This window comes from Aquarana catesbeiana, linkage group LG03 (assembly GCF_042186555.1).
Source record: "Aquarana catesbeiana isolate 2022-GZ linkage group LG03, ASM4218655v1, whole genome shotgun sequence".
NCBI classification, from domain to species: Eukaryota; Metazoa; Chordata; class Amphibia; order Anura; family Ranidae; genus Aquarana; species Aquarana catesbeiana.
Window position 1 is genome coordinate 657,449,104 of NC_133326.1, and position 144,179 is coordinate 657,593,282.

Here is a 144,179-nt window from a genome sequence, read left to right on the forward strand (position 1 = left end):
TGGGTGTCTTTCCGGTGTGGTCCCTTGTGTGTTTGTGCAATGTGTATTCTGCCCTCTCCGGTGCTCTTTGCGGTCAACCGAAGGGTTGCTTTCTTCTGGGATCCCTGCCCCTTTGGGTCGGGTGTTTCGGGAGCCCCCTGATCTTTCTGGGGTTACTCCTACACCCTGTATCAAAGCTGTACAGTTACTTTAGTTTTAGGTCCTCAAAAGGAAAGAGCGGCGCACCCAGGAAGAGAGAGATGAGGGAGACAATAGAGATCAGGCGAGGGGGGGGGGGGGAGACCAACCAAATTGGTGACCCTCAAATGGGAGATTTTACAAATCCTGCCCCAGTTAGCTGCTTTCAATTACTACAATACTAAAAGTCCCGTTCCCAATTATCTTCAGGTGTGCATCTTGTATGTGAGCAGACAATACTGACATAACATAAGTATTATAAATTTACTTTCCACGGTTTTAACCTGTAGGTCTTAATCCTTTGCAGAGAAGGGGGATCTTACAAGTTATTTGAAAAAGGAAAGACACTTACCCCCTCAGTCGTGTTTAAACGATCTTACCCAACTTTTTTTTTTTTCCCTGTGTCAGCTGCTCCTTCTAGCAATACAGCGCTTCAGTGCGGTTCGCTCATTGCTTGACTGCCGTCCTCTTCCTTTACTTCCCGGCGTGCCTGAGCGTGCCCGAGGTGCTTCAGCGTGGCTGGAGGGTTCATGCCCGAGATACCTGCGCGGGGTTAACAGTGCTTTGCGGCGCGGCGTGGGTCATCAGGCTCCGGGGCTCCAGGCTCCAGCACGGGGGGCGGGCGAACTACGGAGGGGACAGGGTTGCTCTCAGCCGCACGCCGGAGCTGGAGGGGGAGACGTCCGGCATCCCGGGATCAGCAGCTGATCCAATTAGCCACCCACATCCGGCTCCTCCCTCAGGTACTGAGGGACCCCCATATACTACTTAATAAAGGTTTTAACCCCTTGATTGCCCCCTAGTTAACCCTTTCACCAGTGATCACTGTATAAGTGTTACGGGTGACGCTGGTTAGTTAGTTTATTTTTTATAGTGTCAGGGCACCCGCCGTTTATTACCTAATAAAGGTTTAGCCCCCTGATCGCCCGGCGGTGATATAACTTAGGTTTTAGGGTCAGATATTGTCTGCATCGCCCCAGGCAGCATCAGGTTAGCGCCAGTACCGCTAACACCCACGCACGCAGCATACACCTCCCTTAGTGGTATAGTATCTGAATGGATCAATATCTGATCTGATCAAATCTATACTAGCATCCCGAGCAGTTTAGGGTTCCCAAAAATGCAGTGTTAGCGGGATCAGCCCAGATACCTGCTAGCACCTGCGTTTTGCCCCTCCGCCCGGCCCAGCCCAGCCCACCCAAGTGCAGTATCGATCGATCACTGTCACTTACAAAACACTAAACGCATAACTGCAGCATTCGCAGAGTCAGGCCTGATCCCTGTGATCGCTAACAGTTTTTTTGGTAGCGTTTTGGTGAACTGGCAAGCACCAGTGGCCTAGTAAACCCCAGTCGTAGTCAAACCAGCACTGCAGTAACACTTGGTGACGTGGCGAGTCCCATAACTGCAGTTCAAGCTGGTGAGGTGGCAAGCACAAGTAGTGTCCCGCTGCCACCAAGAAGAAGACAAACACAGGCCCGTCGTGCCCATAGTGCCCTTCCTGCTGCATTTGCCAATCCTAATAATTGGGAAACCACCACTTCTGCAGCGCCCGTACTTCCCCCATTCACATCCCCAACCAAATGCAGTCGGCTGCATGAGAGGCATTTTCTTTATGTTCTCCCGAGTACCCCTACCCATCGAACCCCCCCAAAAAAGATGTTGTGTCTGCAGCAAGCACGGATATAGGCATGACACCTGCTATTATTGTCCCTCCTGTCCTGACAATCCTGGTCTTTGCATTGATGAATGTTTTGAACGCTACCATTCACTAGTTGAGTATTAGCGTAGGGTACAGCATTGCACAGACTAGGACACACTTTCACAGGGTCTCCCAAGATGCCATCGCATTTTGAGAGACCCGAACCTGGAACCGGTTACAGTTATAAAAGTTACAGTTACAAAAAAAGTGTAAAAAAAAAAAAAAAAACACAAAAAAATATATAACAATAAAAAAATAGTTGCCGTTTTATTGTTCTCTCTCTCTATTCTTTCTCTGTTGTTCTGCTCTTTTTTACTGTATTCTTTTCTGCAATGTTTTATTGTTATTATGTTTTATCGTGTTTGCTTTTCAGGTATGCAATTTTTTAAACTTTACTGTTTACTGTGTTTTATTGTTAACCATTTTTTGTCTTCAGGTACGCCATTCACGACTTTGAGTGGTTATACCAGAATGATGCCTGTAGGTTTAGGTATCATCTTGGTAACATTCTTTTCAGCCAGCAGTGGGAGGGAATGCCCCCCCACCGTCTTTCGTGTTTTTCTCTGGCTCTCCTGTCTCAACAGGGAACCTGAGAATGCAGTTGGTGATTCAGCCAGCTGACCATGGAGCTGATCAGAGACCAGAGTGCCTACAAACATCTCTATAGCCTAAGAAACCGGAAGCTACGAGCATTTCATGACTTAGATTTCGCCGGATGTAAACAGCGCCATTGGGAAATTGGGAAAGCATTTTATCACACCAATCTTGCTGTGGTCAGATGCTTTGAGGGCAGAGGAGAGATCTAGGGTCTAATAGACCCCATTTTTTTTCAAAAAAGAGTACCTGTCTCTACCTATTGATATCATATTGCACCATGCATGTGAGGTATCACCGCGAAGGTCAGATCGAGGGCAGTAATTTTAGCAGTAGACCTCCTCTGTAAATCTAAAGTGGTAACCTGTAAAGGCTTTTAAAAATGTATTTAGTTTGTCGCCACTGCACGTTTGTGCGCAATTTTAAAGCATGTCATGTTTGGTATCCATGTACTCGGCCTAAGATCATCTTTTTTATTTCATCAAACATTTGGGCAATATAGTGTGTTTTAGTGCATTAAAATTTTAAAAAGTGTGTTTTTTCCCAAAAAAATGCGTTTGAAAAATCTCTGCGCAAATACTGCGTGGAAAAAAAAAATGAAACACCCACCATTTTAATCTGTAGGGCATTTGCTTTAAAAAAAATATATAATGTTTGGGGGTTCAAAGTAATTTTCTTGCAAAAAAAAAAATAATTTTTTCATGTAAACAAAAAGTGTCAGAAAGGGCTTTGTCTTCAAGTGGTTAGAAGAGTGAGTGATGTGTGACATAAGCTTCTAAATGTTGTGCATAAAATGCCAGGACAGTTTAAACCCCCCCCAAATGACCCCATTTTGGAAAGTAGACACCCCAAGCTATTTGCTGAGAGGCATGTCAAGTCTATGGAATATTTTATATTGTGACACAAGTTGCGGGAAAAAGACAAATTTGGTTTTTTTGCACAAAGTTGTCACTAAATGATATATTGCTCAAATATGCCATGGGAATATGTGAAATTACACCCCAAAATACATTCTGTTGCTTCTCCTGAGTACGGGGATACCACATGTGTGAGACTTTTTGGGAGCCTAGCCGCGTATGGGACCCCGAAAGCCAAGCACCGCCTTCAGGCTTTCTAAGGGCGTAAATTTTTGATTTCACTCTTCACTGCCTATCACAGTTTCGGAGGCCATAGAATGCCCAGGTGGCACAAACCCCCCCAAATGACCCTATTTTGGAAAGTAGACACCCCAAGCTATTTGCTGAGAGGTATAGTGAGTATTTTGCAGACCTCACTTTTTGTCACAAAGTTTTGAAAATTGAAAAAAGAAAAAAAAAATGTATTTTCTTGTCTTTCTTCATTTTCAAAAACAAATGAGAGCTGCAAAATACTCACCATGCCTCTCAGCAAATAGCTTGGAGTGTCTACTTTCCAAAATGGGGTCATTGGGGGGGGGGGGTTGTGCCACCTGGGCATTCCATGGCCTCCGAAACTGTGATAGGCAGTGAAGAGTGAAATCACGCCCTTAGAAATCCTGAAGGGGGTGATTGGTTTTCGGGGCCCCGTACGTGGCTATGCTCCCAAAAAGTCCCACACATGTGGTATCCCCATACTCAGGAGAAGCAGCTAAATGTATTTTGGGGTGCAATTCCACATATGCCAATGGCCTGTGTGAGCAATATATCATTTATTGACAACTTTTTGTAAATTTTTTTTTTTTTTGTCATTATTCAATCACTTGGGACAAAAAAAATAATATTCAATGGGCTCAACATGCCTCTCAGCAATTTTCTTGGGGTGTCTACTTTCCAAAATGGGGTAATTTGGGGGGGGGGTTTGTACTGCCCTGCCATTTTAGCACCTCAAGAAATGACATAGGCAGTCATAAACTAAAAGCTGTGTAAATTCCAGAAAATGTACCCTAGTTTTTTAGACGCTATAAATTTTGCGCAAACCAATAAATATACGCTTATTGACATTTTTTTTACACAGACATGTGGCCGAATACATTTTGGCCTAAATGTATGACTAAAATTGAGTTTACTGGATTTTTTTTATAGCAAAAAGTAGAAAATATCATTTTTTTTCAAAATTTTTGGACTTTTTCCGTTTATAGCGCAAAAAATAAAAACCGCAGAGGTGATCAAATACCATTTATGGGAAGAAAAGGACGCAAATTTAGTTTGGGTACAGCATTGCATGACCGCGCAATTAGCAGTTAAAGTGACGCAGTGAATTCTTATTGCTCTCTGTGGTCCTGCTGAGGAGTTGTATTCTCATTTATTGACCTGGCAAATAGGTGTCACTAGTTTTCTTTTTCTATTTTTTTCAAATATTATTATATATTCTGTCCAGCAAAATAATTGTTTTTATTTCATGTTTGCTTTCCATTGCTGTTATAGTGCATACATTATAGAGAGGTGTCCAGTATTCCAAATTAAAAGCACACAATCTGGGGAGACAACATTGCTCATACCATAGATATGATAAAGCGAGTGATCTTTTTCACCCTTGCATCGAAAGTTTGTAAGTTGCAGAATCACCAAATAAAAAAGGGAAACAAGCCTGGAGAAAATGAAACCAAGAATGACATCAAAGACTTGTTAGCAGCAACATACACAATTTGGGGTTTAGATACACTTCAACCTGAATGAAAGTAAAACTGAAATTAGAGACAAGGCTAGGTTTTATTATTAAGATTATATTACATTTTATTTCTTGTTTAATAAATATAAATGTTTCTCTAAGATCTACTCTGACTAACTACATGATTACAAATAAAGTGTGAAAAGACATTCAGACTTATTTGCTAAAAGAGCTGAGAATCTTACTCTATAAATTGCATGAATATTCTCTTCAAATATCCCATCATGTATAATTTTTTTTTATCAGCACATGATTAGAGAATTTAAAATTAGCATAAATTTTCTTTTTACCGGATTGGATTTTGAAATTAATATTCACATATATTTTTAAGTGAAGATTCTCAACTACTTTAGAAAATCAGCCTTATTAATGCACTTCAAATCTAACCTAATTTACAATTAGTCAGTGCGTAAGTTTACAGCATCTTTTCTAACTTCCAATTCCTCAGCATGCCATTGTAAAGGTGGGTGCAAACACATTGAAATTACAAGGGTTCTGCAGGGACTGGTCGAAATGAAATTTTTTACCCGTTCCTGTTTGACGAAAAGTGATCAGTAGATCGACTTTTGTTGAATGTGGAAAACTTTCATTGTCAGTGCCTGCAGCCAGATGGCTGCAGGTGCTGATCAGTTTATTTCCACAGTGTAGAGACCCGCTGTCAGAATACTGTGTCACAGTGGAGAGGATTCTAAGTATGTATACCCAGCTTTAGACATAACAGGAGAAGCAGAAAGAGCAGCACCACCTAGTAGGAAGTGTGTGCTCTGAATTTGGTAAACATATACTTCATCACAGATAAAGGGACCTGGTTGCATGCATGCAGAAACTAGTTTTTGCTCTGCTAGTTCTGATCACTGGTCTATCTTAGGTGCCCAGTAGTCCTTAGGGTCTTTATGAACATCTGAGATTGTTGGTGTCTGAATTGGAGATTAAATACTCACTGACCATTCTGCACAAGCCATGCCTATGAGTGCTACCTTGGGCAGGTTGGCCCAATATTGCCTGAAGAAAGTTTGCAATGCCTCTGTTGATGTCTCCTGCTGGTGATGGTGCTACTGTTGCTGTTGACTTGTCCACAATGAGTAGTGGAGCTGCAATGGATAGCAGAGGCATTTCTGTTTCCACCAGGAAAGGTAATGTGATTAGAAAAACCTTCCCTATAATGATGCATTTTAATGCATTTTCACATGGTGAAATGTAATCGGCCATTTTGGTCTCGTAGCATGGACTTGGTATGGAGGCAGGAGTCCCTCAGAGGGGGTTTTCTCGAACAAAGAGACATAACTCAGATCAGAGACAGAAGTTTCTTGAAGTTGATGACAATTTAAACAAAGTTAAAAATATAAAATGCGTCAATAGTTTTATGTATCCATTTATTTGTAAAGTTATCTTTTTATATACCTATTCATTTCTTTAATTGGTGGCACTCACCATGTGCTTGTTTACCCTGTTTCCCCGAATATAAGACCTAGCGTGATTGTCGGTGATGGCTGCAATATAAGCCCTACCCCCCAAATAAGCCCTACCCTGTTTCCCCGAAAATAAGCCCAACCCTGAAAATAAGACCTACAAGGACTTTAACTAGGGCTTATTTGGGGGGTAGGGCTTATATTGCAGCCAGCACCGACAATCACGCTAGGTCTTATTTTTGGGGAAACAGGGTACCTAAAGCCAAGCCATCCAGCTCTGAATATTCTGTTGTGGGGGCCCAGGACATTAGGGAATATCCTGAGAAATGTTCCCATCATTTTCACAATTGTTGTTTCAACCATTCTTGAATCAAATACTGTACTTTACTGTAATATGGGGAGAGTGTCTGAACACAGACAGACATGCTACTAATGAATGGAATATTTTCATAAGTTTTACCAGAAATGGCATCTTAGTGTGGTATCAAGAATGTCCATCATGTTTTTAGCTTGAAGATGTTTACAGAATGTATTTAGATAGTAATATACATGTAGTTGTGACTGGTGGGTCTGCTCTAATTTAATGAGATATTTAGTATTTGTATGTATTGGCCCATCTCACAGAGATTTTCTTTCCTGTATGGTAACAATCAGTATTTATTATGGACATAACTGTTTCCTAGAGGAATTCTATTTTGTGAGAAACATGAAGGTTGCCATTACTTAATCTTCACTGCTGCAAATACATGTCACCTGATTTTCATTGTGACCCTCTGGCTTTAATTTTGCATGCCGCTAACCTAGAAAATGTATACAGGTTAGGAATTCTGACTTTCATGATAGGTTATATATTCTAGTGACTTAAGCCAGAGAGTCAGCAAAATGGCCAGGCAAGTGAATCTTCATAAGGTTTGCAATAGTAAGCTCTGTGTTGTTTTCAACAAAGATTTTTCTCCATTTGTCACCATTAGGGATGAGCTTCGTGTTCGTGTCGAACATCGGCTGTTCGATTGTTCGCCGAATTGCGAACGATATGGGCCGTTCGCGCCAAATTCGAGTGGCGCGTCACGGCCCATAATTCACTGCGGCATCGCAGTGCATTGCTGGCTGATGATTGGCCAAGCATGCTTGGCCAATCACAGCGCCGTCTGTAGAGAGAGCTCTAATTGGCCAAAGCCAGGTTGGCTTTGGGAGTACTGGGCCAGTCCACCTCAGCTCCCGGGAGCTGATGTTTTTTCGGTCGGCCCCCAGCCCTCCATGCCCACGCCCAAACTCATAGGATTACCCGTAAGTAGTTTTGAGAATTGGGCTATACCCCCCTTTTTTCTCATCCTTCCTCCCCCTCTACACAGATCTACCATACAAAACTCTTTTAATATACATGTGTTTTTTTTTTTTAATATCTATAGACACCTACTGCATATCTGCTCCTAAAGAGTGGCGGTCGCCACGAAACGCGTTGAGCCAATAGATGCCCCCATGTCTACATTATATTAGTATCATTTTATTACCGTATTTATACCAACTGGACTGTACCAACACATTCTAGTTATAATTACTTATCATGGAGATACACCTCAGTGAATCTGGCTATCTACAGTTTGTATCAATATGAGCCAATCATGTTGTTCTATTATGGAAGTGTGAGCCATTGGTTGCCCCCATATATTGAAAACTGCATTGTTGATTTATTTTACATATCAATTGGATTTTACTCGCCTACCCAGCTTATAATGAAATATTTTAGAGACCGGTCTTCTATGGAATTGATGTTTACAGTATGTACAAAATGAACTAACCATGTCATTAACTGTATTTTTGCTATACCTTATGTACAATTCAAGACCTGTCTCGTTATGAATAAGGGTTTTTACTATTATTATGAACCATGTCAATATTATTTTTACTTTGGTTACAATTTATATATCAATAAATCATTTAATGCCAATGGATGTTACGCTATGCTTCCATGCAATGTGTTTTGGTTCTGATATATTGGTTACTTGCCACATTCATGGTTTTAAGTTGTTATCTCCTGGAGTGCATGTTTCATATAAAGTCCCGCCATTCCGTTTTGTTTTGCTTAAATTATTGGGGATGGAGACGCTTGGTTCTACCCACCTGGCGTCTCATGCAAAGTCCCACTTTGTTGCTCTGTTTTCTAATATGTATCAATGGCATCAGTGACTCCTTCCCTAGCCCCACCATGTCCTCCTGAGGAGTCCCTCGAACTGTTTGACCACAGTGTTGGGTACATGCTCCAGGAGGATGCCCAGCGTTTAGAAGGCTCTGATGATGATACTGAGCTAGATGAAGGCAGTAACGTGAGCACAGACAGAGGGGGTCCCCAAGAAGGACAGCAATCTGGCAGTCATGCTCCCCCTGCTGCAGCATACTGCCAGGTTTGCTCCAGTGATGAGGAGGGAGGGGATGATGAGGTCACTGACTCAACGTGGGTGCCTGATAGGAGAGAGGAGGAGGAGGAGGAGGCTCATCACCAACAAGGCAGGATGCCCTCCAGGGGCCAGCCTAAGGGCAGCACACTGACTGTATCACACCGCAAAGCTCCGCATGTGCAGGGCGTTGCTGTCTCTGCGCGTTATTCCAAAAGTTCTTTGGTGTGGCCCTTTTTTGAGACGAGTGTATCAGATCGCACCGCTGCTATTTGCAACATATGTCTCAAGCGTGTCTTGCGTAGCCAAAACATCTCCCGCTTGGGCACCACATGCTTGACCAGACATATGTTGACCTGCCATGCAGTTCGTTGGCAAGCGTACCTAAAAGACCCACACCAAAGAACAAAGAGGACCTCTCCTTGCTCCTCATCAGCTGAGATCTCCAACCCCACTATACCTTCAGTCCTCTCTGAGACCTGCACTGAGAGGAATGAAGGTGTAGAATTAGGTGTGTCACAGCCAAGTACTTGTGGGCAATCTGCTTTCGGTACACCGATGTCAGATTGTACCAGGCAAATTTCCCTGCCCCAGCTGCTGCACCACCGAAAGAAGTTCGCTCCCAGCCATCCACATGCCCAGCGGTTGAATGCCAGCTTGGCAAAATTGCTAGCACTTCAACTGCTACCTTTTCAGTTGGTAGACTCTGCCCCCTTCCATGAGTTTGTGGAATGTGCGGTTCCTCAGTGGCAGGTACTCAAACGCCACTTTTTCTCACGGAAGGCAATTCTGGCTCTCTACCAGCATGTGGAAGGCAATGTCCATGCCTCGCTGGACAGGGCGGTCAGCGATAAGGTCATATTACCGCTGACTCATGGTCCAGCAGGCATGGACAGGGACGTTACCTAAGTTTCACGGCGCATTGGGTGACTCTGCTGGCAGCTGGGAAGGATGCAGGACAAGGTGCAGTAGTGTTGGAGGTTGTTCCGCCACCATGCCTCCATAATGCCACTACTAATATTTCTGGCACACCTCTCTCCTCCACCCCCTCTGCTTCTTCTTCCTCCATGGCCTCTTCCTGTGCTTTACCCTCGGAACCAGCGGTGCTCCATAGGTGTTCAAGGGGCTACGCAAGTACGCAGGCCAAAAGATGCCATGCGGTGCTTGAGCTGGTATACTTGGGGGACAGGAGCCACACTGGGGCAGAGGTTCTGTCAGCTCTGCAGGGGCAGGTACAGAGGTGGTTGACGCCACGCCACCTTAAGGCAGGAATGGTGGTTTGCGACAATGGCACCAACCTCCTCTCCGCCCTCCGTCAGGGACAAATGACCCATGTGCCCTGTTTGGCTCACGTCCTTAACTTGGTGGTGCAGCGGTTCTTGGGCAGGTACCCGGGCTTACAGGATGTCCTGAGGCAGGCCAGGAAAGTCTGTGTACATTTCCACTGGTCATATAATGCCAGTGCTCAGCTGGAAGACCCCCAAAAGGAATTTAACCTGCCCAAGAACCGCCTAATCTGTGACATGCCCACCAGGTGGAACTCAACGTTGGCCATGCTGCAGCAGCTGCACATGCAGCAGAGGGCCATCAATGAGTACCTGTGCGACTATGGCACCAGGACAGGGTCAGGGGAGCTTGTTTTTTTTTTCCCCATGCCAGTGGGCCATGATCAGGGATGCATACACTGTCCTGTCACCATTTGAGGAGGCCACGAGGATGGTGAGCAGTGACAGTGCATGCATCAGTGACACTGTCCCCCTTGTCCACCTGTTGAAGCACACGCTGCATGGAATAATGGACAGGGCACTTGACGCAGAACAGAGGCAGTAAGAGGAGGACTTCCTTAGCTCTCAATCCCCCTTTATCCAGAAAGTGTTCCTGCGTGCCCGCCGATCACACAGGAAGAAGACGAGGAGGAGGAGGAGGATTGTGTCAGTATAGAGGTGGAGCCTGGCACTCAGCGTCAGCAGCAGTCTTTAAGGGATCATTTACAGTCCCAAGAAACACATGGACTTGTATGTGGCTGGGAGGAGGTGGCTGCGGATCATGTCGTCCTTAGTGATCCAGAGGACTCCGGACCGAATGCCTCAGCAAACCTATGCTGCATGGCCTCCCTGATCCTGCAAAGCCTGCAGAAGGATCCTCATATTCGTGGTATCAAGGGGAAGGAACAATACTGGCTGGCAACCCTCCTTGATCCACGTTACAAGGGTAAGGTTGCGGACCTTATCTTGCCATCGCAGACGGAGCAGATAATGAAACATCTTCGGGAGGCCTTGCAGAAAGGGCTGTGCAACGCTTTTACAGAGACTGGGAGGTTACAAACTCCTGTTTCTGGACAACGTGTTGCTGAGGCTTCGGTCAGTCAAAGAAGGAGCGGTGGAGAAGGTGGCCGTCTGACCGATGCGTTCAGACAATTTTTTAGTCTGCAGCCCCAAGGTATGATCGGTTCCAGCAACCATCGCCAGCGTCTGTTTTACATGGTGCAGGAATACCTAGGGGCAAGATCTGACTTGGACACCTTTCCCACCGAAAATCCTCTGGGTTACTGGGTCTTGAGGATGGATCACTGGCCAGAGCTTGCACAGTATGCAATTGAGCTACTGGCCTGTCCTGCATCCAGCGTTCTTTCGGAACGCACATTCAGTGCTGCTGGAGGCTTTGTAACTGATCACAGGGTGCGTCTGTCCACCGACTCGGTCGATCGACTGACCTTCATAAAAATGAATCAGTCTTGGATCACCTCCAGCTACCAAGCACCTGATGCTGATGTAACCGAATACATTTTTTTGAAATGTCAGATCCCTTCAAAGACTGCCTATGCTGATGCTAAGTGACTATCCTGTTATGCTGAGTAATTATCCTCTTCCTCCTCAATGATCATGCTGATAGCTTGCAAGAACATTTTTGGTTCTGGGCGCCGCCACCAGTGTATAAGGCCCAATTTTTCAGCCCCTGTTTAACAGGGGCGTGTAATTACAATTTTTGATGCAATTCTTTGCAGCAGGGCTAGTTCCTGCGCTCCAACTAGAGTATCTGTGAGGGGTTGCAGTGTTGTGGCACCAGTGCCTAAGGCCCAATTATTCAGCCCCTGTTCAACCAGGACATGTAATTAGAATTCTTGATCTAATATTTGACAGCAGGGCCCGTTTCTGCAACCACCAAGAGTAACTGTGAGGACTTACAGTGTTGTGGCACCAGCACCACCACCACCACCAAAGGCCCAATTTTTCTGGCCCTGTTCAACAGGGGCATGTAATTACAATTCTTGATCTAATATTTCACAGCAGGGCCCTGTGAAGGCTTACAGTGTTGTGGCCACAACAACACCTAAGGCCCAAATATCTGCTGAGTATATAGGGAAGGCCCCTACTTTCAAAAATCCAACTTACAAACAACTCCTACTTGCAAACGGAAGGAGACAACAGGAAGTGAGATGAAATCTACCCCTAGGAAGGGAAATTCTCTCCTGTAAGAGTTAATATGGGAAAAACATTTCTACTTCCCACTGATGCTTTATCACCAATCCTTGTTTCACAAAAAAACCCAAATTTTCAAAAAACATTTGTCATTGGGACAAAAAGTGAGGTGAAATCTTCTGAAGAGGAGTACAGACAGCAAAACGAATGTCACAGGGGTGATAACCCTCCCCTATGTTTTCCAAAAAGCTTAAAATAGATTTTTTGGCTGGAGCTAAACCCGTTAAAAATGTACCAGTTCAAAATTACAAACAGATTCTACTTAACAACAAACTTACAGTCCCTGTCTTGTTTGCACTGCCTGTATACTGCTGTTCAGAGTACATAGGGCCTGGGGGCCCCACACCTTTCCTTTTTTAATTTGGGTGCAGGGTTCCCCTTAATATCCATACAAGACCCAAAGGGCCTGGTAATGGACTGAGGGGTACCCATGCCGTTTGTCTCACTGATTTTCATCCATATTGCCAGGATCCGACATTATATTAAAGCCGCAAGCAGTTTTAAATAACTTTTTTTCCTTTAAAAATTACATTTTGTGCAGGGACTGTTCTAAGCATGGGAAACACATGCCACTTTACAGGCATACTATAGACACCCCCCAGGTACGATATTTAAAGGAATATTTCACTTTTTTTTTCACTGCTCCTGAAAAAAACAGCCGTTTTTTAAGGACAATACCTTGCAAATTAGCCTTTAAAATGAGCACTTTTGATTTCGAATGTTCGAGTCCCATAGACGTCAGTGGGGTTCTAACGTTTGTGCAAATTTTCGGTCCGTTCGCAGGTTCTGGTGCGAACCAAACTCATCCCTAGTCACCATACTAAATCTATTCTTTCTCCACAGTTTACATAGGGCAACTGAATTGAGTACAGGATGGGTCCTACATGTGAATGGTTATTTAACAAGCCATACAAATTGTATGTAACAGTATTCTGATAGAACAATGCGCTATCTTTGGAAAAGACCTCATAGTATCAGATAGGCAATTCCATTGATAATGAAATCATTGTCTTATTTGTTTTTTGGTATGTTGAGCCAATTATCATACTGTTAAGTTTAAAGATCCTTCCTGATACTGTATATCCCCTCCCAGTTTTAAAATGCTAATGACTGGGATTATCAATGAAAACAAAGGATAGTTGCCCTGCTCTAAAAGAAGTAAGAAACGTACCCTTTTGTTAGGTAAATTAGACCTATTAGCAACCTAATATCACTTCATGTTGGTGAGTGGTGGTAAACTGTATTTAGGAGGAAGAGCTCAGTGAGTTACTAGTATTACAGACTGGTCAGGAGAAGAGGGAGCTGCTGAGATATCTTAACTATACTACACTATTCCAGGTATCAGGTATACACTATTCCACTTATCTATACATTGTTTGATGGTGCAGGTTTTGTTTACTTTGACAAATGTATTTCAGCTTAAATGTGTTACAGACTTTATTTTTTTCAAGCAAACTCTGCACTAATTGTGTACGCTAACTTTTTGAGTTTGCTTATTGTTTTGATATTTAATGTTCAAAATGTATCTCTGGAGAATTTAGTTTTTTAATAGGGGAGGTAGGGTGAAAGTCTCTGTGACTTTTTTGCTCTCTGTGGCACTGCTGAGGAGTTATATTTTCATTTACTGACCTGGTGAATAGGTGTCACTGGTTTTCTTTTTCAATTTGTTTGGATTATTATAATACATTCTGTCCAGCAAAGTATTTGCTTTGTTTTCTTGTTTAATTTGTACTTTCCATTGCTCTGCATATATGCATATTATGGATATGAGCAGAGGAGAATGTGTGCAATATTCCATATAATATATGGAGACAACACGGCTCTTTTGTAGATATGACACAGTGAGTAGGTTTTTTTTTAACCCTTGCATAAAAAGTTTCAAGTGGCAGAATCACAAAGTAAAAAAGGAAAAAAAAACAGCCTGGAAAAAATGATTGCAAGAATTACTTGAAAAACTTGTTAGCACCAACATATACAATATGGGGTTTAGATACACTTTAGTCTGAATGAAAGTGAAACAGAAATTATAGACAAAGTTACGTTTTTTTTATTAAGAACATTTTACATTTTACGTATTGTCATTAGATATATACAGCATGTAAAAGAAGTATTGAACACATCACCATTTTTCTTGGTAAATATATTTCTAAAGGTGCTATTGACATGACATTTTTACCACATGTCCGTAAAAACCCATGTAATCCATAAATACAACAAAAAAACAACAACAAATCTGTTCAGAAATAGTATGTTATGTAGTAACAGTAGTTAATGTAGTAATTGTATGTTAAGTCATGTGCAATAAAATGGAATAATACAGGGAAAAAGTATTGAACACACTAACTGAAATTTATTTAATGACAGCTTCAAGATGCCTCCTGTATGGAGAAACTAGTCACATGCATTGCTCAGGTGTAATTTTGGCCTATTCTTCCACACAAACAGTCTTTAAATCTTGAAGGTTACGTGGGCCTCTTCTATGAACTTTGATCTTTAGTTCTTTCCATAAAATATTTATTGGATTCAAGTCATGTGACTGGCTGGGCCATTCTGGAAGCTTTATTTTCTTTCTTTGAAACCAATTAAGAGTTTCCTTGGCTTTGTGTTTGGGATCATTGTCTTGCTGAAATGTCCACCCTCATTTCATCTTCATCATCCTGGTAGATGGCAGCATATTTTTTATAAAGAATCTATTGGTACATTTTTCCATTCATCCTTCCTTCAATAATATGACATTTGCCACTGCTGTATGCTGAAAAACAGACCCATACCATGATGTTCGCACCTCCAAACTTCACTGTTGGTATGGGGGTGTTTTTGGGGTGATGTGAAGTGCCATTTGACCTCCAAACATGGTGTGTATTATGGCATCCAAAGAGTTCTATTTTGGTCTCATCTGATCAGACTATATTATACCAATATTTCCCAGGCTTGTATAAATGTAATGCAGCAAACTTTAAATGAACTTCAACATGCTTCTTCTTTAGCAATGGAGTCTTGCGTGATGAGCGTGCATACAGGCCATGGTGGTTTAGTGCATTACTTATTGTTTTTTAAAACAATTGTACCAGCTAATTCCAGGTCTTTCTGAAGCTCTCCACAAGTGGTCCTTGGTAGTTGGACAACTCTTCTGATAATTCTTTTCACTCCTCTGTCAGAAATCTTGCCAGAAGCACCTGCTCTTGGCTGGTTTATAGTGAAATTATGTTCTTTCTTCTCCTGGATTATGGCCCCAACAGTGATCAGTGGAGCATTCAGAAGTTTAAAAATGTAACCAATGCCATCAGTATGTTTTGCAACAATAAGGTTGCAAAGGTTTTGAGAGAGATTTTCGTTTATACCCATCATGAGATTTTTCTTGTGTGACACCTTGGTAATGAGACACCTTTTTATAGGCCATCAGCTGATATTAATTTGCACTGAGAAGGGGCAGGATTACTTTCTAATTACTGACAGATTTCAGTTGGTGTCTTGGCTTTCCATGCCTTTTTGCACTTCCCTTTCTTTGTGTGTTCAATACTTTTTCCCTGTGTCTTTCCACTTTATTACACATAACTTAATTTCTGAACATATTTGTTTTGGTTTCTTTGCATGCTGTGTTGTTATAGACATGTGGTGAAAATTTAATGTCAATAGCAACTTTAGAAATGTATTTACCTAGAAAAATGGTGACGTGTCCAATACTTATTTTACCAGCTGTATATTTTTCTAAGAACTACTCTGACTAACTCTCTGTGATTACAAATTATGTGTAAAAAGACATTTAGGCCGGCTGAACACAGTGAAAATTTATTTCTTGCAACCACAAGTTGCAGGAAAGAAATTTGCATGATTCCCTTATCAATACAAACTGTGCTGACAAGGTAATCCCTCCTGCCAAGCAATTGTCTGCTCCCAGCGGGGGAAGCCGTCCCCGCCAAGACAGTAAATATCACAGTGATTTGGACCTTTTATGGCCGGCCTTAGGATTATTTGCTAAAGGAGCTGAGAATCTTTACTTTATAAATTGCATGAATATTCACTTCAATTATCCATTCATTTGTAAAGCAAATTAATGTTTACTTATTTTATTGGCACTGGATATACAGAATCAGCATGAATTTGTTTTATATTTGTTGGACTATTTGAAGTGAATATTGACATACACTTTTAAGTAAAAATTCTCTAACTACTTTAGCAAATCAGCCTAAATAATTCAGTTCAAACCTAACTTAATCTACAAATTAGTCAGTGAGTGGGTTTGCAGCAGTTTCTCTAACTTCCATTTCCTCAGCAGGCTATTGTAAATGTGGGTGCACACAGATTGAAATTTAGACAGTTCAGCAGGCAGTGGTTGAATCTTGATGTGTGTAGCCCTTCCTGTTCAACAGAAGTCAATTGGCAGATTGACTTTTGTTGAACGGTCAAGCTGTAAAACTTTTAGTGATCAGTGGCAATCAGCCGCCGGTGCTGATCAGTGTATTCTCACAGTGCAGAGGCCCACTGTCAGAATACAATGTTGCAGTGAAGTGGATTCCTCCATTCACCTTGCTTATGTGGAAGGGTGAATCCATTCATTCTTTTTTTCATTTAACCCACAAGATGAAAAAAAACTAACAGTGTATACTCAGCTTCAGACATAACTGAATGTTTTCAGATCGGTCCCCCAGTTTTTTTTGCTGTAGCACTGCAAAATATCAAGTTAACTGAATTGACCTGATTGAACTGAACTGATTGACCCGGTGCATTAAGGTAGAACAATAGGCATAACTTTTTTCCATTTTGGATAGAGTAAAGGAGGATTATACCCCCTGTCAGTTTTTTTTTTATATCTATGTCTCATTGGGAAGATTTACCTTTATTTCCTGTCCCATAGCCAAAACAGGAAGTGAGTGGAAATCCCTGCTAATTAAGAGAAGTCACCAGAACTAGTGTCTCAATTGGAAAATGTCCCCTCTCTTACTTTTCTAGGGGCAACCCAAAAATTGGCATTTATTTTACTTTTACTTCAATGATAATGGTAAATAGCACAAATAGAGAGCGTGAATTTCCCTAACAGGTGCATAGACTGCACTAAAAACAGTGTTCTAATCCACATTCCCTCTATCCAAAACTCAAAAAAAGTTTTGCTTTTAGTTATACTTTAAATAAGAAATACATTTTTATGATTTAATGATAATTGAATCAGAAGTGCTCATCATGTCTAGTCATTACTAAAAAAAAAAACAATCTACTATGTTTACCATAATGATAAACTATAGTGTAACCTTTTAATAATTCATCTAAAAATCTGTGAAGTTGTATTTCTATACTTTCAGTCTGTTGGTAATATTAAAGTCGGTGTAAACATCTTTTGTTTTTTTTCAAATAGGTAAATTACTAAACTCTGTTGTAAACCCAACACCTATTGTTGAATAAATCACAGCTAAACTGATTGTCATTAACACAAAATGAGTCACGTAGGCCTAAAAGATCAAAATGTTCTGGGTTTGAGAGAACCTTAATCTCACTAAAGTCAATTGTAAAATTTCTGCAGAATTTGTTCAGACCTCTGGAGGGAGGAAGGTTCAGGAGGGGGTGCAAACGTGTACCCTCCTTTCCTGTTTACGTGTATGTGAGGGTTTGGTATATATTTTGGAATGATCAACACATCATTTTTTGTGTTGAAGGATCTGGAATAGATTTTGGACTATCGTGTACACATTTAATTATTATTCTAAAAATCAGTAAAGTTGTATAGCTATACTTCTCAGTCTGTTGGTAATAATAACATCTGTGTAAACATCTCTTTTTATTTTTTATATAGGAAAATTACCAAGCTCAGCTGTAAATCGAACATCTATTGTTGAAAAAAAAAATCACAACTAAACTGATTGACATTAACACAAGATGAGTCAAAGAGGAGAAAATTTGTATCCATGCTCTGAGTGCCAGAAGATATTTACTTCTAAGTCCAATCTCAATGTTCATCTGAGGATTCACACTGGAGAAAGGCCATATAAATGTTCAGAATGTGACAAGTCCTTCATAAGAAGTGATCTTCTTGCTCAACACCTGAGAATTCACACAGGAGAAAGACCATTCAAATGTTCAGAATGTGAAAAGTGCTTCTCTTATAAGCAATATCTTGTTGCACACCAGATAATTCACACTGGAGAAAAACCATTTAAATGTTCAGAATGTGGCAAGTGCTTCTCACAAGGTTCTCATCTTACTATACATCAGAGAATTCACACAGGAGAAAAACCATTTCAGTGTTCAGAATGTGAAATGTGCTTCTCTGAAGGTTCTGCACTTAGAAGGCATAAGAGAATTCACACAGGAGAAAGACCATTCAAATGTTCAGAATGTGACATGTGCTTCTCTTATAAGCACAGTCTTGTTACACACCAGAGAATTCACACTGGAGAAAAACCATTTAAATGTTCAGAATGTGGCAAGTGCTTTTCACATAATTATACTCTTACTATTCATAAAAGGAGTCACACCGGAGAGAAATCATTTAAATGCTCAGAATGTGGCAAGTGCTTCTCACAATGTGATAATCTTAATGCACATAAAAGGATTCACACAGGAGAGAAACCATTTAAATGTTCAGAATGTGGAAAGTGCTTCTTACATAATGATCATCTTACTCAACACCAGAAGACTCACACAGGAGAGAAACCGTTTAAATGTTTGGAATGCGGCAAGTGCTTCTCACATGGTTCTAATCTTACTAAACATCAGAGAATTCACACAGGAGAAAAACCATTTCAATGTTCAGAATGTGGAAAGTGCTTCTCACATAATGATCATCTTACTCGACACCAGAGGACTCACACAGGAGAGAAACCGTTTAAATGTTTGGAATGCGGCAAGTGCTTCTCACAAGGTTCTAATCTTACTAAACATCAGAGAATTCACACAGGAGAAAAACCATTTCAATGTTCAGAATGTAAAATGTGCTTCTCTAAAGGTTCTACACTTAGTATGCATAAGAGAATTCACACAGGAGAAAGACCATTCAAATGTTCAGAATGTGACATGTGCTTCTCTTATAAACAAAGTCTTGTTACACACCAGATAATTCACACTGGAGAAAAACCATTTAAGTGTTCAGAATGTGGCAAGTGTTTCTTACAAGGTTCTCATCTTACTAGACATCAGAGAATTCACACAGGAGAAAAACCATTTCAATGTTCAGAATGTGACATGTGCTTCACTTTGAAACATAATCTTGTTTCACACCAGATAATTCACACTGGAGAAAAAACATTTAAATGCTCAGAATGTGGCAAGTGCTTCTCACAATGTGATAATCTTAATGCACATAAAAGGATCCACACAGGAGAGAAACCATTTAAATGTTCAGAATGTGGAAAGTGCTTCTCACGTAATGGTCATCTTACTCAACACCAGAGGACTCACACAGGAGAGAAACCGTTTAAATGTTTGGAATGTGGCAAGTGCTTCTCACACAGTTCTCATCTTACTAGACATCAGAGAATTCACACAGGAGAAAAACCATTTTAATGTTCAGAATGTGAAATGTGCTTCTCTGAAGGTTCTACACTTAGTATGCATAAGAGAATTCACACAGGAGAAAGACCATTCAAATGTTCAGAATGTGACATGTGCTTCACTTTGAAATATAATCTTGTTAGACACCATAATTCACACTGGAGAAAAAACATTTAAATGCTCATAATGTGGCAAGTGCTTCTCACAATGTTCTATTCTTAATGCACATAAAAGGATACACACAAGAGAGAAATCATTTAAATGATCAGATTGTAGAAAGTGCTTCTTACATAGTTCTAATGTTACTATATACCGGAGGATTTACATGGGAGAAAAAGTCATTTGGATCTTCAAAATGTGACAAATTCTTCATACAAAGAGAACATCTTACTCAATACTAGGGATGAGCTTCGTGTTCGAGTCGAACCCATGTTCGACTCGAACATCGGCTGTTCGATCGTTCGCCGAATTGCGAACGTTATGGGCCGTTCGCGCTAAATTCGTGTGGCGCGTCACGGCCCATAATTCACTGCGGCATCGCAGTGCATTGCTGGCTGATGATTGGCCAAGCATGCACTATGACCCGCATGCTTGGCCAATCACAGCGCTGTCAGTAGAGAGAGCTGTAATTGGCCAAAGCCAGGGTGGCTTTGGCCAATTACGGCTCAGGGCATTTAGTACACACCCCACACTATATAAGGCCGCCTGCACGGCGGCCCTGTGTAGTGTGTGTTCCGGTGTGCTGAGAGATAGAGAGAGAGAGAGACAGTGTCATTTGATTTGAGTTAGATAGATTAGGCAGAACAGTCAGTCAGTTAGCTGCACTTACAGTGTATTGTGTATATATATGCATCCCAGGTGTTGCATATATATATATACACTGTATTCAGTTTAGCTAGATCCGTTCCTGTTATCTTCTATCTAGACTATTTACATTTAATGCAGTGCGTCCTGCTCACAGTGTTCAGCTAGATCCGTTCCTGTTATCTTCTAGACTATTTACATTTAGTGCAGTGCGTCCTGCTCACAGTGTTCAGCTAGATCCGTTCCTGCTATTTACATTTAGTGCAGTGCGTCCTGCTCACAGTGTTCAGCTAGATCCGTTCCTGTTAAATTCCTACTGACCGGCAGGCTTGTCTGGTTACAGTATATAAAGCTACCTGAAGAAAATTACAGGTGTTCTATTTGATCCTATTAGTACCACGGTCAGGCAGCTAGACTATTTACATTTAGTACAGTGCGTCCTGCTCACAGTGTTCAGCTAGATCCGTTCCTGTTATCTTCCTACTGACAGGCAGGCTTGTCTGGTTACAGTATATAAAGCTACCTGAAGAAAATTACAGGTGTTCTATTTGATCCTATTAGTACCACGGTCAGGCAGCTAGACTATTTACATTTAGTACAGTGCGTCCTGCTCACAGTGTACAGCTAGATCCGTTCCTGTTATCTTCCTACTGACAGGCAGGCTTGTCTGGTTACAGTATATAAAGCTACCTGAAGAAAATTACAGGTGTTCTATTTGATCCTATTAGTACCACGGTCAGGCAGCTAGACTATTTACATTTAGTACAGTGCGTCCTGCTCACAGTGTTCAGCTAGATCCGTTCCTGTTATCTTCCTACTGACAGGCAGGCTTGTCTGGTTACAGTATATAAAGCTACTTGAAGAAAATTACAGGTGTTCTATCCCAGCTTAGTGCAGCTACAGGCCATTAGTATGTCTGGAAGGCCAAGAAGGAGAGGCAGACAGTCACAAGCCAATAAGAGAGGGCAAGCAGGCTCTGTGTCTAGTGCTGGTCGTGGAGACGGTGCATCCTCATCAGCACGTGGCCATGGGACACGCTTGGCCTTTTTTTCGGCAGCTGGCCATGTTGAGCCGCAACATGCGGAAGACTTGGTCGAGTGGATGACCAAGCCGTCCTCATCCTCCTCATCCTCTCTCACCCATGCCCAGGGTGCTTTGTCTGGCAAAGCAGCGGCCTCTTCCCTCAGCTCAATGTCATCAGTGACTCCTTCCCTAGCTCCACCATGTCCTCATGAGGATTCCCTCGAACTGTTTGACCACAGTGTTGGGTACATGCTCCAGGAGGATGCCCAGCGTTTGGAAGGCTCTGATGACGATACTGAGCTCGATGAAGGCAGTAACATGAGCGCGGACAGAGGGGGTGCCCAAGAAGGACAGCAATCTGGCAGTCATGCTCCCCCTGCTGCAGCATACTGCCAGGTTTGCTCCAGTGATGAGGAGGGAGGGGATGATGAGGTCACTGACTCAACGTGGGTGCCTGATAGGAGAGAGGAGGAGGAGGAGGAGGAGGAGGAGGAGGAGGCGGCAGCACATCACCAACGAGGCAGGATGCCCTCCAGGGGCCAGCCTAAGGGCAGCACATTGACTGCATCACACCCCAAAGCTCCACATGTGCAGGGCGCTGCAGTCTCTGCGCGTTATTCAAAAAGTTCTTTGGTGTGGGCCTTTTTTGAGACGAGTGCATCAGATCGCACCGCTGCTATTTGCAACATATGTCTCAAGCGTATCTCGCGTGGCCAAAATATCTCCCGCTTGGGTACCACATGCTTGACCAGACATATGTTGACCTGCCATGCAGTTCGTTGGCAAGCGTATCTAAAAGACCCACACCAAAGAACAAAGAGGATCTCTCCTTGCTCCTCATCAGCTGAGATTTCCAACCCCACTAGACCTTCAGTCCTCTCTGAGACCTGCAGTGAGAGGAATGAAGGTGTACAATTAGGTGTGTCACAGCCAAGTACTTGTGGGCAATCTGCTTTTGGTACACCGACGTCAGATTGTACCAGGCAAATTTCCCTGCCCCAGCTGCTGCACCGCCGAAAGAAGTTTGCTCCCAGCCATCCACATGCCCAGCGGTTGAATGCTAGCTTGGCAAAATTGCTAGCACTTCAACTGCTGCCTTTTCAGTTGGTAGACTCTGCCCCCTTCCGTGAGTTTGTGGAATGTGCGGTTCCTCAGTGGCAGGTACCCAAACGCCACTTTTTCTCACGGAAGGCGATTCCGGCTCTCTACCGGCATGTGGAAGGCAATGTCCATGCCTCGCTGGACAGGGCGGTCAGCGGTAAGGTGCATATTACCGCTGACTCATGGTCCAGCAGGCATGGACAGGGACGTTACCTAAGTTTCACGGCGCATTGGGTGACTCTGCTGGCAGCTGGGAAGGATGCAGGACAAGGTGCAGTAGTGTTGGAGGTTGTTCTGCCACCACGCCTCCAAAATGCTGATTGTGACACACCTCTCTCCTCCACCCCCTCCTCTTCTTCTTCCTCCATGGCCTCTTCCTCGGAACCAGCGGTGCTCCGTAGGCGTTCAAGGGGCTACGCAAGTACGCAGGCCAAAAGATGCCATGCGGTGCTTGAGCTGGTGTGCTTGGGGGACAGGAGCCACACTGGGGCAGAGGTTCTGTCAGCTCTGCAGGGGCAGGTTCAGAGGTGGTTGACGCCACGCCAACTTAAGGCAGGAATGGTGGTTTGCGACAATGGCACCAACCTCCTCTCTGCCCTCCGACAGGGACAAATGACCCATGTGCCCTGTTTGGCTCACGTCCTTAACTTGGTGGTGCAGCGGTTCTTGGGCAGGTACCCGGGCTTACAGGATGTCCTGAGGCAGGCCAGGAAAGTCTGTGTGCATTTCCGCCGGTCATATAATGCCAGTGCTCGGCTGACGGACCTCCAAAAGGAGTTTAACCTGCCCAAGAACCGCCTAATCTGTGACATGCCCACCAGGTGGAACTCAACGTTGGCCATGCTGCAGCGGCTGCACACGCAGCAGAGGGCCATCAATGAGTACCTGTGCGACTATGGCACCAGGACAGGGTCAGGGGAGCTTGGTTTTTTTTCCCCACGCCAGTGGGCCATGATCAGGGATGCATGCACTGTCCTGTCACCATTCGAGGAGGCCACGAGGATGGTGAGCAGTGACAGTGCATGCATCAGTGACACTGTCCCCCTTGTCCACCTGTTGGAGCACACGCTGCGTGGAATAATGGACAGGGCACTTGAGGCAGAACAGAGGCAGGAAGAGGAGGACTTCCTTAGCTCTCAAGGCCCCCTTTATCCAGACAGTGTTCCTGCGTGCCCGCCGATCACACAGGAAGAGGACGAGGAGGAAGAGGAGGAGGAGGAAGATTGTGTCAGTATGGAGGTGGAGCCTGGCACTCAGCATCAGCAGCAGTCTTTAAGGGATCAGTCCCAAGAAACACATGGACTTGTACGTGGCTGGGAGGAGGTGGCTGCGGACCATGTCGTTCTTAGTGACCCAGAGGACTCCGGACCGAATGCCTCAGCAAACCTACGCTGCATGGCCTCCCTGATCCTGCAAAGCCTGCGTAAGGATCCTCGTATTCGTGGTATCAAGGAGAAGGACCAATACTGGCTGGCAACCCTCCTTGATCCACGTTACAAGGGTAAGGTTGCGGACCTTATCTTGCCATCGCAGAGGGAGCAGAGGATGAAACATCTTCGGGAGGCCTTGCAGAAAGGTCTGTGCAACGCGTTCCCAGAGACTGGGAGGTTACAAACTCCTGTTTCTGGACAACGTGTTGCTGAGGCTTCGGTCAGTCAAAGAAGGAGCGGTGGAGAAGGTGGCCGTCTGACCGATGCGTTCAGACAATTTTTTGGTCCGCAGCCCCAAGGTATGATCGGTTCCAGCAACCATCGCCAGCGTCTGTTTTACATGGTGCAGGAATACCTAGGGGCAAGATCAGACTTGGACACCTTTCCCACCGAAAATCCTCTGGGTTACTGGGTCTTGAGGATGGATCACTGGCCAGAGCTTGCACAGTATGCAATTGAGCTACTGGCCTGTCCTGCATCCAGCGTTCTTTCGGAACGCACATTCAGTGCTGCTGGAGGCGTGGTAACCGATCACAGGGTGCGTCTGTCCACCGACTCGGTCGATCGGCTGACCTTCATAAAAATGAATGAGTCTTGGATCACCACCAGCTACCAAGCACCTGATGCTGATGTAACCGAATAATTTTTTTTGAAATCTCAGATCCCTTCAAAGACTGCCTATGCTGATGCTGAGTGACTATCCCTGAGTAATTATCCTCTTCCTCCTCAATCATCACGCTGATAGCTTGTAAGAACATTTTTGGTTCTGGGCGCCACCACCAGTGCCTAAGGCACAATTTTTCAGCCCCTGTTTAACAGGGGCGTGTAATTACAATTTTTGATGTAATACTTTGCAGCAGGGCTCGTTCCTGCATTCCAACTAGAGTGTCTGTGAGGGGTTGCAGTGTTGTGGCACCAGCACCAGTGCCTAGGGCCCAATTTTTCTGCCCCTGTCTAACAGGGGCGTGTAATTACAATTTTTGATGCAATACTTTGCAGCAGGGCTCGTTCCTGCGTTCCAAATAGAGTGTCTGTGAGGGGTTGCAGTGTTGTGGCACCAGCACCAGTGCCTAAGGCCCAATTTTTCTGCCCCTGTCTAACAGGGGCGTGTAATTACAATTTTTGATGCAATACTTTGCAGCAGGGCTCGTTCCTGCGTTCCAACTAGAGTGTCTGTGAGGGGTTGCAGTGTTGTGGCACCAGCACCAGTGCCTAAGGCCCAATTTTTCTGCCCCTGTCTAACAGGGGCGTGTAATTACAATTTTTGAAGCAATAATTTGCAGCAGGGCTCGTTCCTGCGTTCCAACTAGAGTGTCTGTGAGGGGTTGCAGTGTTGTGGCACCAGCACCAGTGCCTAAGGCCTAATTTTTCAGCTCCTGTTCAACAGGGGCATGTAATTACAATTCTTGATCTAATATTTCACAGCAGGGCCCTGTGAGGGCTTACAGTGTTGTGGCCACAGCAACACCTAAGGCCCAAATTTCTGCTGAGTATATAGGGCAGGACCCTACTTTCAAACATCTAACTTACAAACGACTCCTACTTGCAAACGGAAGGAGACAACAGGAAGTGAGATGAAATCTACCCCTAGGAAGGGAAATTCTCTCCTGTAAGAGTTAATATGGGAAAACAAGTTCTCCTTTCCACTGATGCTTTCCAATCCTTGTTCCACAAAAAAACCCAAATTTTCAAAAAACATTTTTCATTGGGACAAAAAAGTGAGGTGAAATCTTCTGAAGAGGAGGAAAGACAGCAAAACAAATGTCACAGGGGTGATAACCCTTCCCTATGTTTTCCAAAAAGCTTAGAAAAGATTTTTTGGCTGGAGCTAAACACGTTAAAAATGTTCAAAATTACAAACAGATTCTACTTAACAACAAACCTACAGTCCCTGTCTTGTTTGCACCGCCTGTATACTGCTGTTCAGAGTATATAGGGCCTGGTGGCCCCACACCTTTCCTTATTTTAATTTGGGTGCGGGGTTCCCCTTAATATCCATACAAGACCCAAAGGGACTGGTAATGGACTGGGGGGTACCCATGCCGTTTGTCTCACTGATTTTCATCCATATTGCCATGACCCGACATGACATTAAACCCGCAAGCAGTTTTAAATGAGATTTTTTCCTTTAAAAATGACATTTGGTGCAGGGACTGTTCTAAACATGGGAAACACGCGTCACTTTACAGGCATACTATAGACACCCCCCAGGTACGATATTTAAAGGAATATTTCACTTTTTTTTTTTTACTTTAAGCATCATTAAAATCACTGCTCCCGAAAAAACGGCCGTTTTTAAAAGTTTTTTTTGCATTGATACATGTCCCCTGGGGTAGGACCCGGGTCCCCAAACCCTTTTTAGGACAATACCATGCAAATTAGCCTTTAAAATGAGCACTTTTGATTTCGAACGTTCGAGTCCCATAGACGTCAATGGGGTTCTAACGTTCGTGCGAACTTTCGGTCCGTTCGCGGGTTCTGGTGCGAACCGAACCGGGGGGTGTTCGGCTCATCCCTACTCAATACTAGAAAATTCCCATGGGAGAGAAGCCATGTGAAAAATGTGACAAGGATTTTTCATAGAAGTCAAATAAATCTGTCGACACTGGAAAGAAGCCTTATTAAAAAAATGTGATATATTTTAAATGAAAATAATCTTTGATCCGGCTTTAATACTTTACACAGAAAATAAGCCATATCCAAATCTGTAACAAATGTTTTTTGAAACGGAACTACCTGCAATTACATCAAGAGGTTTTTTTTTTTGGGGGGGGGGGGAGGGGGAGAGATATATAGAGCAAATTAGACTATAAGAAACAAGTACCGATCCATACAGGACTCATGTTAGGGACTCATAATTTCAAAGATATAACTGACTCCTTAATGTTGTATTAATTAAAAGCATATCATTCTAATGCTCATTTCCAAGCATAAAACATTTTTAACCACTTGACCGCCAGAAGATTTATTCCCCCCTTAAAGGGGATGTAAACCTTCATTTATTCCCGGTGAAGTGAAAAGCCTCAGAAGATACATAGAGATGAAACAAATCCTCCTAAAGTACATAAGTTTTACTTGTATATCTGCTGTCATCAGCTTTCTACACTCTTGGGAAAGTGCAGATCATGTTAAAAATCATTCTTCCCCTTTCAGCAGCACATAGGGGTGGGTGGGGATACGGGGCTTACACCATGTGAGAGCTGATTGGCGAAAAGGGACACCCTTCACATAGGCAGAGGAACAAAGGAATATGCAGACCTGTGGTCTGAATAGACAAAATCCCTGCTAAACTCACTCTAACCTCCCCGACACAAAGTTTTAGCACATGCTAGCTGATTTCTATCATCCAATCCAAGCAAAAATGCTGTTTTTTATTTTCTTTGCATGTCCCCTCAGATGTTCAGCGACTGTACTTCCTAGTGCACTTGTAGTGCACAGTGTATTTGCCTTTAGTAAATCAACTCCTATGGAAAGTGCAGTCGCTGTAGATTTGAGGGGGCATACAAGGAAAATAAAAAACAGCATTTTTGCTTGCACATGATTGGATGATAAAATCATCAGAGCTTCCCCTCATTTCAGATCTTCCCCTCAGATTTACAGCAACTGCACTTCCAAAGTGGATTTGCCTTTAGTAAATCAACCCCTTAGAGCTTTAGAGAGAGAGAGAGAGACATGTAAACACTACAGATATATGTACTTAGTTCAACTTTCATAAATGGGGTTTACAACCACTTTAATGACCAGGCCATTTTTTATGATACGGCACTGCTTAATTATACCTGACAATTGTGCGGTCATGCAGCACTGTACCCAAATAAAATTTGTCATTTTTTCCCCACAAATAGAGCTTTCTTTTGGTGGTATTTGATCACCACTGTGTTTTTTTAAATTCTTTGTGCTATAAACAAAAAAAGACTGACAATTATATATATATATTTATATGTTCTGCTATAAAACATATCCCAATAAAAAAAATCGAATTTCTTCATGAATTTAGACCAATAAAATAAACTTTTTAATTTTTTTCCCCCACAAATGGAGCTTTCTTTTGGTGGTATTTGATCACCACTATCTTTTTTAATTCTTTGTGCTATAAACAAAAAAAATAGAAAAAAAAAGAAAAAAAAAACAATATTTGTACGTTCTGCTATAAAACATATCCAAAAAAAATAAAAATAAAATGTCTTCATAAGTTTAGACCAATATGTATTCTGCTACATATTTTTGGTAAAAAAATCCCAATAAGTGTATATCGATTGGTTTTCACAAAAGTTATAGCGTCTAATAACTTTGGGATATATATACCAAAATTCTCATTTTAATATTTGTTTTTACTAGTAATGCCGGTGATCAGCGACTTATAGCGGGACTGCGATATTGTGGCGGACATTCTGAAACTGACACTTTTTGAGAAACAGTGACACTAATACAGTGATCAGCGTTAAATGTGTGCCTAGCCAGTGTTGTGGTATAAACTGTGTGCTGCTTTTACTAAAGGAAATGGTGGATTTAATTCCCTATTTTGCAGGGAAATAAAATCCATCATCCCCCCACTGCCAGGACAAAACTCTGCCTTGTTTACATTGACAGAGTTCTGTCCTGTTTGCCTTCCAGATGATTGGTGGGTGCCGGTGGTCATCCTTTGGCCGGCACCCACTGATCGGCATCTGCTGTGTCTAATCACAGCAGAGTTGGGTTGTCGGCATGCACACCCCCTACCCGAAAGTGCTGGATCAAGTGCCTAGTATGGGATCCAAGCGCCACCTTGCTGCCGTATATCTGTGTTATACGGTCAGCAAGTGGTTAATATACCTTTTTTACTTTATACACAGAATGTTAAGGACGCTCTGAAAATAATTGGTTATGCTTAAATAAGCTTAAGAGATTGACTAAATTGCAAATATATAAAAAAAAGAAGTTTAAATTGTGTAGATGTACTCAAAATGTGTCTGAAAAATAAAAAGTGTATCTGTACAAATCATTCATGCCTTGGTTTCATCAATTTTTTTTTGACAACTCTCTTTATTAGAAATGATATGTTTAAGGTACAAAACATAGCCTCTGGCTAAGGTACAAAACATACCCCAGCTAATAATTGCACATAACCATAACAGAGTTCAACTCACAACTTATCTTATAACTCTAACCACACATTGCTCAGATCCACCTCAGTTAGGAGTATGGCAAGGATTAACATTACCTGGAAGAAACATTCTCCCTCCTGTTCACCAAAACGTGATATTACAAGAATAACAGTTTTCAATTGCTATTACACTACAATCCAAGCCTGTACTACTGCCCATGCTTCTCAAGCATAGACCTCAGTTCCCCATCAATCCAAGTAGATACTCAGGAAGCCGACTTAATCTAGCCCGTCAGTTCCTGATCATCTACAAAGGAATATGAGTTTGTCCACAGGTGCCAAACCTTGTCATATATTGGGACATCCTCGGGATAAATATGTTGCTTTGTAGAGTGATAGCACAGAATTCACTAATTGCTTCCAGGAGGACAAGGTTGGGGGCCTAGCTGACTTCCATTTGAGTTCCATTAACCTTCCTAGCATAAAATAGGAGAATACCCAGTAGAGTATGTGTCGTTCTAGCAAAAGCTAGCAAATCTACCAGTCCAAGGAGACAAATGCTGACTGTCAGGGGGATAGGTATGGTTGTCAACCTATAGAGAAATTGAGTCACTTCTTGCCAATAATCCTGAAACTGTGGACACTCCCAAAAGATATGCACAAAGCCTGAAGGAGCACTAGAGCATCTCCAACAGCAGGTTGGTTTTATCAATTTAAATGTGAATAATAATTTTAGTATTAGATTAGCATTTATCTTGGACTGAATATTTTAACTCTTCCCCACTATATTCCAAACTAAAGGGGAAATCCTGGTGCGAGTTAAATTGTTAGTCAAAATTAGGGATGGGCCGAACACCCCCTGTTCGGTTTACACCAGAACATGTGAACAGGCAAAAAATTTGTTCGAACACGCGAACACAATTAAAGTCTATGGGACACAAACATGAAAAATCAAAAGTGCTAATTTTAAAGGCTTATATGCATGGTATTGTCATAAAAAGTGTTTGGGGACCTGGGTCCTGCCCCAGGGGACATGTATCAATGCAAAAAAAGTTTTAAAAATGGACGTTTTTTCGGGAGCAGTTATTTTAATAATGCTTAAAATGAAACAATAAAAGTGTAATATTCCTTTACATTTCGTTCCTGGGGGGTGTCTATAGTATGCCTGTAAAGTGGCGCATGTTTCCCATGTTTAGAACAGTCTGACAGCAAAATTACATTTCTAAAGGAAAAAAAGTAAATCAAAACTACTCGCGGCTATAATGAATTGTCGGTCCAGCGATATACCTAAAAGTTCATTGATAAAAACGACATGGGATTCCCCCACAGGGGAACCCCGAACCAAAATTTAAAAAATAAAATACTTGGGGTCCCCCCAAATTTCATACCAGGCCCTTCAGCAATCTTTTTATGCTAATCTAATACTAAAATTATTATTCACATTTAAATTAATGAAACCACCCTGCTGTTGGAGATGCTCTAGTGCTCCTTCAGGCTTTGTGCATATTTATTGGGAGTGTCCACAGATTCAGGATTATTGGCAAGAGGTGACTCAATTTCTCTATAGGTTGACCACCATACCTATCCTCAAAATTAAAAAAACAAATGGTGTGGGGGTCCCCCCAAAAATCCATACCATACCCTTATCCGAGCACGCAACCTGGCAGGCCACAGGAAAAGTGGGGGGGTGAGAGAGCGGCTCCCCCTCCTGAACCGTACCAGGCCACATGCCCTAAACATTGGGAGGGTGCTTTGGGGTCGCCCCCTCAAAGCACTTTATCCCCATGTTGATGGGGAGAAGGGCCTCATCCCCACAACCCTTGCCCGGTGGATGTGGGGGTCTGCTGGCGGGGGGCTTATCGGAATCTGGAAGCCCCCTTTAACAAGGGGACCCCCAGATCCCGCCCCCCTGTTTGAAATAGTAACGGGTACACTGTACCCGTACCCTTTCACAAAAAAGTGTCAAAATTGCAAAAAAAAAACAACACACACACCAGGGGAAAGTCCTTTATTAAAATATAAAAAAAATCAAATGTCCCACGTAGTCCATACACCTCCGCCGACGGAACAAAAACAAAAGCCGCATCGACTTGTCTCCATGGGAGACACATGCCACATGACGCATCCTTGCAGGTGATAGCTCTTTTATAACTGAGGGCGGGGCCATACGTGACGTCGCTGGGTGATCCGCCCCCCTCTGACACACAGGGACATCCCTATGGCTTTCCCCATAGCATCAGAGGGGGGCAGGGCCACCCAGTCCGCCCCCTCTGATGCACAGGGACATCCCCATGGCTCTGCCCCCTCTGATGCACGGGGACATCCCTATGGCTTTCCCCATAGGGATGTCCCCGTGCATCAGAGGGGGTGGCCCCGCCCCTTCTGATGCTACGGGGAAAGCCATAGGGAAGTTCCCGTGCGTCAGAGGGGGCGGCGTCACCCAGCGACATCACATGTGGCCACGCCCTCAATTATAAAAGAGCTGTTACCTGCGAGGACGCGTCATATGGCGGGTGCCTCCCATGGAGACAAGTCGATGCAGCTTTTTTTCATTCCGTCAGCGGAGGTGTATGGACTATGTGGGACATTTGTTTTTTTATTTTTTAATAAATGACTTCCCCGGTGTGTGTTTTCTTTTGCAATTTTAACACTTTTTTTGTGAAATTGTATGGGTACAATGTACCCATTACCATTTCAAACAGGGGGGCGGGATCTGGGGGTCACCTTGTTAAAGGGGGCTTCCAGATTCCGATAAGCCCCCCCGCCCGCAGAACCCCACAACCACCGGGCAAGGGTTGTGGGGATGAGGCCCTTCTCCCCATCAACATGGGGACAAGGTGCTTTGGGGGGCTACCCCAAAGCACCCTCCCAATGTTGAGAGCATGTAGCCTGGTACGATTCAGGAGGGGGGCGCTCTCTCGTCTCCCCTCTTCCTGCGGCTTACCCGGTTGCGTGCTCCGATAAGGGTCTGGTATGGACTTTTGGGGGACCCCACGCCATTTTTTTAAAAATTTTGGCGTGAGGTTCGGAATGTATGAAATTTAAAGGAATATTATACTTTTATTGTTTCACTTTAAGCATTATTAAAATCACTGCTCCCGAAAAAAACATCAGTTTTTAAAACTTTTTTTTGCATTGATACATGTCCCCTGGGGAAGGACCCAGGTCCCCAAACACTTTTTATGACAGTAGCTTGCATATTAACCTTTAAAATTAGCACTTTTGATTTCTCCCATAGACTTTTAAAGGGTGTTCCGCGGCTTTCGAATTTGCCGCGAACACCCTAAATTGTTCGCTATTCGGCGAATGGGCAAACAGCCAATGTTCGAGTCAAACTCATGTTCGACCCAAACAGACAGCCCATCCCTAGTCACAATAGTGATATTTTAGTTACAAGGGGAGCCCCTGTGTTATATCTCTTGGATGCTCTGGCAATGTTAGAGCCTCCCTAACCTTTGTGCGTTCCACCATTTTGTAGTTATATTCTCCATAATACAAAATAAACAAAAACAACTGTACGTAGCATAGAATACTCTCTAACCCTGAACAATATACATATAACCCTCAAAAAATGTCCAAGAAGAAATATGGGATGGGTAAATCTTCAAAAGGAAATATATACACCTCATTTTTATATAACGTCAATTTTGTTCTAATGTTTTAAATACCTCCTTTTATTGCATACATTGTAATAACATACTATATGGATCAACCATAATAACACATTAGACAAGTAGACGCTCCTTCTTTTTCTTCTTTCAGTTGGTGTCTTGGCTTTCCATGCCTTTTTGCACTTCCCTTTCTTTGTGTGTTCAATACATATAGACATGTGGTGAAAATTTCATGTCAATAGCAACTTTAGAAATGTATTTACCTAGAAAAATGGTGACGTGTCCAATACTTATTTTTCCAGCTGTATATTTTTCTAAGATATATTTTTCTAAGATCTACTCTGACTAACTCTCTGTGACTACAAATTATGTGTGAAAATACATTTAGGCTGGCTGTACACAGTGAAAATTTCTTTCTTGCAACCACAAGTTGCAGGAAAGAAATTTGCATGATTCCCTTATCAATACAAACTGTGCTGACAAGGTAATCCCTCCTGCCAAGCAATTTTCTGCTTCCAGCGGGGAAAGCCGTCCCCGCCGAGACAGTGAATACCGCTAGTGGCTATAGCAGCAGTGATTTGGACCTTTTTATGGCCGGCCTTAGGATGATTTGCTAAAGGAGCTGAGAATCTTTTCTTTATAAATTGCATGAATATTCACTTCAACTATCCATTCATTTGTAAAGCAAATTAATGTTTACTTATTTTATTGGCACTGGATATACAGAATCAGCATGAATTTGTTTTATATTTGTTGGAATATTTGAAGTGAATATTGACATACACTTTTAAGTAAAAATTCTCTAAAATCCGACTGTGTGTACGGGGCATAAGAGGCCATTCAGATTGTTTGTATTCAAATAAAACAATGTGCTATCTTTGGAAAATACCTCAGAGTATCAGACAATTCCATTGATAATAAAATCATTGTTTTATTTGTTGTTGGTATCCATTGATCCAATTATCATACTGTTTAATTTTATGCCGCGTACACACGGTCGGACTTTTCGTCTACAAAAGTCCGACAGCCTGTCCGACAGACTTCCGGCGGACTTTCGGCGGACTTGCAGCAGACTTTCTAATGAACGGACTTGCCTACACACGACCACACAAAAGTCCGACGGATTCGTACGTGATGACGTACACCGGACTAAAATAAGGAAGTTCATAGCCAGTAGCCAATAGCTGCCCTAGCATGGGTTTTTGTCCGTCGGACTAGCACACAGACGAGCGGATTTCGGGTCCGTCGTAGTTACGACGTAAAGATTTGAAGCATGTTTCAAATCTAAAGTCCGTCGGATTTGAGGCTGAAAAAGTCTGCTGAAAGTCCGGAGAAGCCCACACACGAACGGATTACCAGCCAGCTTTAGTCCGTCGGCGTCCGTTGGACTTTTGTAGACGAAAAGTCCGACCGTGTGTACGCGGCATAAGGATCTTTCCTGATATATCCCCTCCCAGTATTAAAATGCTAATGACTGGGATGATCAATGAAAACAAAGGATAGCTACACTGTTCAATATAAATGTATGAAACATGCCTTTTGTTAGGTAAATTAAAACTTTTAGCAAATCTAACCTCACCTCATGTTGGTGAGTGGTGGTAAATTGGATTTAACAAGAGGGAGAGCTCAGTCAGCTACTGGAATCACGAACAGGTCAGGAGAAGAAGGAGCTGCTGAGATATCTCTATCTATGCTACTTCATTCCAGGTATGTATACTTTGTATGATGATGCAATTGAGTTATTTGTTCAAATATTTTTTTTACCTTGACAAATGTTTGTCAGCTTGAATGCATTAAATTCTCTTTTTATTTCCCTTTTACGCAAATTCTTCACTAATTGTGTACAATATATTAACTGTGTTCACCTATTGCTTTTGAATGTGCCTATTGTTTTGATATTTAACCACTTCAGCCCCGGAAGATTTAGCTGCTCAATGACCAGGCCATTTTTTGTGATACAGCGATAAACACAATGAGGGTTATCTACAGAAGCAAATCCACTTTGCACTACAAGTGCACGGCAAGTGCACTTGAAAGTGCACTAGGAAGTGCAGTCGCTGTAGACCTGCTGATTTTATCATCCAATCATGTGAGAGCTAAAATGCTGTTTTTTATTTTCCTTGCATGTCCCCCTCTGATCTACAGTGACTGCACTTCCAAGTCGACTTACAGTGCACTTGTAGTGCAAAGTGGATTTTCTTTTCGTAAATAACCCCCAATATATTTTACTTTTTGCTATAATAAATACCCCACACTTTTTTTAAAAACACAATTTTTTCCTCTATTTAGACCGATATGTATTCTTCTACATACTTTTGGTAAAAAAAAACGCAATAAGCATATATTCATTGGTTTGCGCAAAAGTTATATCGTCTACAAAATAGGGGATAGATTTATGGCATTTTTGTTATTATTTTTTTTTTACTAGTAATGCCATTATACAGTGATCAGTGCTATAAAAATGCACTGGTTACTGTATAAATGTCACTGGCAGGGAAGGGGTTAACACTAGGGGGCGATCAAGGGGTTAGCTGTGTTCCCTAGGTGTGTTCTAACTGTAGGGGGGATGGGACTGTCAATCATCGGTGTTCATACTTAGTATGAACCCACGATCTGTCTCTACTCCCCTGAAAGAACCGGGATCTGTGTGTTTTTACACACACAGATCATGGTCCTCACTCTGTCACGAGCGATCGCGGGTGCTCGGCGGTCATCGTGCCTGACGGGCACTCGCATCGGCTCCGAGCACACGTACGTGCCTCCGGCAGCCCGTGTGCGCCCTAGTGGCCAAAAGGAAAAGCGACGTAAGGTAACGTCGATTTGCCCAGCCGAGCCAACCTGCTGCAGTAAAACTGCGGCGGCTGGTCCGGAAGTGGTTAATGTTCAAAATGTATCTCTGGAGAATTTTATTTTTAAAAGGGGTAAAGTGTGAAAGTTTCTGTGAATTCTTATAGCTCTCTGTGGCCTTGTTGAGGCGTTGTATTCCCATCTACTGGCCTGGTGCATAGTTGTCACTAGTTTTCTTTTTCTATTGTTTTATTAATATTATTATTATATATTCTGTCCAGCAAATTTTTTTTTCATTTTCGCTTTTTCATTGCTCTTATAGTATACACATTATGCAGAGGTGTCCAGTATTCCAAATCAAAAGCAAAAAATTTGAAGGGGGGGGGGGGGGCGACATTGCTCATTCATAGATATGATAAGGTCATTAGGGAAAGTTTCCCACCAATATCATAATTTTTGTTTTACCATTATTGAATCAAGTATGCATAATTTGGAGAATGTTTCAAAGTTATCTAAACACAAACAGCAATGCTAATAATGAATAGAACAGATGTTCAAGCATTATCAGAAATGGCATCTTAGTGTGGTATCAGGAAAGTCCAACATGCTTCTCAACTTGTGGCTGTTTATATAAAGTATATAGATACCAATAAGTATGTAATTTGTGACTTGTCAGTCTTCTCCAGTTCAATGAAAGATATTTAGTATTACATATTGGACTATCTCACAGAGATTTTTCTACTTGTGTGGTAACTATCCGCAGGGGCGTTGCTAGGTCTACAAACGATCTGGGGCCAGAGCCCATAGCAGCGTAGTAAAGAAAGTAAAGAAAGTCATATGCTTGGGCGAGCATACACATGTATATACAGTAATATACGTGTGTGTGTGTATATATATCCCCAGAGAGCCCCCCACTTACATCAGGGTCCCCAGAGAGCCCCCTTACACCAGGGTCCCCAGAGAGCCCCCCCATATCAGGTTCCCCAGAGAGCCTCCTCCTTACATCAGGGTACCCAGAGGGCCCCCCACTTACATCAGGGTTCCCAGAGAGCCCCCCTTACATTAGGGTCCCCAGAGAGCCTCTCCCTTGCATCAGGGTCCCCAGAGAGCCTCCCCTCCCCTTGGGGACCCCTGCAGAGACTCGGGGCTATTGGCCCCAGATTCGGGGCCATAGCCCCAAAAGCAACCCCCTAGAGACGCCCCTGACTATCCGAATGTTTTATGGTCTATTTACTAAAACATATCTATCTTGTGAGAGACATGAAGGCTGCCATTACTGAATAATCACTGCTACAATTACCCATCCTCTTGTGATCCTCTGGCTTCAATACTCCATGTCACTAACCTAGAAAAAGTATACCGATTCGGAATTCTGACTTTCATGATAGGGTGTTTATTCTAGGAAAGTGATTTCAAAAATATTAAAGTCAGAGGGTCAGCAAAATGGCCAGGAGAATCGTTTTTCTGAAGGTTTGCAGTATTAAGCTCTGTGTTGTTTTCAACAAAGGTTTTCTAAATATTTTACCATACTAAATTTAATTATCTCTCCCAATATCACAAAGGGCAACTGAATTGGGTACAGGATGGGTCCTACATGTGAATGGTTATTTAAGAAGCCATACAACTTGTATGTAACAGTATTCAAATAAAACAATGAGCTATCTTTAGTTTCTTTACTGTCAGTTAGGCAAGCCCATTGATAATGAAATCATTGTTTTATTTTTTGTTGGTATCTATTGGTCCAATTATCATACTGCTTAAGTTAAGGATCCTTCCTGATATATCCCCTCCCAGTATTAAAATGCTAATGAGTAGGATGATCAATGAAAACAAAGGATAGGTACACTGTTCAATATGAATGTATAAAACATGCCTTTTGCTACATAAATGAAAACTATTAGCAAGTTTAACATCATCTCATGTTGGTGAGTGGCGGTAAATTTAACAGGGAGGTAGAGTACACTCAGCTATTAGAATTACGAATAGGTCAGGAGAAGAAGGAGCTGCTGAGATATCTCTATCTATGCTTCTTCATTCCAGGTATGTATACATAGTATGATGGTGCAATTAAGTTATTTGTTTAAATTCTCTGGAGAATTTCATTTTTAACCACTTGCCGACCGCCTAACGCAGATATACTGCGGCAGAATGGCACCGGCAGGCAAAATCACATACCTGGTACGTGATCTGCCTCCCGCGTACGGGGGGTCCAATCGGACCCCCCCGGTGCCCGAGGCGGTCGGCTTCTGTCTGGGAGCGATTAGGGGTGAGGGGGAAGCCATCCATTCGTGGCCCCCCCTTCGCGATCGCTCCCAGCCAATGGGATTCTTCCTCTGCTGCTGTATAGTAAACAGCAGCAGAGGAAATGATGTCATCTCTCCTCGGATCAGTATTTTACGTTCCAGCGCCGAGGAGAGAAGACATCTGAGTGAGTTGCACAACACAACACACACAGTAGAATACGCAAGGCATTCTGTACACCCCCCATCACCCCCCGATCACCCCATGATCACCCCCCAATTACCCCCCCACCTGTCACACTGACACCAAGCAGTTTTTTTTCTGATTACTGCATTGGTGTCAGTTTGTGACAGTTAGTGTGGTAGGGCAGTTAGTGTTAGCCCCATTTAGGTCTGAGGTACCCCCCTAACCCCCCTAATAAAGTTTTAACCCTTTTATCACCCCCCCCCGTCGCCAGTGTCACTAAGCGATCATTTTTCTGATCGCTGTTTTAGTGTCACTGGTGACGTTAGTTAGGGAGGTAAATATATATGTAGCAATAACTCACGGTGGAGGTACTGGTTTAAACGGGTCTTTTACCTTCACTTTGCTTCCCTCTGTTTCACCGGCACCGGGTCTAGGGGTTCCGTTGAGTTTACTGTTGGATGACACACGCACCAACACTGGAGTACGTTTTCAATGCTTTATTAAACAGTCAACTTTAGGGAGTAGCAGGAAAGAGACGGAAAAGGAAACCTTCAGGAGAAACTCAAATATCTTCTTACAAGATCTTAGCAACAAATGTCCTGGTAGAATTCAAATTATTGTGTGGAATGCGTTCCCCTCATGGGACACACTCTTTGCTCGTCTGGATAGGCCTCTCTCACCGGTCTAGCAGCCAGTACGCAGCACGAATCTAAAGGCACTGCCACAGACTTATTTGGGGGGTTAATTCGGCACGATCCTCTGCCACAGGATGTATCAGATCTTCTGCAGTGAACAGTCAGTCACAGTGCCTGAACCTTTAAGCCGAACCAGCGACACTATGCTGTATAGTTACTTCTTTTGGATACGTCCTGCAACCGAGTCACCAGGCCCCTCTATAGACCAGCACGCTGCGTGATCTCTCCAAGACGGGTCCTCCCCTGGGATCTCCTCGGCTGTCCAGCTTCGTCACACCGGACTGACAGCTCAGGACCATTCCTCGGCCACGGTGGTAGGCCCCAGACAAGCCTCTGGACCCACCCCTGTGCCGCAGCATCGCGGGCCTCCCGATCGGAGGCCCATAAATACCCCCTTCCTAGAACGCAATTTGGAGGACCACCTCCACCGAGCTTGTCTCCTAGACAGAGGAGCATCTATACACTTCGACACGTTGCCCTTCCAACACTGACTAATGGTAACAGCGACACCCAACGGTCAGCACGGAAGCACACACAGCATCAGCCAAGCTGGAACAGAGGTGAACTTTTAACCTTCCTAACACACAATTTACTAATTTTACCTAATCTGCGGTAGATTGTAAATCTACCAGCGCTACATATTGGTTCGCCGTCTGCGTTTTATAGCGTCAGGGACCCCCATATACTACCTAATAAAGGTTTTAACCCCTTGATTGCCCCCTAGTTAACCCTTTCACCAGTGATCACCGTATAAGTGTTACGGGTGACGCTGGTTAGTTAGTTTATTTTTTATAGTGTCAGGGCACCCGCCATTTATTACCTAATAAAGGTTTAACCCCCTGATCGCCCGGCGGTGATATAACTTAGGTTTTAGGGTCAGAAAGATTAGATTTTTTTTTCTTTTTTTAGATTTCGCCGGATGTAAACAGCGCCATTGGGAAATTGGGAAAGCATTTTATCACACCGATCTTGGTGTGGTCAGATGCTTTGAGGGCAGAGGAGAGATCTAGGGTCTAATAGACCCCATTTTTTTCAAAAAAGAGTACCTGTCACTACCTATTGCTATCATAGTGGATATTTACATTCCCTAAGATAACAATAAAAATGATTAAAAAAATAAATAAATGAAAGGAACAGTTTAAAAATAAGATAAAAAAGCAAAAAAAAAAATAAAGAAAAATAAAAAAGCACCCCTGTCCCCCGCTGCTCTCGCGCTAAGGCGAACGCAAGCGTCGGTCTGGCGTCAAATGTAAACAGCAATTGCACCATGCATGTGAGGTATCACCGCGAAGGTCAGATCGAGGGCAGTAATTTTAGCAGTAGACCTCCTCTGTAAATCTAAAGTGGTAACCTGTAAAGGCTTTTAAAGGCTTTTAAAAATGTATTTAATTTGTCACCACTGCACGTTTGTGCACAATTTTAAAGCATGTCATGTTTGGTATCCATGTACTCGGCCTAAGATCATCTTTTTTATTTCATCAAACATTTGGGCAATATAGTGTGTTTTAGTGCATTCAAATTTAAAAAAGTGTGTTTTTCCCAAAAAAATGCGTTTGAAAAATCTCTGCGCAAATACTGCGTGGAAAAAAAAAATGAAACACCCACATTTTAATCTGTAGGGCATTTGCTTTAAAAAAAATATATAATGTTTGGGGGTTCAAAGTAATTTTCTTGCAAAAAAAAATAATTTTTTCATGTAAACAAAAAGTGTGAGAAAGGGCTTTGTCTTCACGTGGTTAGAAGAGTCGGTGATATGTGACATAAGCTTCTAAATGTTGTGCATAAAATGCCAGGACAGTTTAAAACCCCCCCAAATGACCCCATTTTGGAAAGTAGACACCCCAAGCTATTTGCAGAGAGGCATGTCGAGTCTATGGAATATTTTATATTGTGACACAAGTTGCGGGAAAAAGACAAATTTGTTTTTTTTGCACAAAGTTGTCACTAAATGATATATTGCTCAAACATGCCATGGGAATATGTGAAATTACACCCCAAAATACATTCTGTTGCTTCTCCTGAGTACGGGGATACCACATGTGTAAGACTTTTTGGGAGCCTAGCCGCGTACGGGACCCTGAAAGCCAAGCACCGCCTTCAGGCTTTCTAAGGGCGTAAATTTTTGATTTCACTCTTCACTGCCTATCACAGTTTCGGAGGCCATAGAATGCCCAGGTGGCACAAACCCCCCCAAATGACCCTATTTTGGAAAGTAGACACCCCAAGCTATTTGCTGAGAGGTATAGTGAGTATTTTGCAGACCTCACTTTTTGTCACAAAGTTTTGAAAATTGAAAAAAGAAGAAAAAAAATTTTTTTCTTGTCTTTCTTCATTTTCAAAAACAAATGAGAGCTGCAAAATACTCACCATGCCTCTCAGCAAATAGCTTGGGGTGTCTACTTTCCAAAATGGGGTCATTGGGGGGGGGGGGTTTGTGCCACCTGGGCATTCCATGGCCTCCAAAACCGTGATAGGCAGTGAAGAGTGAAATCACGCCCTTAGAAATCCTGAAGGCGGTGATTGGTTTTCGGGGCCCCGTACGCGGCTAGGCTCCCAAAAAGTCCCACACATGTGGTATCCCCATACTCAGGAGAAGCAGCTAAATGTATTTTGGGGTGCAATTCCACATATGCCAATGGACTGTGTGAGCAATATATCATTTATTGACAACTTTTTGTAATTTTTTTTTTTTGTCATTATTCAATCACTTGGGACAAAAAATGTAATATTCAATGGGCTCAACATTCAATTGGCTCACAATGGGGTCATTTGGGGGGGGGGGGGTTTGTACTGCCCTGCCATTTTAGCACCTCAAGAAATGACATAGGCAGTCATAAACTAAAAGCTGTGTAAATTCCAGAAAATGTACCCTAGTTTTTTAGACGCTATAACTTTTGCGCAAACCAATAAATATACGCTTATTGACATTTTTTTTTACAAAGATATGTGGCCGAATACATTTTGGCCTAAATGTATAACTAAAATTGAGTTTACTGGTTTCTTTTTATAACAAAAAGTAGAAAATATCATTTTTTTTCAAAATTTTCAGGATTTTTCCGTTTATAGCGCAAAAAATAAAAACCGCAGAGGTGATCAAATACCATTTGTGGGAAGAAAAGGACGCAAATTTAGTTTGGGTACAGCATTGCATGACTGCGCAATTAGCAGTTAAAGTGACGCAGTGCCAAATTGTAAAATGTGCTCTGGTCAGGAAGGGGGTAAATCCTTCCGGGGCTGAAGTGGTTAAAAAGGTTGAAGGGCGAAAGTCTTTGTGAATTTGTATTGCTCCCTGTGGTCCTGCTGAGGACTTGTATTCTCATTTATTGACCTGGCAAATAGGTGTCACTAGTTTTCTTTTTCTATTTTTTTCAAATATTATTATATATTCTGTCCAGCAAAATAATTGTTTTTATTTCATTTTTGCTTTCCATTGCTCTTATAGTGCATACATTATAGAGAGGTGTCCAGTATTCCAAATTAAAAGCACACAATCTGGGGAGACAACATTGCTCATACCATAGATATGATAAAGCGAGTGATCTTTTTCACCCTTGCATCGAAAGTTTGTAAGTTTGCAGAATCACCAAATAGAAAAGGGAAACAAGCCTGGAGAAAATGAAAGCAGGAATGACATCAAAGACTTGTTAGCAGCAACATACACAATTTGGGGTTTAGATACACTTCAACCTGAATGAAAGTAAAACTGAAATTAGAGACAAGGCTAAGTTTTATTATTAAGATTATATTACATTTTATTTCTTGTTTAATAAATATAAATGTTTTTCTAAGATCTACTCTGACTAACTACACGATTACAAATAAAGTGTGAAAAGACATTCAGACTTATTTGCTAAAAGAGCTGAGAATCTTACTCTATAAATTGCATGAATATTCTCTTCAAATATCCCATCATGTATAATTTTTTTTATCAGCACATGATTAGAGAACTTAAAATTAGCGTAAATTTTCTTTTTACCGGATTGGATTTTGAAATGACTATTCACATACATTTTTAAGTGAAGATTCTCAACTACTTTAGAAAATCAGCCTTATTAATGCACTTCAAATCTAACCTAATTTACAATTAGTCAGTGCGTAAGTTTACAGCATCTTCTCTAACTTCCAATTCCTCAGCATGCCATTGTAAAGGTGGGTGCAAACACATTGAAATTACAAGGGTTCTGCAGGGACTGGTCGGAATGAAATTTTTTACCCGTTCCTGTTTGACGAAAAGTGATCAGTAGATCGACTTTTGTTGAATGTGGAAAACTTTCATTGTCAGTGCCTGCAGCCAGATGGCTGCAGGTGCTGATCAGTTTATTTCCACAGTGTAGAGACCCGCTGTCAGAATACTGTGTCACAGTGGAGAGGATTCTAAGTATGTATACCCAGCTTTAGACATAACAGGAGAAGCAGAAAGAGCAGCACCACCTAGTAGGAAGTGTGTGCTCTTAATTTTGTAAACATATACTTCATCACAGATAAAGGGACCTGGTTGCATTCATGCAGAAACTAGTTTTTGCTCTGCTAGTTCTGATCACTGGTCTATCTTAGGTGCCCAGTAGTCCTTAGGATCTTTATGAACATCTGAGATTGTTAGTGTCTGAATTGGAGATTAAATACTCACTGACCATTCTGCACAAGCCATGCCTATGAGTGCTACCTTGGGCAGGTTGGCCCAATATTGCCTGAAGAAAGTTTGCAATGTCTCTGTTGATGTCTCCTGCTGGTGATGGTGCTACTGTTGCTGTTGACTTGTCCACAATGAGTAGTGGAGCTGCAATGGATAGCAGAGGCATTTCTGTTTCCACCAGGAAAGGTAATGTGATTAGAAAAACCTTCCCTATAATGATGCATTTTAATGCATTTTCACATGGTGAAATGTAATTGGCCATTTTGGTCTCGTAGCATGGACTTGGTACGGAGGCAGGAGTCCCTCAGAGGGGGTTTTCTCGAACAAAGAGACATAACTCAGATCAGAGACAGAAGGTTCTTGAAGTTGATGACAATTTAAACAAAGTTAACAATATAAAATGCGTCAGTAGTTTTATGTATCCATTTATTTGTAAAGTTATCTTTTTATATACCTATTCATTTCTTTAATTGGTGGAACTCACCATGTGCTTGTTTACCCTGTTTCCCCGAAAATAAGACCTAGCGTGATTGTCGGTGATGGCTGCAACCCCCCAAATAAACCCTACCCTGTTTCCCTGAAAATAAGCCCAACCCTGAAAATAAGACCTACAAAGACTTTAACTAGGGCTTATTTGGGGGGTAGGGCTTATATTGCAGCCATCACCGACAATCACGCTAGGTCTTATTTTTGGGGAAACAGGGTACCTAAAGCCAAGCCATTCAGCTCTGAATTTTCTGCTGTGGGGGCCCAGGACATTAGGGAATATCCTGAGAAATATTCCCATCATTTTCACAATTGTTGTTTCAACCATTCTTGAATCAAATACTGTACTTTACTGTAATATGGGGAGTGTCTGAACACAGACAGACATGCTACTAATGAATAGAATATTTTCATAAGTTTTACCAGAAATGGCATTTTAGTGTGGTATCAAGAATGTCCATCATGTTTTTAGCTTGAAGATGTTTACAGAATGTATTTAGATAGTAATATACATGTAGTTGTGACTGGTGGGTCTGCTCTAATTTAATGAGATATTTAGTATTTGTATGTATTGGCCCATCTCACAGAGATTTTCTTTCCTGTATGGTAACAATCAGTATTTATTATGGACATAACTGTTTCCTAGACGAATTCTATTTTGTGAGAAACATGAAGGTTGCCATTACTTAATCTTCACTGCTGCAAATACATGTCACCTGATTTTCATTTTGACCCACTGGCTTTAATTTTGCATGCCGCTAACCTAGAAAATGTATACAGGTTAGGAATTCTGACTTTCATGATAGGTTATATATTCTAGGTAAGTGACTTAAGCCAGAGAGTCAGCAAAATGGCCAGGCAAGTGAATCTTCATAAGGTTTGCAGTAGTAAGCTCTGTGTTGTTTTCAACAAAGATTTTTCTCCATTTGTCACCATTAGGGATGAGCTTCGTGTTCGAGTCGAACATCGGCTGTTCGATCGTTCGTCGAATTGCGAACGATATGGGCCGTTCGCGCCAAATTCGAGTGGCGCGTCACGGCCCATAATTCACTGCGGCATCGCAGTGCATTGCTGGCTAATGATTGGCCAAGCATGCACTATGACCCGCATGCTTGGCCAATCACAGCGCCGTCTGTAGAGAGAGCTGTAATTGGCCAAAGCCAGGTTGGCTTTGGGAGTACTGGGCCAGTCCACCTCAGCTCCCGGGAGCTGATGTTTTTTCGGTTAGCCCCCAGCCCTCCATGCCCACGCCCAAACTCATAGGATTACCCGTAAGTAGTTTTGAGAATCGGGCTATACCCCCCCTTTTTTCTCGTCCTTCCTCCCCCTCTACACAGATCTACCATACAAAACTCTTTTAATATACATGTTTTTTTTTTTAATATCTATAGACACCTACTGCATATCTGCTCCTAAAGAGTGGCGGTCGCCACGAAACGCGTTGAGCCAATAGATGCCCCCATGTCTACACTATATTAGTATCATTTTATTACCGTATTTATACCAACTGGACTGTACCAACACATTCTAGTTATAATTACTTATCATGGAGATACACCTCAGTGAATCTGGCTATCTACAGTTTGTTTTAATATGAGCCAATCATGTTGTTCTATTATGGAAGTGTGAGCCATTGGTTGCCCCCATATATTGAAAACTACATTGTTGATTTATTTTACATATCAATTGGATTTTACTCGCCTACCCAGCTTATAATGAAATATTTTAGAGACCGGTCTTCTATGGAATTGCTGTTTACAGTATGTACAAAATGAACTAACCATGTCATTAACTGTATTTTTGCTATACCTTATGTACAATTCAAGACCTGTCTCGTTATGAATAAGGGTTTTTACTATTATTATGAACCATGTCAATATTATTTTTACTTTGGTTACAATTTATATATCAATAAATCATTTAATGCCAATTGATGTTACACTATGCTTCCATGCAATGTGTTTTGGATCTGATATATTGGTTACTTGCCACATTCATGGTTTTAAGTTGTTATCTCCTGGAGTGCATGTTTCATATAAAGTCCCGTCATTCCGTTTTCTTTTGCTTAAATTATTGGGGATGGAGACGCTTTTTTCTACTCACCTGGCGTCTCATGCAAAGTCCCACTTTGTTGCTCTGTTTTCTAATATGTATCAATGGCATCAGTGACTCCTTCCCTAGCCCCACCATGTCCTCCTGAGGAGTCCCTCGAACTGTTTGACCACAGTGTTGGGTACATGCTCCAGGAGGATGCCCAGCGTTTATAAGGCTCTGATGATGATACTGAGCTAGATGAAGGCAGTAACGTGAGCACAGACAGAGGGGGTGCCCAAGAAGGACAGCAATCTGGCAGTCATGCTCCCCCTGCTGCAGCATACTGCCAGGTTTGCTCCAGTGATGAGGAGGGAGGGGATGATGAGGTCACTGACTCAACGTGGGTGCCTGATAGGAGAGGGGAGGAGGAGGAGGAGGCACATCACCAACAAGGCAGGATGCCCTCCAGGGGCCAGCCTAAGGGCAGCACACTGACTGTATCACACCGCAAAGCTCCGCATGTGCAGGGCGCTGCTGTCTCTGCGCGTTATTCCAAAAGTTCTTTGGTTGGCCCTTTCTTGAGACGAGTGCATCAGATCGCACCGCTGCTATTTGCAACATATGTCTCAAGCGTGTCTTGCGTAGCGAAAACATCTCCCGCTTGGGCACCACATGCTTGACCAGACATATGTTGACCTGCCATGCAGTTCGTTGGCAAGCGTACCTAAAAGACCCACACCAAAGAACAAAGAGGACCTCTCCTTGCTCCTCATCAGCTGAGATCTCCAACCCCACTATACCTTCAGTCCTCTCTGAGACCTGCACTGAGAGGAATGAAGGTGTAGAATTAGGTGTGTCACAGCCAAGTACTTGTGGGCAATCTGCTTTCGGTACACCGATGTCAGATTGTACCAGGCAAATTTCCCTGCCCCAGCTGCTGCACCACCGAAAGAAGTTCGCTCCCAGCCATCCACATGCCCAGCGGTTGAATGCCAGCTTGGCAAAATTGCTAGCACTTCAACTGCTACCTTTTCAGTTGGTAGACTCTGCCCCCTTCTGTGAGTTTTTGGAATGTGCGGTTCCTCAGTGACAGGTACCCAAACGCCACTTTTTCTCATGGAAGGCAATCCCGGCTCTCTACCGGCATATGGAAGGCAATGTCCATGCCTCGCTGGACAGGGCGGTCAGCGGTAAGGTCATATTACCGCTGACTCATGGTCCAGCAGGCATGGACAGGGACGTTACCTAAGTTTCACGGCGCATTGGGTGACTCTGCTGGCAGCTGGGAAGGATGCAGGACAAGGTGCAGTAGTATTGGAGGTTGTTCCGCCACCATGCCTCCATAATGCCACTACTAATATTTCTGACACACCTCTCTCCTCCACCCCCTCCGCTTCTTCTTCCTCCATGGCCTCTTCCTGTGCTTTGCCCTCGGAAACCTAGGCGTTCAAGGGGCTACGCAAGTACGCAGGCCAAAAGATGCCATGCGGTGCTTGAGCTGGTGTACTTGGGGGACAGGAGCCACACTGGGGCAGAGGTTCTGTCAGCTCTGCAGGGGCAGGTTCAGAGGTGGTTGACGCCACGCCAACTTAAGGCAGGAATGGTGGTTTGTGACAATGGCACCAACCTCCTCTCCGCCCTCTGTCAGGGACAAATGACCCATGTGCCCTGTTTGGCTCACATCCTTAACTTGGTGGTGCAGCGGTTCTTGGGCAGGTACCCGGGCTTACAGGATGTCCTGAGGCAGGCCAGGAAAGTCTGTGTACATTTCCGCCGGTCATATAATGCCAGTGCTTGGCTGGAAGACCCCCAAAAGGAATTTAACCTGCCCAAGAACCGCCTAATCTGTGACGTGCCCACCAGGTGGAACTCAACGTTGGCCATGCTGCAGCCGCTGCACACGCAGCAGAGGGCCATCAATGAGTACCTGTGTGACTATGGCACCAGGACAAGTTTAGGGGAGCTTGTTTTTTTTTCCCCATGCCAGTGGGCCATGATCAGGGATGCATGCACTGTCCTGTCACCATTTGAGGAGGCCACGAGGATGGTGAGCAGTGACAGTGCATGCATCAGTGACACTGTCCCCCTTGTCCACCTGTTGAAGCACACGCTGCATGGAATAATGGACAGGGCACTTGACGCAGAACAGAGGCAGTAAGAGGAGGACTTCCTTAGCTCTCAATCCCCCCTTTATCCAGACAGTGTTCCTGCGTGCCCGCCGATCACACAGGAAGAAGACGAGGAGGAGGAGGAGGATTGTGTCAGTATAGAGGTGGAGCCTGGCACTCAGCATCAGCAGCAGTCTTTAAGGGATCATTTACAGTCCCAAGAAACACATGGACTTGTATGTGGCTGGGAGGAGGTGGCTGCGGATCATGTTGTTCTTAGTGACCCAGAGGACTCCGGACCGAATGCCTCAGCAAACCTACGCTGCATGGCCTTCCTGATCCTGCAAAGCCTGCGGAAGGATCCTCGTATTCGTGGTATCAAGGAGAAGGAACAATACTGGCAGGCAACCCTCCTTGATCCACGTTACAAGGGTAAGGTTGCGGACCTTATCTTGCCATCGCAGACGGAGCAGAAAATGAAACATCTTTGGGAGGCCTTGCAGAAAGGTCTGTGCAACGCTTTTACAGAGACTGGGAGGTTACAAACTCCTGTTTCTGGACAACGTGTTGCTGAGGCTTCGGTCAGTCAAAGAAGGAGCGGTGGAGAAGGTGGCCGTCTGACCGATGCGTTCAGACAATTTTTTAGTCTGCAGCCCCAAGGTATGATCGGTTCCAGCAACCATCGCCAGCGTCTGTTTTACATGGTGCAGGAATACCTAGGGGCAAGATCTGACTTGGACACCGAAAATCCTCTGGGTTACTGGGTCTTGAGGATGCATCACTGACCAGAGCTTGCACAGTATGCAATTGAGCTACTGGCCTGTCCTGCATCCAGCGTTCTTTCGGAACACACATTCAGTGCTGCTGGAGGCTTTGTAACTGATCACAGGGTGCGTCTATCCACCGACTCAGTAGATCGACTGACCTTCATAAAAATGAATCAGTCTTGGATCACCACCAGCTACCAAGCACCTGATGCTGATGTAACCGAATACATTTTTTTGAAATGTCAGATCCCTTCAAAGACTGCCTATGCTGATGCTGAGTGACTATCCTGTTATGCTGAGTAATTATCCTCTTCCTCCTCAGTGATCATGCTGATAGCTTGCAAGAACATTTTTGGTTCTGGGCGCCACCACCAGTGCCTAAGGCCCAATTTTTCAGCCCCTGTTTAACAGGGGCGTGTAATTATAATTTTTGATGCAATTCTTTGCAGCAGGGCTAGTTCATGCGCTCCAACTAGAGTATCTGTGAGGGGTTGCAGTGTTGTGGCACCAGCACCAGTGCCTAAGGCCCAATTATTAAGCCCCTGTTTAACAGGGGCGTGTAATTACAATTTTTGATGCAATTCTTTGCAGCAGGGCTAGTTCCTGCGTTTAAACTAGAGAATCTGTGAGGGGTTGCAGTGTTGTGGCACCAGCACCAGTGCCTAAGGCCCAATTTTTCAGCCCCTGTTCAACCGGGACATGTAATTAGAATTCTTGATCTAATATTTCACAGCAGGGCCCGTTTCTGCAACCACCAAGAGTAACTGTGAGGACTTACAGTGTTGTGGCACCAGCACCACCACCACAACCAAAGGCCCAATTTTTCTGGCCCTGTTCAACAAGGGCATGTAATTACAATTCTTGATCTAATATTTCACAGCAGGGCCCTGTGAGGGCTTACAGTGTTGTGGCCACAACAACACCTAAGGCCCAAATTTCTGCTGAGTATATAGGGAAGGCCCCTACTTTCAAAAATCCAACTTACAAACGACTCCTACTTGCAAACGGAAGGAGACAACAGGAAGTGAGATGAAATCTACCCCTAGGAAGGGAAATTCTCTCCTGTAAGAGTTAATATGGGAAGAACATTTCTACTTTCCACTGATGCTTTATCACCAATTCTTGTTTCACAAAAAAACCCAAATTTTCAAAAAACATTTGTCATTGGGACAAAAAGTGAGGTAAAATCTTCTGAAGAGGAGTACAGACAGCAAAACAAATGTCACAGGGGTGATAACCCTCCCCTATGTTTTCCAAAAAGCTTAAAATAGATTTTTTGGCTGGAGCTAAACCCGTTAAAAATGTACCAGTTCAAAATTACAAACAGATTCTACTTAACAACAAACCTACAGTCCCTGTCTTGTTTGCACTGCCTGTATATTGCTGTTCAGAGTATATAGGGCCTGGGGGCCCCACACCTTTCCTTTTTTAATTTGGGTGCAGGGTTCCCCTTAATATCCATACAAGACCCAAAGGGCCTGGTAATGGACTGGGGGGGTACCCATGCCGTTTGTCTCACTGATTTTCATCCATATTGCCAGGACCCGACATTACATTAAAGCTGCAAGCAGTTTTAAATGACTTTTTTTCCTTTAAAAATTACATTTTGTGCAGGGACTGTTCTAAGCATGGAAAACACATGCCACGTTACAGGCATACAATAGACACCCCCCAGGTACGATATTTAAAGGAATATTTATTTATTTTTTTTTACTTTAAGCACCATCAAAATCACTGCTCCTGAAAAAACGGCCGTTTTTTAAAAGTTTTTTTTGCATTGATACATGTCCCCTGGGGCAGGACCCGGGTCCCCAAACCCTTTTTAGGACAATACCATGAAAATTAGCCTTTAAAATTAGCACTTTTGATTTTGAATGTTCAAGTCCCATAGACGTCAGTGGGGTTCCAACGTTTGTGCAAATTTTCGGTCCGTTCGCAGGTTCTGGTGCGAACCGAACCGGGGGGTGTTCGGCTCATCCCTAGTCACCATACTAAATCTATTCTTTCTCCACAGTTTACATAGGGCAACTGAATTGAGTACAGGATGGGTCCTACATGTGAATGGTTATTTAACAAGCCATACAAATTGTATGTAACAGTATTCTGATAGAACAATGCGCTATCTTTGGAAAAGACCTCATAGTATCAGATAGGCAATTCAATTGATAATGAAATCATTGTCTTATTTGTTTTTGGTATGTTGAGCCAATTATCATACTGTTAAGTTTAAAGATCCTTCCTGATACTGTATATCCCCTCCCAGTTTTAAAATGCTAATGACTGGGATTATCAATGAAAACAAAGGATAGTTGCCCTGTTCTAAAAGAAGTAATAAACGTACCTTTTTGTTAGGTAAATTAGACCTATTAGCAACCTAATATCACTTCATGTTGGTGAGTGGTGGTAAACTGTATTTAGGAGGTAGAGCTCAGTGAGTTACTAGTGTTACAGACTGGTCAGGAGAAGAGGGAGCTGCTGAGATATCTTAACTATACTACACTATTCCAGGTATCAGGTATACACTATTCCAGGTATCTATACATTGTTTGATGGTGCAGGTTTTGTTTACTTTGACAAATGTATTTCAGCGTAGCCTCCCTGGCGGTTTTCCCGAGTGTGGCTCGGGGTTAAAATTCAGTCCCATTAGCGGTAACCCCGAGCCACACTCGGGATCGCATTGCAGGATCCTGGGGCGGCTTTACTTACCTTGTCCCCGGGATCCTGCGATGTCACCCGCAGTGTCCGAGGGCTCCGTCCTCCTCCGAAGCCTCTCCGTGCCAGGCTCCGTTCCCTGCGAGCGGCGCGACGCACGGGGGCGGAGCCTGGCGGCAAATTAAAAAAAACGTAAAAATCATAACACATACAGTACTGTAATCTTACAGATTACAGTACTGTATGAAATGATTTCACATCCCTTTTGTCCCCAGTGCTTTGGCCCATGCCCTGCATGCAGTTTTACATGATATACACTGTTCTTTCTGCCTGGAAACTGGAGATTGTCCATAGCAACCAAAAAGTGTCCCTTTACGTCAAAAGTGGCTTTAGACCAGCTAGAAAACAGCGATAGTAAATTAGAACACTTGCAGAATTGAGCGATAGTGAATTGTGGGGAAATTTATTTTATTACTATTTTTTTTTTTAATTATTTATTTTTATTTATTATATTATAATTTATGTTTTTGTGTTTCAAACTTTATCATACCCGGGATATCTACTAGACTCTGGTTTGGACAGATTTAAGTGTGTTATTGTTAAGATTTACAGACCTACAATATAAAACGCCAAATTTCCATGCAAAATAATTGTACCGCTTTCAGCACCTAAAATCCGAAATAATCATACCGCCAGGGAGGTTAAATGTGTTACAGACTTTATTTTTTTCAGGCAAACTTTGCACTAATCGTGTACGCTAACTTTGTTCACCATTTGAGTTTGCTTATTGTTTTGATATTTAATGTTCAAAATGTATGTCTGGAGAATTTAGTTTTTTAATAGGGGAGGTAGGGTGAAAGTCTCGGTGACTTTTTTGCTCTCTGTAGCACTGCTGAGGAGTTATATTTTCATTTACTGACCTGGTGAATAGGTGTCACTGGTTTTCTTTTTCAATTTGTTTAATTTGTACTTTCCATTGCTCTTATAGTGCATATATTATGGATATGAGCAGAGGAGAATGTGTGCAATATTCCATATAATATATGGAGACAACACGGCTCTTTTGTAGATATGACACAGTGAGTAGGTTTTTTTTTAACCCTTGCATAAAAAGTTTTCAAGTAGCAGAATCACAAAGTAAAAAAGAAAAAAAAAAACAGCCTGGAAAAAATGATTGCAAGAATTACTTGAAAGACTTGTTAGCACCAACATATATAATATGGGGTTTAGATACACTTTAGTCTGAATGAAAGTGAAACAGAAATTATAGACAAAGTTATGTTTTTTTTATTAAGAACATTTTACATTTTACGTATTGTCATTAGATATATACAGCATGTAAAAGAAGTATTGAACACATCACCATTTTTCTTGGTAAATATATTTCTAAAGGTTCTATTGACATGACATTTTTACCACATGTCCATAAAAACCCATGTAATCCATAAATACAACAACAAAAAAAAAACAAATCTGTTCAGAAATAGTATGTTATGTAGTAACAGTAGTTAATGTAGTAATTGTATGTTAAGTCATGTGCAATAAAATGGAATAACACAGGGAAAAAGTATTGAACACACTAACTGAAATGTATTTAATGACAGCTTCAAGATGCCTCCTGTATGGAGAAACTAGTCGCATGCATTGCTCAGGTGTAATTTTGGCCTATTCTTCCACACAAACAGCCTTTAAATCTTGAAGGTTACGTGGGCCTCTTCTATGAACTTTGATCTTTAGTTCTTTCCATAAAATATTTATTGGATTCAAGTCATGTGACTGGCTGGGCCATTCTGGAAGCTTTATTTTCTTTCTTTGAAACCAATTAAGAGTTTCCTTGGCTTTGTGTTTGGGATCATTGTCTTGCTGAAATGTCCACCCTCATTTCATCTTCATCATCCTGGTAGATGGCAGCATATTTTTATAAAGAATCTATTGGTACATTTTTCCATTCATCCTTCCTTCAATAATATGACATTTGCCACTGCTGTATGCTGAAAAACAGACCCATACCATGATGTTCGCACCTTCAAACTTCACCCCATCCCTGTGTCTTTCCACTTTATTACACATAACTTAATTTCTGAACATATTTGTTTTGGTTTCTTTGTATACGTGGATTGCATGCTGTGTTGTTATAGACATGTGGTGAAAATTTAATGTCAATAGCAACTTTAGAAATGTATTTACCTAGAAAAATGGTGACGTGTCCAATACTTATTTTACCAGCTGTATATTTTTCTAAGAACTACTCTGACTAACTCTCTGTGATTACAAATTATGTGTAAAAAGACATTTAGGCCGGCTGAACACAGTGAAAATTTATTTCTTGCAACCACAAGTTGCAGGAAAGAAATTTGCATGATTCCCTTATCAATACAAACTGTGCTGACAAGGTAATCCCTCCTGCCAAGCAATTGTCTGCTCCCAGCGGGGGAAGCCATCCCCGCCAAGACAGTAAATATCACAGTGATTTGGACCTTTTATGGCCGGCCTTAGGATTATTTGCTAAAGGAGCTGAGAATCTTTACTTTATAAATTGCATGAATATTCACTTCAATTATCCATTCATTTGTAAAGCAAATTAATGTTTACTTATTTTATTGGCACTGGATATACAGAATCAGCATGAATTTGTTTTATATTTGTTGGACTATTTGAAGTGAATATTGACATACACTTTTAAGTAAAAATTCTCTAACTACTTTAGCAAATCAGCCTAAATAATTCAGTTCAAACCTAACTTAATCTACAAATTAGTCAGTGAGTGGGTTTGCAGCAGTTTCTCTAACTTCCATTTCCTCAGCAGGCTATTGTAAATGTGGGTGCACACAGATTGAAATTTAGACAGTTCAGCAGGCAGTGGTTGAATCTTGATGTGTGTAGCCCTTCCTGTTCAACAGAAGTCAATTGGCAGATTGACTTTTGTTGAACGGTCAAGCTGTAAAACTTTTAGTGATCAGTGGCAATCAGCCGCAGGTGCTGATCAGTGTATTCTCACAGTGCAGAGGCCCACTGTCAGAATACAATGTTGCAGTGAAGTGGATTCCTCCATTCACCTTGCTTATGTGGAAGGGTGAATCCATTCATTCTTTTTTTCATTTAACCCACAAGATGAAAAAAAACTAACAGTGTATACTCAGCTTCAGACATAACTGAATGTTTTCAGATCGGTCCCCCAGTTTTTTTTGCTGTAGCACTGCAAAATATCAAGTTAACTGAATTGACCTGATTGAACTGAACTGATTGACCCGGTGCATTAAGGTAGAACAATAGGCATAACTTTTTTCCATTTTGGATGTAAGGGAGGATTATACCCCCTGTCAGTTTTTTTTTATATCTATGTCTCATTGGGAAGATTTACCTTTATTTCCTGTCCCATAGCCAAAACAGGAAGTGAGAGGAAATCCCTGCTAATTAAGAGAAGTCACCAGAACTAGTGTCTCAATTGGAAAATGTCCCCTCTCTTACTTTTCTGGGGACAACCCAAAAATTGGGATTTATTTTACTTTTACTTCAATGATAATGGTAAATAGCACAAATTAGAGAGCATGAATTTCCCTAACAGGTGCATAGACTGCACTAAAAACAGTGTTCTAATCCACATTCCCTCTATCCAAAACTCAAAAAAAGTTTTGCTTTTAGTTATACTTTAAATAAGAAATACATTTTTATGATTTAATGATAATTGAATCAGAAGTGCTCATCATGTCTAGTCATTACTAAAAAAAAAAACAATCCACTATGTTTACCATAATGATAAACTATAGTGTAACCTTTTAATAATTCAACTAAAAATCTGTGAAGATGTATTTCTATACTTTCAGTCTGTTGGTAATGTTAAAGTCGGTGTAAACATCTATTGTTTTTTTTCAAATAGGTAAATTACTAAACTCTGTTGTAAACCCAACACCTATTGTTGAATAAATCACAGCTAAACTGATTGTCATTAACACAAAATGGGTCACGTAGGCCTAAAAGGTCAAAATGTTCTGGGTTTGAGAGAACCTTAATCTCACTAAAGTCAATTGTAAAATTTCTGCAGAATTTGTTCAGACCTCTGGAGGGAAGAAGGTTCAGGAGGGGGGTGCCAACTTGTACCCTCCTTTCCTGTTTACGTATATGTGAGGGTTTGGTATATATTTTGGAATGATCAACACATAATTTTTTATGTTGAAGGATCTGGAATAGATTTTGGACTATCGTGTACACTTTTAATTATTATTCTAAAAATCAGTAAAGTTGCATAGCTATACTTCTCAGTCTGTTGGTAATAATAACATCTGTGTAAACATCTCTTTTTATTTTTTATATAGGAAAATTACCAAGCTCAGCTGTAAATCGAACATCTATTGTTGAAAAAAAAAATCACAACTAAACTGATTGACATTAACACAAGATGAGTCAAAGAGGAGAAAATTTGTATCCATGTTCTGAGTGCCAGAAGATATTTACTTCTAAGTCCAATCTCAATGTTCATCTGAGGATTCACACTGGAGAGAGGCCATATAAATGTTCAGAATGTGACAAGTCCTTCATAAGAAGTGATCTTCTTGCTCAACACCAGAGAATTCACACAGGAGAGAAACCATTTAAATGTTCAGAATGTGGAAAGTGCTTCTCACAATGTTCTACTCTTAATGCACATAAAAGATTTCACACAGGAGAGAAACCATTTAAATGTTCAGAATGTGGAAAGTGCTTCTCACATAATGCTCATCTTACTCAACACCAGAGGACTCACACAGGAGAGAAACCGTTTAAATGTTTGGAATGTGGCAAGTGCTTCTCACAAGTTTCTAATCTTACTAAACATCAGAGAATTCACACAGGAGAAAAACCATTTCAATGTTCAGAATGTGAAATGTGCTTCTCTGCAGGTTCTACACTTAGTATGCATAAGAAAATTCACACAGGAGAAAGACCATTCAAATGTTCAGAATGTGACAAGTGCTTCTCTAATAAGCAAAGTCTTGTTAGACACCAGATAATTCACACTGGAGAAAAACTATTTAAATGTTCAGAATGTGGCAAGTGCTTCTCAAAAGGTTCTCATCTTACTAGCCATCAGAGAATTCACACAGGAGAAAAACCCATTCAATGTTCAGAATGTGAAATGTGCTTCTCTGAAGGTTCTACACTTAGTATGCATAAGAGAATTCATACAGGAGAAAGACCATTCAAATGTTCAGAATGTGACATGTGCTTCAATGTGAAAAATAATCTTGTTAGACACCAGAGAATTCACACTGGAGAAAAAACATTTAAATACTCAGAATGTGGCAAGTGCTTCTCACAATGTTCTATTCTTAATGCACATAAAATGATTCACACAAGAGAGAAATCATTTAAATGATCAGATTGTAGAAAGTGCTTCTTACATAGTTCTAATGTTACTCTATACCAGAGGATTCACATGGGAGAAAAAGCCATTTAGATCTTCAAAATGTGACAAATTCTTCATACAAAGAGAACATCTTATTCAACACTAAAAAATTCCCAAGGGAGAGAAGCCATGTAAAAAATGTGACAAGGATTTTTCATAGAAGTCAAATAAATCTGTCGACACTGGAAAGAAGCCTTATTAAAAAAATGTGATATATTTTAAATGAAAATAATCTTTGATCCAACTTTAATACTTTACACAGAAAATAAGCCATATCCAAATCTGTAACAAATGTTTTTTGAAACGGAACTACCTGCAATTACATCAAAAGGTTTTTTTTTTTTGGGGGGGAGAGATATATAGAGCAAATTAGACTATAAGAAACAAGTACCAATCCATACAGGACTCATGTTAGGGACTCATAATTTCAAAGATATAATTGACTCCTTAATGCTGTATTAATTAAAAGCATATCATTCTAATGCACATGTGCAAGCATAAAACATTTTAACCACTTGACCGCCAGAAGATTTATTCCCCCCTTAAAGGGGATGTAAACCTTTATTTATTCCCGGTGAAGTGAAAAGCCTCAGAAGATACACAGAGATGAAACAAATCCTCCTAAACTACATAAGTTTTACTTGTATATCTGCTGTCATCAGCTTTCTACACTCTTGGGAAAGTGCAGATCATGTTAAAAATCATTCTTCCTCTTTCAGCAGCACATAGGGGTGGGTGGGGATACTGGGCTTACACCGTGTGAGAGCTGATTGGCGAAAAGGGACACCCCCTTTCACATAGGCAGAAGAACAAAGGAATATGCAGACCTGTGGTCTGAATAGACAAAATCCCTGTTAAACTCACTCTAACCTCCCCGACACAAAGTTTTAGCACATGCTAGCTGATTTCTATCATCCAATCCAAGCAAAAATGCTGTTTTTTATTTTCTTTGCATGTCCCCTCAGATGTTCAGCGACTGTACTTCCAAGTGCACTTGTAGTGCACAGTGGATTTGCCTTTAGTAAATCTACTCCTATGGAAAGTGCAGTCGCTGTAGATTTGAGGGGGGCATACAAGGAAAATAAAAAACAGCATTTTTGCTTGTACATGATTGGATGATAAAATCATCAGAGCTTCCCCTCATTTCAGATCTTCCCCTCAGATTTACAGCAACTGCACTTCCAAAGTGGATTTGCCTTTAGTAAATCAACCCCTTAGAGCTTTAGAGAGAGAGAGAGACATGTAAACACTACAGATATATGTACTTAGTTCAACTTTCATAAATGGGATTTACAACCACTTTAATGACCAGGCCATTTTTTATGATACGGCACTGCTTAATTATACTTGACAATTGTGCGGTCATGCAGCTCTGTACCCAAATAAAATTTGTCATTTTTTCCCCACAAATAGAGCTTTCTTTTGGTGGTATTTGATCACCACTGTCTTTTTTTAATTCTTTGTGCTATAAACAAAAAAAAAGAAAAAAAAACAAACAAAAAAAAACCAATATTTGTACGTTCTGCTATAAAACATATCCAAAAAAAAATAAAAATAACATTTCTTCGTAAGTTTAGACCAATATGTATTCTGCTACATATTTTTGGTAAAAAAATCCCAATAAGTGTATATCGATTGGTTTGCACAAAAGGTATAGCGTCTAATAACTTTGGGATATATATACCAAAATTCTCATTTTAAAATTTTTTTTACTAGTAATGCCGGTGATCAGCGTCTTATAGTGGGACTGCAATATTGCGGCGGACATTCTGACACTGACACTTTTGACACTTTTTGAGAAACAGTGACACTAATACAGTGATCAGCGTTAAATGTGTGCCTAGCCAGTGTTGTGGTATAAACTGTGTGCTGCTTTTACTAAGGGAAATGGTGGATTTTATTCCCTATTTTCCAGGGAAATAAAATCCATCATCCCCCCACTGCCAGGACAAAACTCTGCCTTGTTTACATTGACAGAGTTCTGTCCTGTGTGCCTTCCAGATGATTGGTGGGTGCCGGTGGTCATCCTTTGGCCCGCACCCGCTGATCGGCATCTGCTGTGTCTAATCACAGCAGAGCTGGGTCGTTGGCATGCACACCCCCTACCCAAAAGTGCTGGATCAAGTGCCTAGTATGGGATCCAGGAGCCGCCTTGCTGCCGTATATCTGTGTTATACGGTCAGAAAGTGGTTAATATTCCTTTGTTTACTTTATACACAGAATGTTAAGGATGAGATGAAAATAATTGGTTTTGCTTAATAAAGCTTAAGAGGTTGACTAAGATGCAAATATATAAAAAAAAAGATGTTTAAATTGTGTAGATGTACTCAAAATGTGTCTGAAAAATAAAAAGTGTATCTATACAAATCATTCTTGCCTTGGCTTCATCAATTTTTTTTTGACAACGCTCTTTATTAGAAATGATATGTTTAACATATGTTTAACAAAACATAGCCATTGGGGCATACCACGGCTAATAATTGCACATAACCATGTGCATAACAGAGTGCAACTCAGAACTTATCTTATAACTCTAACCACACATTGCTCAGATCCACCTCAGTTAGGAGTATGGCAAGGATTAACATTACCTGGAAGAAACATTCTCCCTCCTGTTCACCAAAACGTGATATTACAAGAATAACAGTTTTCAATTGCTATTACACTAGAATCCAAACTTGTACTACTGCCCATGCTTCTCAAGCATAGATCTCAGTTCACCATCAATCCAAGTAGATACTCAGGAAGCCGACTTAATCTAGCCTGTCAGTTCCTGATCATCTACCAAGGAATATGAGTTTGTCCACAGGTGCCAAACCTTGTCATATATTGGGACATTCTCGGGATAAATATGTTGCTTTGTAGAGGGATAGCACAGAATTCACTAATTGCTTCCAGGAGGACAAGGTTGGGGGCCTAGCTGACTTCCACTTGAGTTCCATTAACCTTCCTAGCATAAAATAGGAGAATACCCAGTAGAGTATGTGTCGCTCTAGCAAAAGCTAGCAAATCTACCAGTCCAAGGAGACAAATGCTGACTGTCAGGGAGGTATGGTGGTCAACCTATAGAGAAATTGTGTCACCTCTCACCAATAATCCTGAATCTGTGGACACTCCCAAAAGATATTCACAAAGCCTGAATGAGCACTAGAGCATCTCCAACAGCAAGTTGGCTTCATCAATTTAAATGTGAATAATAATTTTAGTATTAGATTAGCATAAAAAAATTCAATTTCGATCAATGTAATTTATCTTGAACTGAATATTTTAACTCTTCCCCACTATATTCCAAACTAAAGGGGAAATGTTGGTACGAGTTAAATTGTTAGTCACAATAGTGATATTTTAGTTACAAGTGGAGCCCCTATGTTATATCTCTTGGATGCTCTGGCAATGTTAGAGCCTCCCTAACCTTTGTGCGTTCCACCATTTTGTAGTTATATTCTCCATAATACAAAATAAACAAAAACAACAGTACGGAGAGTAGAATAATTTCTAACCCTAAACAATATACCTATAATCCTCAAATAAGGTCCAAGAAGAAATATGGGATGGGTAAATCTTCAAAAGGAAATATATACACCCCATTTTTATATAACGTCAATTCTGTTCTAATGTTTTAAATACCTCCTTTTATTGCATACATTGTAATAACATACTATATGGGTCAACCATAATAACACATTAGACAGGTAGACGCTCCTTCTTTATTAGTGCTGCACAAAGGCTGTGCTTTGCTGATCCTTTTATGTTTATAAAAGTTTATCTGGCAGGGATTATATCAGCGAGATTATAACAGTATGCTGTCTCTAATGATGTAAAAAACAAACTGGGCGACCCCGCCCCCCTCTGACAACACGGGGAAAGCGAAAGGGAAGTCCTGTGAATTCCCCGTGTGTCAGAGGAGGGCGGGGTCACCGGGTGGCCCCGCCCTCTGTAATATAAGAAATGTCAGAAGAAGCGAAGCCTCACACAGCTTAAGACTCCCACTGAGGTGGATCGTGCAGACGGAGCAGAGAAGAAGCCTGGAGGAAGATGCGGGACGAGAAGATATGTTGCTTTGTAGAGGGATACCACAGAATTCACTAATTGCTTCCAGGAGGACAAGGTGGGGGGGGCCTAGCAGACTTCCACTTGCGTTCCTTTAACCTTCCTAGCATAAAATAGGAGAATACCCAGTAGAGTATGGGTCACTCTAGCAAAAGCTAGCGAATCTACCAGTCCAAGGAGACAAATGCTGACTGTCAGGGGGATAGGTATGGTTGTCAACCTATAGAAAAATTGAGTCACCTCTTGCCAATAATCCTGAATCTGTGGACACTCCCAAAAGATATGCACAAAGCCTGAAGGAGCACTAGAGCATCTCCAACAGCAGGTTGGTTTCATCAATTTAAATGTGAATAATAATTTTAGTATTACCGGTAGATTAGCATAAAAAGATTGAATTTCGATCCATGTAATTTATCTTGGACTGAATATTTTAACTCTTCCCCACTATATTCCAAACTAAAGGAGAAATCTTGGTGTGAGTTAAATTGTTAGTCAAAATTAGGGATGGGCAGAACATGTGAACAGGCAAAAAATTTGTTCGAACATGCGAACACCGTTAAAGTCTATTGGACACAAACATGAAAAATCAAAAGTGATAATTTTAAAGGCTTATATGCATGGTATTGTCATAAAATGTGTTTGGGGACCCCGGTCCTTCCCCTGGGGACATGTATCAATGAAAAAAAAGTTTTAAAAAGTGACGGTTTTTTCGGGAGCGGTGATTTTAATAATGCTTAAAGTGAAACAATAAAAGTGTAATATTCCTTTAAATTTCGTACCTGGGGGGTGTCTATAGTATGCCTGTAAAGTGGCGCATGTTTCCCGTGTTTAGAACAGTCTGACAGCAAAATGACATTTCTAAACGAAAAAAAGTCATTTAAAACTACTCGCGGCTATAATGAATTGTCGGTCCAGCAATACACATAATAGTGCATTGATAAAAACGGCATGGGATTCCTCCACAGGGGAATCCCGAACCAAAATTTAAAAAAAAAAATGCGTGGGGATCCCCCCAAATTTCATACCAGGCCCTTCAGGTCTGGTATGGATATTAAGGGGAACCCGTGCCAAGATTTAAAAAAAAAATGGTGTAGGGCTCCCCCAAAAATCCATACCAGACCCTTATCCGAACACGCAACCTGGCAGGCCATAGGAAAAGTGGGGGAGAAGAGAGCGGCCCCCCTCCTGAACCGTATCAGGCCACATGCCCTAAACATTGGGAGGGTGCTTTGGTGTCGCCCCCCCAAAGCACCTTATCCCCATGTTGATGGGGAGAAGGGCCTAATCCCCACAACCCTTGCCCGATGGTTGTTGGGGTCTGCGGGCGGGGGGCTTATAGGAATCTGGAAGCCCCCTTTAACAAGGGGACCCCCAGATCCCGCCCCCCTGTTTGAAATGGTAACGGGTACATTGTACCCGTACTATTTCACAAAAAAAGTGTCAAAATTGCAAAAAAAAAACAACACACCCACCGGGGGGAAGTCCTTTATTAAAATATAAAATAAAAATCAAATGTCCCACGTAGTCCATACACCTCCACCGACGGAAGAAAAAAAAAGCCGCATCGACTTGTCTCCATGGGAGGCACCCACCATATGACGCATCCTTGCAGGTGAAAGCTCTTTTATAACTGAGGGCGGGGCCACACGTGATGTCACTGGGTGACCCGCCCCCCTCTGATGCATGGGGACATCCCTATGGCTTTCTCCGTAGCATCAGAGGGCGGGGCCACCCGGTCCGCCCCCCCTGACACACGGGGACATCCCTATGGCTTTCCCCGTAGCATCAGAGGGGGCGGGGCCAACCGGTCCACCCCCTCTGACACACGGGGACATCCCTATGGCTTTCCCCATAGCGTCAGAGGGGGCGGGGCACCCGGTCCGCCCCCTCTGATGCACAGGGACATCCCTATGGCTCTGCCCCCCTCTGACGCACGGGGACATCCCTATGGCTTTCCCCATAGGGATGTCCCTGTGCATCAGAGGGGGTGGACTAGGTGGCCCCGTCCCCTTCTGACGCTACGGGAAAAGCAATAGGGATGATCTCGTGCGTCAGAGGGGGCAGGGTCACCCAGCGACATCACATGTGGCCCCGCCCTCAGTTATAAAAGAGCTGTTACCTGCGAGGACGCGTCATATGGTGGGTGCCTCCCATGGAGACAAGTCGATGCGGCTTTTTTTTTTCCTTCCGTCGGCGGAGGTGTATGGACTACGTGGGACATTTTATTCTTTAATAAAGGACTTCCCCGGTGTGTGTTGTTTTTTTTGCAATTTTAACACTTTTTTTGTGAAATTAATGTACCCATTACCATTTCAAACAGGAGGGGCGTGATCTGGGGGTCCCCTTGTTAAAGGGGGCTTCCAGATTCTGATAAGCCCCCCGCCCACAGACCCCCACAACCACCGGGCAAGTGTTGTGGGGATTAGGCCCTTCTCCCCATCAACATAGGGACAAGGTGCTTTGGGGGGCTACCCCAAAGCATCCTCCCAATGTTGAGGGCATGTGGCCTAGTACGATTCAGGAGGGGGGGCGCTCTCTCATCCCCCCTCTTTCTGCGGCTTACCAGGTTGCATGCTCAGATAAGGGTCTGGTATGGACTTTTGGGGGGACCCCACGCCATTTTTAAAAAAAATTTGGGCGCGAATTTCCCCTTAAAATCCATACCAGACCTGAATGTATGAAATTTAAAGGAATATTACACTTTTATTGTTTCACTTTAAGCATTAATAAAATCACTGCTTTTTGCATTGATACATGTTCCCTGGGGCAGGACCCAGGTCCCCAAACACTTTTTATAAAAATAGCTTGCATATTAACCTTTAAAATTAGCACTTTTGATTTCTCCCATAGACTTTTAAAGGGTGTTCCGCTGCTTTCGAATTTGCCGCGAACACCCCAAATTGTTCGCTATTCGGCGAATGGGCAAACAGCCAATGTTCGAGTCGAACTCGTGTTCGACCCGAACAGACAGCCCATCCCTAGTCACAATAGTGATATTTTAGTTACAAGTGGAGCCCCTGTGTTATATTTCTTGGATGCTCTGGCAATGTTAGAGCCTCCCTAACCTTTGTGCGTTCCACCATTTTGTAGCTATATTCTCTATAATAAAAAATAAACAAAAACAACAGTACGGAGAGTAGAATACTCTCTAACCCTAAACAATATACATATAACCCTCAAATAAGGTCCAAGTAGAAATATGGGATGGGAAAATTATAAAATGGAAATATATACACCCCATTTTTATATAACGTCAATTTTCTTCTAATGTTTTAAATACCTCTTTTTATTGCATGCATTTTAATAACATACTATATGGGTCAACCATAAAAACACATTAGACAGGTAGACGCTCCTTCTTTGTTAGTGCTGCACAAAGGCTGTGCTTTGCTGATCCTTTTATGTTTATAGAAGTTTATCTGGCAGGGATTAGAACAGTGAGATTATAACAGTATTCTGTCTCTAATAATGTAAAATACAAACTGGGTAATTTGAAATTAAGTGATGCCTAAGCTACATCAATTGATTGAGTTTAGAAGCAGCAGTTTCTTCTCAAAGCGGAGTTCCACCCAAAAGTGGAACTTACGCTTTTCGGAATCCTCCCCCCTCCGGTGTCACATTTGGCACCTTTCAGGGGGGAGCAGATACCTATCTAACCCAGGTATTTGCTCCCACTTCCGGGTATAGATAGCCGCAGTATCTGCAGATATTTACGCCATGTCTGGCTCCTCCTCTGTCCCCCCGCTGTCTTATGGGAGACACACAGGTCCCGGATGACAGCAGGGACCAGTGGGATTGCGCAGCATGACTCGCGCATGCGCAGTAGGGAACCAGGCTGTGAAGCCGCAAGGCTTCACTTCCTGATTCCCTTACCGAAGATGGTGGCGCCTCCACCCGAGAGCCGAGGGACAGATCGGCTTCAGGTGCCGACATCGCGGGCGCCCTGGACAGGTAAGTGTCCTTATTTTAAAAGTCAGCAGCTGCAGTATTTGTAGCTGCTGACTTTTAAAAAAAATTAATTTCGGCGGAACTCCGCTTTAAAGTGTTACTAAACCCAGGAGCCTGCTTTCATAATATTTGGTCTCTCACAGTGCACAGGACATGGAAATGCAATAGTTTTAGTAACAAAAACTAGTTTTGTGACTTCTATCAGTTGCTAGTAAAGCTTGTGGGTGGAGTTTTCATACTGCACTGAGCTGTCCTATCAGGATCCTGAACCCCTGACAGTGCTGAATGGCCCTGTCCTGATCACATACACTCTCCCAAGAAAAATACCTCTCTAGCAATACACACCAAACTGAGCATGTGCAGCCTGACTCTAAAAGCTGTGTCTTATCCGGACATGTTCTGGAGTCAGTGGAAAAAGGGGAGGATCAGAGAAGACAGGATCAAACAGCCTTTTTACACAATGCAGAGGATTAACACTTAGTGAGAATAACAACCATGATTTACTGCATATACTGTACAGACTGATTTTACTGTTGTGGGTTTAGTAACACTTTAATGGCATGAAAGAGATACTTGTTAATGGCAAATAATACGACTAATTAAGCTTGGTACACACATATTAAATATCTGCCGGTACAGCAGGAATCAGCCAACTTTTTGTATGTGTGTACCTGTCTGTTCAACAGAAGCTCGTCTAATGGCTGGCTTCTGTCAAACAGTCTTGCTGGAAAACCAGCCAATGGCTGCAAGTGCTGATTAGTGTATTCTGGTGAGGGGGAGGCCTACCTATGAGAAAACAATAGCACAGTGGAAGAGAACCCTGAATCACACTTTGTTGTGTTGATGAAGGGTTCTGTGATACCCCTGTATATCCAGCTTTAGTTTTAATGGTGCAAGGCATTTTAATTTATGTGAAGTGTGAAATTTAATTATAGGCTTGCTTTTAAACAAAGTAATATCAGGTATCTGTAATTCTGAAATTTTGCAAGCCTAATTAAGCTTTTTGTCTTGACTGAACTACATTGGATGATATTTGAAGAACACAGAACATTAACAGTGGCCAATATAAATTAGAGATAGAAATATAGAAAGCCATACAGAAAACAGTGAATTAAATGTGGCAAAATATCTGGATTATTATGTCATCCAAGTGGCTGTGTCAAATAATAAATGTATCAGATATTTTATTGCTTAAAGATTGGTTTTTTTATAAAGTTTTTTGATCCACACTATTCTATTTACAGCACTTTTCCACCATTGAAGGTTGGGGAGAGGATGGATTAGATATTAAGAATTTGGATTACTATCAGGAAGATTTTGAATTTAAAAGTTTGTTCTTTGTGAGCACAACTTCATCACAAAGGGTTATTGAAGCTTCCACCAGTCTGTAATTTATAAATATTTTCAGCAAATTTTACCTGTAAATATTATTACACAAATGAATATATGCCAATTTATGCAGCACTTTATATATTATACATTTACATCAATCCATGCCCTCATAGAGCTTACCATGCAAGGTCCCTATCCCACACGTATACATACACGGACTAGCATACACAGTACTGCTGTGCATGCCTTACCAGCCAGGCTGCATGCTTGGACAAGGGTCTAGTATGATTTCTTTTTGTTCGGGGTACGTTCACTTTTTTTTAGTTTTGCTTGCTGACAACTTTGACCTCATGCATTCAATGACATCCCCTGGGATCCCCTGGTCACTTTGTTTACATCAAGAATCAGACTGGGGATCAGAACTGTAATTACCTGCAAATGGTTTTAAATGCTTTTCTTCTACTTAGATGTCGCTTTCTTTTTAAAACATAGTACAGGTGTGCCACTTTACAGGCAGGTTTGGGGCATCGATCAAACATGTTATTTAACCTCTTCCCACCCGCACTATAGCTAAAAGAGGGCTACAGTGTGGGTTGACTTTGTCGGGAGGGTGTCATATAATGTTCTCCCATGATCGCACTCTGTGATCGCTGTGTCCTTAAGACACAGCTGATCACAGATTGGGTATAGGGACAATCACAGCGTCCCTTTACCATATGATCAGTAGTGTCCAATCACAGCTGAACACGATGTAAACACAAGCCGGTTATCGGCATTCCTTTCCTCACGCTGACAGCATGGAAGTTTTCCTTTCTTCTTCCCCTTAATTGTCGGTGGTTCATTGTGGGAGAAATACAGGTGGAGAGATTGAAATGAGCAGAGTGGAGAGAGATACAACATCACGCTATTGCAGACTTGGAAACGGATCATCCACATGGGTTGGAGGAGATACTAACAGGCTGAGACGTTGGAGTCCACGGAGTAATAATAATCCAAATATTTAATTCTGTGCAATTGCTGGTTTATAATTTTACCAGCCACAACTGTTGGTGAGTCACTTTAGAACGTTTCTGATGTAAGGAGCACATTAGCCATCTGAATCTAAGAAATGTTGGATCACGCTTTTTCAGCCTTTTGATTGAGAACTGGGATTTGGGTTTTGGAACTTTTTGGACTTTTTTTGCACGGATGCACTTTGGGGGATATTAAGTGATTTTTTTTGTTTGTTTTTGTTTTAAGAAAATATTTCAATAATTAACCATATATAAAAAACTATTTATTTTTTTACAAATAATTATGGCACATATATGGTCTTGCACAGTTTAAAGATTAGGTGTATAAAAATTCAGTCATTTTTTTTTTAGTTTTATACACTTATTTTTATTTGTTTTCAACACATTGAATGTTGCGTTATCACGGACATTTATTCAGTGAATAAGCACTTGTACTTTATTTAGATTATTATATAAAGAATTTTTTAGTTTCACTAGATTTCACATTTTATTAATATTATTTAAGTTATTCCACATATAAGAGGCGGGGTAGATTGTTTTAGTGAAGGGCTGAGATTTTTGAACCATATAAAGTCCATCTTTTTTAGAATTAATACATATTTGGTACAAATTGTTAACACATTTGTAGATATTCCAGAGCTTTGCGCTGCAAATTTATTTATTGCAAGTGGTTAAAGGAACTGGACATATTTAGGGTTTTTTTTAAGCCTTAATTAAAGAGCTGCTACATGCTGAATGGCATTTTTGTTGCATTGGTACCCTTTGCCCAGTTCTCTATACCTATTGTTGTCAATCCCTTGCCTATTAGCCTTGAAAATGGCCAACACTCATTTGCAAAATTCATCCCCAACAGACATCAATAGGGTTCAGATTAATGTTCATAATTTCTTATATAAGATATATGGTAAATAAAATAAGTATGAGCATATCACTATAAATCCTGGGTATTTATTATTGTCAGAATTACTGATGATGAGGGCCCTGATCCATGAAGGGTGTTAAAATGTAAAGTGAAACCTGTGATGACTATATGAACAGTTATGATTTCTTTGTAATAACTTCTCTAACATGCTATAATTATTCATGTCCATATGTCACTAACATTATTTTTAAAGAATTTGTTATGACCAATGAAGTGTTTTGCTCATATATACCTGTTTGATTTGTGAGCAGCTTGGTCCAACAGGTCAAAAATTGCTGGATTTGAGAGATATTGGATTCCATTCACAAAATTAACTTGCATGAGATATTTAGGAGTCAGGACACTTTTTGCCTAAAAATTGCATGCGATCCTGAAACTGTCAATTGACTAGACCATTTTGCAGTATTTACAGAGAAACGCTGAAAAAGCTTGGTAAATACCACATGAAAAGGCGTTAAAATACTCCCAGAAGGAAAAAAATAATTAAATGCATGAGGAAATTAGGTAGCGGTCTAGGCATGTGGTATATGTGGAATGTGTACTTGCTTATAGGCTCCATTCACATCTGAGTGATGCTCTCGTGTCATTTTTTTTGCACTTTTTTCATGTGTGTTTTATAGAAATTGTGGTAAAATCGCACCGCATTTGGGTGGCATTCCAAATGAATGGCACCTAAATGTGTGTTGCATGATTTGCCGTGAGTTCAAAATGATTTGGAATCATGAGCAGAATCGTGTTGATTCTACCAGGGATTCCAAATCACCAAGTGTGAATGGGGCCTTCATTTTAAAGCTGTGTTATCTGAATGACTTATTAAGATATATTTATTTTTAAATTATATGAATGATGTATAGCTGCATAGTAGATGCAGGTTCAATTGTTTCACTATAAAACATTTACATGAAAAATCACATGTTTGATTACCATTTAATTATAAATAACAATGATTGTGTTTTATAATTAGGACAAGAATAGATATTGGATAGGAGTGGGATTTTAAAGGTGCTACATCAATTAGCCAGACATAACAGTTGAAATTCAATAACATTTATTACAAATCCATATTAAAAACCATTGTAAGTAAGGGCGTGGCCTGACCTGGCATGGTGATGGAAGCATAATCCCAGAGCTCCTGCCACCACAGGAATACCCTGACTAAAATTGGTGGATTTTTCACCTCAGACTACACACTCCTTGACATCCAGATCCCGCTCCCCCCGGGAACTAAACGGGGGTTTGAACCACAACATCCCGGAGATGTTCCGCTCCCACAGAGGGAACATGGCGTCTTCCCGCCACGGATCGACTCACACGCAGCCCCTGCCTTCACCGCAGACGGAACCAACACCATCTCTCCCGTCACATATCCAAACACGCAGGGACATAGTTACATAGTTACATAGTTAGTCAGGTTGAAAAAAGACACAAGTCCATCCAGTCCAACCATAAAAAAAAAAAAAAAAAAAAAAAAAAAAAAAAAAAGTACAATCCAATATACCCAATACTATACCCACAGTTGATCCAGAGGAAGGCAAAAAACCCCAGCAGAGCATGCTCCAATTTGCTACAGCAGGGGAAAAAATTCCTTCCTGATCCCAGAGAGGCAATCGGATTTTCCCTGGATCAACTTTACCTATAAATGTCAGTACCCAGTTATATTATGTACATTTAGGAAAGTATCCAGGCCTTTCTTAAAGCAATCTACTGAGCTGGCCAGAACCACCTCTGGAGGGAGTCTATTCCACATTTTCACAGCTCTTACTGTGAAGAAACCTTTCCGTATTTGGAGATGAAATCTCTTTTCCTCCAGTCGTAAAGAGTGCCCCCTTGTCCTCTGTGTTGACCGTAAAGTGAATAACTCAACACCAAGTTCACTATATGGACCCCTTATATATTTAAACATGTTGATCATATCCCCCCTTATTCTCCTCTTCTCAAGAGTGAACAAATTCAGTTCCTCTAATCTTTCCTCATAGCTGAGCTCCCCCATGCCTCTTATCAGTTTGGTTGCCCTTCTCTGCACTTTCTCCAGTTCCCCGATATCCTTTTTGTGAACTGGTGTCCAAAACTGAACTGCATATTACTAATGATTTGAACAGGGGCAAAATGATATCTCTCTCTCTGGAGTCCATACCTCTCTTAATACAAGAAAGAACTTTGCTCGCTTTGGAAACCGCAGCTTGGCATTGCATGCTATTATTGAGCTTATGATCTACCAAAACCCCCAGATCCTTCTCCACTACAGATTCCCCCAGTTGTACTCCCCCTAGCATGTATGATGCATGCATATTCTTAGCCCCCAAGTGCATAACTTTACATTTCTCAACATTAAACCTCATCTGCCACATAGTCGCCCAATTAGACAGAGCATTGAGGTCAGCTTGTAAATTGGAGACATCCTGTAAGGACGTTATTCCACTGCATAGCTTGGTGTCATCTGCAAAGACAGAAATATTACTTTTGATCCCAGATCCAATATCATTTATAAAGATATTAAAGAGTAAGGGTCCCAGCACTGAACCTTGGGGTACACCACTGATAACCTTAGACCATTCAGAGTAAGAATCATTAACCACTACTCTCTGAATTCTGTCTTTTAGCCAGTTTTCTATCCATTTACAAACTGATATTTCCAAGCCTGTAGACTTTACCTTACACATGAGCCGTGTGTGCGGAACTGTATCAAACGCTTTTGCAAAATCCAAATAAACCACGTCCACAGCCACCCCTCTGTCCAAGGTTTTACTTACCTCTTCATAAAAAGAAATCAGGTTTGTCTGACAACTTCTGTCTTTCATGAACCCATGCTGTCTGTTGCTTAAAATGTTTTTTTCCAGCAAGAACTCGTCTATGTGGTCTTTTATTAAACGCTCCAGTATCTTCCCGACTATAGAAGTTAAACTAACAGGTCTATAGTTACTTGGTAAAGACTTTGATCCCTTTTTAAATATAGGCACCACGTTCGCCCTGCGCCAATCCAGCGGTACTATTCCCGTCATTAATGAGTCCCTAAAAATTAGATACAATGGCTTTGAAATTACAGAGCTCAATTCTTTTAGGATCCGTGGGTGGATGCCATCAGGTCCAGGTGCTTTATCCACCTTTATTCTGTCTAAATATTTCTGGACCATATCCCTTTTGAGCCATTGTGGATCATTGGGGGCTGTGTCAATACCACCCCCCTTATGGACATGAGCTTCCCCATGCTCTTTTGTATATACAGAGCTGAAGAAAGTATTTAATAAATTAGCCTTCTCCTTGTCCCCAGTCACCCACTCTAGATTATTTTGTAAAGGGCCTACATGCTCAGACCTGACCTTTTTACTATTAATATATTTGAAGAATTTTTTGGGGTTTGTCCTACTATTTTTTGCGATCTCTCGTTCATTTTGAATTTTTGCACCCTTGATTTCCTTTTTACATATTCTGTTAAATTCTTTGTAGCATTTAAATGACACTAGTGTTCCTTCATTTTTATATTTTTTAAAAGCTCTTTTCTTATTGTTTATAGCTTTTCTAACTTTGACCGTGAGCCACATAGGTTTTCTTTTTAGCCTTTTAAACTTATTGCCCATGGGAATATACTTTGCAGTGAGGTCCCAAACAGTCTTTTTGAAGAATTCCCATTTCTGTTCTATGTTTATCGCTGCCAATATTCCCTCCCAGTCTAAGTCCTCGAGAGCAGCCCTCATCCTTGGAAAATTTGCTCTCTTGAAGTTAAGTGTTTTTATCTTTCCCTTATGTATTTCTTGTTTACAGCTAACATCAAATGAAATCATGTTATGGTCACTGCTACCCAGGTGTTCCTTTATCTGCACATTAGTAATAAGCTCTGCATGGTTTGAGATTACCAGGTCCAACAGAGCTTCATTCCTAGTTGGGGACGGCATTGAACTTTCCCCACAACCTCATCTAAGTATGCATGACTTGCGGACGATTGCGGACGATATAAAGGATACCCTCTCCGCCGCTATCTCCGAGCTCAGACTGGATATACGCACCTTAAATGACAGAGTCCTCAACGTAGAAAAAGCCGCGGACCGCCATGAGACGATTCTAAGCAAAGCCACCACCCATATTGACTCACACACGCTGCAGATGAGCGACATGCAGCGCCATTTGAAAGACCTCGATAACAGAGGCTGGCGCCATAACCTCAGGATCAGAGGCCTGCCGGAAACGATCGAGGGAGACCGTATGCCCCCTGCTGTGGTCAGCCTTTTCAATAGCCTCCTCAACAAACAGACCGCTTCAAACACCTGTTGCCATGGAAATAATCCACCGGGCTCTGCGACCCAAAGGAAGAGAGACAGACCCGCCACGAGACATCATTTGCTGCATTGTCGATTACAAAATTAAAGAAGAGATACTCAGACAAGCGAGGGGCAGAACATTCTTCATGAACGGCATAATATACAGATATACCAGGATCTTTCCTGGAATCACTCTACAGCACCGACGGGACCTGAAACCCCTGATGGGCACCCTCCGCTTGAAAGGCATTCAGTACGAATGGAAATTTCCATTTTGCCTTTCAGCTTCCACTCAGGGCCGCACGGCCCTTCTGAAAGTGGCAGAAGACCTACCGTACTTCTGCGGGGCCATGGGTATACCTTTAATGGATGTGCCTAATTGGTACGCAGAGTTCCGCCGCACAGTTGCTAGGAAAACCACCCCACAGGAGGAACCCATGGAGGCACAAGACACAAGGTACCGCAGGAGAAGATCCCCTTCGGTCCTCAGGCATCTTCCCGGCTCTCGTCCTGGGTACCCGGATATCAGCCCCACTGAATCCCCAAGGTCGAGGAGAGCTCGCAGGGATCGCTAACCCTTCTCAGGTATATTAAGATTATAAGATCTCAGTTCCAGTTTGCCATGTCTGGCTTTATTTTGTTCTTTACAGTTACTTGACTTAGTTTTTTTTTTTACACTGTTCATCTGGCCTGCTGAACTTTTGTTGCGGAACAAGCTAATGGACCTCAATACCCCCCACACACAACTCAAGTGATATCTTTGGCGCGGACTGTACACACTCGTCATGGCAGCATTCCTCACCGTCCATACTCTTATCTGCCCGGCAACATCCCTAAGCGGCTGAAACTACAAGACCCACAACGCACCGCGACACAGAGACCGCCCCCTCCAGTGCATTCTGCCCGCTCTGCCTTGTTTAATCCAGCGAGACTTATACAATTTACCGCGCTTCTTGCTCTGATGGACTCCGGCTACCATGCCCCGCACGAGATATGGATTTCCTCCCACAGAGTGCTAGCACCGCCCTCCAAAACAGATCCACGTCTTTGGACTTCGTCCGATTATAGGGCATGGAACTCCACAAGCCGGATCAAAGAACGCGGCTCATCACAGCTCGCCAGAACCGGACTCGAACTCTTCCTCCTTTTCAGACTCTAACCCGTCTAGCACAGACTTCTAATCCAACATCCACCTGTCAACTACCAGCGCCTACTGTCTCTACTCGCTGCTACATCCCGCTATGGAAGAGAGGAGAAGGGTCCTGGATCCTGACCCTACACGACTGCCACTGCATCAGCCCGCAAGTATAGTTGTGCTGCAACACTCCCACTAGGGGACAGATACCGCATGTACTGACATTTAGCTACCTTACAGTAAACTATCTACTTTAAGGCACCCCGTTTGCCTACAAACTTTGGTTAGGTCCTCATAAAGTCCATAGTTCATTTCTTGTTTTTTTTTTTTTTTGGTTCTGTTTAATAGGTTTTGTGGTTCAATGCTTTTTTTGACCTGGTTCCTTCACTCAGCCTGGATGCCCACAGCCATTTGATACCCCCCCGATTAAGAGGAGCCGGCCGTGTCATCTGCGACCTTACATGACATGTAATGAGACTGAGTGTGGGTCTCAGCACCTCGATTAAGCATGTTTTCATAACGGCTTCCTCATTGCTATGACTAGTCCACGCTTCGTTCCCACATAGCATTACATTGTTGCATGTGTTGATTACTTACACAAACCTGTTATAGTAGCTATTCGCTTATTCCTCCTTCATTGTACTCCATCACCCTGTGGCGGTGGACTATCATGTATCCATAGTCATCCTTCACTGCTTTGGTTCTAGCCAACAACCAAACAGTCGCGTTGCCGGGTGCAGTCACCCCTTGACAGGTGGTCACATTGTGCACGCATCGTACCCTACCAATCCAGTGTAAATATAGAGGTTGGGGGACAAACCCCTCCTCACCTCATTGGTTGCCCCAGGTGTCCCTTTCGCTTCCCCCCAACGAACCTCAAAAGTAACAGCATATCAACTCCTTCCTCTGTCCCTCCCATCCTCTCTCTCTCTAAACCCATGGCTGATGCCGCGGAATCTCGAAATACCCTACGTGATACACGCCTACACTCACAGACACTTAAACTTCACTCGATCAACATACAGGGCCTGAATACCCCCCGAAACAAGGTTGAAACTCCTATACTCCTTGCAATGATCAAAAACACACATAGCCCGGGGGCGTGGCCTGATGCTACATGGAGTAGGAAGCCTGTCGAGGAGCTCCAGACATTGATCCTGCAATCCATAGCATCCTGAGCTCCACGGACGAAATTTATACACCTTACTTACCTTACCTATCGCCCAGGACTCTGGCCAACATGCCCCCGCAAAAATCCCAGAAATCTACTGCAGCTAAATTGGCACAATACCGCCGACAAACCGGCGAGGACCTGGAGGAAGATGGCTGCGTGACACAGTCCGGGGAGGAGAGACCGGCGGGAGATACAGATAAACTTTTGGAAGCAATTACATTCTGTTGTACATCGCTGACAGCTCAAATAGAAGAAGTGAAGGTGGATATCTCCCTGATCAGACAGGATTTGCACAAACTGCGAGATCGAGTCAGAGCAACAGAGACTCGTATCAGCGATGTAGAAGATATCATCCCGCCATTACAGGCTGATTCAGGCCGCATGCAACAACAAATTCAACAGCTTTTCACCAAGCAGGATGAGATGGAGAATAGGCTTAGAAGATGCAATCTGCGGCTGATCGGCCTGCCTGGGGGGCTGAAGGTAGGGATCCCACCAGTTTCCTGGAACAGCTATTAACTACAACTTATGGGAGAGAGGCCTTCTCCCCTATGCTGGCAGTAGAAAGAGCTCATCGCATGCCGGCCAGGCTGCCTCCTCAGGGAGCACCTCCCCCCGCACATTTATAGCCAAACTGCTAAATTTCAAGGACAGGGACGCTGCACTAAGATTGGCCAGAGAAAAGGGTAATATTCCCTTCGGTAACGTCAAGGTCGCCATTTTCCCGGACTTTTCGGCGGAAGTCCAGCGCCGCCGTCAGGGATTCATGGAAGCAAAACGCAAACTAAGAGATAATCATCTCAAGTACGCCATGTTATTTCCCGCCAGGCTACGAGTGGAACATGACGGAAAAGCCTCCTTCTTTGAAGATCCGGGAGAATTGATTGCATGGCTGGAACGCCGCAATACCACAGCAAAGACTGACTGACCTTACCGTGAGTACAATATGTAATCACCTTCCTAACCTGTAAGGTGTCCTGCACTGGGCTGCATACAATGACATGCTTTCTGTAGACCTAATACCCCTTTTCTCACCTCTTTGTGGGTTCCACGGCTAGAGGGACTAGTTCACTACTTAGCTACCCCTTATTTTGGAACTTTATAGTCGCTTTACCCTAACGGTTTGAGTCACATCACCCCTCAGATTGCAACGAGTCTTATCCATGTCAATAGCCGTGAGCAAACGTTAATTACCGAGGATTCTAGACTTTACATAATCCCAGGGTTTGTGGGATCATCACCTATCCTATTCGCCACGTTGGCGGCTGGAGTCTCAATTTTTTTCAAAAAACAGTCCTACTATCTGCATGTAAGTTGCAGCGAATTTTTGCCCCACGCATCATTAAGGAAACCAGTCATCGTGCAAGGGATCCGACAACTAACACCTATGTGAGCTTATATGTGTGCGCCTGGAACAGTACTTATTTACCCCGTACATGCCGACCCTCTTGGGAAACACTCTGTTATGTTCCAGGAACTATATGGATTTCCATGCTTTCTATCCCACGTAGGATGAAGCAAGCTGTTTTTTTCTGGAACTCAATCAAAGTTTTGTTTTGGGATTGTGCCCACACCAGTTTGGGACAGTGCAGTGCGGGGTGGGGGGAATGTTCACATGGTTCACGTTTAAACCATATAATACATTTTGGAAGCAAGGTCCAAATCAATGCCCATCTGGGAGTAAGTTGGCTGATGTTAAAATCATCTTTTATTGGATAGCATTGTCTATAATTCAGGAAGTTGCATGGAATATGATGTCAGTAAAGTGTATACTTGATATTTCTGGGTTATATTTAACTAATATGGCATCTTTGAAGTTCCTTACCTGGAACGTAAGAGGTCTGCGTGAGCCCATTAAACGCTCCGCAGCCTTCACGTTCTTTAAGAAACAAAGGGCGGACATCATGACGCTGGTTGAAACACATGTGGAGGGCAGACTACAGATGGCCCTCAGACGTCCTTGGGTGGGATGGTCATTTCATTCAACACACACATCTCACTCTAGAGGGGTATCTATTCTTGTGGCAAAATCAGTACAATTTGAGCTTGGGGAAATAAGCACAGACTCACAAGGCAGATATGTATTTATATCCTCCAAATTGTTTGGAGAACCCTTTCTTCTTATGGCCTTTTATATCCCACCTCTGTTCTCCATCAATATAATTCTTGAGGGTCTCGCATTTATGGCCAGATACCCTACAGTCCCAGCAGTGTGGATGGGGGACTTCAACACCACCATGAATGATACCCTAGATAGACTTAGACCTTTGTCAATAAATGCAGGGAAGATTGGGGATAACAGGTTGTATAAACTCACTTCATCTATTCATCTAATTGATACTTGGAGACACAGATTCCCACATACACACGCTTACTCATGCTTTTCCTCCACTCACAATTCAATGTCCCGCATTGACTATATTCCTATATCCCAACAACTTCTACCCAGACTTTTGACAGTGTCCTTTGGACCTAGATTGTTATCAGATCATAGCCCATACATGATGACAATTTCTGTGCCCCCTAACAGACCACCACGAAATTGGTGCCTAAACCCATTTTGGCTAACCCTACTACCAGAAGATGAGTCTCTCATGAGAGAATGGACTCAGTTTTTTAAGGATAATGTTCATTCTGCCTCTATGCTGGCTATATGGGATGCGTTCAAACTTCCTGTCCGTATGACCCTAACGTCACACATTAATAGGATCAAAAATGATTCTGTGGAAGCAATTGAGAAAGCTGTGAGGGAACTACACTCGTCAGAGCAGACATACATAACCGACCCCTCTGTAACGAACGCTAATGCACTAAAACTCCAGATGAGAATGGTGTCTCAGATGCAGTATGGAAAAGCCAAACAGAAATTGTTTTTTACTAGACAGGGATGGTTCAAGCATTGGGAAAAGGGCTGGTAAGCTTCTTGCATACCTGGCTCAAAACGAAAATAAACCTCCTATTGTTATATCCCTGCATGATCAGGGTGGACCACCAATCACAGACCCATCTGCTGTTGCCTCAAAATTCCGAGACTTTTTCAAAGATCTTTATTCATCAACAGTCTCTGAGGATACGGCACCTATGGATCACTTCTTTGATAACATCTCACTACCCCATCTCTTGAAGTCCCAAGTAGAACTCCTTGAGGCACCCCTCAAAGTTGAGGAAATAGCCATTGCTATTGCAGAATTTGCCAGATCCAAATCCCCAGGCTCGGACGGTTTGCCTATAGAATTTTACTCCCATTTCTCTGAGACACACACCTAAATTACTTGCCCTCTATAATTCTATGTTTGAACATTTAACAGTACCTCAGTCTATGCAAGAAGCCACGATAGTCCTCATACCCAAGCCCGGCAAAGACCCTGGTTACCCAGAGTCTTTTCGTCCCATCTCTCTACTACAGGTAGACGTTAAAATACTGGCCAAAGTACTCTCCAAACGTTTAAATCAAGTAATACTATCCCTAATTCACACAGATCAAGCAGGGTTTATGCCAGGCCGCAACACCTCCTTTAATCTCAGGAGACTATTTATCAACCTTCAAGCTATACATGAAAATGTAGGGACAAGAGTAATAGTAAAACTAGACACAGCCAAGGCGTTTGACTCGGTAGAGTGGAAATACCTTTGGCGATGCATGAATGGATACGGTTTTGGACCAAAATTTACCAGATGGGTTCAACTATTGTACCAACAACCCAAGGCTAGAGTGGTGGCGAATGGGTGCCCGTCTCAGGAGTTTGACCTCAGTAGAGGCACGAGACAGGGCTGCCCTCTTTCCCCACTGTTGTACGCTTTAGCCTCAGAACCCCTCGCCGTGTCCATTCGTGCAGACCCTGAGATCAAAGGACTAACGCTTGGGCCACTAACAGAAAAAATCAGTCTCTATGTGGACGATACTCTGCTCTACCTGGCAGATTCCGGGCCCTCTCTACACAAAGCTCTCCAATTGATAGAACACTTTGGAACCTTTTCTGGTTTAAAGATTAACTGGGGGAAATCTCAAATACTACCAGTCGATAGCTTTCCACCTTCAAAATCCCAAACTCAATTGCCACTTGAGAGAGTAGATATGATAAAATACCTAGGTATATATATATCTAAAACCCCAGCTGACTACATTGCCCTGAATATCGAACCATTATATTCACTAATTAAGACAAAAATACAAATTTGGACCAAACTACCTCTAGGGGTATGGGGCCGTATTAATCTGATAAAAATGGTTCTGCTGCCCAAAATATTATATGTTCTTTGGCATACACCAGTATACCTACCCCTAAAATACTTTAAATCCCTCGAAGCTCTACTCAAACCTTTTGTATGGGGGAAAACCAGACGCAAAATTTCATGGCAAGCACTAAAAAACTCTAGTGACATGGGTGGAACGGCATTACCAGATCTTAATCACTATTACATTGCATCCCAACTGTCCCAACTCTTTCACATTGATAAGACTGATAAAGAACGCTTCCTAGCCCTCTAATGCCCCCGTTGGGCTCAACACACAGGAGACCCAATAACAGCATTATCAGTGGGCACAGGGAACACACAGGGAACAGAATATAGACTATCCTTACTCTATCAGTATAGAAGAATTTGGGACCTAGCATCTGCTAAGTTATATATACCCTCAAACAATGACTACACCCATTTTGGCACAATAACAAACTGCAAGAATTTTACAACATTCAGAACTCGGAGATGTGGGCTACGAGAGGAATATACTACTTACACCATCTGATAACAGATGGAAAGCTGAAGACATTTGACATACTTAAAGGGGAGTTTGCACTTCCTAACCATATGTTCTTTCGCTTTCTTCAAGTCAGACATGCAACTCAGACGCAGTTCCACAATTCTATTCCACAACCCACTCTCAATCCTATTATAGCTATCATTAAAAGTACTGACCCAAAAAAGCTTATCTCTTGTTTTTACAATATGCTTTCCACCCCAATATCTGCAAAACTGGCATATACACTAAAACCACGATGGGAAAGAGAGGTCGGGCCACTGGAAGATGAGGAATGGGAGGAGGCATTGGAGACATGTAAAATGGTATCCCCTAAGCTCTCAGACAGGCTTTCCCAGATATATATAATTCACCGAGCTTACCTTACCCCTGTCAGGGTTGCGAGATACAAACAGAATCACCCCACTACATGCCCGATGTGTGGCAATGAAACTGGCACGTTTTCCACCTTATATGGTCTTGTCTCAAAATACAAGAATATTGGAAACAAATAGTCACCTTTCTTTATGATATCATGGGGTCTCCACTAACCCTCGACCCGAAACAGTGTCTTTTAGGGATATTTCCTAATGTGTTGGATAAATTTACGCAAATATTCCTTCAAGAAACACTATTCTCAGCTAGAAAACTGATTGCTAGGAAATGAATGAGACCCGAACCTCCCAATCTGACAGATTGGAAAAGAGATATAAACACGACCCTTCAATATAAAAAATTCCTTTATATTCATAGAGGTTGTCCAAATAAATACAGTAAAATATGGGACAAATGGATACAGGAACCCACAACTTGCACATAAACAATATGCAACCAGTAATAATGCAAATGTGTACCGTAAAATGGTGCTGATAACACTCTTATTTAAATTACTTTATACTGCCACATATGTGCCTTCCGTATATATGACACTCTGATATATGTACTGTAGCTCTATTACTAGTAATACTCTCTAAATGTTTACAAGTATGTGACAGACTACTTCATACATGTAATGTTTGACCTTGCCAAATAAAAACTTTTGAAAAATTAAAACACACATAGCCCTTATACAGGAGACACACTTTAGATCGGATACTATCCCTAAACTACAGAATTACTTTCCCATGGTTTACCATACCTCCAACGCAGGGGCCAAATCCAAAGGTGTTTCCATCTTACTTTCCAAACATTGCCCCTTTCGGGTCACTGAAGTCAAAAGAGATCCACAGGGCAGATTCCTGTTCCTCAAGGGCAATCTACACCATAGGCCCGTTACCATAGCTAATATATATGCCCCCAATTCTCACCAAGTTGCATTCTTTCGAACCACCCTCCAACAACTCATAAGCTTCCAATCTGGGACTTTGATAGTCGAAGATGACTTCAACGTAGCACTGAACCCCTCTCTGGACACCTCAGGATACTTGGCGTACGCTCCATCCCACTGTGAAGGATTTTACCTTCTTCTCCGCCCCACACAACAAATATTCTAGGATCGACTACTTCTTTCTTTCACAAAATGATCTGTCCCACCTCACGAAAGCCACAATCGATCCCATGGTGCTCTCGAACCACAACCCCATTTCCATGACAATAACCTTTCCAATGACTCAATCCAGATCCAATATCTGGAGGCTTGATAACTCCCTCTTGACTGACCCTGCTAACGTACAACAGATAACCACAAGCCTCTCACACTATTTCACGGAAAATGCGTTGGAAGACATCTCTCCCACCACCACATGGGCCGCACATAAATGTGTCATACGAGGGGAACTCATCTGGCACTTGCACCGCCCCGATAAAGATTGGATCACACTGGAGGACTCATTTGCAAGTACACCACTGTCCAACCTACCATGGATTAATCAAAAATCCGCCTCTAAAACATACATGTCTCATCCACTTATCAGAGCTACATTGCAAATCTTTAGAGTAGCATGCAAGTCTCTAGCACTTACACCCTCCCCGGGACCTATGACCCCACTGGACCATAACCCAGATTTCCCTCTAGGCCTAGTATTGAAAGACCAGACCAACCACTTACACAACTCACACGCCCGGGCACAACTCTTCTTTCACAATGGTGAACTACTATCCCACCAATCCGTGTCCGCTAAATTTCCGGAATATAACATTCCCTTTTACACATACCTACATGCTGGAGATGCAACTCAACCAAAGGCACCCTCATACACATATGGTTGGAATGCCCCCTCATCCAACCATTTTGGACAGAAATACAATGCATGATGACCCAAATTACCACCTACACCCCATCTTTCACTCCTGCACATTACATGCTACACCACACCCCCGTGTCTCCCTCTGCCTACAAAAAATCCCTTACTATACACCTCATTAACACCGCCAACCTCTGTGTCCCAGCCCTATGGAGGAACTCAACCCCCCCCCACGGTGGAAGATTGGTTCCGACAGGTGGACAGGATTGCGGAAATGGAAAAACTCATTTGCCAAGCAAAAGATAATCCAATCAAATTTAATGACACATGGGCATGTTGGCTCCACTTTAGGGAGTCGACCAAGCAGTCCAAGCAACCCGCCTGCTCACCCCCACTGCCAGGAGTACAATAAACGGATCCCAATCCTCATATAGCCCCGGATCTTCTCCCCATGGCTTCCTCCTGCACCCCCCCTTACACATACATAAATAGCCAGCATCCATAATAATGCCTGTACCCCTCCCACTTCTCCTCCCCGACCCTAGCCTCCCCCCTTTCTGACCCAGATAGAGGTTCAAACTGGAAACATTACTGGACACCCTCCTCCACTTTTCTCAGATAAACCGTAAACCCCACTGGGGCGTACTTTTAGGCTTTGAAATACCGAACATGCCTAACCCTCACACAGGCACCTCTGGCTCCCACCCATTCACAGCATGGTCCCTATAGGGGTGAATGGGTCCTGGGTAGGCCGTATTGGTATATACCAAACCACCTCTTAAGCACACACACTTCTTCATCCCTACATGCAGAAGACCTGCAAAATCCTCATACACTACTCTTACAACTTAAAGGAACCTTCAAACTCAAGCCCACAGAGGCCCCTTGATGTTTAGCTTCACATAGTCAATAACACTAATCTCAATATGGTGCTTCATGAGAACCATGTCATTCAGATGGCTTTACTTAATGTTCCTCTGCTGGTTAATTTAAACTATAGAAGTTGTATCGTACCTGCTTCTTGTCTACTGTATTCTTCTTTCTTCATATGTTAAATACAAGCTTGTTTTTTTGACAAAATTCAATAAAAAATATTTGAAAGAAAAAAAAAAAAAAAAAAACATTTTAAGTTTTACAAAATGTTTTGGTTAACATCCTCTATATATGTTGTGATAGTATTAACAAGGCCATCTATGCATTTTCTTCTACATGTTTCGCCACATGGCTTCTTCAGGAGGCAAAAAGCACAAAGGTATACATATAAGATACAAAACATTATTAAATGGAACAGATGCATCAGATGGGGAGATAGAAAACCCACCCACACGTAGAGCATCCACAACTAGATCCACATCAAAGAAATGCCACTAGACTGGATTAGGCTTCACCATGAGCCTGCCACAAGTTCGGGATAGCTTGTGGGCCACTGCAGAGAAGGTACTATATGTCAGCCTAAATAAAATCCTATAAACATAATTCACATTGATTTATTAATGCTATTCTTATCTATTCCAGAGATGCAATTGAAGCTACATATTTCCTCACTCATATATTACTCACAAAGATCATAAATTAAGCGGTAGGGGGAGCCAGAGTGTCACATACTGTAACAGAAAAAGTCAATCTATATGAATAAAAAAGAACAAATGCTATTAGGGATGTTCATAAATATAAAAGTTTTTTTATATCAGTTGTAAGGTTACTATAGTATATAATTTTGTTTTTTCATTTTTACTTTCCATTGATCTTATAATGCATATATTATAGAAAGGGATAAACAGAGGGGAATGTGTGCAATATTACAAATCAAAAGTAAACAATCTAGGGGGACAACACTGCGCATTTATAGATATCATACAGTGAGTAGACATGTGTGATTTGTTTCGTATGAATCGAAAATTCGTACGAATTTCTGAAAATTCGTACATTCGGAAGCATCCGAAATACAAATTGATATGCTTCCGAATTTTATACAAAATTTCATTGATGAATTTCGGATGAAAATTCCGTTACAACGGAAATGTGACTGGTGTTGTCCAATCAGAGGTTTTCTTCTACTGCTGAGTGAGAGTTGGGAAAATGAACTTTTTTAATATGGGAGTGGGAGACTGGTACTGGTAGTCGATGGGAGATTTCAGAATCTGCCAAAAGAAGAATGTTCGTTAATATTGTTTTATTATTGTCATAATAATCACGATTATTCGTTATGACGAAGTTAAAAACCCAGGAAGTCAGCACAGCACAAGGATGGTGGGAGCCCCTCATAATGAGCACAGCAGGGGTACAGCCCCAGGAGGAAGTCAGCACAGCACAGGGATGGTGGGAGCCCTTATAATGAGCACAGCACAGGGGTGGTGGGTGCCCCTCATAATGAGCACAGCAGGGGTACAGCCCCAGGAGGAACTTCCTCCTGGGGCTGTACCCCTGCTGTGCTCATTATGAGGGTCTCCCACCATCAATGTGCTGTACTGACTTCCTGGGTTTGTACCCCTGCTGTGCTCATTATGAGGGGCTCCCACCATCCCTGTGCTGTGCTGACTTCCTCCTGGGGCTGTACCCCTGCTGTGCTCATTATGAGGGGCTCCAACTATCCCTGTGCTGTGCTGACTTCCTCCTGGGGCTGTACCCCTGCTGTGCTCATTATAAGGGGCTCCCACCATCCCTGTGCTGTGCTCATTATGAGGGGCTCCCACCATCCCTGTGCTGTGCTGACTTCCTCCTGGGGCTGTACCCTTGCTGTGCTCATTATGAGGGGCTCCCACTATCCCTGTGCTGTGCTGACTTCCTCCTGGGGCTGTACCCCTGCTGTGCTCATTATGAGGGGCTCCCACCATCCCTGTGCTGTGCTGACTTTCTCCTGGGGCTGTACCCCTTCTATGCTCATTATGAGGGGCTCCCACCATCCCTGTGCTGTGCTGGCTTTCTGGGTTTGTACCCCTGCTGGCTCCCACCATCCCTGTGCTGTGCTGACTTCCTGGGTTTGTACCCCTGCTGTGCTCATTATGAGGGGGCTTCCACCATCCCTGTGCTGTGCTAACTTCCTGGGTTTGTACCCCTTCTTTGCTCATTATGAGGGGCTATCACCATCCCTGTGCTGTGCTCATTATGAGGGGCTCCCACCATCCCTGTGCTAGGCTGACTTCCTCCTGGGGCTGTACCCCTGCTGTGCTCAATATGAGGGGCTCCCACCATCCCTGTGCTGTGCTGACTTCCTCATGGGGCTGTACCCCTGCTGTGCTCATTATAAGGGGCTCCCACTATCCCTGTGCTGTGCTGACTTCCTCCTGGGGCTGTACCCCTGCTGTGCTCATTATGAAGGGCTCCCACTATCCCTGTGTAGTGCTGATTTCGTCCTGGGGCTGTACCCCTGCTGTGCTCATTATGAGGGGCTCCCACCATCCCTGTGCTGTGCTCACTTCCTGGGGCTGTACCCCTGCTGTGCTCATTATGAGGGGCTTACACCATCCCTCTGCTGTGCTGACTTCCTGGGTTTGTACCCCTGCTGTGCTCATTATGAGGGGGCTCCCACCATCCCTGTGCTCTGCTGACTTCCTGGGGCTGTACCCCTGCTGTGCTCATTATGAGGGGCTCCCACCATCCCTGTGTTCATTATGAGGGGCTCCCACCATCCCTGTGCTGTGCTGACTTCCTGGGTTTGTACCCCTGCTGTGCTAATTATGATGGGCTCCCACCATCCCTGTGCTGTGCTCATTATGAGGGGCCCCCACCATCCCTGTGCTGTGCTGACTTCCTCCTGGGGCTGTACCCTTGCTGTGCTCATTATGAGGGGCTCCCACCATCCCTGTGCTGTGCTGACTTCCTCTTGGGTTTGTACCTCTGCTGTGCTCATTATAAGGGGCGCCCACCATCCCTGTGCTGTGCTGACCTTCTCCTGGGGCTCTACCCCTGGTTTGCTCATTATGAGGGGCTCCCACTATCCCTGTTCTGTTCTCATTATGAGGGGCTCCCACCATCCCTGTGGTGTGCTGACTTCCTGGGTTTGTACCCCTGCTGTGCTCATTATGAGGGGCTCCCACATCCCTGTTCTGTGATGACTTCCTGGGTTTGTACCCCTGCTGTGCTCATTATGAGGGGCTCCCACCATCCCTGTGCTGTGCTCATTATGAGGGGGCTCCCACCATCTCTGTGCTGTGCTTACTTTCTGGGGCTGTACCCCTGCTGTGCTCATTATGAGGGGCCCCCACCATCCCTGTGCTGTGCTCATTATGTGCTCATTATGTGGGGCTCCCACCAACCCTGTGCTGTGCTGACTTCCTCCTGGAGCTGTACCCCTGCTGTTCTCATTATGAGGGGCTCCCACCATCCCTGTGCTGACTTCCTCGGCTCCAGGAGGAGCTGCACCCCTGCTGTTCTCATTATGAGGGGCTACCACCAAACCTGTGCTATGCTGACTTCCTGGGTTTTTACCCCTGCTGTGCTCATTATGAGGGGGCTCCCACCATCCCTGTGCTGTGCTTACTTCCTGGGGCTGTACCCCTGCTGTGCTCATTATGAGGGGCTCCCACCATCCCTGTGCTGTGCTCATTATGTGGGGCTCCCACCAACCCTGTGCTGTGCTGACTTCCTCATGGGGCTGTACCCCTGCTGTTCTCATTATGAGGGGCTCCCACCATCCCTGTGCTGTACAAACCCAGGAAGTCAGCACAGCACAGGGATGGTGGGAGCCCCTCATAATTAGCACAGCACAGGGATGGTGGAGGCCCCTCATAATGAGCACAGCAGGGATACAAACCCAGAAAGTCAGCACAAGGAGGGGCCCCCACCATCCCTGTGCTGTTCTCATTATGAGGGGCTCCCACCATACCTGTGCTGACATCCTCTGTGAAGTCAGCACAGCACAGGGATGGTGGGAGCTCCTCATAATGAGCACAGCAGGGTACAAAGCCAGGAAGTCAGCACAGCACAGGGATGGTGGGAGCTCCTCATAATGAGCACAGCAGGGTACAAAGCCAGGAAGTCAGCACAGCACAGGGATGGTGGGAGCCCCTCATAATTAGCACAGCACAGGGATGGTGAGAGCCCCCTCATAATGAGCACAGCAGGGGTACAGCCCCAGGAAGTCATCACAGCACAGGGATGGTGGAGGCCCCTCATAATGAGCACAGCAGGGGTACAAACTCAGAAAGTCAGCACAAGGATGGTGGGAGCCCCTCATAATGAGCACAGCAGGGGTACAGCCCCAGAAGGAAGTCAGCACAGCACGGGGATGGTGGGAGCCCCTCATAATGAGCACAGCAGGGGTACAGCCCCAGGAGGAAGTCAGCACAGCACAGGAATGGTGGGAGCCCCTCATAATGAGCACAGCAGGGATACAAACTCAGAAAGTCAGCACAAGGATGGTGGGAGCCCCTCATAATGAGCACAGCAGGGGTACAGCCCCAGGAGGAAGTCAGCACAGCACAGGAATGGTGGGAGCCCCTCATAATGAGCACAGCAGGGGTACAGCCCCAGGAGGAAGTCAGCACAGGGATGGTGGGAGCCCCTCATAATGAGCACAGCAGGGGTACAGCCCCAGGAGGAAGTCAGCACAGCACAGGGATGGTGGGAGCCCCTCATAATGAGCACAGCAAGGGTACAGGCCCAGGAGATAGTCAGCACAGCACAGGGATAGTGGGAGCCCCTCATAATGAGCATAATGAGTCCGACGACTGCCATATTGAGAAAGGTATTTTTTACTTTTTAAATTCATCATGACGAACGTTCGTAATTGTTTCGAAAAGTTAACGAACTTAACGAAATATCGTATTTCGTACGAATCCAAATTGAATTTCGGACACAAATTACAAAATACGAATTAACCTCTAATTTGAAACGGAATGGAACGAAACTAAACAAATTTATTGACGGCGCACATGTCTAACAGTGAGTGGCGTTTTTTCTCCTTTGCAAAGTTTGCAAGTGGCAGAATCCAAAGGAAAAAAGGAAAAAAAATGGAAAAAATGAAGACGAGAATCTTTACTCTATAAATTGCATGAATAATCAATTTTAATTGAGAAATATTGAATCTTAATCTCACTAAGAGATTCTGGAGATTTTTTTCAGACCTCTGGAAGTAAGGGGGTTCAGGAGTGGGCAAGGGAATGCAAACTTGTACCCTCTTTCCTTGTCAGGCGGGATGCATGTGTAGATGAGAGTTTTGTATATATTTTGGGAAGATCGACACATCATTTTTTTATGTTGAAGGATCTGGAATGGATTTTGGACTATAGTGTACACTTTTAGTTATTATTCTAAAAATCAGTAAAGTTGTATAGCTATACTTCTCAGTTTGTTGGTAATAATAACATCTGTGTAAACATCTCTTTTTATTTTTCATATAGGTAAATTATTAGGCTCAGCTTTAACCTCCCTGACGGTATTAAATTAAATAGCATTTTTCTTTTGTAAATTTCAGTTTTATTGCAGTACTTTGTACTTTACTTCAGGAACTACCCAGGTTTTTCTTAAATGGAATTGGGCATTTTGATTTTTTACTTTGAAGTTGCTGCTCCCTGCAAAACTGTATTTTTTAAAAAGATTTTTTCATACAAACATATTATCCTAGAGGTGCAACGCCCACATGCTATTTGTTCTATTAGCCTTTAAAATTGTCAGAAATGATTTTAAAGATTTGGCTCTCTTTGACTTCACTGATGTTCAGCTTAACATACAAAATTTGTGAGCTGTTCAACAAACCTCCTACAAACCAAGCCTATGTACACTATGTTCAGCTCAGCACCATTCATTTAGAGATCATACTTACTATATTACAGATATGCTGTAGTGAGAGGAACTCGGAGGAGGTAGTAATAGCAGCAGAAACAGCAGCACCACCTAGCAGGAAGTGGGTGCTCTTAATTTTGTAAACATATAATCCATCACAGATAAAGGGACCTGGCTGCATGTATGCAGAAACTAGTTTGTGCTTTGCAAGTTTTGGCAACTGGTCTATCTCAGATGCCCAGTAGTCCTTAGGGTCTTTCTTTACATCTGAGATGGTTGGTGTCTGAATTGGAGCCAAAATACTTGCCGACCATCCTCCATGAGCCATGCCTATGAGTGATAGCTTGGGCCAGGTTGGCCCAATACTGTCTGAAGAAAGTTTGCAATGCCTCTGTTGATGTCTCCTGCTGGTGATGGTGCTACTGTTGCTGCTGACTTGTCCACAGTGGGTATTGGAGCTGCAATAGATAGCAGAGGCATTCCTGTTTCCACCAGGAAAGATAATGTGCAAGAATCTCAGAAAAAGCTTCCTATAGTGATGTAGGTTAATGCATTTTCACATGGTGAAATGTAATCGGCAATTTTGGTCTTGTAGCATTGACCCGAGATGGAGGCAGAAGTCCCTTTGAGGGGTCATCTCGAACAAAGAGACAGACCTCAGATCAGAGGCAGAAGGTTCTTGAAGTTAATGACAATTAAAAAAACAACTAAAAAACTAAAATGCATCAATTGTTTTATGTATCTTTTTATTTGTAGTTAAGTTTTTATTTACCTATTTATTTTTTGAATTTCTGAAACTCACCATGTGTGCGTTTACCTAAGGCCAAGCCAGCCAACTGTGAATTTGCTGCTTTGGAGGACCAGGGCATTAGGGAATATCCTGAGAAATGTTCACACCAATATCACAATTTTTGTTTCAACTGTTTTTTAATCAAATATGTGTAATTTGGAGTGAGTTTCAGATTTATCTGAACACAAACAGCAATACTACTAATGAAAATAAAATAGGTGTGCAAGTTTTATGAGAAATGGCATCTTAGTGTGGTATCACTAAAGTCCAACATGTTTTTCAGCTTGTGGTTGTTTTTTACTGGTCTCTATATACTTATAAAATATATAGAGACCAGTAAATATGTCATTTGTGGAGTCTGCTCCATTTCAGTGAAAAGTATTTAGTATTACATATTGGCCCATCTCACAGAGATTTTCCTACTTGTGTGGTAATAATCAGACTCCTGCTCGTCTGTGATAGGCTGAACACTCCATTTCCCAGCAGTCAGTGTACAGCCTATCACAGACATTCTCTCATCCTCGTTTGTGGTATGAGAATGAGAGAACGTCCGTAATATGCTGACCGCTGACTGCTGAGTGTTCTGCCTATCACAGACGAGGAGGAGGCGCGGCTTTTGAACAGTGGAATTGTATTATCACACGCTGATCGGAGGATGGAGATCGCCACAGGGAGGATGGAGATTGCAACAGGGAGGATGGAGATCACCACAGGGAGGTTGCACAGGACACAGGTAGGCTGCACGGCTGCACAGGGACACAGGACACATACACAGGGACACATACACATGTACGGGACACAGGACACATACACATGTACAGGACACAGAGACACAGGACACATACACATGTACAGGACACATGCACATGTACAGGACACATGTACAGGGCACAGGACACATGCACATGTACAGGACACAGGACACAGGGACACATGCACATGTACAGGACACATGCACTTATACAGGACACAGGACACATGCACATGTACAGGACACAGGAGACATGCACATGCACATGTACAGGACACAGGACACAGGGACACAGGACACATGCACATGTACAGGACACAGGACACATGCACATGTACAGGACACAGGGACATAGGACACATGCACATGCACAGGATAAAGGTAGGTTGCACAGGACACATGCACAGGACACAGGGAGGTATGCAGCTGCAGATGGGCATTGTTGACCCTCTTTTTCTACTTACAGTAGCTGCTGCATTTCTCACCCTCGTCTTATACTCGGGTCAATATGTTTTTCCCAGTTTTTTGTGGTAAATTAGGGGCCTCGACTTATACGTCAGCTCACGCAACCGGAAGTTATCGCCCTGACCCGGTTGTTTACCTTGTGGACCGGAAATTTTGTACCAGGTAGCGGCGGAATGCCGCTGTATGCTGTACTGTTTCATCGATCTGCTTGGTACAGCATTTCTTATTATTAAAACAGGATTTTTATACTGCACAATTGGAGGCTGTCTCTTTGTCTTCCCTCTGCATTATACATCTGCATCTGGAGAAGAGCCTGATCTGACTTGATGGTCAGCGTCCACCGGCCAGAGGACTCATCTACCTTCATCACCTACCATCAATGGGATCACTAAGGCATCTTTCTATGCCTCTAGAGGTAAGGGCTCTGCGAGCATATTTCTACATAGATGTCACCAGTGTTATCTACATCATCTATCGTATGTCTGGAACCCATCTGATCCCAGCATGATTGGATCCATCTATTGACTTATTCTCCCTTATATTGATTGATTCTCGACACTGATTTTCAATCTAGATTGATATAGACTGTCGGATTTTTATTATTATTCACCTTGCTTCACTTTAGTTGAATTTTTGACTCTTTGCATATTATTTTTTAGAATTATTTGGATTCTCACATTTATTCATTCATTTATTTACTATTTATTTTTTGTGGTGCGCAAAATCACTTTATTGATTTTTTATATGGGTTAACCGGTGTACACCTTAGATTTTGCAGCATTCCACCTAGTACACATTTTTAGTACACATTATTTTCCAGTATACACATTGTAGTAGCGCAGAGGTTCTCCAAACTTTATATCAATATTGGGACAAGATTAGCCTGACATTAGGGTTTGTCTTGTGTATTGCAGATAAAATGGATGGCTTCAATGACCCCAACTTCCTCCCCCTGTTCATAGACAAGTACAGGGAGCTGCCCTGTCTGTGGCAGGTCAAACACCCACATTATAATCATAAACAAAAGAGGCAGGCAGCCCTGGAGAAACTGCTTGAGTTGGTGAAGCCAGTGGTCCCCACGGCAACCATCCCCTATTTAAAAGCCAAAATTGGTGGCCTGAGGAGCACTTATCTTAGGGAGGGCAAGAAGGTCCAGGATTCCCAGAGATCAGGAGCTGCAGCAGATGACATTTATGTCCCCAGGCTGTGGTACTATGAGAGACTGCGATTTCTGACAGACCAGACTGAAGTCAGGGAATCCCTCTCAACCCTTCCTTCCACTCTTCCTTCCACCCTATCTTCCACCCCAGCTGAGGCTTCCGATGTCCAACCTGGGACTTCCAGCCAGTAAGAAGTGGAGGAGCCCAGCTTGAGCCAGGTATAGCATTCTTCTACAGATTTCTGGTCAATAAATAAATTATGTTTACTAGATTTTATTAGTGATCACTAATTGCTGATTTAATAAAGTGTTTTACATATCAATAGACAGTAGTGGGCAAAAATAATTGGGACAAGAATGAAAAATGCTGGGCTCAGAATGATAGTCTTTTATATTTGTTAACATTCAATTTGCAACAGTCATGAGATGAAAATTGTGTGTGATTGATGAAGAAAACACTAAAACTATGTCCCTTTTTCATACACAGGAAGACCTCAGCCAGGAGGAGGCTGTGGAATGTGGCAGCCAGGAGGAGGCGGGGGTTAGTGGCAGCCAGGAGGAGGCGGGGGTAAGTGGCAGCCAGGAGGTGGCCGGGCCCAGTAGGATCCTCACAGAATCCCAGGTTCCTCCCCTCCGCCTTCCAACCAAAAGACCTAGGAAGGGGAGTAACGTGGAGGATTCAGCACTCAGGCTGATTCATGAGGCTTCTGCGTCCCTCAGAACCACCCCCACTCATGAAGAGGCCTTTGGCTGCATGGCTGCCACAAAACTGCAGGACATGCAGGAGGGCCAACGCCTCATGTGTGAGGACATCCTTTATAAAACATTAACTAAGGGGGTGAGGGGCGAAATCACACCCAATACCCACCTGTGAGAGTCGCATCATCCTCCTCCTCCTGCCACACCTCCAACACCACAGACACAGCGTGGAAGGAAGAGTGGAAGGAAGACAAGAAAGTGATGGCCTGGGTTCAGTCTGGTCTGACAAAAGATGCAGGCTCTTGTATGACCACAGCCTGGGGACATACAGGTCATCTGCTGCTGTTCATGATCTCTTGGACTTCTGGACCAGATTGTTCTCCCTTATATATGGACTCCTCAGGCCACCAATTTTGCCTTAAAATAATTAATGTGTGCCCTGGGGGCCAAAGGCTTTGCCAATTTCTGCAGTTTCTCCAGCGTTGCCTCCCTCTTCTTTCTTTGGTTAGGGCCCCTTAAAATTTTTTTTTTTTAAAATAATACTTGCCTATGTGTGTTTTCCTTCAAAAAGGACAGTTTGTTTGTGAGGAGGCAGGTACATTTCCAAAATACAATGTGAAATTAACAAGAGACACCAACACCAACCAACCTCCTTGAGATTAAATAATACAAGATAATAATCGTGCTGTGGTAACTTGACACACAAAACACACCCAAAACTATTCTGGAGTAAAAAAAAAATTAATTAAAAAAATAACAGGAGATCAGGATTTAAAAAACTAAAAAAAAATAATACAAAATATAAAAGCATTTAAAAAAAAATATTTTCGGGAGATGTGACTAATCAAAATGTTATATTCATGAAATCACGAGAAATAATAAAGAAAGAAGTTTGTGAGAAGTCTGTGTGAATATGAGCAGCAAAACAACTTCATTCTTCTAGCATTATAAAGAAGAAGAGAGTGCGCTGCATTAAACAATTTAAAACATTGCAGCGTGACGAAAGTGCTATATCCATTACGAGCGCTAATTTTACCAGACGAAGCAGTTCCGTCTCAGAATTTATTCTGAGCATGCGTGGCACTTTGTGCATCGGAATTGTCCACACACGGTTGGAATTTACGCGAAAGGATTTTGTTATAGGAAAATTTTATAGCCTGCGCTCAAACTTTGTGTGTCGGAAAGTCCGATGGAGCCCACACATGGTCGGAATTTCCGACAACAAGCTCAGATTGCACATTTTCCGTTGGAAAATCCGACCGCATGTACAGGGCATAACAGTGGATAATATAAATTAGAGATAGAAATATAGAAATCCATACAGAAAACAGTGAATTAAATGTGGCAAAATATCTGGATTATTATGTCATCCAAGTGGCTGTGTCAAATAATAAATGTATCAGATATTTTATTGCTTAAAGTTTTTTTTTTTTTTTTTTTATAAAGCTTTTTTGATCCACACTATTCTATTCACAGCACTTTTCCACCATTTAAGGTTGGGGAGAGGATGGATTAGATATTTAGAATTTGGATTACTATCAGGAAGATTTTGAATTTAAAAGTTTGTTCTTTGTGAGCACAACTTCATCACAAAGGGTAATTGAAGCTTCCACCAGGCTGTAATTTATAAATATTTTCAGCAAATTTTACCTGTAAATATTATTACATAAATGAATATATACCAATTTATGCAGCACTTTATATATTATACATTTACATCAATCCATGCCCTCATAGAGCTTACCATCCAAGATCCCTATCCCACACGTATACATACACAGACTAGCATACACAGTACTGCTGTGCATGCCTTACCAGCCAGGATGCATGTTTGGACAAGGGTCTGTTATGATTTCTTTTTGTTCGGGGTACGTTCACTTTTTTTTAGTTTTGCTTGCTGACAACTTTGACCTCATGCATTCAATGACATCCCCTTGGATCAAGGCTGGGGATCAGAACTGTAAGAATGAGGCTGGGGATCAGAACTGTAATTACCTGCAAATGGTTTTAAATGCTTTTCTTCTACTTAGATGTCGCTTTCTTTTTAAAACATAGTACAGGTGTGCCACTTTACAGGCAGCTTTGGTGCATCAATCAAACATGTTATTTAACCTCTTCCCACCCGCACTATAGCCAAACGAGGGCTACAGCGTGGGCTGACTTTGCCAGGAGGGTGTCATATAATGTTCTCCCATGATCGCACTCTGTGATCGCTGTGTCCTTAGGACACAGCTGATCACAGATTGGGTATAGGGACAATCACAGCGTCCCTTTACCATGTGATCATTAGTGTCCAATCACAGCTGATCACGATGTAAACACAAGCCAGTTATCGGCATTCCTTTTCTCATGCTGACAGCATGAGGAAAGGAGAGCTGATAACTGGCTTGTGTGTAAGGGACATCTACTAGACATCTGCACTGACAAAAAATGTGTTCGTTTTCATTTTCGTTTCATTCGTTTTTTTGCTTTTTTCGGAAATTCGAAAATTTGGCAATTCGGAAATTCGAATATTTGAAAATTCGGAAATTCAAAATTTCGGCAATTGAAAAATTGGGAAATTTGGAAATTTCGAATTGAACAAATTCGTTAAAAAATGAATTTGGAACTAAACTAATTGCACATGTCTAACATCTACAAGTCCCAACAGTGCCCACCAGTGCTGCCTATCAGTGCCAACCAGTGCTACCTACCAGTGCTGTCAAAAAGTGCCCATCAGTGCTGCCAATCAGTGCCCATCAGTGCCTTCTCATCAGTGTCACCTATCAGTGGCACCTATCAGTGCCCTTCAGTGCCATCTATCAGTGCCCTTCAGTGCCGCCTATCAGTCCCCATCAGTGTCATCTACCAGTGCCCATCAGTGCAGCCTATCAGCGCAGCCTCATCAGTGACCACCAGTGCCACCTATCAATCAAAGAGGGGAGGGACCTCTGTGTCCCGTGATGTACCTTCAAGAAAAGGATTTTACAGGTAAGCTGTTATAAAAATCCTATTTTCTTTACAGTGCATCACGGGAAACAGAGCACCAGTAATTACTACATGAGATGTCCCAAAGCAATGCCATCTGAGGGGAGGGAGACACCAACAAATAAAGCAGACCTCCGTCAGACGTGAGGTCCTTTACTGCCACCCGCAAAACACTGCGCCCAAAGGCGGCATCCTCCTGTTGACCCAAATCCACCTGGTAAAATTTTGTGAATGTATGAACAGATGACCAAGTTGCGGCCTTGCACACTTGAGCTATGGAGGCCTGGTGACGCACTGCCCAAGAATTGCTAACTGCTGCCCTGGTGGAGTGCGCTCTAAGATGGAAAGGCGGAACTTTCCCTTGTAAATCATAAGCTTGAGTAATAATCTGACGAACCCATCTAGAGACGGTCGACTTGGATGCTGCCTGTCCCCTCCTGGGGCCTCCTGGCAACACAAACAAGGCATCCATTTTCCGAATCTGAGCAGTAGCTTCCAGATAGAAGCTAACTGCTGTCACTACATCGAGAGAATGTAATGACTCTTCCACTAACGAATTTGGCTCTGGAAAAAATAAAGGCAGCAAAATATCCTGGTTCAAATGAAAGCTGGATACTGCTTTAGACAAAAAAGATGACCGGGGACGTAAAACAACTCCTTGTCTTTATGAACCACCAGAAATAGTTCTCTGCAAGATAATGCTGCCAAAACCAAGACTCTTCTTGTGGAAGTTACCGCAACCAAAAATACTAGCTTCCTTGTGACCATGGGTAACGGGGCATCACACATCGGCTCAAAGGGAGGCCCCTGAAGGCCTGACAAGACCAGATTCAGATCCCATGGGCAGATCGGTGACTTAACCGGTGGAATTTATGTGTGTTACACCTTGCATAAAGGCCTGCACTAGGGCGTGAGAAGCAAGAGGTTTTTGAAAAAAAACTGACAAAGCCGAGACTTGACCTTTAATAGTATTCAAGGCTAGCTTTATCTCTACTTCCAATTGTAGAAAGTCTAGAATCCTGCTTATGCTATACTTGCGAGAATGCCATCCCTTGTTTTTTTGTTTTTCACACCAAGAGACATAGGCCTTCCAGACCCTATAGTAGATAGCTCTAGAAGACGGCTTTCTAGCATTAAAACCCCTTCCCGCCAACCGAACGCACATATGTGTACTCGGCTTTCCGGGGTTATACCGGGATGATGCCCGCAGCTGCAGGCATCATCCCGGTACCGTTGTTTACAGCGGGCGATCGGCTACCCGTGTATAACAACCGATGCGGCTAAAAGCCGCTCGGCTGTTATACCGGAGGAGCGGGAGGGGACATCTCCCCCTCCCGCCGCCTCCCGCCGCTGTTACCGGGCCTCCCGTGCGATCGGGAGGCCCGGTGTCCGTTCGGCTGCCTTCGGCGGCTGGGGGCGGGCTGGAACGAAGCTGCGAGCGGCTTCGTTCCAGCCTTCTTGTTGTAAATGCGGAAGCGACGTCATGACGTCACTTCCCGTTTACTCGGCTGCCAATGGCGCCGAATTAAAAAAAGTACACAGTATTCAGAATCGCCGTTTTCGGCGATCTGAATACTTTGAAGTGTAAAGGAGGGATCGGGGGTCTTTTAGACCCCCGATCCCTCCATAAAGAGTACCTGTCACCACATATTACTGTCACAAGGGATGTTTACATTGCTTGTGACAGCAATAAAAGTAAAAAAAAAAAAAAAAAATTTTAAACACAATTTATAAAGTACAAAAATAAATAAATTAAATAAAAAAAAAAAAAAATTTTTTAAAGTGCCCCTGTCCCCGCGAGCTCGCGCAGCGAAGAAAACGCATACGGAAGTCGCGCCCGCATATGTAAACGGTGTTCAAACCACACATGTGAGGTATCGCCGCGATCGTCAGAGCAAGAGCAATAATTCTAGCCCTAGACCTCCTCTGTAGCTCAAACCTGGTAACCGTAAAAATTTTTTAAATCGTCGCCTATGGAAATTCAAAGGTACCGTAGTTCGTCGCCATTCCACGAGTGCGTGCAATTATAAAGGGTGACATGTTTGGTATCTATTTACTCGGCATAACATCATCTTTCACATTATACAAAAAAATTGGGGTATCTTTACTGTTTGGATTTTTTAAAATTCATGAAAGTGTCACTTTTCCAAAAATTTGCGTTTAAAACACTGCTGCACAAATACCGTGTGATAAAAAATATTGCAACAATTGCCATTTTATTCTCTAGATTCTCTGCTAAAAAATATATATATAATGTTTGGGGGTTCTAAGTCATTTTCTAGCAAAAAATACGGATTTTAACTTGTAAACACCAAATTTCAAAAATAGGCTTAGTCATGAAAGGGTTAATCAGGGTGGTTACCACTGAGCCTGAAAGCCCCTGATTCTTTAGAATGAGGGCCTCAACAGCCAAACTGTAAAATTCAATGTTTGTAAGGCAGGGTGGAATACCGGCCCTTGTGACAGCAGATCCTGGCGGGCTGATAGAATCCAAGGATCTGTCACTGCCATCTTTACGATCTCTGCATACCAGGACCTCCTGGACCACGCCTGGGCCACTAGGATCACCCGTTTCTGTTCCCTTTTGATCCTGCGCAGGAGCAACTGAACTGGAGGGAATGCATAAAACAGAGAAAACTGATCCCAAGGGGTTACCAATGCATCTGTCCTGCAAGCGAGCGGGTCCCATGTTCGGGACACAAACTTGCCTAGTTTTGTGTTGAACCTGGACGCAAAAAGATCCACGTCCGGGGTACCCCATCTCCGGCAAATGGGCAGAAAGACATCTGTATGTAGGGACCATTCCCCTGAGAGCAATGGCTGGCGGCTTAAGAAGTCTGCCTGCCAATTTTCTACCCCCGGGATGAACACAGCAATGAACATGTTCCTCTGCCCAAACCAGAATATGGTCTACCTCTTTATGGGCCGCCCGACTCTTGGTGCCACCCTTGTGATCTAAATCCTGGCTTCTTCTGCTCCAGGCAGACAGGATACTGTTTTGCAAAAGTCTTGAATGGAACTGAGCATAAGGGACTGTGAATGAAGCTACCATCTTCCCTAACAGTCTCATACAGAGATGGATGGGAGACTCTTCCCTTGTCCTGACCATGTGCACCAGATCTTGCTGACTTTTGCCTAAGTTAAGAACACCTTCTTGTGGGCTGTGACTACCACCAGACCCAAGTACTCCAGTCTTTTTACTGGCCGTAAGGATGATTTTTCTAGGTTGATAATCCAACCCAGATGCCCCAGATACCCGACTGTGCTGGCTACACTCAGATCTAGACACTTTATGGACTGATCGATCAGTAATAGGTCGTCTAGGTATGCCTTTACCACTATACCCTGGGCTCTTAGTCTTGCTAACAGTGGAGCGAGGACCTATGGTGGTGCGGTGGCCAACCCGAAGGGCAAGACCACAAACTGAAAGTGTCACTGCTCTACCGCGAATCGCAGGAACCTCTGGTGAGCAGGGAAAATTGTAACATGGAGATATGCGTCCTTGATGTCTATTGACGCTAAGAACTCTCCTCCCCAAAGGGAGGACACCACTGACCGAATTGATTCCATGCGAAAGGAGCGGATGTTTAGAAATTGGTTCAGACCCTTGAGATCCAAAATGGGTCTGACATCCCCGTTTGGTTTGGGTACTGTAAAGAGATTTGAGTAAAATCCCATTCCTTGTTCTCTTGAGGGGGTCTCTATGATCACCCCTTGAGACAGCAACTGGTCTAGTGCCTGAAACAATGAAGCCCTTTTTACCAGATCCTTGAAAACGCTCGATTTTAGAAAACGAGGCGGAGGAAATTCCTGAAACTCTAGCTTGTAACCTAAAGAAACTATGGAGATGACACATCTGTCTTGGATCTCCTCCTCCCAGGCTCCTGCAAACTGCAGAAACCCCCCCCCACTCGTGCGAGCAGGGGGCACCCCTTCATAAGGAGGCCTAGGGACCCTGTTTTGCAGATTTATGTCCCCCGGGACTTCTTCTGGCCATGAGCCTGGCTTTGGGGCCTTCCTCTTGGGGCTGACGGCAGGGGCCATCGTGACTGCCTAGATGCTGATGCTCCAGGTGATGGAGAGGCAGAATGTTTAAATAAGGGACGCTTACTCCTTTTTTTTTACTGGAAGAAGGGTACTCTTTCCACCCGAGATCTTCTGGATGTATTTATACAATTCATCCCCAAATAAACGCTCTCCATGAAAAGGAAACCCAGTCAACAGTTTTTTACAAGGCAGCTCTGCTGACCAATGCTTAAGCCATAGCGCTCTTCGCATGTGTACCAGCAGAAGAGCGAGACATGACGTCTGATGGATTGAATCCTTAACGGCAACTGCAAAACAAAGGGCCTTAGGAAGCTCCGGAAGGTCCGGGACCTCTTCCCCTCTGACGTCCTGTTTCACATTATCCCTAAGGAATTGACAGACGCCAATAGCTGCCATCGCAGGCTGTGCAACTGCACCGGCATAGCAAAAGAGGCTTTAAGCAATGACTGCAGTCTTTTATCCACTGGATCTTTAAACACCTGAACATTGTCGACTGGACAAGTAAGATTTTTATTCAGGGAAGAAACAGCAGCGTCTACCGCTGGCACACCCCATTTCTCCTCCATAGGATAAATCTGAGAGAATCTCTTAGGAGGAATAAAATGCCTGTCTGGGTATTCCCAGTCAGCATAGATAAACTGTTCCAGCAACGGGTGCATAGGAAAAGCATGTGCCCCTTGAGGAGACCTTAGAGAACCCAGAGAGGAAAAGGGGGCCTCAGCCGACTCTGTTAGGGACAACTTGTAACCAATACACACTGTCTCAGTGAGCGATTGAATTAACAACCTTTGAGACTGTGAAGTTGCGAAGGCTTCCTCCGGGGCTGAGCCCTCTAATGAGGAACCATCCTCATGCCCTTCCAATGGGTCCTCTAAAGGCACATTGGAATCCTCTACCCACTCCTGATCCGCAGCCGATGGCCCAGGAGCAGGGGAAGGGGACCTGTCGCAGACTGGGAGGTGGACGCGATCAAACTAGCCAACTTACCTTCCAAACCAGTCAGAGCTGTAGCCAAGTCATCTTTAGTGACATATGCAGAGGCTGGGGCATTGGAGGTAGCTACAATGCCTGACAAGGCTTCAGCTTGGTCAACCGTTTCAGGTCTTACAGGGGAAGCAGGTGCCGTGGAAGTACGACTAGGGTTCTCAGGACCTGACCGCTGCGCTGTTGCACCCCTTCTCCCTGGTTTTGCCCTCTCCTTCAGGAATACATAATCCTAGGCACAAAGCAGAGGTACTAATTACTATGCATCTACTGCTGAGTTCAGTCTTAGCAATCTTAATATGCCACTATGAAATGCCACAGCTCAGATGCTGAACAGATGAGTCTTGAAAAATGCCTGTCCCCAGCACCCCAGCGCTTACAAGCCCTGTGAAAAAGTGTCTGTGTCTCTCTGTCCGCGCACCTGTACTCACATGGCTTGAGTTTATAACAATTGCCGGTTCGCGCCTGCGCCATAGGACAACACGCATGCCGATCCACACGCATGCCGATCCACGCGCATGCCGGTGACGCCGCTCCCTGCCCCCGTGGCATCCATTCCTCATAAAAAGAGGGTTCTCCTCACACGTGCACATGCACATGCATGCGTGGGGAGGGAGGGGGAGTAAGTCTCACTGCTGGTGGAACCCCATATTCCCTCCCTCCTTAGGTGGCTGATGAACTGAGAGGGAGAAGCAGAACTCCTCCACAAGTGCTGCTGACAGACTTTTTAACCAGGCAGGCATGGGATGCTGACACCAGGTAAGCTACTTCACACCCTCCAGTGGTAGGAGAAAAATACAGGCAAGTCATCAAAAGGGATCTTACCATTCCCATTTACCATTCCCATCGCAGGGTACTACTGGAATTAACACAGTGACCCAATCTTCACCCATCACGGCAGGATTGGGTTCATGCCAGACCTTCAAGGGCGGGGTCCCCTTTAATTTATTAGGGTCCACTGCCTTGGACCTGTAAAGTGCCCTGCTAGAGCTACCGGTGGTATAGCAATATGACCAAGGAGCTGGATCCCAGGGCCCAGCTCTCCAAAGAGAAGCGTTACAGGCATAACCTTGTTCTTCCGTATCGAGGCTCGGGTACCATTCACTTTTGCCTTTTTTTAGCTTTTTGAATGGATCCGATTGTATAGCTCCCTGGCCCTGGCTAGGGCCCTTCTGGGGAGCATAATGTTAACCGTGACCAACACCTTAGACATTGGCGAAAAAACTGAGGTACTCCCCATGTGGGAGGGGTTATATAGAGGGGGACTTCCGCTCTTAATTATGCCAGTGTCCATCACCTGAAGGTGGCCCTTAACCCATGTAGTAATTACTGGTGCTCTGTGTCCCGTGATGTACTGTAAAGAAAATAGTTTTTTTCATTTTTGCTTTCCATAGTTTCTTTAGTGCACACAATATGGAGTGGTGTCCAGTATTCCAAATCAAAAGCACGCAATCTCGGGGGACAAACATGCTCATTCAAAGATATGATCAAGCGAGTGGGCTTTTTTACCCTTGCATAGAAAATTTGTAAGTTGCAGAATCATAAAATAAAGAAGAGAAAATTACATTACAAAAGTGTGAAAAGACATTCTGACTTATTTACTAAAGGAGCAGAGAATCTTTACCCTATAGATTGCATGAATATTCACTTCAAATATCCCATCACATGAAAAGCAAATTCATGTTTAATTTTTTTTATCAGCATATGATTAGAGAACTCAAAATGGGCATAAATTGGCTTTTTATTTGATTGGATTTTGAAGTGAATATTCACATACATTTTTAAGTGAAGATTCTCAACTACTTTAGAAAATCAACCTTATTAATTTGCTTCCTAATCTACAAATTAGTCAGTGAGTGGGTTTACAGCAGCTTCTGTAACTCCCAATTCCTCAGCCATTGTAAAGGTGGGTGCAAACACATTGAAATTCCAAGGGTTCTGCAGGGACTGATCTAATTAAATATGTTTGCCCCTTCCTGTTCGACAAAAAGTGATCAATAGATCGACTTTTGTTGAATGGCCAAGCTGGAAAACTTTCATTGTCAGTGCCTGCAGCCAATTAGCTGCAGGTGCTGATCAGCGTATTCCCACAGTATAGAGACCCAATGTCAAAACACTGTGTCGCAGTGGAGAGGATTCTAAGTGTGTATACGCAGTTTTTGCCATAACTGGATGTTTACAGATCAGACCCCCAATTTTCTTGCTGTAGCACTGTAACTGAGAACTTATTGACCTTGTGCTTTATATAAGAAATACATTTTTATGATTGAATGATAATGGGATCAGAACTACTCATCATTCCTATAAAAAAGCTAACCTATTATGGTCACCATAAAGATAAATGTAATAAATAAATAATAAATATAGACATTTAATTATTAACCTCCCTGGCGGTATGATTATTTCGGATTTTAGGTGCTGAAAGCGGTACAATTATTTTGCATGGAAATTTGGCGTTTTATATTGTAGGTCTGTAATTCTTAACAATAACACACTTAAATCTGTCCAAACAAGAGTCTAGTAGATATCCCGGGTATGATAAAGTTTGAAACACAAAAACATAAATTATAATATAATAAATAAAAATAAATAATTAAAAAAAAAAAAAAAAAAATAATAAAATAAATTTCCCCACGATTCACTATCGCTCAATTCTGCAAGTGTTCTAATTTACTATCGCTGTTTTCTAGCTGGTCTAAAACCATTTTTGACGTAAAGGGACACTTTTTGGTTGCTATGGACAATCTCCAGTTTCCAGCCAGAAGGAACAGTATATATAATATAGAACTGCATGCAGGGCATAGGACAAAGCACTGGGGACAAAAGGGATGTGAAATTATTTCATACAGTACTGTAATCTGTAAGATTACAGTACTGTATGTGTTATGCTTTTTACAGTTTTTTGAATTTGCCGCCAGGCTCCGCCCCCGTGCGTCGCGACGCTCGCAGGGAACGGAGCCTGGCACAGAGAGGCTTCGGGCAGAGGACGGAGCCCACGGACACAGCGGGGGACATCGCAGGATCCCGGGGACAAGGTAAGTAACGCCACCCCAGGATCCTGCAATGCGATCCCGAGTGTGGCTCGGGGTTACCGCTAATGGGACTGAATTTTAACCCCGAGCCACACTCGGGAAAACCGCCAGGGGGGTTAATCTAAAGATCAAAATTTGTTTAAACATCTATTTTTTTTTCATATAGGTAAAAAACTACGCTGAGTTTTAAACTGTTGAAAAAAAATCACATCTAAACAGATCTTCATTAACACAAGTTGAGTCAAGTCGGAGAAAATTTGTATCAGTGCTCGGAGTGCCAAAAGATTTTTACTTCTAATGCCGTGTATACACGACCGGACTTTTCGACGGAGTTTCGACGGAGTTCCATCGAATCGGACTTGTCTACACACAATCACACCAAAGTCCGACAGATTCGACCGTGATGACGTATGACTGGACTAGAATAAGGAAGTTCATAGCCAGTAGCCACTAGCTGCCCTATCAACGTTTTTCGTCCGTCGGACTAGCATACAGACAAACGGATTTTTCGACTGGACTCGAGTCCGTCGGAAAGATTTGAAACAAGTTCTATTTCTAAAGTCCGTCAGATTTTCGACAGAAAAGGTCCGATGAAGCCCACACACAGATGAATTGTCCGCCGGATTCGTTCCGTCGGGCCAGTTCGGTCGAAAAGTCCGGCCCTGTGTACACAGCATAAGTCACAGCTCAATGTTCATCTGAGGATTCACACTGGGCAGAAACCATTTCAGTGTTCGGAATGTGGCAAGTGCTTCTTACAAAGTTATGCTCTTACTCAGCATGAGAGGACTCACACAGGGGAGAAACCATTTCAGTGTTCAGAATGTGGCAAGTGCTTCACACAAAATGTTCATCTTGCTCAACACCAGTTGAATCACAAAGGAGAGAAGACGTTTAAATGCTCAGAATGTGACAAGTGCTACTCTCAGAAGCATAGTCTTATTACACACCAAAAAACTCACACAGGAGAGAAACCATTTAAATGTTCAGAATGTGACAAGTGTTTCTCTAATAAGAAAAGTCTTCTTACACATCAGAGGACTCACACTGGAGAGAAATAATTTAAATGTTCAATGTGACATGTGCTTCTCACATAAGCACAGTTTTGTTATACACTGGAAAACTCACATGGGGGTGAAGCCATTTACTTGTTCAGAATGTGACATGTGCTTCTCTTATAAGCAAAATCGTGTTACACACCAGAGAATTCACACTGGAGAAAACCCATTTAAATGATCAGAATGTGAAAAGTGCTTCTCAGAAGATTCTAAACTTAGCATACATAGGAGAATTCACACAGGAGAAAAACCATTTAAATGTTCGAAATGTGACAAGTGCTTCGCTTATAAGCAAAGTCTTGTTACACACCAGAGAATTCACATTGGAGAAAAACCATTTAAATGTTCAGAATGTGACAAGTGCTTTTCACAAAATTCTCATCTTAATAGTCATAAAAGGATTCACATCGGAGAGAAATCATTTAAATGTTTAGAATGTGGAAAATGCTTCTCACGCAGTTCTCTTCTAATTGTATACAAGAGGTCTGAAAGAAATGTATAATATCTAATACTATAGATATTATCATTTCTCATTCTCAGGGGCGTTTCTGGATGTATAGCAATGTCTTTGTGTTATATGTTATATAAATATCAGTGTCCTCTCTCCTAGAGGGTAGGGTGTATAGGAGATATGTTTCTGTACTTTGTCCAAGGCCGCATTTCCAACTTACTTTTAGGAATTAGTTTCTTAGTAGAAATTGAAGAATCCTTCGTTCATACGATGCTTCCAGAAAGGTTGTTTATTTGTTCAGAAAGACAAGCAAAGACCAGACTTACATCGATAACATGTGGCATGGTGATGGTCTCAGAAGGAGGAGGAGGAGGAGACATCTTGATGTTACATTCTCCAAAGTGTTGGGTTACTTCTCTCTCTTCAACCCTACTCCATTCCTATTCTACCATGAATCTGATCCATTCTTATACTGTTTCAAAATGTTATGTCAGCATATCCTAGTAACACCCATATTTGCATATATACTTTAAATGGCTATAGTCTAAAGATAAGCAACATTACTCCACCCATTGTCCTCCTGACATAACAACTCAAAATAGAAATATATACCCAGCTAAATCACTCCTCTGTCCTCTGTCCTCCATACTGTTAACCTTCAGAAACCATCACAAATTACATATAACATTTATGTGTTTCATATATTTTTTCAGAAACTTTTATCACTTAAAATAATAATGAACTTAAAATATTCTAACAATTCCCCCTCAATGCACTATAATCAACAGATATAATAAGTCCATTCATCTTAAATAATAAATGTCTCTGATCCACATTTTCAATACAAACAATACAATAAACATTAATACATTAAAATAAACATTAATACAATACAATATACAGTAATACAATTTAGTGTGTCAGATATTGTACATAAACATTTTCCAAAACTCTGCGATATTCTTATGAAAAATATTTAACTATTTCATTCCATTGAGAAAATTTAAATTATTATATTAATTAATTTTAATTAATTCTCCGTCTAAATCATGTAATATTAAAGATTTTCTTCCTTCAACTTCATAAATTAATTTAACTTCCTGTGAAAACTCTTATGACTTTAACCATATAATTTGACTATTTTAATATAAAGATGAAATACATATCTTTGAAAAATCAAATTATATCGCTTTGTAATATAAATTATTAATCAATAAATAAAATTTCTTCCATTCCTGGAAATTTCAATAACTAAATAACTTCTACAATGTAAGTTTTTATACATTATCCTTGACACAGAACAATTATAAACATAATAAATAATCTACTCGTCTGTAGATACATAAAAAACATAAAACTTTCCCATTATTTGATTGTCATGTTTTATATATTCTATCTTTCTATTTATTTTTCTATTTATTTATCTATCTAATCATGTTCTTTAAATTTAGAAATGAAAGACATATCTATAAAAGAAAATGAAAACAAGTATCAAATTCTTATAAAAATAAATATGTTTTCCTAAGTAATTTTCATTATTTAATATAAACCATTCTAGACTGATAATCCTTTCTGTGTTTACCCATTTTATTCTTATTTTTACCAATTATTTTTATTTATTTTATTACCAATTCTTTAGAAACAAAAAATTATAATTCCAATGTACCTTAAAAATAACCAAATAATTTTTCCAATTGATATCTCAGTTGACATCTCTGTTGGCATCCCTGGTACCTTCAGATCTTTAATTCTTAACCATAACTTTAGCTACTGGAATAAATTACTAAACATACTCATTAGAAGTAGAAATCTCATTCAAGACATCATTTCTATTTAAATTTAGCCATAATTTGTGAACAAACTTCTGAAATACCTGCACCTGTTGTTTGCAAAGTTTGCAACCACACTTCTTTCTATACAACAGATTATATAAAAATAACGAAGTATGCTAATCTCAAAAGACATCCTGTCATTAACTCAAAAGTTAACAAACCTTATATTTAAAAAATAATAAAGTTTTTAAACTAAGACTATAACAGGTAAATAAGTCACCCAATCTTTACCTTATTCTTGAATCATCTTACCCTATTTAGACTTTATAGTACTATTCATACATTCCTACAATACCTGAGTACTTAAGATGATAAGAAACAAAAACTTTACTAAATACCTAAAATCGCATACATGTCCTGCAAAATTTTAAATCATAATCTGATTCCATGGTTTGAAATCCAACCCCAATGGAATATGACATAAGTTCACAACAACTTAGCTTTTGTTAAAAATATTATTTTTTCCTAGAATAACCTCAATTAATGTATCAAAAAGAAACATTAACTAAAAGAAAAACAACATCCTAATATACTCCTTAAGCAGGAAAAAAACTAATATAATCAATCTATATAGATTTGCCAAATTCCTCAATACTTTGTAGTATTAGGTTACTCTTTCCTTTTGGATTGTTCTATAAACAAATAAAACAATATTCAGAAGTCTGATGACAAAGTGTTCTAAAATGAGTAGTTCAGAATTTCTTTCATTAGCTTAAACAAAAAATCAATCAGTCAGTCAGTCAGTCAGGTACCTGGATATGCAAAAAGAAATATTTTCATTTAAAAATAACTCTATCCATTATTGTTGGAATCAATTATTTTTTTACAATAAATATTATCTTCATCAGTCTGTACTGATTCTAAGACAAAATGTCATAGTCCCACTCTTTATCCTGTGACTAATATTACATTTTGTAAAAGAATAATCTTACCAGATTATTGTATTTTTTCCTTTACACTGACAATTTAGGTTGGGCTTTCCCCAAATATTCTATTTCTGAAAGAAATTTGATCATGTTGAAATTTCTTTTCAGAACCAAAAACATTCCTCTCATACAGTATGATTGAACCACACATGCCTGTCACTCCGACTGCTAAACACATGGCAGCCTTAAGTTCAGCTTTTAATGCAGACACTTACAGAAAGTTTAATATTGTCATTCCATTGTGCCAATATATTTAGCGCTATCTATATAAGCACAGGAAATTCTTTCCCAATAAATGTCCACTAAAAGTCGAAAAAGTGACTTTTTCCTTAATTTACACAACTGTGGTTCTATCCCTCACATTGCATCTATTTAATCCCCATGTATTTTTAAATACCACTACAACTGATCTTTTTAACATCCAATTGCCACTAGACAAAGCTGTGTGTATTGACACCTTCTGTTTTCCTTGTAATAAAACTTTTAGTGTAACATAAGATGTTTTCAAAACAAATGGTGCAAAACCCACAATGTCTCAGATCTGTAGCATTGGACAATGCACTCCTAACATATTTTTTATAAATAATGAAATTGTCTCATCACTCACATACACTTGAATGTAAAATGGCTGAGAGAAATCTCTATATTACTCAAAAATACTAAATTAATAAGGGCTTTCTTTAGATCTTCAAATTATTCTATATAAGTTCTCTCTTGTAATTAAAAATATTTGCCCTACAGTAAGCCTATATAATTCATTAAAATTTACTCAGACAAATACTTTGTCTACAAAAATCTCAATGAACTCTCGAGAAAAGTTAAGGCCCAAAAAATCTTATTTTTTAAAAACAATTACTTTAGTAAGTGATAATACCTTTTAAAAATACATTTTTCTCATCCATGAACCCGGTTCCAGATATTTGGAAGACTTTGATCCACAGAAGTGAAAACTGTCATGGCATGACGACTAGTCTGTGTAACTTGATCTGCATTTCTCTGTTGGTAATACACTCCTCGTATGTCACAAACTCTTCAGAGAATGATCTGTTACAGTCAGTCTTAGCTAACATGCTTTGTATACAATACACTGTACAATTCGATAACAATCTAGTTTATCGTTTTTTAAAATGTTTAACCTTTTTACCACTTTTTAAACATATTTTGTTTGTACATCTGCCAAAAATCATGTACACTACGTTATATGACTTTCCTGATTATAGTAATGACAAAAAAATTGTTTAGAGGACAATCTCGTGAAACTCACAGATTGGGTCACACCCAAAAACTGCGATTGGCCATATCCCCGAGAAAACTCCTCCCTCAATCAAAGTCCTTACTTTTACCAGAAATACTCATTTCCAAAGACTTTTAACAATTCTTATTTTTACAATTTTTTTTTTTTAGATTGAACAAAACTTTCATATTTTAATATTTTCTCTGGGTAGTCTTAAATAAATTAGAACAATCTACTACTTTTAATTTAATAACCAAATCTAAGTTTGGAATTTTTGTAAAAATTGTTCAATCCTTAACTTATTATTTCCTACAACCAAATCTGTAGGATTTTTGTAAAACACTAAACACTATGTTTTTTCCATAATCTCAATTTCATACAGTTCTTTCCACAATCTTAATCTATACCTTTTTCTCTGAAAACTTTTTTCTGCCCCCTATATATGTGTTTTAAAATGACCACGTGTAATAATACACATTTTCTGTTGTTCAGGGCTAAAATATTCATAAACATTTACATGCAGCATTAAACTTAGTTTCCTTATTTAATAACTTCTTTACACTCTGGCATTAATTAATTACCTTACTACTGCATGTATTCCTGTATTCCATATATATGGAATGTATCAATTTCCCGATGGTACAGGAAAATACTTCTGAGCCTTGAGATGTTAACCATCCCATGTTACCCTTTTATATAAATAAACACACTCACCCCTTGTTAGTATGATAGTCCTGTGCGCACTTAAAAAAAACAAGAGATAAATAATGTCCTTTAAATTTGTTGTTCGTTGCCTTTTCTTTAGTTTGTTGCTTTTTCTTTCGTTAGTTGCTTTTTCTTTCGTTTGTTGCGTTTTCTTTCGTTTGTTGCTTTTTCTTGGAAGAATCATTTTCTTGTAGCTTTTTGCCTTGTTCCTTGTATTGTGTGCTGTAGTGTGCTTTAGTGTGCTTTAGTGTACTTGCCTGTTGATTTTTCTTTGCCTGTTTCTTGGACTTTCCATCTTCAAACATCAAAATCCGACTTTCATCTTAGCTTACCCAAAAGAGTACTTCTGCCAGTTGTACACAATGGTAGCTTTTTCAAATAACGTGAAGTCTCAGTTCCTGATTCAACATTTTTTCTTCTTGGGCAACTACCCAATATTTTCTTATGTGAGACTTTCTCACCTTCTTAGGAACTAACCTTGGCAGAAATCTTCACGTACGTAACGTTACGTTTTCACAAACAAAGTCTTGGATTTCCAACAATAGCTTGAAGCATACCGTCCAAATGGCCTTGTCAATCAACTTCGTAGGCTGGGTCTTCCTTTTTTTGTTTTTTTTTCAAAGTTACAAACTTTGGCTAGAGGTGAGAAAACAGACAAAGAAAAACTCACCCTCGACTTTACTGAACTGTTGTCCACATCTGACGCAAACGCCTCCTTCTAGGTTCTTTGATCGTTTTTTCCCGAGACTTGATCAATCACAAAATTGTGTTCGCTTCCCCCCTTTGTCAAGGAGTGGGAAAAAATTGACCATTTTAGCTTGCTCGCCATTGAAAGAAATGTATAATATCTAATACTATAGATATTATCATTTCTCATTCTCAGGGGCGTTTCTGGATGTATAGCAATGTCTTTGTGTTATATGTTATATAAATATCAGTGTCCTCTCTCCTAGAGGGTAGGGTGTATAGGAGATATGTTTCTGTACTTTGTCCAAGGCCGCATTTCCAACTTACTTTTAGGAATTAGTTTCTTAGTAGAAATTGAAGAATCCTTCGTTCATACGATGCTTCCAGAAAGGTTGTTTATTTGTTCAGAAAGACAAGCAAAGACCAGACTTACATCGATAACATGTGGCATGGTGATGGTCTCAGAAGGAGGAGGAGGAGGAGACATCTTGATGTTACATTCTCCAAAGTGTTGGGTTACTTCTCTCTCTTCAACCCTACTCCATTCCTATTCTACCATGAATCTGATCCATTCTTATACTGTTTCAAAATGTTATGTCAGCATATCCTAGTAACACCCATATTTGCATATATACTTTAAATGGCTATAGTCTAAAGATAAGCAACATTACTCCACCCATTGTCCTCCTGACATAACAACTCAAAATAGAAATATATACCCAGCTAAATCACTCCTCTGTCCTCTGTCCTCCATACTGTTAACCTTCAGAAACCATCACAAATTACATATAACATTTATGTGTTTCATATATTTTTTCAGAAACTTTTATCACTTAACATAATAATGAACTTAAAATATTCTAACAAGGTCTCACACAGGAGAGAAGCCATTTAGATGTTCAAAATGTGACAAGTGCTTTTCACAAAGGGGACATCTCATTCAGCACCAGAAAACTCACACAGGAAAGAAGCCATGTGAAAAAATTTGATGAGGAATTCTCATAGAAGCAAAATGATAAGCTAAATGAAGCTATCCACATTGGAAAGAAGCCTTATGAATGAATTTGATATATTTTAAATGAAAAAAAATCTTTGATCCAGCTTTAAAGCTTTACACAGAAGATAAACAATATAAAAATCTGCATGTAACAAATGTTTTATAAAACTGTCCTACCTGCAATCACATCAGAAGGTTCAAGGAGGAGAGAGACATAGTGCAAAGGAGAATATAGGAAACAAGCACCGATCCAAACAAGACTTACTCCTTAACTGCTTGCCGACTGTAAAACATAGAGGTACGTCCGCAAGCTGGCTCAGCTGCTCCAGATCAGTCCTGCTATATGTCGCTGATCGCCACCATTACTAGTAAAAAATATAAAATGAAATAAATACAAATTCCAGTAAATATCCCATAGTTTGTTGATGCTATAATTTTTGCGCAAACCAATCAATATGCACTTAATGGGATTTTATTTATCAAAAACATGTAGCAGAATACATATTGGCCTAAATGTAGAAAGAAATTTGACATATTACATTTTTGTTATTGAATAGGTTTTATAGCAAAAAGTGAAAAAATATTGTTTTTCCTTTTTTTTCAAAACTGTCAGTCTTTTTTTGTTTATAGAGCAAACAATAAAAAAACGCAGAGCTGATCAAATACCACCAAAAGAAAGTTCTATTTGTGGAAAAAAAAAGACATAAATTTTGTTTGGGTACAGTGTCGCACGACTGCGTAATTGTCAGTTAAAGTAACGCAGTGCTATAGCGTAAAAAATGATCTGGTCATGAATGGGGGGGGGGGGGGTAAATCTTACGGAGGTCAAGTGGTTAATGTTGTATTAATTAAAAGCCTTACACTATGCACATGAGCAAGCATAAAACAGTTTTACTATACTACTTTTTTTATTGCACACACAGAATGTCGAGTGTTGCAGCCATGAAAATAATTTGATTGCCTAAAGTGGATGACTAAATTTCAAATATGTTAAAAGAGACATTAAATGGTGTAGATATACTCAGATGTGTCTGCAAAATAAATAGTGTAAATGTACAAATCATTCATTCTTTGGTTTCATCAATTTACTGTAAACATAAATAATGATTTTAGTATTAGATTAGTATAAAAAGACTGAATTTTGATCCATGTATTTGATCTTGGACTGAAGATTTTAACTCTTCCCCGCTATATTCCAAATTAAAAGGGAAATGTTGTTAGGGGTTTAATTGTCAGTCACAGCATTGATATTTTAGTTACGGTACATGTGGATCACCTATGTTATATTTCTTGGATACCCTGGGAATTGTGTGGGTTATATTCTCCATAATACAAAGTAAACAAAAACCAGCAGTATGGAGAACAGAATCCCTACCTAATAAATAACAGCAGATGTACAGAACCTAAACATTAGGCAGATATCCCTCAAATAGGGTCCAGGAAGAAATATATAAATATTGGGTGGATAAATCTTCAGAATGAAATTATATACATTTTTGAGGTGATCACCCCATTTCTTGCACAATGTCAATTTGTTGTTTTAACCCTTTTGCTGCCAGGTCCATATGTTGTAAGAACAGTGGGGGGCATCAGACACAATCCGGTGGCAACAGCCACCGGGATTGTGTGTGAAACTGACAGGCAGACTTCTGCCTGTCAGTTGAAAGCATTCGGGTGGCTGCGCTGCCGCCCAATTGCTCTCACACCCCCCTGCTACCAGCTCACCCCCATGCACGCGCCACCTGTCATGCTTGCCAGGCTCCGCTTGCCCATCTGTGGGTCCAGGAGCGAGATGGCAGGTATCGATGGCTGTGGGGGGAAGGATAGGAGCAGACACATGTCCGCAATTCTACCCTTCTTGCTGTGACCGGGAAAGTGACATCCATGAGATCACTTCTGGGTCAGCATCTAGGTGTCCCTGGCTAGCTCAAAAAAATGAGGTCCCCCACCTCTACATATATGCAGGTACAGACATAAATGCATGCTGTCGGGGGCACCTACGCGTGAAAATGTCGATTGCGATACACATGTTACCTATCGCTGCACACACCAGAGGGAGAGCACTAATTATAGCTCAAGACCTCCTCCGTAACACTAAACTGATACCTATAGGGGGCTTTTGAAGCGTTGCCTATAGAAAATATAGGGTACTGAAGTTTGTCATCATTTCAGGGGCGCACACAAATTTAAGGTTTGGCATGTTGGGTATCTATTTACTCTGCGCAACCTCGGCTTTTATATTTTACCAAACATTTGGGTAATTTATTGGACTTGTTTGCCCTTAAATTCACATTAGTGGGTTTTTTACTGAAATTTTGCGTTTCCTAGACTTTTGCGAAAATATTGTGCAGCATAAAAAATTGGAAATACCACTTTTTTATTCTCGAGGGTGTCTGCTTTCAGAAAAGGTTAAATACCTCTTTTTACCTCGAAGGCTGTCCCCAGAACATCCCTTTGGCACATAGCCTTTTTATCCTCATATCTTCATTATCATTTTTGTATTACCCCTTTGGTCCTAAAGATTCGCCTTTACCTTGTCTCTCTCTTTCTACCTCTTTTTTCTCTCTTGCTTTCTGACCACTTATGGTCTTTCCCTTCCTTCTTGCCCCTTTCTCTCCTTTAGCTCCCCATTGTACTTTATTATTTCATCTCATTATCCTTACCACTATAGGTCCTAGCAATTCATACCCTACCGCTCTTACCTATCTGTTAACTTATATGTGCATCATTTGTCATCACCAGGCATTCCCTTTTTATTTATGCCCTTTATTTGTTTTTTCCTTTTTTTTTGTTCTCTGTGCATCTCTTGGTAAGGCAATCTAAAAGGGGTCTTTAGGGGCAAGGGATGCTGATATGGGGGATCCCTGATCTAATAGAGGTCTCTAAGGGGGGGGGGGCTGATATAAGGGGACTCTGAGCTAATGGGGGGAGTCTGTGGGGAGAGGGTGCTGACTGCTGGTAAACAATTAGATCAGCAGTCAGCACCCCCCTTAGAGACCTCTATTAGATCAGGGTCAGCACCCCCCTTTAGAGGCTAACGGTTGGTCTCTAAAGAGGGTCACTGATATAAAGGGACTCTGATCTAAAAAAAAAAACTCAGTAAATAAACTTGTGTGTTCCCTCACCTCAAAAAGCCAAAAAATTTGAAGAATTCAGTGCAATCTTCCCCTATTAATATATTAATTCAAATGTGAAAAAATAATTGTGAATGATGGTGGAAACCCGCAAGGATAATCCAAGTATTAATACACTCCAATCTTATTTAACCACTTCAATACTTACCCCCTTCCTGCCCAAGCCAATTTTCAGCTATCAGCACTGTCACACTTTGAATGACAATTACACTGTCATGCAACACTGTACCCAAACAAAATTTTTATCATTTTGTTCCCACAAATAGATCTTTCTTTTGGTGGTATTTGATCACCTCTGCGTTTTTTATTTTTTGCTAAACAAATAAAAAAACATCGAAAATTTTGAAAAAAAAAAGTTTTTCTTTGTTTCTGTTATAAAATTTTGTAAAAAAGTAAGTTTTATCCTTTACTGATGTGCACTGATAAGGCGGCACCGATAAGGTGGCACCAATGAGATGGCACTGATAGGCGGCACTGATGGGTGGCACTGATATGCAGCACTGATGGGCATTTATAGGTGGCACTGATGGGCACTGATAGGCAACACTGATGGGCACTGAAAGGCTGCACTGATGGGTACTTATGGGTGGCACTGATAGGCGGCACTGATGGGCACTGATGGCTGGCACTGATAGATTGAACTGATAGGCATCACTGATGGCACTGGCAGGCATTATTAATGGGCACTGATTGGCAGCTGCCTGGGCACTGATTGGTATATCCCTGGTGGTCTAGGGTGGCATACCTGGTGGGCATCCTTTATGGTAATGCCTGGTGGTCCTGGCAGCATCCCTGGTGGTCCTGGGCAGGCATCTATGGGGGGCCGTGCTGATAAACAATCAGCACAGACCCCCCTGTCAGGAGAGCCGCCGATCGGCTCTCCTCTTCTCGTGTATGTTAGACACGTGTGAGGAAAAGCCGATAAACGGCTCTTCCTGTTTACATCGTGATCAGCTGTGATTGGAAACAGCTGATCATGTGGTAAAGAGCCTCCGTCAGAGGCTCTTTACCTAGATCGATGATGGGGTGTGTCAGACTGACACATTACACAACCGATCACCATGCCATGTGCCCCCACAGGCACACGGTCACGGCTTATTCTGTTGGACGTCATATGACGACCAGTCAGGATAACTGAACCACTTCCACCGTCATTTTTCTATAGGTCGGGCGGGAAGTGGTTAAATACATACAGTATACTGTGCAATCTTCATAAGCATATAATACTGTATGAATGATAGTGTAAACCTCCAATCAGTTCCAAAACGTGTTATGCTAATATTCAACATATCCAACTCAAAAGGACTTTATAAGCTGGATACTAGCACAACACATTTTGGAATGGATGGAGGTTTACACCACCATTCATACAGTATTATATGTGTATGACGATTGAATGAAGATTGCACATGATGAAGATTGTTTGAATAAGATTGGAAGGTATTAATACTTGGATTATCCTTGGGGGTTTCCACCATCATTCACAATTATTTTTTCACATATGAATGAATACAATTATAGGGCGAGGTTGCGCTGCATTTCTAAGAGAAAAAAAAAAGGGTGGGACTTTAAATGAATTGCGTGAATGCTCAGAAACAAAATCAATGAACAACTAGGAAAATTTATTCAATTCATAAAAATATAACATGCATAAAATATATATATATATCAATCATAAATGGAAAGAAATATTAGCAATAATAGCAGCAATTATACATGATTATATGAATGCAAAAATTCTCCATGGTACATCAATTGGATATTATTAACACAACCATATAATAAAGAATGTACACCAAAGGCCTCCAAAAGGTTCAAAATAAAGATTAGAGATGCATGACGCTGGTAAAAACGCGACCGTGGTAGCTCTACGCGTTTCGTGGCTGTTGTGCCACTCGTCAGGAGCAAGCGCGTATCTTATCTAGGATAGGAAATAGAAAATTGGTCTGGTAAATGTGTACATGAAACAGAGGTGGGGTGATAAAGAAGCCCCACACAAAGTACATTCTTACGCATTCTGGTTTGTAGAGTGATGGCAGAAGGCCGCACATCGCCCGACCATCGGAGGCGCCACCCCCCGGGAGCTGAGGTGGAGGGATCGATGGGGGGCAGCCCACAAGGCGCCATCCAGGGCAGGCATGATCCCCCGAGGCAGAACCTGCAGTGAAAAGTGAAAGTTTAAAGAAGAAATTGCAAGACTACCAAGAAATAGAGAGCAGTGTGAAAGTGGGAATGTAGGAGTGATACTGCCCCAAAAAGAGGTTGAACCCATGTGGGGGTTAAGGAGAAATCTAGATTGAGACACCTGAAAAAAAGCTGAGGATGGAAAAGGGGAAAGACCAAGTACCCAAAGTGAAGATATAGAGAAGGAGGAATGGACATAGCATGAGAGAACATGACGGAAAAAAGGATACCTGGCGTGCAGAGTGGAGCAGTGTGAAGGGAAGAAAGCAGTAGCAATCCCCAAGCGAACGTGACATCCAGTGAAATGAAAGCCTCGAGAGCCAGCACCGCCGAGGCTACGCCCATATAGGCGCCACCACGGGGACCGCCCACCAACGTCACGCCGCAAATCCAGGAGAGGGGCGGACGGCAACGCGGATCGGGTACTGACCGCCCGACCCGCCGATGTCAGTGCCTCATCGCCGTGATGTGCGTGATGGACACCATCCAATCTGGCGTGTAAGCATCCTAAGGACGCGCACGTCAGATGGGGAGTGCGTGACGCCGACGTGCAGTGGCGGCAGATCCACCCCCCCCGGGAGGGGGAGGGGGGAGGAGCCGACAGGCACGTCACAGCTCCCGGAAGGGGGAAATCCAAAAACAGTCGGCGGTGCATTGGGCCAAAGGAGCGTCATGCATCTCTAATCTTTATTTTGAACCTTTTGGAGGTCTTTGGTGTACATTCTTTATTATATGGTTGTGTTAATAATATCCAATTGATGTACCATGGAGAATTTTTGCATTCATATAATCATGTATAATTGCTGCTATTATTGCTAATATTTCTTTCCATTTATGATTGATATATATATATATTTTATGCATGTTATATTTTTATGAATTGAATAAATTTTCCTAGTTGTTCATTGATTTTGTTTCTGAGCATTCACGCAATTCATTTAAAGTCCCACCCTTTTTTTTTTTTTTTTTTTCTCTTAGACTAGTACAGGGATGGAAACGCATGACCACATCAGGTCATGGTTTCATTTAAAGTCCCACGGGATATACAGTCCCAACCACTTTCTAATATTAATGTATAGGGATGGAAATGCGTGAAAGACATGCTCTGACTTTTAACCTCATCACATTTGTTTTGCAAATCTGTGATGTAGTACATACATTTCTCCAATTTTTGTCTCCTTCTATTTAATTGTTCTATCCTATTATTTGATTAGCCATTTTTATTTGGGATTATATTTATTTGAAATTTATCTTAGATACCAGTTATGTCTATGGTTTGTCTGTTTCGGTGGTGGCTCCTTTGGCCCAATGCACCGCCGACTGTTTTTGGATTTCCCCCTTCCGGGAGCTGTGACGTGCCTGTCGGCTCCTCCCCCCTCCCCCTCCCGTGGGGGTGGATCTGCCGCCACTGCACGTCGGCGTCACGCACGCCCCATCTGACGTGCGCGTCCTTAGGATGCTTACACGCCAGATTGGATGGTGTCCATCACGCACATCACGGGGATGAGGCACTGACATCGGCGGGTCGGGCGGTCAGTACCCGATCCGCGTCGCCGTCCGCCCCTCTCCTGGATTTGCGGCGTGACGTTGGTGGGCGGTCCCCGTGGTGGCGCCTATATGGGCATAGCCTCGGCGGTGCTGGCTCTCGAGGCTTTCATTTCACTGGATGTCACGTTCGCTTGGGGATTGCTACTGCTTTCTTCCCTTCACACTGCTCCACTCTGCACGCCAGGTATCCTTTTTTCCGTCATGTTCTCTCATGCTTTGTCCATTCCTCCTTCTCTATATCTTCACTTTGGGTACTTGGTCTTTCCCCTTTTCCATCCTCAGCTTTTTTTCAGGTGTCTCAATCTAGATTTCTCCTTAACCCCCACATGGGTTCAACCTCTTTTTGGGGCAGTATCACTCCTACATTCCCACTTTCACACTGCTCTCTATTTCTTGGTAGTCTTGCAATTTCTTCTTTAAACTTTCACTTTTCACTGCAGGTTCTGCCTCGGGGGATCATGCCTGCCCTGGATGGCGCCTTGTGGGCTGCCCCCCGTCGATCCGTCCACCTCAGCTCCCGGGGGGTGGCGCCTCCGATGGTCGGGCGATGTACGGCCTTCTGCCATCACTCTACAAACCAGAATGCGTAAGAATGTACTTTGTGTGGGGCTTCTTTATCACCCCACCTCTGTTTCATGTACACATTTACCAGACCAATTTTCTATTTCCTATCCTAGATAAGATACGCGTTTGCTCCTGACGAGTGGCACAACAGCCACGAAACGCGTAGAGCTACCACGGTCGCGTTTTTACCAGCGTCATGCATCTCTAATCTTTATTTTGAACCTTTTGGAGGCCTTTGGTGTACATTCTTTATTATATGGTTGTGTTAATAATATCCAATTGATGTACCATGGAGAATTTTTGCATTCATATAATCATGTATAATTGCTGCTATTATTGCTAATATTTCTTTCCATTTATGATTGATATATATATATATTTTATGCATGTTATATTTTTATGAATTGAATAAATTTTCCTAGTTGTTCATTGATTTTGTTTCTGAGCATTCACGCAATTCATTTAAAGTCCCACCCTTTTTTTTTTTTTTTTTCTCTTAGACTAGTACAGGGATGGAAACGCATGACCACATCAGGTCATGGTTTCATTTAAAGTCCCACGGGATATACAGTCCCAACCACTTTCTAATATTAATGTATAGGGATAGAAATGCGTGAAAGACATGCTCTGACTTTTAACCTCATCACATTTGTTTTGCAAATCTGTGATGTAGTACATACATTTCTCCAATTTTTGTCTCTTTCTATTTAATTGTTCTATCCTATTATTTGATTAGCCATTTTTATTTGGGATTATATTTATTTGAAATTTATCTTAGATACCAGTTATGTCTATGGTTTGTCTGTTTCGGTGGTGGCTCCTTTGGCCCAATGCACCGCTGACTGTTTTTGGATTTCCCCCTTCCGGGAGCTGTGACGTGCCTGTCGGCTCCTCCCCCCTCCCCCTCCCGGGGGGGTGGATCTGCCGCCACTGCACGTCGGCGTCACGCACTCCCCATCTGACGTGCGCGTCCTTAGGATGCTTACACGCCAGATTGGATGGTGTCCATCACGCACATCACGGCGATGAGGCACTGACATCGGCGGGTCGGGCGGTCAGTACCCGATCCGTGTTGCCGTCCGCCCCTCTCCTGGATTTGCGGCGTGACGTTGGTGGGCGGTCCCCATGGTGGCGCCTATATGGGCGTAGCCTCGGCGGTGCTGGCTCTCGAGGCTTTCATTTCACTGGATGTCACGTTCGCTTGGGGATTGCTACTGCTTTCTTCCCTTCACACTGCTCCACTCTGCACGCCAGGTATCCTTTTTTCCGTCATGTTCTCTCATGCTTTGTCCATTCCTCCTTCTCTATATCTTCACTTTGGGTACTTGGTCTTTCCCCTTTTCCATCCTCAGCTTTTTTTCAGGTGTCTCAATCTAGATTTCTCCTTAACCCCCACATGGGTTCAACCTCTTTTTGGGGCAGTATCACTCCTACATTCCCACTTTCACACTGCTCTCTATTTCTTGGTAGTCTTGCAATTTCTTCTTTAAACTTTCACTTTTCACTGCAGGTTCTGCCTCGGGGGATCATGCCTGCCCTGGATGGCGCCTTGTGGGCTGCCCCCCGTCGATCCGTCCACCTCAGCTCCCGGGGGGTGGCGCCTCCGATGGTCGGGCGATGTACGGCCTTCTGCCATCACTCTACAAACCAGAATGCGTAAGAATGTACTTTGTGTGGGGCTTCTTTATCACCCCACCTCTGTTTCATGTACACATTTACCAGACCAATTTTCTATTTCCTATCCTAGATAAGATACGCGCTTGCTCCTGACGAGTGGCACAACAGCCACGAAACGCGTAGAGCTACCACGGTCGCGTTTTTACCAGCGTCATGCATCTCTAATCTTTATTTTGAACCTTTTGGAGGCCTTTGGTGTACATTCTTTATTATATGGTTGTGTTAATAATATCCAATTGATGTACCATGGAGAATTTTTGCATTCATATAATCATGTATAATTGCTGCTATTATTGCTAATATTTCTTTCCATTTATGATTGATATATATATATATTTTATGCATGTTATATTTTTATGAATTGAATAAATTTTCCTAGTTGTTCATTGATTTTGTTTCTGAGCATTCACGCAATTCATTTAAAGTCCCAACCTTTTTTTTTTTTTTTTTTTTTTCTCTTAGACTAGTACAGGGATGGAAACGCATGACCACATCAAGTCATGGTTTCATTTAAAGTCCCACGGGATATACAGTCCCAACCACTTTCTAATATTAATGTATAGGGATGGAAATGCGTGAAAGACATGCTTTGACTTTTAACCTCATCACATTTGTTTTGCAAATCTGTGATGTAGTACATACATTTCTCCAATTTTTGTCTCCTTCTATTTAATTGTTCTATCCTATTATTTGATTAGCCATTTTTATTTGGGATTATATTTATTTGAAATTTATCTTAGATACCAGTTATGTCTATGGTTTGTCTGTTTCGGTGGTGGCTCCTTTGGCCCAATGCACCGCTGACTGTTTTTGGATTTCCCCCTTCCGGAAGCTGTGACGTGCCTGTCGGCTCCTCCCCCCTCCCCCTCCCGGGGGGGTGGATCTGCCGCCACTGCACGTCGGCGTCACGCACTCCCATCTGACGTGCGCGTCCTTAGGATGCTTACACGCCAGATTGGATGGTGTCCATCACGCACATCACGGGGATGAGGCACTGACATCGGCGGGTCGGGCGGTCAGTACCCGATCCGCGTTGCCGTCCGCCCCTCTCCTGGATTTGCGGCGTGACGTTGGTGGGCGGTCCCCGTGGTGGCGTCTATATGGGCGTAGCCTCGGCGGTGCTGGCTCTTGAGGCTTTCATTTCACTGGATGTCACATTCGCTTGGGGATTGCTACTGCTTTCTTCCCTTCACACTGCTCCACTCTGCACGCCAGGTATCCTTTTTTCCGTCATGTTCTCTCATGCTTTGTCCATTCCTCCTTCTCTATATCTTCACTTTGGGTACTTGGTCTTTCCCCTTTTCCATCCTCAGCTTTTTTTCAGGTGTCTCAATCTAGATTTCTCCTTAACCCCCACATGGGTTCAACCTCTTTTTGGGGCAGTATCACTCCTACATTCCCACTTTCACACTGCTCTCTATTTCTTGGTAGTCTTGCAATTTCTTCTTTAAACTTTCACTTTTCACTGCAGGTTCTGCCTCGGGGGATCATGCCTGCCCTGGATGGCGCCTTGTGGGCTGCCCCCCGTCGATCCGTCCACCTCAGCTCCCGGGGGGTGGCGCCTCCGATGGTCGGGCGATGTACGGCCTTCTGCCATCACTCTACAAACCAGAATGCGTAAGAATGTACTTTGTGTGGGGCTTCTTTATCACCCCACCTCTGTTTCATGTACACATTTACCAGACCAATTTTCTATTTCCTACCCTAGATAAGATACGCGCTTGCTCCTGACGAGTGGCACAACAGCCACAAAACGCGTAGAGCTACCACGGTCGCGTTTTTACCAGCGTCATGCATCTCTAATCTTTATTTTGAACCTTTTGGAGGCCTTTGGTGTACATTCTTTATTATATGGTTGTGTTAATAATATCCAATTGATGTACCATGGAGAATTTTTGCATTCATATAATCATGTATAATTGCTGCTATTATTGCTAATATTTCTTTCCATTTATGATTGATATATATATATATTTTATGCATGTTATATTTTTATGAATTGAATAAATTTTCCTAGTTGTTCATTGATTTTGTTTCTGAGCATTCACGCAATTCATTTAAAGTCCCACCCTTTTTTTTTTTTTTTTTCTCTTAGACTAGTACAGGGATGGAAACGCATGACCACATCAGGTCATGGTTTCATTTAAAGTCCCACGGGATATACAGTCCCAACCACTTTCTAATATTAAGGTTGCGCTGCATTTTTTCCATTTTTATTTTTTGTGGGTCTCTAAGGGGAGCACTGATATAAGGGGACTCTATGGGGAGCCTCTGTATTATGGAGGGGGTGACACTGAAACCTATATTATGAAGGGGCGTGACACTGACTCTCTGTACCACAATGGGGAGGGGGCAACACTGTCCCCTGTAATATGAAGGGAGGGGTGACACCAAGGGTTGCAACCTGTCCAGGATTCACCTGAACAATCCAGGTTTTGAGTCATGTGTCCAGTTTCAGTCTGCCTAAAACCCAGACACATTATTCAGACTGGACTGTGGCTCCCCAAGTGACCAAGATAGTCACACACCAGTCTGTTGCCATCTGTTAATGCAATGTGACCACACCCACTGTTTCCTCGGTGCACTAAGCGTGTCACATTATTACTTTTCTTGATGCACCCAACGGTGTCCTAGGTCTTTACAATCCTATAGTGTATACTACAAAAAAATTGTCATGCGCTGTCAAAGTGTTTGGGTTTGGCTTGAAGAAAAGGTGGCAACCCTCACCCCATGGCATGTTTTTAGTGCTGAATCCCCCTTTTTTGTTTGCATTTTGTAGGATAAATCTTGTTGTAGGATATACTATAGTAACAGTGACATTTTAGATAGAAATAAAATATTTGCTGGCAATTTGAATTTCCTTACCCAATTTATTTTTGTTATAGAAACAGCATGAGGACCTCAGGATATATGGCAGACCCCTAAGGGTCTTTTACAAAGAAACCCAGCTGACAGGGGAATGCAATTTACCAGCAATCTGATGCCTGAAGAAAGTTTGCAATGCCTCTGTCTCCTACTGGTGCTGGTGCGACTTTTGCTGCTAGCTTGCCCACCATGGGTAGCAAAGCAGCAATAGATAGCAGAGCCATCCCTATAGCCATTAGGAAAAGCATTGTGTCTCCCCTGTAATGTGGTGGGATGAAAGTGGTCATTGATCTGAAGCCCTTGAAGGGGTCTTCTCTAAAAATGTGACAGACCTTAGATCACAGTGGAGTAAAAAAATAAATAAAAATGTGAAAGGTATCTCTTGTTTTATTTATTTGTGAATTTGCATTGTTAGTGCCGGTTCACACAGGGGCGGCACGACTTGCAGGTCGCCTCAGCGAGGCGACCTGCAAACGACTTCTGAGGCGACTTGCAAAACGACTTCTGTATAGAAGTCTATGCAAGTCGCCCCAAGTCGCCCCCAAAGTAATACAGGAACCTTTTTCTAAGTCGGAGCGACTTGCGTCGCTCCGATTAGAACGGTTCCATAGCACAGAACGGGAGGCGACTTGTCAGGCGACTAGGTCGCCTGACAAGTCGCCCCAGTGTGAACCGAGCCTTATTTATCTGTTTTTTTTTTCAGTTGTTGGCACCAGAGGTGAGTTTACCTGAGGACAAGAAGGTTGCTTTGAAGGTCCAAGGTATTAGGGAATATCCTGCCAAATATTCCCACAAACATCACGTTGGGTTCCACCATTCCTAAATTAAATAGGTGTTATTCTGGGAGTGTTTCACATTTATGCATAAACACCAGCGCTACTAATTAATAAAATTGGTGCTTGAGTTTCATATAAATATTAGCAAAAATAGCATCCTAGTGTGGTATTAAGACAGTCCAACTTATTTTTTGGCTTGTGGATGTTCATAGGATGTGCTATATGCAGATACAAATATTATGTAATTTGTAACTAGGGGGTTTGCTCCATTTCAGTGAGAAATATTTAGTATTACAGTAAGTATTAGCGCATCCCAAAGGGAGTTTCCACCCTATGCAATAATAAAAAGGTCTTCTGATGGTCATACAGTAATTGTTTCCTAAAGGAATTCTATATTGTGAGACACGTGAATGCTGTCTTTGCTTAATCCTTATGCCCCGTACACACGGTCAGACATTGATCAGACATTCCGACAACAAAATCCTAGGATTTTTTCTGACGGATGTTGGCTCAAGCTTGTCTTGCATACACACGGTCACACAAAGTTGTCGGAAAATCCGATCGTTCTAAACACGGTGACGTAAAACACGTACGTCGGGACTACAAACGGGGCAGTGGCCAATAGCTTTCATCTCTTTATTTATTCTGAGCATGCGTGGCACTTTGTCCGTCGGATTTGTGTACACACGATCGGAATTTCCGATAACGGATTTTGTTGTGGGAAAATTTTATAGCCTGCTCTCAAACTTTGTGTGTCAGAAATTCCGATGGAAAATGTGTGATGGAGCCTACACACGGTCGGAATTTCCGACAACAAGGTCCTATCACACATTTTCCGTCGGAAAATCCGACCGTGTGTACGGGGGATTACTCCTACAAATACCTGTCACCTGACTATACATATTTTTGGTAAAAACAATCGCAATAAGCATATATTGATTGGTTTGCGCAAAAGTTATAGTGTCTACAAAATGATTATATTATTTTTTTACTAGTAATGGCGGCGATCTGCTTTTTTTATTGGGATTGCAACATTGCGGCGGACAGATCGGACTTTTTTCACACTATTTTGGGACCATTGACATTTATACAGTGATCAGAGCTATAAATAGCCATTGATTACTATATAATAGTCTCTGGCAGGGAAGGGGTTAACACTAGGGGGCAAACAAGGGGTTAAATGTGTGTCCTAGGGAGTGATTCTAACTGTGGAGAGATGGGACTGCCTGGGGGAGGAGACCGATTGTTGTTCCTAAGCATTAGGAACAACAGATCGCTCTCCTCACCCCTGACAGAATGGAGATCTGTCTGTTTACATTGACAGACCTCCATTCTCTCCTTCTCAGGAGCAATCGCGGGTAGCCAGCCAGCGCGCACAGGCTCCTACGTCACGTGGCGGGCATGCGCTCGCGCCCTATACTCCTTAAGGCGCCCACCATACAGCTAAGGCGATTCACGCAGGAGTGCCATTCTGCCACTGTCAATCTATGGCAGGCAGTTGGCAAGTGGTTAAGAAGAAAAAAGGAGGTAATCCATGGTGCCGCAAGTCCCCGTGGTTGTTACATAGTTACATACTGTAGTAGGTGAGGTTGAAAAAAAGACACACGTCCATCAAGTCCAACCCATGTGTGTGATTATGTGTCAGTATTACATTGTATATCCCTGTATGTTGCGGTCGTTCAGGTGCTTATCTAATAGTTTCTTGAAACTATCGATGCTCCCCGATGAGACCACCGCCTGTGAAAGGGAATTTCACATCCTTGCCGCTCTTACAGTAAAGAACCCTCTACGTAGTTTAAGGTTAAACCTCTTTTCTTCCAATTTTAATGAGTGGCCAGGAGTCTTGTTAAACTCCCTTCTGCGAATTCTCCCTATTGTGGGGTCACCAGTATGGTATTTGTATATTGAAACCATATCCCCTCTCAAGCGTATCTTCTCTGTATGGTAGTGATCAAAGTAGCAACCGCAGCCTGGACTCCCACCAGGGATTACTTCCTTTCTTCTCCTTGAGCTACAGCAAGAGCTGAGCTCCATCACTTCCAGCAGTGGATGCGGTACAACCTACATATACACCTCACATAAACTAAGCCTGAGTGGCATACCAAGATACTTTGGGTCAAAACAAGGCAGATTGCCGTTTTGTCAGGAAGGCAGGCATGGATCCTGTGTCTCTGCAAAGCAGGGACAAGGATCCTCGTCTTCCCCTAGTAAAATATCCTACCACAGAGTAAAAAAACAGGCTAGGCACACAGTTGACCATTTGATCGCCCCGATGTTAAACCCTTGCCCAACCTTTGTCATTAGTACAGTGACAGTGCATATTTTTTAGCACTGATCGCTGTATTAGTGTCACTGGTTCCCAAAAAAGTTTCAAAAGTGTCAGTTAGTGTCCGAATGTCTGCCGCAATATCACAGTGCCGCTATAAGTTGTTGATCACCGCCATTGCTAGTAAAATAGATAAATAAAAAAAAATATCCAATAGCTTGTAGAAGCCATAAGTTTTATGCAAACCAATCAATATATACTTATTGGGATTTTTTTAACCAAAAATATGTAGCAGAATACACATTGGTCTAAATTGATGAAGAAATTAGATATTTTAATTTTTTTTTATTGGATATGTTTTATAGCAGAAAGTAAAAAATATTTATTTAAAAAAAAATTGTCTGTCTTTTTTTGTTCATAGCACAAAATAAAAAAAAAACACAGAGGTGATCAAATACCACCAAAGGAAAGCTCTATTTGTAGGAAAAAAGGCCATAAATTTTATTTGTTACAGTGTCACACAACTGCGCAATTTTTGCAGTGCCGAGTCGTAAAAAATTAAGCTATTTTTATGTTTTTTTGTTCAACATAAAGTATGTTTTATTGAACTCTCTGGATGGGCTTTTTTGAAAATCATATCACTCTGTAAAACTGGGAACTAACGTAGGGTCCGAGGAGGATCTGAACTGATAAAGTCTGCACCCAGTGTGGCAGGTTTATATGTGAATGAAAGAAAATGCATCCTAGAAAGCCTGAAAGAGTGTTGGAGACCCCGATATACAAAAGCAGGCAGAAAACTGATCTGGAGAGGAAAGAGTGGATGCACCCGCATGGAAGAATAATCTGCAAATGTGAATGAAATAAAAGAAACATAGAAAGTGTGGAGGAGAGTTGAGAACTCCAAGTAGACAAAAAGTATCTGGACAGGAAAGGGTGCTTTCACCTTCACTGAGAAACAACCTGGAAATAATTGGGAGACAGAATGAGAGGAGAGACACAACCACATGGTAACAGGAATCTTCAAACTACAAGCTGAAGCGGTGAGATAAACTTTTTCCTTTTTTATGGTTCCATATTCGAATGGTGACTTTATTTCTGCAACTGAATGACAGTAGCCACTTACTGTATACTAAAAAAAGACTGCATATACAGAGGGATTTTTTTTTTGCATTGAAGCATACAGCCAGGGGTTGTTTTTGTGTTTGACCACAGGAATCAGAGAGCAGGAGGAACGATTGGCAAATCTACATTTTTTTTTTTTTTTTTGTGGGGATAGTATCTGGTAAGGATGAGTTCCGGTGTGTTCGCAGAGCCAGCCAGGAAGTCGGCACTTCGCTGCGCTAATCACAGGCAGTGAGACACTTCCCGATCTCTGCAGCTGTGCATCGGGAAATGTCTCACTGCCTGTGATCAGCGCAGTGCCGACTTCCTGGCGGGCTCTGCACGTGGGCTGTGCGAACACGCCGGAGCTCATCCTTAGTATCTGGTCAATCAGAATGCTTAATGCTTTTTGAAACAAAGAGAAGTGATTGCGCAACACTAGTGCGAATTGGATGCGGTTTTCCTCGCATCCAATTCCCATTTCAGGAGACTGTGACCGGCTCTCAATAGAGAGCAAAACTGGAGCGGTTTGCAGAAGAGTCTTGTGCGTCTTCTGGTCCGAATTCAGCCAAAAATGTGGACCGAATTCGGCCCTGAAAGGGTGAACGGGGATGCACTGGACCCCCTGCTGCGAGCTGCTCCACACCGCAGTGTGAACCCAGCCTTAAGCATAGAGGGGTGATCACTAAGACTACAATTGCTCTGTGTAAGTGCATGTGGATGTAAAGCATTGAGAGAGCAGTGTAGCGATCCCTAACAGTGTGCACTAAGGATGAGCTTGGGTGTGTTCGCAGCTCCACGTGCCCGAACCCGCCAGGAAGCTGACAGCGCTAATCACAGGTACTGAGATATTTTACAGGTCGTCAGCTGCAGAGATTGGGTAATGTCTCAGTGCCTGTGATTGGCGCTGTGCGCTGTCAACTTCCTGACGTGCTCAGACACGTGGAACTGCGAACACGCCCAAGTTCATCCTGTGTGCACTGACATCCTAAATAATTATGGTTGTTTGTATAACTGAATTGGTTGCAGGTTTTGTTCTACACATGACTACTTATGAAGCCATGAATAGTTTAGGTAACAGTGTTTAGAAAAAAAAAATCTATCTTTTGGAAAAGAATACTTAGACCCCATACACGCTATTAGATTTTCTGCAGATTTTTGTCTTCAGATTTACCAAAACAATGTAATATGAGGTCAAACGTGAAAAGTTTCAATTTGTATGCAATCAGGCAGGCACTTGCAATACAAGGTTTGGGTAAATCTGAAGACAAAAATCTTCAGAAAATCTAATAGTATGTATGGGGTCTAAGGCTGGCCATACATTATACAATTTTCTTGTACAACTTTCCTTTAGATTTACCAAAACCATATAATATGAGGTCAAACCTAAACACTTTCAATTTGTATGCAATCAGGCAGGCCCTTGCACTACATAGTTGAAGGTAAATCTAAAGAAAATTGAATAAGAAAATTGTATGGTGTATGGCCAGCTTAAGTATCTGTTGACCATTTCCATTGATAATGAGATCACTGTGTTATTTCTTTTTGGTACCTTTTGAGCTAATTATCATGCTGTTTAATTTACTGGTCATTCCTGGTATCTCCCCTCCCAGTATTAACATGGTGATGAATGGGGGGAAGAGAGGATACCCCTCTCATGACTAGGCCATTTTTTTTGCAATGCAGCACTGTGTTCTTTTAACTGACAATTGCGTGGTCATGCAATGCTGTACCCAAATAAAATATTTGTCCCTTTTCCCCACAAATACAGCTTTCTTTTGGTGGTATTTGATCACCCCTGCTGTTTTTATTTCTTGCACAATAAACAAAAAATGCAGACAATTTTGAAAAAAAAAACAATTTGTTTTACTTTCTAATAATACAAGGAGATCTTGCAAGCCACAAATGGGTTAATGCCTCTAAATTAAAACCCTCAGTGCTAACAGCTGCAAACACTAATCACGTTCCATATCCGTGCAAATAACAATATAATAAAGTAAATGTGTTTGCGCTAGAAAAGTTATGATAAATATAAAAATCAGTGCATAAATTTTATATATATATATATATATATATTATAATCTGTGCATTAAATTAAAAAAACAATCTATCACCATGTACTAAAATAAAAAAATTGCAATCTGGATTAAATTGATGATATAATCAGCAAAGTGCAGTGTGCATAAAATCACTAAAAGTCCAAGTGCAAACTCAGGTTGGAAAGAGTGCTCACTCTTTGAATATGTGATAATAAAAGTTCATAGATAAATTCCCAGAGTGTTCAAATATAGTGTTCATATCCTGTAATATCCATCGTGCTCATCCAAAAAAATTTGTGAATAGAAAACATGCTCCAGTGCTCTCCCGGTGACCCCCACGGGCATATACGCTCACCTCCAGAGCGTGTGACACAGTACCTAAACTATGTCCAATGACGCTTGGGAGCCACTCCTGGGCTCTAATAGAAATGGTGACGATGTCCTCCAACTTGCTCAATTATCAGCATTCCATTACATAAATGAGAAAAAAAGAAGCTCCATAGTGTAACATTGCAAGCAAATATTTATTCCAAATAAAAACACTCCCCTACTAGGGGTACTCACATTCTGTGGGTGCGTGAGTGCACCTTCCTAATCTAGGCTTCACAAATGAGAAAACACAGCGCTGGTGTGGCGTGCGGTGTAGTATACTGCTCTCGTTCGTTCCTCCTTGCTGACAGAGAGCAGTATACTACACCGCACGCCACACCAGCGCTGTGTTTTCTCATTTGTGAAGCCTAGATTAGGATGGTGCACTCACGCACCCACAGAATGTGAGTACCCCTAGTAGGGGAGTGTTTTTATTTGGAATAAATATTTGCTTGCAATGTTACACTATGGAGCTTCTTTTTTTCTCATTTATGTAATGGAATGCTGATAATTGAGCAAGTTGGAGGACATCGTCACCATTTCTATTAGAGCCCAGGAGTGGCTCCCAAGCGTCATTGGACATAGTTTAGGTACTGTGTCACACGCTCTGAGGTGAGCGTATATGCCCGTGGGGGTCACCGGGAGAGCACTGGAGCATGTTTTCTATTCACAAATTTTTTTTGGATGAGCACGATGGATATTACAGGATATGAACACTATATTTGAACACTCTGGGAATTTATCTATGAACTTTTATTATCACATATTCAAAGAGTGAGCACTCTTTCCAACCTGAGTTTGCACTTGGACTTTTAGTGATTTTATGCACACTGCACTTTGTTGATTATATCATCAATTTAATCCAGATTGCAATTTTTTATTTTAGTACATGGTGATAGGATGTTTTACTTTCTGCTATAAAATACATCCAGTAAAAAAATCAAATTTCTTCATCAGTTTAGGCCAATATGTATTCTGCTACCGTACATATTTTTGATAAACAAAATCCCGATAAGCATAAATTGATTGGTTTGCGCAAAAGTTTTATAGTGTAACCTACTGTACCACTGTAACCTACTAGAGTCAGGAAAAATGTTCAATAAAATCCTCCTTAACGTGTCCTCATTTTATCCTCTGAACTCTCTGTGGGGACGGGATGAGTTCTGAGACCTTCACCTTAAAATGGTGGTCAAGGAGGGTTGCCAACCAGTAATCATCCTCCTTGATGCCACATATTCTGGGTCCTTTCGCAGGCTTTGAAGCATAAGGTTGCCCATGCGCCTCAAATTTGCAGAGGCTTGAGAAGCAGACCCCTCGAGGTCACTCAGGATGCCAGCATCTGGAACTTCCTCCTCCCAGCCACGTACTACTCCCAAGGGTCCTGGGGTTGGAAAGCCATTGCTTGCAGATTGACGCATGTCTTCCTCTTCTTCAAAGCCTATGAAAGTGCCAGAATCATCCTCCTCCCCTCTCTCCTCCTGTGTGTTCTGTGACATAGGAATCGTGGTGTCTGAATAAAGTGGACCTTGAGAGGAAGGGAAGTCCTCCTCTTCCTCCTGCTGCTCTGCCTCCAGGGCCCTGTCCATAATGCCACGCAGAGTCTGCTCCAGCAGGAACACAACAGGGATTGTGTCACTGATGCATGCACTGTCACTGCTCACCATCCTTGTGGCCTCCTTAAATGGTGACAATACAGTGCATGCATCCTTAATGATCAGCCATTGGCGTGGGGAAAAAAAGCTGAGGCGGCCTGAGCCTGTCGTCGTGCTGTACTGGCACAAGTACTCGTTGATGGCCTTCTGCTGCATGTATAGCCGCTGCAGCATTCCCAAAGTTGAGTTCCACCTGGTGGGCATGTCACAAATCGGGCAGTTTACGGGCAGGTGGAATTCCTGCTAAATTTCAGTCAACCGGGCACTGGCTGTGTATGACCACCTGAAATGGCTACAGACTCTTCTGGTCTGCTTTAGTACATCTTGCAACTCTGGGTATGTACTTGGGAAATGCTGCACCACCAAACTGAGGACATGTACCAGGCATGGCACATGTGTCAACTTTCCCAGTCTAAGGGCGGAAAGGAGGTTTGAGCCATTACCGGTGAACCACCTCTGGGCCTGTCCTTGCAGAGCTGCAAGAATCTCTGCTCCGATGTGGTTCCTGTCCCCTAAACACATCAACTGAAGCACTGCATGGCACCTTTTTAGCCTGACTCTGGGAATAGCCCTTTGAACACTTAAGGGGTACCTGATGTTCATAGGAAGGCATGGAGGAGGGGGTAGAGCTCACAGGTCTGGCATCATCACCACCAGCTGTATGGAGACGTGGGGGCACAACAAGCTGCAGCACCGAGCCCTGTCCTGCATCCTTTCGAGTTGCAAGCAGCGTTACCCAGTGTGCTGTAAACTAAATATATCACCCCTGTCCATGCTTGCTGGATCATGTGTCAGCAGTAAGGTGGATTTTACGGCTGACTGCCTTTCCCAACAATGCCAGAACATTCCCTTCCACATGATGGTAGTGAGATGGAACGGCCTTACGTGAAAAGTAGTCGCGACTGGGAACCTGCCATTGTGGTACAGCAAAAGAGCGGGCAAAAGAGCAGAAGATAGCGGAGGAGCCCGGCAGAAGACACCAGACAGCGGGAGAAGACACCAGACAGCGAGGAGAAGAGGTTGGAGAGAGCAGAGAAATCGGAAGAGACCCCCAGAGCTGCCTAATAAATTACTTTAAAAACCTTTGTAGTGTTTGTTTTTTTTTTTTATTTTTTTAATTAACACTTTTTTCTCCAGGTGAATGGGTAGAGGTACAATGTGCCCCATGCTCATTCACATAGGGTGGGGGTCGGTATCTGGGGGCCCCCTTATTAAAGGGGATCCCAGATTCCGATAAGCCCCCGCCCACACTCCCCGACAACCAACGGCCAGGGTTGTTGGGAAGAGGCCCTTGTCCTCATCAACATGGGGACAAGGTGCTTTGCACCTACCCCCTCCCATGTTGAGGGCATGTGGCCTAGTACAGTTCAGGAGGGGGGGGCACTCACTCGTCCCCACCCCCTTTCCTGACTGGCCGGGCTGCGTGCCCGGATAAGGGTCTGGTATGGATTTTGGGGGGATCCCCCACAAATTTTTTTCGGCGTAGGGGTTTCCCTTAAAAGCCATACCAGACCCAAGGGTCTGGTATGCTCTTGGAGGGGAAACCCATGCCTTTTTTTTTATTTAAAATTTGGCGTGGAGTTCCCCCTCAAGATTCATACCAGACACAGTGCCTGGTATTCTCAGGGATCAAAGTCGGATCCCTGTTCATTGAAGTCGGACGCATGTCGGGCTTCAAGTCGCAGGGCAAAGTCAGATCCAAAGTAGTACAATGTACTAGTGTGAACCCAGCCTCAGCGTCTCCAAGCTATGGTTCCAATCATTGAAAACTGATCACATCTGATGTACTTATCTCGTTTCTCAAGGCCCTAACATGCCAAGACAAAGTAAACAGTCAAAGGTATTTTGTAAGAGGCATGGAGGTTTTTTTTTAAAGTTGTAACTTTTTCCCACAATTCTTTGGAAAATTAAGACATTTTCTTTCACAAAAATTTCATATTAACAAGTTATTTATCACATGAAGTATATGCAAACCTGCAACTACACACCAAAGCAGATTCTGCTACTCCTGAGTAAGGATGAGCCAAACAACCCCTGGTACGGTTCGAACTTGTGAACAGGAAAAAAATTTGTTCGAACACCGTTAGTCTGAGTCACAAACCAAAAGTGCTTGGGGACCTGGGTCAATGCAAAAAAAAGTTTTAAAAACGACCATTTTTTCCGGGAGCAGTGATTTTATTAATGCTTAAAATGAAGCAATAAAAGTGAAATATTCCTTTTAAATTTTGTGCCTGGTGGGGGGGTGTCTATAGTGTGCCTGTAAAGTGACGCATTTTTCCCGTGTTTAGAACAGTCCTATAGCAAAACGACAATATGCATTTTCTCTGTGTATTTCTAACACTGAACTTCTGCTATGATCTCTAACATCCAGTGAAAAGACAGGAAAGTAACCACATGACTTCAGCATGCCAAATCATGGTGAGGTGTGGAACAGCCAATCCTTGCAGAGCTGCTGAATAAAGGAGTGGGGGAGGGAATTTAAAAATACTGCATGTCTCTTAGGCTAATGCACGAGATGTAAATCACCTGTCACTCACAGCAAGGGGGAGTATTTGACAAAGTTTTTCTCAGTTTGTCAAGAATTGTCTCCCTGAACAATAAAAGAGGATTGCTCAGAGAGGGATTAACTCTGTGTGGCAAGACTGGGCTCAAATGATAGCAAATCTTATACTCTACAGTATGATATAAAAAAAATATAAATATAAAAAATGATACATGTCCCCTGGGGCAGGACCCAGGTCCCCAAACACTTTTTACCATGCATATAAGCCTTTAAAATGAGCACACTTGATTTTTCATATTAATCCTATAGACTTTTAAACGGTGTTCCGTGGCTTTCGAATTTGCCGCAAATTGTTCGCTATTCGACGACCAGGCGAACACCCAATGTTCGACTCGAACATCTGGCTTATCCCTACTCCTGAGTAGAGATGGGCTCATGCATGTTTGAAACCCCACGTGCCTGATCAGTGCCGGGACAAGGTCAGCCAGTGCCCAGGGCGAATATACCAAATTGTGCCCCCCGGGTTGGGCATGACCAATCATTTTCAGGGGGGGACCAATCACACTGGGGGGCTCTGACACACAGGGGGGCTCTGACACGCAGGAGGCTCTGATTCCCAACATCTATGGCATTTGCAGCTTGCTGAAATAATGTTTCCCCAGCCTTTATCCCCAGTCTGCACATGTACAGAGATCTATGCTAACACCTCAGCTCTTTTCTGGGAATGTGGGGCTTACAGAGCAGGGGAGGGCTCAATAGACTGACAGGAGACTGGGCTAATAGGGACAGGTATATATATATATTTTTTTTTCATTGCACCCAGCTTATATCAGGCCAATAATAAGTACACTGCTGTTAGTGAGACATATCCTGTGTTCAGGATAGGAGACAGCTGGGGGGAGTTAGTTAAGCACTGGATCCTCTCCCCATACACAAGTACTAGATGGATCAGCAGAGAACATTAACAACTGAAAAGTCCCAGTATATTCCCAACATATATAAGAATTGTTCTTCTCTTTTAGTAAACCTGCTCTGCAAAGTACAGGGCGGGTTTACAGCACAGCCAGGTACAGTTTGGAAGGCAGAGCAGTGGGGACATGGAAGAAAACTGACATCCATCCTGTGAGATCTTCATGTTGGGAGAGCTGTGTGATGTATGCAGGGGGCCAGAAGCAATGATCGGGACTGTGCTGTTGTGTTATCATCTTGCTCAGCCCACCTGTAGAGGAGCTCTGTGTCACAGCCCGATCCAGCCAGCCAGACTGATGAGAAATCAAGCCCGGGAGAGTGAATTTTTCTCCCTCTGTGCCAGGATGTGGTTGCCGCTGTAGAGAGGAGGCAAGCAATATGTATGGGCGCATTCTCAGCCCACTTTTTGGGCAGGCTGTAGCATTGAGTGGAGGCATAACCTAAATATTTTCTGCCCAGATTCCTCTGCATGCTGCTGCCAGCAACCCAGCGCCCCTTCCCACACTCCTCCCACACCCCGCCCAGGGCAGCCGCCCCTCCCGCCCGCCCCTTGTACCGGCCCTGTGCCCGATCCCGCCAGGACGCCGACACTGCACAGGCCTAATCACAGGCAGTGAGACATTTCCCGATCCGCAGATGCAGAGACCGGGAAATATCTCACTGCCTGTAAATAGCTGTGTGCAGTGTCGGCTTCTTGGAGGGATCTGGCATATGGGGTTTCAAACACTCCCAAGCCCATCTCTAGTCCTGAGTATGGCGATACCACATGTGAGACTTTTTCACAGCCTAGGCATGTAGAGAGGCGCAACATCTAAGGAGCACCTTCAGCCATTATCAACTCTAACCAGGCCTTCTTCTGACGCTTTTTGTTTACAAGTAAAAATCTGTGTTTTTACTAGAAAATTACTTCAAACCGCCAAACATTATATATTTTTGTAGCAGAGGCCCTAGAGAATAAAATGGTGGGTTTTGCAAATTTTTATGTTGGACATTCTTTGCGCAGCAGTTTTTCAAATGCAATTTTACACGGTAATGCATAAATACACTTTGATGGATTTCAATGCACACACAAAGACAATATAATATCCAAATGTTTGGTAAAATATAAAATGTTTTTTTTTTTAATTTATTTATTTTTTTTGGGGGGGGGGGGGCGCGCAATACCTCATGCGTGGTGCGATTGCCATTTACATGTATGTATGGGACCAACGTGTGTGTTCGCCTTTTGCACGCAAGCACGGGGGCACTTTACATTTTTTATTTATTGGTGGGACACTGGTACACTGACAGATGTTTTTGTGCACTTGTACAATATTACAGATGTTGATCGTCCACCAGTGGACACTGACAAATGTTGATGTTGCAATGGAACACTATTGCAAATGTTTTTTGTGCACTGGTACAGATGTTGATGAGACACGTGTCTCTCTAAAGATTGGATGTGATTGGACACAGCCATCACGTGATTGGGAGGGCAAATCACAGCACCCATATCCCGATCTGTAATGGGCTGACTCACCACTTTCTAATAAGCGTTATAAAAACTCCTTACTGTAAACGTCCTCTCAACACAGCAAAGGCATGTATTCCTGCTCTATGGAAGAGCCCTAACCCTGTAGCTCAATGGCTTGCCCGGATATCAGAGATCCAGCAAATAGAGAATCTAACTATTATACTAAAAGAACAGGAGGAGAAATATTGGAAAATCTCCTTACTACTTTTATAAGGATCAAACACCTCTTGCCTTCCAACGGCAATAAACTGGAACCTATTGGCTCTGGCAGACCCTCATTGCATAGGTGCAGGGCCTGTTGGGTGGGGAGGTACTCTCTAGTTATCCTCCTCCCTCCTCTATCCTTCCCACCCCCCTGCCCTTTCACCCTTTATTTTCACTTCCATTTTTTTCTCTTACTGACCTTCTGCATGTACATATACCTAAAAGGCAGGGAAGACTTGACCTGGTGCATAGACAAGACATATTGTATGGCCAGTTATTTGGTGTTTCGTGGGTCCACGGAACCTTGTCATACTTGCGTTTATCAGCCAAGTCATGTGATGCCTCGTTTGTTGTATTTTTGTTGTTGTGAATGCAATGTTATGGAGTTTCAGGTTCACGCAGCCACTCAATAAAATTGGAATAGAAGCTGTTCAACCTTTAAACTTGGTAAGGGGTCTCTTAATTATGAGAGCTGAGATGTGGAACTAGACATGTGTGATTCAGTTCATTGTTATTTGGACGAAAATTTAATTTTCTGAGATTTGGATAGATCAGCATTAACAAATGGACATGTGAATGGCAACGAATCTCAAAGTTATAAAAAATGCATTTTATTCATTTGTGTCATTCAGATGACATCCACTTTTTTTTTTTTAATATATTGATAACATTTGAATTCAACATTTGATAACATTGTGAATATAGCTGGTTGTTAAGAAGCGGGTGGCTGCCATATCCTTCTCCTTAACAACCATGACTGATCTGCACCTTAGGTCTGGTATAAATTTTAAAGTGGATGTAAACCCTCAATACACCCAGTGAAGTGAACAGCCTCAGATGATACACAGGGATGAACCAAATCTCCCTACATAGGTTTTACATGTATATCTGCTGTCTTCCCATTTATATACTGTTTAGAAAGTTCAGATTGTGTTAGGAGATTTTCTCTTCCTGTTTAAGACAGAGTGTGATGTCTGGGCATACATCAAAGATAGCCAACATTGCTGATTGGAGGAAAGGCATACACCCCCTCTCATCATAGGCAGAGACTCTCAGAGGTGTTTTGTAACAGAGCCAGCTCCCTGTTAATCTATTTTAGCAACCTCCCCTGACAGAAATTTTAGGCTGCTAAAGTGTCAGAGATTTTGTCAGGAGTTATTAGGCTGATAACAGAGGAACAGTTCAGGAGAGAGCCAAGGGACTTAGCTCTTTGAAGAGAGATAACAAAATACTGCAGATATATGTGCCCAGCTCAAATTTCATGAATTGGGTTTACATACACTTTTTAAGGGGAACCTCATGTCAAAATAAAAACAAAAATGTTGGGGGGGGTCCATACCAGACCTTTATCCAAACATGCAGCCTGGAAGGCCAGGAAAGAGGGGGGATGAGCAAGCAGCCTCTCTCCTGAACCCTACCTGGCTACATACCCTCAATGTGGGGGGTGCTTTGGGGCATAAGGGGTTCTTTCCCACAACCCTTGGTGATGGTTGTGGGGGTCTCTGGGTGGGGTGTTTATCAAAATTGAATATCCCCCTTTAACAAGAGGGGCCCCAGATCCCAGCCCCCATATTAATAAGCATGGGGCACGTTAAAAAATGTGCAAAGTAAAAAAAAAAAGACAGTTTAAAGTCCTTTATTCAACTCCCCCAAAAATAAAATGTTGGATCTACTTGGGATCTACTGGGACATCAATGTTTCCATGGGGACAATCCCTCCCAAAATGACAAGTAGAGTAAAGGACTTGTCAAAAACTGTCTTTTTTTACTTTGCACTCTTTTTGGTGAATGAGTAGGGGTAATATCCAAAACATTAAGTTTATGCAAAGAGTCAATATTTGCAGTGTTGACCCTTCTTTTTCAAGACCTCTGCAATTCTCCCTAGCATGCTGTCAATCAACTTCTGGGCCACATCCTGATTGATGCCAGCCCATTCTTTCATAATCAATGCTCGGAGTTTGTCAGAATTTGTGGGGCTTTTTTTGTTCACACACCTCTTGAGAATTGAACACGTGTTCTCAATGGGATTAAGGTCTGGGGAGTTTCCTGGCCATGGACCCAAAATTTTGATGTTTTGTTCCCAAGCCACTTGCTTATGACTTTTGCCTTATGGCAAGGTGCTCCATCATGCTGAAAAAGGCATTGTTCTTCACCAAACTGTTCTTGGATGGTTTAGAGAAGTTGGTCTCGGAGGATGCCTTTGTACCATTCTTTATTCATTGCTGTGTTCTTAGGCACAATTGTGAGTGAGCCCACTCTCTTGGCTGGGAAGCAACCCCACACATGAATGGTCTCAGGATGCTTTACTGTTGGCATGATACAGGACTGATGGTAGGGCTCACATTTTCTTCTCTGGACAAGGTTTTCCCAGATGCCCCAAACAGAATGGGGATTCATCAGAGAAAATGATTTTACCCCAGTCCTCCCTCAGCAGTCCAATCCTTGTGTCACGTACCTGGTGGTGGAGCCCAGATTGAAACGAGTAGCCTCTCGTGTGCCTCTGGTTCGAGAGCCCCTGATAGAGAAGACAGGGACTCAAGAGCGCAGGGGGCCACAAGTGCTTGGCAAGTGGCAAGTGTAGAGTAGATCCGGACCTCTGGTGCAGCAGCAGGAGGACTGACAGGAACACTGGATCCACTGATAGAGTAGAGAAGAACTATAGCTGGCAGGAACTCAGGAACAACAGGCAACAGGGAGGTGTTCTGTAGTACAACTGGAGCACTGGAACAACTGGTAGATGAACCGGAACTCTTGGAACTGGAACTGTTGACTGGATAGGGAAGCTCTGTAGCTAGCAGAAACCCACAAACAAGCAGGCAGCAGGGAGGTGTTCTGTAGTACCACTGGAAGCACTAGCAAAGTCAGACAGGCCGGGTCAAACACAGGCAAGCAGAGCAGGTACAAAACGGAACCAGGAGAGTAGTCAGGGCACGGACCGGATCGGCAACAGACAGGCAGGTAAAAACTGAAGGATGAGGCAGGAGAATCGTCAGACAAGCCGAGGTCGGGGACTGGCAGCAAACAGGAGAAGTCAGGAACAAGCCGGGTAACAGGAATCAGGTAAACGGGTATACTGGATAGCTTAGGGTCACAGGGAACGCTGTAGACAGGACAGCAAGGAAGCATGCTGACAGGCACCCTTAAATAGGCCTAATGGCGCCAAAAGCTGTCACACTGCACGTCTGCGTGCCTCCGCCTGCACACGTGCACGCCCGAGTACCGATCGTACGTGCCCGTTCGTATCATCGTGTACCCGCGTACACCCGCTCGTATTAGCGCGCACCCGCATGGCTCTATTGACAGTAGTTCTGATAACCGATCTTCCGCCGACGGCTGAACTAACAGGACGTCTTTCATGACATTGCCCCCCCCCAAGGGGCAGCCTCCGGATGCCCAACTGTGCCATCTTACTTGGATGAGATCTTTTAAAGGCAAGAATCAACCTCCTAGCTTGGATGTTGGACTCCGGCTCCCAGGAGTTTTCCTCAGGCCCATACCCCTTCCATTTTACCAAGAACTGGACTTGATTACATCTCTTCCTACAATCCAGAATGGACTCAACCTCATATTCGGTTTCTCCGTCAATGATCACGGGTTCAGGGGGATTGACCCTCCGGTTGACAAAAGGATCAGGAACTGCAGGTTTGAGTAGGGCAACATGAAAGACCGGGTGAATCCGGAATGATTCTGGTAGCTTTAGTTCGTAGGCCACATTATTAATTTTTCTTATCACTGGAAAAGGACCCACGAACTTGGGACCTAATTTTTTGGAGGGACAAGCCAATCTTAGATTCAAAGTGGATAGCCAAACCAAATCTCCAGGTTTAAGATCAAGCTCCCCCCTTCTCTTCTTGTCAAATACCTCTTTGTTGTTGCTCTGGGTCCTTGCCATAGTCTCTTGCAGAAGCTTATTATTTGATTCGAAGAAGTTTAGGTTTTCTTGAACAGCTGGTACTGGACACTCCGGAATGTTAGCGGACAAGAACAGAGGATGGAACCCATAATTTGCAAAAAATGGTGTTTGTCTTGTAGCGGAATGAACAGAGTTATTGTATGCCGAGGTCGGGGACTGGCAGCAAACAGGAGAAGTCAGGAAGAAGCCGGGTAACAGGAATCAGGTAAACAGGTATACTGGATAGCTTAGGGTCACAGGGAACGCTGTAGACCGGACAGCAAGGAAGCATGCTGACAGGCACCCTTAAATAGGCCTAATGGCGCCAAAAGCTGTCACACTGCACGTCTGCGCGCCTCCGCCTGCACACGTGCACGCCCGAGTACCGATCGTACGTGCCCGTTCGTATCATCGTGCACCCGCATGCGTCCGTACGCGCCTCCGAACGCATCCTCTGGCTCTATTGACAGTAGTTCTGATAACCGATCGTCCGCCGACGGCTGAACTAACAGGACGTCTTTCATGACACCTTGTACCTTTTGCAGATTATCAGTCTGTCCCTGATGTTTTTCCTGGACAGAAGTGGCTTCTTTGCTGCACTTCTTGACGCCATCCTCCAAAAGTCTTCACCTCACTGTGTGTGCAGATGCACTCACACTTGCCTGCTGCCATTAATGAGCAAGCTCTGCACTGGTGGTGCTCCTATCCCGCAGATGAATTAACTGTAGGAGATGGCCCTGGCGCTTGCTGGACTTTATTGGTTGTCCTGAAGCCTTCTTCACAAATGCAGTGGAAATGTTTTTTATAGGATTAAGTTCATTATCATGGCAAAGACAGAATTTGTAAATAAATTGCAATTCTTCTCTTGTGGTATTTTAGCTGTGAAAATGTGGTAATTTAACGCAGCCAGTGTTTTTATTTACTTTTTAGTAAATAGGTATTGTTAAGGAACATGCAGCCACCGGCATCTTCTTCCTTTTTTTTTTTTTTTTTTTTTTTTTTTTTTTAAATTATGTATATTAAACATTTGAGTAAGACATACAGTACAACACATACAAAACTCATATCTCAAACCCCCCCCCCACCCCGTAACCTGTGCAACATTCCATATAGTGCAGGAGCATAATCAAAGTCGACAACCGACAAAAACAATTGTTGTTCTAGAATCTTATGTGTTACACCATCTTCTCAAGGAAACAGTCCTCTACTTGGCCACAATTGAGTTGCAGTTTAACTATGGTTTCAAATAGATCTAAACCACTGCAGTTCCTAGATTAGCATGTCATTGGCATCAAACCAGCTCTGCCACACCTTCTCAAACTTTTTGGGACAGCCCCTACTTAGATATGTGGGGGGGGGTTCGGGCCTTTTCCAGCATAGTAAGATGGCTTTACGTGCGTAGAACAATGAAAGAGGGATCATAGTCCTTTGGGCCCTACCTCCTCCACCAGGCCCAGTAAACATACTGGGACTGTAAGTGGGATAGGTATAGTCAGTAAGCCTTGAATGGTACGTGTGACCCCCGTCCAAAACTCCTGTATCGGCCGCCAATGCAAGACTATATGGTCAAAGTCTGCAGGATTGATGGTGCATCGCCAGCGCTCAGCTGCGCCAGTGCCATAAATGCTGGCTATCCTTGCTGGGGTATGATATACCCTGTGCAGTAGTTTAAATTGAATGAGCCTGTCCCGTGCCAACACTAGAGCCCCAAACAAGTGACCCCACATCCAAGTCATCTCCCCCAAAATCGGGTATTAAAGTGCTCCATGTGTTCCTGCATTTGCTGAGCATTTTTGGCCTTTCCACAAACAACTCTTTGTAGACTTCTGATAAAGGTTTTTTTAGATTTTCATTACACAGTAAGAAGGGAATGACCCAAGTTCCAAGGTATCTGATCCAAACTGTGTCATGAACGCATGTCTCAACTGTATGTAACGGAAGAAATACCAGTTAGGCAACCCGTGTTTATTCTTAAGTTGGTTAAAAGTAAGTAATTTCCTACCCTCAACTATATGTTTCAGTTGTTTTATACCTACCCGAGCCCAAATTATGGGGTCTGGTATTGTACCCAAATAAGGTAATCTGGGGTTGAACCACAAGGGGGTATCCGGTGACCATATCCCTGTCACGGATTTCATCAGCACCTGTGCCTTGTCCCATGCGCGAACAGTGAGGCGCATCAAGCCAGTCAAAGATGGTGATGCTTGAGTGCCCCTGTATACCAGAAAAAACAGACTCTCGTATGACCCCATACAAGCTGCTTCCAACACATTGGCTGCATCCCCATCATCTCGTAACAACCAGCGTCTAGCAACCACCATTTGCCCCACTATAAAATATTTGAAAAAGTCCAGAAGGGCTAGTCCACCCTGTCCCAGGGGTTCCTGTAGTGTACGAAGACTAATCCTGGGGTGTGCTGTGGACCACAGGAATGAACCGAACAGACTGTTCACATGCCTAAAGAACGAGGAGAGAACCCAAATTATGGAATTTCGTAAGAGGTACAAGAAGACCGGCAAAACTTTCATTTTCAGAAGGTTTACCCTTCCAATAAGAGAGAGTGGCAGGTGTCTCCAAGCATCCAGCTGTATTTTTACCTTGGCCAGGAGTGAGAGAAGATTCAATGACATGAAATCGCTTACCTTGGGAAATATATGAATACCTAGGTATTTAAACTGAGTGGCAATGGGGACCACTTTCTTCGCCAGAGCCTGAGCACCCATGTCAATGGCCATTGCATTTGATTTCTCCTAGTTCACACATAGCCCTGAGAACCAGGAGAATTTGTCTAAGTTTTCAAAGACTGCCTCTAAAGATGGTCCTGGGTCAGAGCGGTACACTCTCGAGAGCCTCCCACGTCTAACGCCTTCACATCAGACGATTTCCTGAAAGCTATGGCCAGTGGCTCTATCGCCAGAGTGAATAATGATGGCGAGAGAGGGCATCCCTGACGCGTACCCCTACCCACCGCAAACTGAGGGGTGACTGACGTACCTAGCTTAATGGCCACTTTTGGTCTACTGTAGAGCAGAGATATCCATGTCATAAAGACGTCTCCAAACCCCATATGTTTTAGCACCTCAAACATGTAATCAAAAGCTTTAGCCATGTCAAGGAACACCACCACCCTAGCCCCAGGATTAGCATGGTCAATCTGTAGATGTGCGAACAGTCTGTGAAGGTTAGTGTCTGTAGACTTTTGAGGAATACAGCCTGTTTGATCTATGGCCACCAGGGTAGTGATAACCCTCGACAGCCTTGGGCCACTATCTTTGTCAAGATTTTAAGGTCCTGATTCAAAAGTGCTATAGGTCTATAAGAGGAGCAGGACAACGGGTCCTTACCCGGTTTGGGCAGAAGGATCACCTGGGACTCCAATAGCGAGTCAGGGAGGAGCTTATTTTCTAAACAAAAAGGAAAAGAGACCTAAGCCGTGGGACCAGAGCCTCCAGATGTGATCTATACCACTCCATACACTACCCATAAGGGCCTGGGGATTTGTGAGGAGGGAAGGATCTTACAGCCATTTCGATCTCCGCCTCCAGATCGTTCCTATCTGTTTCCAACAGAACAGAAATATCTAGAGAAGACAACAGTGCCTCCAATTCCTGTGCATTATAAGCTGGGATAGGAGCATATAGTGCTTTGTAATATTCTACAAATGTATCCAGGATAGCAGTCGGATCCGTAAGTAGGACCCCTTGGGCATTTTTAATACAAGGTATGTCTGTCTGCATTCTCTGTTCTGCCACCAGAATAGCCAGTAACTTCCCATTTTTATCAC

The 144,179-nt window shown here is 42.6% G+C and overlaps 1 protein-coding gene and 1 pseudogene across 1 annotated transcript; both read left to right on the forward strand.

Annotated features, from left to right (window-relative positions):
• The first annotated feature begins 18,628 nt into the window (after positions 1 to 18,628).
• Positions 18,629 to 19,873, forward strand: LOC141133404 (uncharacterized). The gene has a single exon (XM_073622780.1). The coding sequence runs from the start codon at positions 18,629 to 18,631 to the stop codon at positions 19,871 to 19,873; it is 1,245 nt and encodes a 414-aa protein (XP_073478881.1).
• A 45-nt stretch (positions 19,874 to 19,918) lies between these two features.
• Positions 19,919 to 111,132, forward strand: LOC141134056 (uncharacterized; annotated as a pseudogene).
• The last annotated feature ends 33,047 nt before the right edge of the window (positions 111,133 to 144,179 follow it).

Coding starts and splice junctions, on each gene's coding strand:
- LOC141133404 (XM_073622780.1), top strand. CDS start 18,629: ATGTGCTTCTCTGAAGGTTCTGCACTTAGAAGGCATAAGAGAATTCAC.